Source organism: Oncorhynchus clarkii, unplaced genomic scaffold, assembly GCF_045791955.1.
Source record: "Oncorhynchus clarkii lewisi isolate Uvic-CL-2024 unplaced genomic scaffold, UVic_Ocla_1.0 unplaced_contig_586_pilon_pilon, whole genome shotgun sequence".
In the NCBI taxonomy this organism is placed as follows: domain Eukaryota; kingdom Metazoa; phylum Chordata; class Actinopteri; order Salmoniformes; family Salmonidae; genus Oncorhynchus; species Oncorhynchus clarkii.
Genome location: NW_027260882.1, coordinates 1 through 113719, shown reverse-complemented (window position 1 = coordinate 113719; position 113719 = coordinate 1). Strand labels below are relative to the sequence as shown.

Here is a 113719-nt window from a genome sequence, read left to right as displayed (position 1 = left end):
GTGGTGGGCTTATGTAGTGTATCTCTGTCAGTGGAGGCTGCTGAAGGGAGGACATGGCTTCCATATGGTTGATACCATTCCAATGACTCCATTCCAGACATTATCATGAGCCATCCTCCCCTCAGCAGCCTCCACTGATCATTGTAGTGGGCTTATGTAGTGCATCTGCTGGCTAAGGCTTCCGGATGGTTAGAGCAGGGTCATATTCATTAGGGCAAACCATAGCAAAACGTTTTGAAAGGGAAGCTTTTCTTATTGGGTGAGTGCAGGTAGTCCTTCGCTGTTTCAGTCCCTTTTCTTCTGTTTGGTGCCTAATTAACATCCCCATTAGCTGTTGCGAAAGCAGCAACTATTCTTCCTGGGGTCCACACTAAACAGGAAACATGACATAATACAGCTCAAGGACAGAACTACATCAAACATGTTTTAAAGTCACACGTAGCCTACATGTCAATACATACACACAAACTATCTAGGTCAATAGGGAGAGCCTTGTGCCGTGAGGTGTTGCTTTATCTGTTTTTTGAAACCAGGTTTGCTGTTTATCTGAGCAATATGAGATGGAACGGATTTCCATGCAATAATGGCTCTATATACTGTACACTGTCTTTAATTTGTTCTGGATTTGGGGACTGTGAAAAGAGGAGTTTACACTTTGAAGTGTACCTCCAGTACTGTACTGCACTGTGCCTAGCAGGAGTTAAAGGATGGAGGATTATGGCTAGCTGGGCTATGGCTACGGTGTGTTAGCTAAGTATATTACATAACATGTTGTGTCGTAGCATCTCTCTTTCTAGTGTTCAGCCTAGCATCTCCCTGTGCTGCTCAGAGAGACAATAACATTGTCTGACTGGGTGCTGTGTGATATACTGGCTGCTGTGTGATATACTGGCTGCTGTGTGACATACTGCCTGCTGTGTGATATACTGGCTGCTGTGTGATATACTGGCTGCTGTGTGATATACTGGCTGCTGTGTGACATACTGGCTGCTGTGTGACATACTGGCTGCTGTGTGATATACTGGCTGCTGTGTGATATACTGGCTGCTGAGTGATATACTGGCTGCTGTGTGATATACTGGCTGCTGTGTGACATACTGGCTGCTGTGTGACATACTGGCTGCTGTGTGACATCTGGCTGCTGTGTGATATACTGGCTGCTGTGTGATATACTGGCTGCTATGTGGCATCAATGTGTGTTTCTGATGCCGACCATTCATCCTTGGTAACAACTACACATATTGTCAATGAAAGAGGTGAGGGAGGGAGGGGTACACACAAATGCACGTACACACGCACCCGCACACCCCTCCTCTGCAGTCAACGCTGCGTCAAGCAGGTTACATAACTCAGCCAAGTGAGTGAGAGAGAAAGAGGGAGATAGTAAGAGAAAGGGGTGAGGCAGAGAAAGAGAGATATAGACGGAGGAAGGATGGGGAGCAACAGGAGAGTATGGTGTAAGGGGGATTGAATGAGAGAGGAAGAGAGAGATAGAGAAAGGGAGTGAGGATCAGGAGAGTATGGTGTAAGGGGGACTGAATGAGAGAGGAAGAGAGAGATAGTCGGAGGAAGGGGGAGGAACAGGAGAGTATGGTGTAAGAGGGATTGAATGAGAGAGGAAGAGAGAGCTAGTCAGAGGAAGCGGATGAACAGGAGAGTATGGTGTAAGGGGGATTGAATGATAGAGAAAGAGAGAGATAGTCAGAGGAAGGGGGAACAGGAGAGTATGGTGTAAGGGGGATTGAATGAGAGAGACAGTCGGAGGAAGGGAGGGAGGAACAGGAGAGTATGGTGTAAGGGGGACTGAATGAGAGAGACAGTCGGAGGAAGGGGGGAACAGGAGAGTATGATGTAAGGGGGATTGAATGAGAGAGACAGTCGGAGGAAGGGGGGAACAGGAGAGTATGGTGTAAGGGGGACTGAATGAGAGAGACAGTCGGAGGAAGGGGGAACAGGAGAGTATGATGTAAGGGGGATTGAATGAGAGAGGAAGAGAGAGATAGTCAGAGGAAGCGGATGAACAGGAGAGTATGGTGTAAGGGGGATTGAATGAGAGAGATAGTCAGAGGAAGGGAGGGAGGAACAGGAGAGTATGGTGTAAGGGGGATTGAATGAGAGAGATAGTCAGAGGAAGGGAGGGAGGAACAGGAGAGTATGGTGTAAGGGGGACTGAATGAGAGAGAAAGTCAGAGGAAGGGGGGAACAGGAGAGTATGGTGTAAGGGGGATTGAATGAGAGAGATAGTCAGAGGAAGGGAGGGAGGAACAGGAGAGTATGGTGTAAGGGGGATTGAATGAGAGAGGAAGAGAGAGATAGTCGGAGGAAGGGGGGGAGGAACAGGAGAGTATGGTGTAAGGGGGATTGAATGAGAGAGGAAGAGAGAGATAGTCGGAGGAAGGGGGGGAGGAACAGGAGAGTATGGTGTAAGGTGGATTGAATGAAAAAAGAAGAGAGATAGTCGGAGGAAGGGGGGAGGAACAGGAAAGTATGGTGTAAGGGGGATTGAATGAGAGATGAAGAGAGAGAGTCAGAGGAAGGGGGAACAGGAGAGTATGGTGTAAGGGGGATTGAATGAGAGATGAAGAGAGAGAGTCAGAGGAAGGGGGAACAGGAGAGTATGGTGTAAGGGGGACTGAATGAGAGAGGAAGATAGATAGTCAGAGGAAGGGAGTGAGGAACAGGACAGTATGGTGTAAGGTGGACTGAATGAGAGAGGAAGAGAGAGATAGTCGGAGGAAGAGGAGAGTATGGTGTAAGAGGGATTGAATGAAAGAGATAGTCAGAGGAAGGGAGGGAGGAACAGGAGAGTATGGTGTAAGGGGGAATGAATGAGAGAGAAAGTCAGAGGAAGGGGGGAACAGGAGAGTATGGTGTAAGGGGGATTGAATGAGAGAGGAAGAGAGAGATAGTCAGAGGAAGGGAGGGAGGAACAGGAGAGTATGGTGTAAGGTGGATTGAATGAAAGAAGAAGAGAGAGATAGTCGGAGGAAGGGGGGAGGAACAGGAAAGTATGGTGTAAGGTGGATTGAATGAAAGAAGAAGAGAGAGTCAGAGGAAGGGAGTGAGGAACAGGAGAGTATGGTGTAAGGTGGATTGAATGAGAGAGGAAGAGAGAGATAGTCAGAGGAAGGGGGAGGAACAGGAGAGTATGGTGTAAGGGGGATTGAATGAGAGAGGAAGAGAGAGATAGTCAGGGGAAGGGGGGAGGAACAGGAGAGTATGGTGTAAGGGAGACTGAATGAGAGAGGAAGGATTAGGATGAGTATGATGGATAAAGGGCTAGAGGTGAGAACGAGAGGAAAATAGTATTGACGTCTGCTGAAAAGCTTCACATACACTGTTTCCACCCCGCTGAGCCACCCACACACACACACTCCTCTGAAGCATGATGGCACTGTATATACCTGTATATATATATATATATGTGATGCTGCTTGGCATTAAGGCCAAAGAGTTCAATCTTGGTTTCATCAGACCAGAGAATCTTGTTTCTCATGTTCTGAGAGTCTTTAGGTGCCTTTTGACAAACTCCAAGCTGGCTGTCATGTGCCTTTTACTGAGGAGTGGCTTCCATCTGGCCACTCTAGCATAAAGGCCTGATTGGTGGAGTCCTGTAGAAATGGTTGTCCTTCTGGAAGGTTCTCCCATCTCCACAGAGGAACTCTAGAGCTCTGTCATTGACCATCAAGTTCTTGGTCACCTCCTTGACCAAGGCCCTTCTCCCCCGATTGCTCAGTTTGGCCGGGTGACCAGCTCTAGGAAGAGTCTTGGGGGTTTCAAACTTCTTCCATTTAAGAATGATGGAGGCCACTGTGTTCTTGGGGACCTTCAATGCTGCCTTGACACAATCCTGTCTCGAAGCTCTACGGACAATTCCTTCAACCTCACGGCTTGGTTTTTGCTCTGACATGCACGGTCAACTGTGGGACCTTATATAGACAGGTGTGTGTCTTTCCAAATTATGTACAATCAATTTAATTTACTACAAGTGGACTCCAATCAAGTTGTAGAAACATCTCAAGGATGATCAATGGAATATTTCGAGTCTCATAGCAAAGAGTCTGAATACCTATATAAATAAGGTATTTATGTTTACTAAAAACCTGTTTTCGCTTTGTCATTATGGGGTATTGTGTGTAGATTTTAGAAAAAGGCTGTTTACGTAACTAAATGTGGAAAAAGTCAAGGGGTTTGAATACTTTCCGAAGGCCCTGTATGTGAGTTGGGAGGGTTAACCACTACGCCCTAGTTAAGATCTAGTCCCAGATCCCCATTATCCACAGACACAAACATGGCTGTACATCAAACAGCCAGCCCCTCGGACCCAGTTCTGGGCTGGCCCCTTGAACCCAGTTCTGGGCTGGCCCCTCGGACCCAGTTCTGGGCTGGCCCCTCGGACCCAGTTCTGGGCTGGCCCCTCGGACCCAGTTCTGGGCTGGCCCAAGCCCATAAAACAGCACTAACAGTGTTCCTCTCCTTCACTTCCTCTCTAATCATCCCTGAAAAAGCATTTTAGCAGAGCCTTCCAAGCCGTCTCTCTCCACTCCCTCCCTAAACTTCTAGTGGGGAGAGTCTGCTGTTCTATCCCTCGCCCTATTGAACCTCACCTCAGTTAGAGCAGGATAAACACAGGGAGTCAATGAGGACAGGCTCACTACCGCCACCTCCTGTTGAGGAGAGGAATTACAACCAATTACAGTGCGAGATAACACAAGAGATCCAATACTGCCTACCTCTGGCCACACTGGCAGAACAGGACACAGGGACACGTGGACACATTCTCATGCTCTACTCTGCCCACCCCAGTGCTTCTTCAAGCCCACTCGAGCAGAGCCTGTTTGGACATGACAGATCTAAACCACAGCTGGCATCGTCGATCCTTAATCATTTACACTGACAATGAGGAGATTTTTGGCTGGAGTCGCAGGGATGAGTTTTGTTTTGGTGTTTGTGTGTAAAAAAGGGGTCATTTGTGGTTACATCATAAACAGACAACAACAGTGTCTAGTAGATAGACGAGACAGAGACTTGTCTGATTAGAAGTGTCTCTATGGGTGTGTGTGAGTTTACATTTTTTGTAATTTATGAGACGCTCTTAACCAGAGCGACTTACAGCTATTAGTGTCTATATTTATCCAGAACAGAGCACTCAAGAACACCCACACAGGAAGGAATTAGGCAGTGCATCACTGATGACATAATCACGCTGTAGCCAGAAAATAATGGGATTACACAATATATTTGTTTCATATGGGGTCACTGGCCAGCTCCTGAAAATGCACACGCCTGAACACAATAATACACACACATGCATGCACGTAAAAGAACATACAACACTCCTTCCGTGGCATCCAACTGCTCTTAAACGCTAGTAAAACCAAATGCATGCTTTTCAACCGTTCGCTGCCTGCACCCGCACGCCCTACTAGCATCACCACCCTGGATGATTCCGACCTAGAATATGTGGACATCTATAAGTACCTAGGTGTCTGGCTAGACTGTAAACTCTCCTTCCAGACTCATATCAAACATCTCCAATCTAAAATCAAATCTAGAGTCGGCTTTCTATTCCGCAACAAAGCCTACTTCACTCACGCCGCCAAACTGACCCTAGTAAAACTGACTATCCTACCGATCCTCGACTTCGGCGATGTCATCTACAAAATAGCTTCCAATACTCTACTCAGCAAACTGGATGCAGTTTATCACAGTGCCATCCGTTTTGTTACAAAAGCACCTTATACCACCCATCACTGCGACCTGTATGCTCTAGTCGGCTGGCCCTCGCTACATATTTGTCGCCAGACCCACTGGCACCAGGTCGTCTACAAGTCCATGCTAGGTAAAGCTCCGCCTTATCTCAGTTCACTGGTCACGATGGCAACACCCACCCGTAACACTAGCCTACCTGGTTAAATAAAGGTTAAATAAATTAATAAAAATAAATAAAAAAACACATAAGCATGCACGCTTACACACTAACAAACACACAGCAAAATAGGGGACAGTGGAGCATTTAACCCTTTACACACCGTGCAATGACACCCTTTAAAATGGTACAAGAATATTTCTCATCTAAAATAACAGTGACCTTTAATTTACTGTCAACAACACTCACAGTATAGCCCCGCCAGAAGGACTGGATGAGAACAGCAGCATGCTGGTCTGACAGCAGTAGGGAGAGAGGGATGGGAGGCCTGGGACTGGGAGAGGGAGGGAGAAGAGAGGAGGGGATGGAGAGAGGAGAGGGCCGCGTGTGAGTCACCTCTGTTCATAAGGGCAGCATCAGCCTAAGGTGCAAGTTTGTGTCACTGTGTGTGTGTGTGTGTGTGTGTGTGTGTGTGTGTGTGTGTGTGTGTGTGTGTGTGTGTGTGTGTGTGTGTGTGTACATGCATACATATTTCATGTGATTTCTGAGATGACTTTCTTGCTCTGTGTTATGTTTGCGTATACACTTTATTAAGTCTCCTGCATCTCACTGTATCCTGAGCCAGTCCTTGACAAATGGGATCTCATGGAAGTCCACAGGGGCCTGTCCCTGCCGGCGGGGGTTCCGACTGCAGTGAGAGAGAAGAAAAGGCTTTGGAACAGACCGTAGCAGACAGAATATTAAGCTTAGTTTCACACAAAGACAAACTCCAGTCATAGTTGCGTAACACCAATCCATTTTTAGAGACAGACTTTTTTTTTTATGGTAAAAGCAATGGCTTAGCACTCAGAAGATAAAGAGGTGGCAGAAAGTTCAGAGACATTGTCAAAGATTTTTACTAAATCAACTGAGAATGGAAGAGAGCAAAGGGGGCATGCAGGCAGTCTTACTTGTACAGCCACTCAGTTAGGAAGTCACAAGCGTTGAATGCTGTTCTTTTCCTCTTAAACAGGTAAAAGGATGACAGTGTTACTGTACTGTAATAATCTGCAGAGCTCTACAGAAGTAGGCTACAGTATAATCATCATTATCATAGTATAATCAGTGCTTGAAGTCGTATTAAAGAAGTCCTAGTACTAGTTTTGGGTGTCGGGATTCATGTTAGAGACAATATTTCAGAAGAGGTGATCATACATCCTGTCACTCTATAATTCAAAGTCGTTTATGTAGTACAGTCAGGAGAAGCAAACTATTAAAATACTGTAATGTATTCTAGTTTGGTGGTCTGTAGTGTTCTGCAGGGCCACATTGATATCTAGTAAATTGCCATTATATCATGTTAGTGTTATCGTGTGATATAGGCCTAGTGCCAGTACCTCCAGGCAGTGTTGTCTCTGGGCCTCTCTCAGCATGGCCTCCAGTCCAGGCAGTAGCACTGGGAACACGGACCCCTCCAGGAACTGGGTGATTGGGCCTGGGGCAGACATGGGAATGGATCAACACAAGTGGGGTAAGAGTGGCCTTTCTGCCATGCAAAGGGACATTTCACTCCAACTGTAGCCTAAAACATTGTTTTGGTACTATTATTGGGGAGTAAAATCAAGACAGACTTGAAACATTATTATCATCTACTATGCTTAGAGAGCTAATTAAACAGGAAAGTATTGTTCCTGATAAAAGCATAGATTATGTATAGCGATTGAGGGGGGAAAGCAGTATCGGGTCTTGCACCAGAAACACTGAGGCTACAGGACACTAGTCTACTTCCTGTGCCATAAACGTCAAGACCTCTTGGCAGAGGCAATACTATGTTTAGCACATACAAAGAAGCTACAGTTTTAAGTGGTTTGAAACTCACGTTGATGGAGCTGGGGAGTGGATGCAGGGTGTGTGGTCAGAGGCTGTCTGTGACAGGAGGATGGAGGTTTGTCCAAGACAGAGTATCCAGCAAGGGCAGGGTGGCTCAGAAGAGGGTCAACATGCTTCACAGGATCATCATCCACAGTAACCTAGAAAGCCATACAGCACCATGTAGACAAACATATCGTTTTCTTTTTACAAATGAATTGTTGAATTTGAATGTATTTACTGAAGTGCAATTATTGTTGGCTGCCTTACCTTAGCTGCCATGAGACCATAGAAGACAGGAGAGTGCTTGCTGGCGCTGTACTGGGAGACATGAGTGCTCACTGAACCACTGTCTGTCCAAGCAGCGCTGGGTGGACTGGGCTGCTCCGACTCATATTCTGGTTGCACACAACAATGAAAACGCCATTTTTATTTATATTTTAGTCGACAACATGCATACCGGTATTTACAATTAACTCTCAAGCGAAGCATACCTTACCTTCACAGACTTGTTGCCACAATGATTTCTTAGCACCAATCATTTTTGCCATTCTGAAGCAGTTGCTAAGAACGCGTCGCTGGTTGTCATGGAAAAACGTATCTTCGTACTTCCGGTTTAAAAATATATACGAATAATATTTTTGATTAGCCACAAAAAAACGAATTTTAAACACCATTAGAAAATACGTATAACGGCACAACAAGTCTTTAAAAGAAACCAATGGCAAACACGCAGGGGCTTTTCCTAAAAAAAAATATTCCACGTCAGCCACTGGAGGGCAGCAGCTCCAGCTGACTCAGACGGAACCAAAGAGGGAGTTTTATTACGCTGGCTCAGGTTGAATCATAATCGGGCGAAAGCGGGGAGGGAGGCGCGCCATCTCAAATCAAACAGTAATCTGAGCCGCTCAGTCATGTTGTCAACAAGGCAGCACGGTGCATCGTCCATAAAATTGTATTTTTCATGAAATACATGTTTGAATTTAACTAGTTTTCATTGAGAAGGCAGATAAAGCATTTTTTTAAAAAAAATCAAAAGCAATCAATGTTGTGAAAGCTTGTGAAAACAAAATCCTACTCATCAGTCCACGTGCTTAGTTACATTACTTTTGTTATGAGCCGACTTTGCTGTCGACCATAGCGGGGCACCTGGCTCATGCCCGGGAGGCAGTAGGATCCTTGGGATGGCCCTACCCTACTTGCAGTAGAGTCCAACGCTAAACAGATTGAATTGGGACATGCCCGTGGCATTAATAAAACTCCTTCATTCCTACGTATGATCTACTACTCTGTATTTTGACCAATGAAGCTTATAATAACTTGGTTATATCAAAGACAGTTTGAATTACGATTAATGTGGTGTATTATAAGCTTATTATTATTTATTATAAGCTTATAATACACCCAACAATTGTGATTTGAAGAAAAGCCCTCAAACTTAACTCTGGACTTCAAAGCCACTTCCTCTGCGTTTTTATCCCATCAGGGACTGATTTAGACCTGGGTCACTGGGTGTGTGCAATTAATGATAAGGTAGAACAGAAAACCAGCAGGCTCTGGACCTCATAGGGTGAGTTAAGTACCCCTGCCCTATAGTGAGCTCTTATTCTAAGAGCATTCACCATCTAATGCAAGGGTGTCAAACTCATTCCATGGAGGGCCTATTGTCTGCAGGTTTTTGTTTATTCCTTTCAATTAAGCCCTAGACAACCAGGGGAGGGCAGTTATTTAGTAATTAGTAAGCTTAACTCATCAATCAAGTACAAGGGAGGAGCGAAAACCTGCAGACAGTCAGCCCTCCATGGGATGAGTTTGACACCTGTAATCTAATGGTACATTTGCGCTCATCCTCTCCCTGCTGCCATTCCAAAACCACAATCCCCCCCAGATGTGACCCCAAAGCAGCATTTAAATAAAAAAACAATAGTCTTTATTAGGTAAAATATCACATGCATCAAAAGCTCTCAAAATGTAATTCTTTAGGAATATATTCTAAATGCGGTTTAGCTACCTCAGGATGAGAGCAGCAACAAAATAAACGAAAAAACATTAAAAACAAATGAAAAACAAATCTGTACTGTCCCAAGATGTTTCCAAAATGCACTGAAAAGCTTTTTGATAAAAATACATTGCAGTCCTATCTTGCAGTAACTAATTATCTTAAAAATAAATAGGATCATGAAATAATTTTTTGTACATTTAGACTTTCTGGTCCACACAAAACTAATTTATAGCTACCCCATCTAGTTTTTTCCACAAATTGTGAGGACTTGTGCAACACACATTTCATTTACAGGCATCATTTGTCATTATTCTCAACTACAAATTGTAAAAGTCAAACATAATTACACTTACAATGGGTAATACAAATAATAGAAATATTGACAAGGTGTACCCTTTTTTCATAAAGCAACACTGATAAAATCTCATTCTTAAAAAAGGACCAACTATTAACAATGAAATATACAGATGACATTCCTGCAGGGAGTAGAAGGGATTATGCGCTATCCGGGATCCTTGGGATGGCCCTACCCTAAACTCCTAACCCTAACCTCAACTTCAAATGGGATGATGTCAGAGTTGGGACATCCCAAGGATCCCCTTTTCCGGAGTAGAAGCTCTAGTAGAGGATGTTATAATGACTGTGCAAGGAGCAGCCAAACCATTGGCTCGCTGCACTAGAAGAAGCCAAACCATTGGCTGTCAGTCTCACTCTCATTAACACTCCAGTCTGGACTCCACAGAGCTTCAAGACCAAATCTTAACTTGAGATACACATGTATCAACTCATTAAAAGTCTGTCCATGTGTGTAACATTTTCTATAGGAGAGATAGAGCTTAGTTTTGATGGCTGTGTGGATGCATAAAGTCATGGCGAACAGGAGTGTTGTAGAGTCCAAAGAACGGTAGTAGTCCTGTCTGTGTCTTGCGAGTGTCCACTGACCATGTTAGCTGGCCCTGCAGACTGACCAACCAACAGCAGCAGAGAGAAGTAGCTTTGTATCAAGAGAAGAGAGGCCTATACAGTGTCATGTAGGCCCAGTGTGTGTGAGGCCTATATAAAACGTCATTTAGGCCCAGTTCTGTGGCTTTGATCCAGTTCTGTGGCTTTGACCCTGAAATTCCATCAGAATCCACAAGGGGTTTTCAAAGAAACATCCAATTCAAAATAAAACCTGATTAAAACACCAACCAAATCAGACAGGATGTGTAAGGAAATAAAAAGATGTGTGTAGTCCGTTTCATCTCGAGGTCACAGGCTCCTGTGGTTGAGTGAGAGCGGCAGAGGAAAACGCTCCTCCAAAAACCAAAGGGTTATGACCTGGAGGGCTAATTCAGTGCAAGAGCAGGTTTAAGGAGGAGGGACTGGGACCGAGCTTCTCCTACCTTCACGCTTCTCTTCTACATTCCCTGACATTTCATTACAGTCCATTCTTTCATTCTTTTACCATTTCAGTACTAAAACAAAAACCCCCTTGGACACATTCTAGCATAAATCAAACACCCATCCCCATACTTCTGAAGTCACTCGTTTATATCAGTCTCGGTTTCCCGGCCCCCTCCATTTAGAAAAATATGTCCAGTATTATATACAGATATCAGAGAAATGCATATCATCCTGACTGGCAGTTCAAATGGCCGCCATCCTCCCTCACTGGATGCGTGGTTCTCCGTGGACTCTGAAGCGGTAGAGGCAGGTGTACTCGGGGTGACCCCAGTTGGTCAGCACCCGCACCTCGATGATCTGGAAGGCCCTTTCGTTCTTCTCCTGGATGGAAGGGACATAGTGAGGAGTGATAAGTATTGAATCTCAAAGTATCAGATTAAAAAAAAATAACATTTTTGACAAAGTAAAAAAGAGCCAGAGAGAGTATGTACAGTGCCTTGCGAAAGTATTCGGCCCCCTTGAACTTTGCGACCTTTTGCCACATTTCAGGCTTCAAACATAAAGATATAAAACTGTATTTTTTTGTGAAGAATCAACAACAAGTGGGACACAATCATGAAGTGGAACGACATTTATTGGATATTTCAAACTTTTTTAACAAATCAAAAACTGCAAAATTGGGCGTGCAAAATTATTCAGCCCCCTTAAGTTAATACTTTGTAGCGCCACCTTTTGCTGCGATTACAGCTGTAAGTCGCTTGGGGTATGTCTCTATCAGTTTTGCACATCGAGAGACTGAATTTTTTTCCCATTCCTCCTTGCAAAACAGCTCGAGCTCAGTGAGGTTGGATGGAGAGCATTTGTGAACAGCAGTTTTCAGTTCTTTCCACAGATTCTCGATTGGATTCAGGTCTGGACTTTGACTTGGCCATTCTAACACCTGGATATGTTTATTTTTGAACCATTCCATTGTAGATTTTGCTTTATGTTTTGGATCATTGTCTTGTTGGAAGACAAATCTCCGTCCCAGTCTCAGGTCTTTTGCAGACTCCATCAGGTTTTCTTCCAGAATGGTCCTGTATTTGGCTCCATCCATCTTCCCAACCATTTTAACCATCTTCCCTGTCCCTGCTGAAGAAAAGCAGGCCCAAACCATGATGCTGCCACCACCATGTTTGACAGTGGGGATGGTGTGTTCAGCTGTGTTGCTTTTACGCCAAACATAACGTTTTGCATTGTTGCCAAAAAGTTCCATTTTGGTTTCATCTGACCAGAGCTCCTTCTTCCACATGTTTGGTGTGTCTCCCAGGTGGCTTGTGGCAAACTTTAAACAACACTTTTTATGGATATCTTTAAGAAATGGCTTTCTTCTTGCCACTCTTCCATAAAGGCCAGATTTGTGCAATATACGACTGATTGTTGTCCTATGGACAGAGTCTCCCACCTCAGCTGTAGATCTCTGCAGTTCATCCAGAGTGATCATGGGCCTCTTGGCTGCATCTCTGATCAGTCTTCTCCTTGTATGAGCTGAAAGTTTAGAGGGACGGCCAGGTCTTGGTAGATTTGCAGTGGTCTGATACTCCTTCCATTTCAATATTATCGCTTGCACAGTGCTCCTTGGGATGTTTAAAGCTTGGGAAATCTTTTTGTAGCCAAATCCGGCTTTAAACTTCTTCACAACAGTATCTCGGACCTGCCTGGTGTGTTCCTTGTTCTTCATGATGCTCTCTGCGCTTTTAACGGACCTCTGAGACAGTGCAGGTGCATTTATATGGAGACTTGATTACACACAGGTGGATTGTATTTATCATCATTAGTCATTTAGGTCAACATTGGATCATTCAGAGATCCTCACTGAACTTCTGGAGAGAGTTTGCTGCACTGAAAGTAAAGGGGCTGAATAATTTTGCACGCCTAATTTTTAAGTTTTTGATTTGTTAAAAAAGTTTGAAATATCCAATAAATGTCTTCACAAAAAAATACAGTTTTATATCTTTATGTTTCAAGCCTGAAATGTGGCAAAAGGTCGCAAAGTTCAAGGGGGCCGAATACTTTAGCAAGGCACTGTAGTATGCAAGATGGTGAGAGGTTTTTTGTGTGTGTTTGTTGGCGTATGCACATGAGTGTGTATAAATTGATGTAATTTCTTGTGTTTACCATGACAGGGAAGTTCTGCATTGAGTCTCCGTCCTCCTGGTAGGTGTATTGACCCAACAGCTTTCCCTCCTCCTGATACTCATCATCCAGACCCTGAAAACACACAGAAACCAGTCAGTGATGTCAGGCAGGAGACTGAGACCATAGATAGCCCATGACCAACAGAAGGCACTCCATGTAGTTGCTGATATTGTCAGTATGTGTGTGTCTTAAGTAGACAGTGTAGTTGCTAATATTGCCAGTATGTGTGTGTCTTACATAGACAGTGTAGTTGCTGATTTTGCCAGTACATGTGTGTGTGTCTTAAGTAGACAGTGTAGTTGCTGATATTGCCAGTACGTGTGTGTGTGTGTGTGTCTTACATAGACAGTGAAGTTGCGCGGGGCGCTGGCGATGTTGCCGGTAGGGGACAGGGCCTTGGGGATGTGCTCCAGACAGAAGGCTGTGGGGAGGATCCTCAGGGACAACCGGATGACCAGGTAACCATGAGAACCTTTAAACGCCCAGCAGTTCCCTGGATACACATCAGGCTGAGGGAAGGGGAAAGGGCGATGGGCGGAGGGAGGAAGAGATGGTAAGACATGTTAGAGTCACTGATAAAGACTAATAACTTTCAACATTTACCATTATCTACAAATAAAAACACTGATAAAGAGGAAACAACGACGCCTGGTGGTGTTGAAAACGACAGCTTCTTTCTGGAATAACTATTGAATCAGTGTCTTCTAAGCAGCTCAGCAGCTATTCCTGGATTGCAGCTATTGTTGGAATGTGTTTTTATTTGTACACTGTGTTTGTGACCTGGAACAATAAAGCTTCTGAAGGTTTGAATTGGAGAGCTCACCTGGATGGCGACGCGAGGCGACTGGGAGAAGTACCAGAGGGGCACGCTGAACAGACTCATGAGGGCCGTCTTTGTCTCGTACGTCTCCGAGCAGCGCGTGCTTAGGATGCTACCGCCTGACCGCACAGACACATGACCACGTTACATCATTACCACAGTTCAACCACAATAGATTCCTTTATATTTCTACGCAGGAAGACCACATTGGAAATACATGTCTTAAGGTTTATGAGTGTTATCTGCTGGGAATAAGTGGATCTTTATTTAATCAACCAATCAATGAATGAAAGAATGGGAGCAAGAAAGACATTCTTATTCAATCTTAGGTCAAAATGTATACGAGTCAGAAATCCTAATGCCTGAACCACAACTCTGTGGTGAGGAAACTGTATAGAAAAGCCATCTGACCATACACAGGGATAATGCAATGAAACACACAACATACAATAACATGATTCCATACTAACACACACATCAAAATAGAATCCACACAAGACAAACGTCAGACCACTCAGTTCATCTGGCCACTAATCTGATGTCTCTAATGGAGCCCTTTGTGCCTGTCCAATCCACACAGGCCATTATTAGTATGACAAACAGGCTTATTGTCCACGGAGCCAGACTACCTGAGCTTTGGTCTCTAATGCCCTACTACCCTCTTCACTACTGTTATACCAGTACCATTCATACTGAAATGGCACACTATTCCCTTAGTACACTACTTTTGACCTGGCACCCTATTCCCTTTATAGTGCACTACTTTTGTCCTGGTCAAAAGTAGGACACCATAGGCACCCTATTCCCTTCATAGTAGAGCACTATATAGGGAATAGGGTGCCATTTGGGACAAACACTCAGTGCTGGCTGCTGTATAGTTATGTAACACTAGGCTAGGATAATCCTTCCATTATAAACCACCATCATGGAGCTGGCTGTAACCCACAGGATGGTTCTGAACCACAGAGTGGTTCTGTTTATGGACATGTCAACAGGATGGTTCTGAACCACAGGGTGGTTCTGTTTATGGACATGTCAACAGGCTGGCTCTAACCCACAGAGTGGTTCTGTTCATGGACATGTCAACAGGCTGGCTCTAACCCACAGAGTGGTTCTGTTCATGGACATGTCAACAGGTTGGCTCTAACCCACAGAGTGGTTCTGTTCATGGACATGTCAACAGGCTGGCTCTAACCCACAGAGTGGTTCTGTTCATGGACATGTCAACAGGATGGCTCTAACCCACAGAGTGGTTCTGTTCATGGACATGTCAACAGGCTGGCTCTAACCCACAGAGTGGTTCTGTTCATGGACATGTCAACAGGCTGGCTCTAAGCCACAGAGTGGTTCTGTTCATGGACATGTCAACAGGTTGGCTCTAACCCACAGAGTGGTTCTGTTCATGGACATGTCAACAGGCTGGCTCTAACCCACAGAGTGGTTCTGTTCATGGACATGTCAACAGGTTGGCTCTAACCCACAGAGTGGTTCTGTTCATGGACATGTCAACAGGCTGGCTCTAACCCACAGAGTGGTTCTGTTCATGGACATGTCAACAGGCTGGCTCTAACCCACAGAGTGGTTCTGTTCATGGACATGTCAACAGGTTGGCTCTAACCCACAGAGTGGTTCTGTTCATGGACATGTCAACAGGCTGGCTCTAACCCACAGAGTGGTTCTGTTCATGGACATGTCAACAGGCTGGCTCTAACCCACAGAGTGGTTCTGTTCATGGACATGTCAACAAGCTGGCTCTAACCCACAGAGTGGTTCTGTTCATGGACATGTCAACAGGCTGGCTCTAACCCACAGAGTGGTTCTGTTCATGGACATGTCAACAGGTTGGCTCTAACCCACAGAGTGGTTCTGTTCATGGACATGTCAACAGGCTGGCTCTAACCCACAGAGTGGTTCTGTTCATGGACATGTCAACAGGCTGGCTCTAACCCACAGAGTGGTTCTGTTCATGGACATGTCAACAAGCTGGCTCTAACCCACAGAGTGGTTCTGTTCATGGACATGTCAACAGGCTGGCTCTAACCCACAGAGTGGTTCTGTTCATGGACATGTCAACAGGCTGGCTCTAACCCACAGAGTGGTTCTGTTCATGGACATGTCAACAGGCTGGCTCTAACCCACAGAGTGGTTCTGTTCATGGACATGTCAACAGGCTGGCTCTAACCCACAGAGTGGTTCTGTTCATGGACATGTCAACAGGCTGGCTCTAACCCACAGAGTGGTTCTGTTCATGGACATGTCAACAGGCTGGCTCTAACCCACAGAGTGGTTCTGTTCATGGACATGTCAACAAGCTGGCTCTAACCCACAGAGTGGTTCTGTTCATGGACATGTCAACAGGCTGGCTCTAACCCACAGAGTGGTTCTGTTCATGTAAACAGAGTGAGAGGTCTCTCTTTACCTCCAGACTCCAGGGCGTAGTCCACTAGGCCCGTCCTATCCTGGGAGTAGAGTTTCAGGGCATTCTGGACGATCAGCTGCACTTGCTAGGGGAGAGAGAGGCAGAGGCAGGGACGGGGGGTTAGGATGTCTGTATGGTTGGATACCTTTTGCAGAGACTCTGCCATGCACCTCCACACACAGTGACTCCTAGTCTCATTGACAATCATGACCCCTTAAAGTAACAGTCATCATATAGTGAAAGTACATCATATAGAAAGGTGGTTTCCAAGACCCAAATTAAACCTACTCCTGATCCACTGTTCACAAAGCATCTCAGAGTAGTAGTGCTGAATGATCCAAGATCAGTTTAGCCTTTTAGATCATAATGCATAAGGTTATATGGTCAGATCCTAGATCAGCACTCCTACCCTGAGAAACTTTGTGGATGCGGGCCGTGAAGTCAAAAGCATGCTCTATGGAGAATCTGGGTCCAGGACACCGGTCCATCATGAAATAAATCATGATAATGAAGCCGTTCCTCTGATGACAGTGAGTAGCACTGGGTTAATGACAACAAAGAGTCCCTATAGTGGAGTGTGTAGTCTACCTCCTCAGACAGTCCCTCGCCCACGGCGGTGTGTTGGACACTCTGTGTAATAGCCTGGGTCTGGGTGGTGATGACTGCAGCCCTGGCCTCAGCCTCCGTCCGGGCCTCGGCCCTGCTCTGCTCCAGCTGCAGCGACACGTTCCTCAGAATGCTGAGCTCCAGGTTGGTCAGGAGGGTCTGCAGGTCGGCCCCGCTCACGTAGCGCGACGACAGCCACTGGAGGAGTCCTTCGGGGATGTCGGGTTCTCCCTGGTGGGTCTGGTCGTCAGAGCCGTAGAACAGGGCCTGCAGCTCCCGCCTCACCTGGGCGGACACCTGGGCGGACACCTGGGAGGGAGAGGTGAGAGAGAGGGAGAGGTGAGACACATCATGTGTGAGGGGCTGTAACTGCAGAATACATACACCATCATGTAGAAGTTCAGATCAGTAACAGCACAGTACAGGCTGTCATTTGGAAGAATGCCATTATATTGCAAAGGTAATGTACAACTACTATAATAAAGACTGAGCTATATCAGCGCAAGGTACAGTAAAAACTAAAAGCAGTAAACAGACAGTTGTCTCCCATACTCACCGTTTCCTGGATTGTGTTCAGCTGCTCACATTTCCCCTGACATCCCATCACCCCCTGCAGGTCGCCCCTGATCCGACCCAACTCCCCCTCCAGCCTCTGCACCTCCGCCAGCAAAGCAGCAGGGGCCTCCGGGCCCACACCCACACTGAGGCGGAGAAAAGAGAAAGCCAGAGAGATAAAGGGGGAAAGAGAGAGAAGTGTCTGTTACAATTGCTTAGGTTTGAAACATTTCCCCAAAATCCCCCATTTTCCAGAAATCCAGTTTGGAAGATTCCCTGATGTCTGGCTTATTACCTCCTGATTCCAGGAAGCTTCTAACCAACATTTCTGGTAAACAAGTTTTGAGAAACTGACACAAATTTTGCAACCCTGGACATGGCTCCACACTTCAAAGAATACAAATGTTTGCATGCTGTAAAAAAAAACGAACTCCAATACACTGGCTCTATTGTTTGATTTAATAATGGACCACTTAGACCAATGTTAAGACATTAAAACATTGTGGGGAACATGAAGAAAATCAGTGTGCAAGAGTTTCTTTCCCCTTGAAATGGAGTGCAGGTGGAAACCGTAGAGAAGTTCTGCACTATATCATCTATGGACGTTAAGCCACCGACCGTGAACCTACCTGACAGGGACAGAGGCAGGGGCTGGTGTGGCTGTCTCCTCTGTCTCCTCCTTCCGCTGTTTCTGTTTCTGTTGCACCGCCTGAAATACAACCTCATTAAAATACAGTACAGTACTGTAATATAAATGAAAATGTACAGTACTGTAATATAAATGAAAATGTACAGTACTGTAATATAAATGAAAATGTACAGTACAGTAATAAATGAAAATGTACAGTACTGTAATATACATGAAAATGTACAGTACTGTAATATACATGAAAATGTACAGTACTGTAATATACATTAAAATGTACAGTACTGTAATATACATTAAAATGTACAGTACTGTAATATACATTAAAATGTACAGTACTGTAATATACTTTAAAATGTACAGTACAGTAATAAATGAAAATGTACAGTACTGTAATATAAATGAAAATGTACAGTACAGTAATAAATTAAAATGCACAGTACTGTAATATACATTAAAATGTACAGTACTGTAATATACATTAAAATGTACAGTACAGTAATAAATGAAAATGTACAGTACTGTAATATAAATGAAAATGTACAGTACAGTAATACATTAAAATGTACAGTACTGTAATATACATTAAAATGTACAGTACTGTAATATACATTAAAATGTACAGTACAGTAATACATGAAAATGTACAGTACTGTAATATACATTAAAATGTACAGTACTGTAATATACATTAAAATGTACAGTACTGTAATATACATTAAAATGTACAGTACTGTAATATACATTAAAATGTACAGTACAGTAATAAATGAAAATGTACAGTACTGTAATATAAATGAAAATGTACAGTACAGTAATAAATTAAAATGTACAGTACTGTAATATACATTAAAATGTACAGTACTGTAATATACATTAAAATGTACAGTACAGTAATAAATGAAAATGTACAGTACTGTAATATAAATGAAAATGTACAGTACAGTAATACATTAAAATGTACAGTACTGTAATATACATTAAAATGTACAGTACTGTAATATACATTAAAATGTACAGTACTGTAATATACATTAAAATGTACAGTACTGTAATATAAATGAATGGCCAATAAGCTTCAATACAGCATGTGTTGACATGAACACTTTCAGCACGGGCATTATATGTCATCACAATTAACCTAAAAGGACAGGGACATGCTGACCAGATGACTAGACTTGTATGAGTGTGTGTCATACTGTATGTATTCAAATGAACTACCTGAGATGATGTATGTACTGACTGGTGCCAGAACCGGTATGTTCCTGTTTGTGTTCCTATGGGTGGGTAATGTGATGCGTGGGTCTTGTATGTGTCAATCAGTAATAAGCTTGTGAGACTGCACCTCAAGCTTAGCTGTTAGCCTGCTAAAATCTAGTGGTGTGTGTTCAGATGAGCTGTGGAGGTAACGTATGCTTCTGGATGGATGCATTTGATCTCACAGAGTTTAATTCATAGTCTGGTGTGCATTTCCCATAGACTATTTCCTCAGTCTCAACTGCCAGGACCTGTATGTTCCTGTATGTATTGGGATATGTAGGTAATGGGGTATTGTGTGTATTTCTCATGAATAGACGTTACCTCAGTTTTAGTAGCGAGGACCTGCAGCAGCCCCTCCAGCTCAGCTAGCCGTGTCTCCTGACTCTGCTGCTGCTGAACCCTCTGCTCTTCAGTCTGCACAGGAGAGAGGGAGAGAGGAGAAAAGGTCACCCAGAAGTAAAGAGTAAGGAACTCGGTAATAAGGAATAGGGGGTCAGTATGGAATGCTTACGAAGCAAAACGGACTGAAATCTGACCCTACATAAAAAGCACAAATCTGTACAGTTATCAATTAAAATGTTGAAGCTCAACCCTCCGATCAGCCCTGCAACCAAGCTCCAACCCCATTCCTGCAACCAAGCTCCAACCCCATTCCTGCCACCAAGCCCCAACCCCATTGGTGCCACCAAGCCCCAACCCCATTCCTGCCACCAAGCCCCAACCCCATTCCTGCCACCAAGCCCCAACCCCATTCCTGCCACCAAGCCCCAACCCCATTCCTGCCACCAAGCCCCAACCCCATTCCTGCCACCAAGCCCCAACCCCATTGGTGCCACCAAGCCCCAACCCCATTCCTGCCACCAAGCCCCAACCCCATTCCTGCCACCAAGCCCCAACCCCATTCCTGCCACCAAGCCCCAACCCCATTCCTGCCACCAAACCCCAACCTCATTCCTGCCACCAAACCCCAACCTCATTCCCGCCACCAAACCCCAACCTCATTCCCGCCACCAAACCCCAACCCCAAGTCCCAACCCCAAGTCCCAACCCAAAGTCCCAACCCAAAGTCCCAACCCAAAGTCCCAACCCAAAGTCCCAACCCAAAGTCCCAACCCCAAAGTCCCAACCCCAAAGTCCCAACCCCAAAGTCCCAACCCCAAGTCCCAACCCCAAGTCCCAACCCCAAGTCCCAACCCCAAGTCCCAGTCCTATCAACATCTTTGTGTCCGGCCCCAGTCCCTTACCCCTCCCCTGACAGCCATCCCTACCTGTGCCCTGTGTGAGGCCTCCTGCTGCTCCAGCTCTCCTCTCAGCAGGGTGATCCTGTGCTCCAGCAAACCAGAGACCCAGAGACCCAGGCTGTCTCTGTCTGTCTGGCTGTCCAGCTGCTCCCTCAGGAGGGTGTACTGGGCCAGGGTGTCCCCGTGATGCTGCTCCTGCCTCTGGTCCCCCTGCTTCAACCGCTCCCACAGCAGGGTCAGACCATGCTCTACCCGCTCCAGACGCTCCAGGCCCTCTGTGTCCACGGTGACTATGGGGGGAAGGACTGGCTGTAGAGGGAGATACGGGATAGACAGAAATAAAGGAGGGACACAGAAGTATAGTGAGAGGTTAGAGAGAGAACAAGAAAGCTTGTTTTAGTCCAACAATCATGAAGCACCATATTCGCACAATACAGACACAAATTGAGAGACGCCCTCAAACTTCTCAGGCGAGCTCCTCTCTTACCTGTGCCTGTGGGCCGGGGGTTGCTGTGGGGGTCTGCTCCAGTGGTGTGGCGGGGGTGGGAACAAGGGCAGGGGTCAGGATAAACGATGAGAGGGTGAAGGGGGACACCACTCTGGAGCGCCACTCTGTCAGGTTTATGGCTGGAAGGTAGGAGAGGAAACTGGACGGACCCCAGAACCACAACCCTGAGAGGAGAGAGAAACAGGGAAATGAATCAACAGGAACTACATTATGCAACAACCTGCCTGTCGTATATGTTTTTTTTGTGTTTATGCATGAATTTGGGGATTTGATAGTAGCTTGTGGGTTTATGAATGCAAGTCCGTGCTTTTCTGAGTAGACTGTTAGTGTAGAAAGTACAGTGTGTAAAAGTGTTGTTCCACAGTTGTTCCACAGAAGGGCTGGTTCTGTAGCTGTGTGCCCAGTAAGAGTGACCTAGATCTGGGGCTGGATTTGGAGCAAGCTCTGGGGGGCTGGTTAACAGCTCTGGTGCTACACAGCTGACAGATCAGCGTGTTTGTGTGTGAAGTAGGTCAGGTGAGCACACTGTTACTCACACAGGAATATCAGGAAGGGAAGGAGGAAGAGGAGGAGCTTCCACATTCTGGGCAGGCACCTGAAAGACACACACACACACACACACACACAGAGCAGTGAGCAAAACACACCTGTGATACGCACACACACCGTCAAACATAATCTGATAAGACACTGTAACCTTTCCTTCCTCAGATGAGAGAAATAATTGAATTAAAATCGTAATATTTAAAAGTCTTGACTAAATAATTCAATCCTCATATCTGTCATGTGCATCTATAATTGACATAACCCATCTATCCTGACCCTTTGCTTTCATTATTTAATTTCATCTGAAGAAATGACAAATGCCTAAATAAAACCAAAATATAATTCAATCTAATTAAGATTTAACGTGTAAGACAGAGCCTGCATAAGAACAGTCAAATATTTATCAAACATGCACAATGATAACTGGGTCTCAAACACACACAGGAAGGTACAATGCAAACTTGTCCAATGACAAAAACCTGTCATTTTCCATTGCTAAACATTTGGCTGTTTTACTACGGTTTGCCCCAGATATCTGAAATGTCTCAGCTGTCAATCACATCAATCAAAAGTTACAGCCACAGTTAAGTCTCCAACCTCCGATAACAAAGGACAATAGTAGGTCAATTAAAATCATCTACACATGGATCTTTCTGAGAACTACACGGGCAAAAGTCACATGAGTTGGATACAGTAACGGAGGCTCTCACCGGGTCAGGAAGAAGACGTTGAACAGAGACATGAAAGACACCAGCTGGTACCAGCCTGTCCCCAGACACCACAACAACCGCCTGGCTGCTTTACCTGGGGGGGGGAGTGGTTTCGTATGATATAAGAAAGAGCAACTGATATAACAACTAAATACTGATGAAGAGAGGGTGGATGCAACACAGGGTAACTAACCTGGAGCTCCCAGGACTAGACACAGCACTGACAGCAGTCTCTGAGCCACTGACCGTACTGCTGACCCCACTGCTGACCCCAGCGCCAGGCCTGCCCTCACTACATAGTAACCTGGCTGGAGCAGACAGTAGCCTGGAAGGTCAGAACAAACACACAACGTTGAAGCTTTCATTAGAAAATTGTCTTTTTATGAGACTTTATGTGCTGCTATTTTGGCCAGGTCTCTCTTAAAAAGATAGGATTTTTTATCTCAATGTCAATGAGACTAACCTGTTACAATAAAGGTAAAAACCTAAGAAATCATAGTGATTCAATTCAGTAAATAGAGTGCTAATGACATGGTAATAACAAATGCTGGGCATTAGGACAATTCAAAATACTGAGGCTTCAGTTCACAACTGATTTCAGATCAGCTCTCTTGGGCCTAGTCCTGACCTCAGCCACTATCAGCAGTGCAACAAAACAGGGCCTAGACCCGTAGTGGAAGGTAGGGAAATGTATTTCCCCACACCCACAGTTTGTATATAATTTGCATTGATGTCAATGAGAGATTCCTATGAAAAGTCTATGTGCGCAAGGTTCATAAAGCAAGGGTCGTATTCATTAGGCACCAAACAGAATCAAACTGACTGAGTCAGGGAAGGACTACCAGAACTTGTCCAATAAGAAATGCTTGTTTTTGGTTTCTGTTGCAGAACGTTTGCTACGGTTTGGACCGATCAATACAACTCTGATGTATGTCTATTAGGTCAGTAAGGAAGGAGGCCAGGGAGAGGAGGAAGGGGTTAACCTGAATGTGTATTAGGTCAGTAAGGAAGGAGGCCAGGGAGAGGAGGAAGGGGTTAACCTGTATGTGTATTAGGTCAGTAAGGAAGGAGGCCAGGGAGAGGAGGAAGGGGGTTAACCAGTATGTGTATTAGGTCAGTAAGGAAGCCAGGAGGAGGAGGAAGGGGATTAACCTGTATGTGTATTAGATTAGTAAGGAAGCCAGGAGGAGGAGGAAGGGGGTTAACCTGTATGTGTATTAGATCAGTAAGGACGTCAGGGAGAGGAGGAAGGGGGTTAACCTGTATGTGTATTAGATCAGTAAGGAAGCCAGGAGGAGGAGGAAGGGGGTTAACCTGTATGTGTATTAGATCAGTAAGGAAGTCAGGGAGAGGAGGAAGGGGGTTAACCTGTATGTGTATTAGATCAGTAAGGAAGTCAGGGAGAGGAGGAAGGGGGTTAACCTGTATGTGTATTAGATTAGTAAGGAAGCCAGGAGGAGGAGGAAGGGGGTTAACCTGTATGTGTATTAGATCAGTAAGGAAGCCAGGAGGAGGAGGAAGGGGATTATAACCTGTGTAAACTATAAGGGTCCACAGACCCCCCAGTAGACGGAGAGTTCTGGAGGTCTGTATGTGACTGTGGACCAGTGTGTTGGTCTCCAGGTGCTGCTTCCCTTTACAGTCGTCACCTGAGCCAGACCACATGACGGATGGATGGCAGACAAGGAAAAGAAAACAAACAAAACAAAAAACAAATTAATGAAAAATTATGTCAAATTAAATGCAATAAACATCAACGCAACTCAGAAGCAAAAAATGTCTATAACGTAACAAATCAGAAGTCAAATAAAAGTTCTAAAAAATGTATGAAATGTAAAAGCATTCAAATTAAATGAACAGAATAAAGAGGACAGTTTTCCATCTTCCTCAGTCAGAGGTGGTTTAACCTTCCAGTCGCCACCCAAGGCTTTTACTTGTGACATATAGTTAAATACACTAAAGAGGAACAATGGGTACATACTGAAGATGCACATGCTCATCCCCAGAATATTTTAATGTGTCTATTTTCAAAGGATGAAGCTAGGAACATTAACAACTTCATAGCTAAGAACACTAAAACAATATGGAAGAAAAGGAAATGTATTTGACCAAAACAACCAATATCACTCCCTAGAAACACGACCTTATGGAGGAATCCTTGGACAGCTTTTCAGAATTCATCCATAAACTAGCCCACTTGGAAAACTAAAGGCAAGGACAGTTGGAGCATAACTAACGAAATTACAGTTAACAAAAATGTATGCTAAAGTATAAAGTCATGTTTAGAATTTATTATACAAGAGAAAAATTCTGAAATTCTACAGCACAACAGCAAAGTCATGTCTCAAGTGTAAAACTACTAACGACTCCCTAATCCATGCTTTCTGAGAACGCTACAAAGTTTGGACGTTATGGGTGGAGCTAGAAAGTTGTCTATCAGAAGAATTACAACGTAAACGTAGTTTTAATCAAAACATGTCATGTGGGGGTGTAGTGAGATACCCAATGGGCTGGACGATTCTCTTCTCATCAATCATTTTGAAAAAACAGATACTAAAAACTTGGAAGTCGATCAATCCGCCATCTTTGACACAATGGAAAAATCTAATGATGTATTATTGAAATAGAATGTGTAACTGAGAAAAACAAATTGGTACAATTTAACACCAAGTTGCAAACAATATTTCAGGCACTAGGGATGGGAGTGTGAGCATGCAGGTCTGGGCAGATGAGATGTAGTCATTGTTTGTATGTCGGCACAATTTTGTTTATATGTATTCGTTTTTTTTGGAATGTAAAAAAATGAAGGAAAATCCAGTATTATAAAACTACCAACCATAGAAATGCTTCTGAATGAGTGAAATGTCCACAGTGTAACAGCTGCAACACAGTTGACAGAGAACTGTCTTTCTGTCAATCTCTGGTTGCGTTCCAGGTTGTCTTTATTCAAAATGCGTAGATGATCAAATCTTAGAACACAGGAACCACGTTAATATGAAAAAGCAATATTCTGAGATGTGCGCATATTCAACCAAGAAAGGCAACGTTCCAGGTTCTCTCTTTGGTAACACAGCCCATCCCTTCCTCCCTCCAGATGTTAGGGTTAGCAGCTTCTGTGTCAAACAGGCTTTGTTCTCTCTTTGGTAACACAGCCCATCCCTTCCTCCCTCCAGATGTTTGGATTAGCAGCTTCTGTGTCAAACAGGCCTCTGTTCTCTCTTTGGTAACACAGCCCATCCCTTCCTCCCTCCAGATGTTAGGGTTAGCAGCTTCTGTGTCAAACAGGCCTCTGTTCTCTCTTTGGTAACACAGCCCATCCCTTCCTCCCTCCAGATGTTTGGATTAGCAGCTTCTGTGTCAAACAGGCCTCTGTTCTCTATTTGGTAACACAGCCCATCCTCCCTCCAGATGTTAGGGTTAGCAGCTTCTGTGTCAAACAGGCCTCTGTTCTCTCTTTGGTAACACAGCCCATCCCTTCCTCCCTCCAGATGTTTGGATTAGCAGCTTCTGTGTCAAACAGGCCTCTGTTCTCTCTTTGGTAACACAGCCCATCCTCCCTCCAGATGTTAGGGTTAGCAGCTTCTGTGTCAAACAGGCCTCTGTTCTCTCTTTGGTAACACAGCCCATCCCTTCCTCCCTCCAGATGTTAGGGTTAGCAGCTTCTGTGTCAAACAGGCCTCTGTTCTCTCTTTGGTAACACAGCCCATCCTCCCTCCAGATGTTAGGGTTAGCAGCTTCTGTGTCAAACAGGCCTCTGTTCTCTCTTTGGTAACACAGCCCATCCCTTCCTCCCTCCAGATGTTAGGGTTAGCAGCTTCTGTGTCAAACAGGCCTCTGTTCTCTCTTTGGTAACACAGCCCATCCCTTCCTCCCTCCAGATGTTTGGATTAGCAGCTTCTGTGTCAAACAGGCTTTGTTCTCTGTTTGACGTTTGTTCAACTGCACTGTCAGGATCGTTTGTCATTCTGTCTGACAGCAGTGTAGTTTAGGAAGATGTTAGATAAGACATCATGGAATGTAACCCTACAGGACTAGCTATTTCCTCTCCCAGTTTCCTTGAAACAATCTTCAAAGTGAAGTGAAACATTCACAGAGATACATCTGATTGATCTTTATGGGTTTCGGCCTTTTCAAAACAATCTTTAAAAAAAAAACTCTCAGAGCTTATATGGAAACACACAAACACCTGCTGTGTCTGACTAGGGAGACCAGTAGCCAGAGTACAGTCACTGACTGGGGAAAGAGGTGTGACCGGCTGGCCACTGGCCCTAGTGGTTCATATAACCCCTATGCACTGATCTGGAAATAGGTCACGCATAGAATTAACTCTGGGTCAATCAGGGTGACAAAGTGGCCCACTGGCACGAATAGAGCACTTGAGAGGGAATTTGTGTGTGTGTGTGCGCATGCACATGGGTGTGAGTCTGTGTGTGTGTGAGCGTGTTGACTACTTACACAACGAGCCATTTAAAAAGTGGTGGTGTCCGTCTCCCATCACGTGGTCTTTTACATTCATGCTCCCACAGTAACTGGAGTGAGCTGCAACACAACAAACTATTAATAATCATATTTACATAACAAAAAATTTCATTCTGCAGGCGAGTGGTGACCAAGAGCGTGTGACGTATTGTATATTTGGACACACAAGAAAGAGAGGGTAAGAGGGAAATTTGTCACCAAGGGAACCAACCAAAGTGGAAAGAAGACCATTTGTTAACGTAATCAAGTGGACCTGTATTAAACCAGAGATGGATGAAGAGAGAGACAGACAGAGAGGGAGAGAGTGTAGGGGGAAAACAAAGATGAGAGACAGACAGAGAGGGAGAGAGTGTAGGGGGAAAACAAAGATGAGAGACAGACAGAGGGAGAGAGTGTAGGGGGAAAACAAAGATGAGAGACAGACAGAGGGAGAGAGTGTAGGGGGAAAACAAAGATGACTGACAGGCAGTGAGGTAGTACAGGAGTTCTGTCTCTGTCTCTTTAAGAGGTATGGAGGACCGTTTCAGTGATGAGCATACAGCCGTGGCCAAAAGTTTTGAGAATGACAAAAATATTAATTTCCACAAAGTTTGCTGCTTCAGTGTCTTTAGATATTTCTATCAGATGTTACTATGGAATACTGAAGTATAATTACAAGCATTTCATAAGTGTCAACGGCTTTTATTGACAATTACATGAAGTTGATGCAAAGAGTCAATATTTGCAGTGTTGACCCTTCTTTTTCAAGACCTCTGCAATCCGCCCTGGCATGCTGTCAATTAACGTCTGGGCCACATCCTGACTGATGGCAGCCCATTCTTGCATAATCAATGCTTGGAGTTTGTCAGAATTTGTGGGTTTTTGTTTGTCCACCCGCCTCTTGAGGATTGACCACAAGTTCTCAATGGGATTAAGGTCTGGGGAGTTTCCTGGCCAAGGACCCAAAATATCAATGTTTTGTTCCCCGAGCCACTTAACTATCACGTTTGCCTTATGGCAAGGTGCTCAATCATGCTGGAAAAGGCATTGGTCGTCACCAAACTGTTCCTGGACGGTTTGGAGAAGTTGCTCTCGGAGGATGTGTTGGTACCATTCTTTATTCATGACTGTGTTCTTAGGCAAAATTGTGAGTGAGCCCACTCCCTTGGCTGACAAGCAACCCCACACATGAATGGTCTCAGGATGCTTTACTGTTGGCATGACACAGGATTGATGGTAGCGCTCACCTTGTCTTCTCCGGACAAGCTTTTTTCCGGATGCCCCAAACAATCGGAAAGGGAATTCAGAGAAAATGACTTTACCCCAGTCCTCAGCAGTCCAATCCCTGTACCTTTTGCAGAATATCAGTCTGTCCCTGATGTTTTTCCTGGAGAGAAGTGGCTTCTTTGCTGCCCTTCTTGAAAACAGGCCATCCTCCAAAAGTCTTAGCCTCACTGTGCGTGCAGATGCACTCACACCTGCCTGTTGCCATACCTGAGCAAGCTCTGTACTGGTGGTGCCCCGATCCCGCAGCTGACAACTTTAGGAGACGGTCCTGGCGCTTGCTGGACTTTCTTGGGCGCCCTAAAGCCTTCTTCACAACAATTGAACCGCTCTCCTTGAAGTTCTTTATGAGCCGATAAATGGTTGATTTAGGTGCAATGTAACTGGAAGCAATATTCTTGCCTGTGAAGCCCTTTTTATACAAAGCAATGATGACAGCACGTGTTTCCTTGCAGGTAACCATGGTTGACAGAGGATGAAGAATGATTCCAAGCACCAGCTTTTGAAGCTTCCAGTCTGTTACTCGAACTCAATCAGCATGACAGAGTGATCTCCAGCCTTGACATCGTCAACACTCACACCTGTGTTAACAAGAGAATCACTAACATGTCAGCTGGTCCTTTTGTGGCAGTGCTGAAATGCAGTGGAAATGTTTTTGGGGGATTTAGTTCATTTGCATGGCAAAGAGGGACTTTGCAATTAATTGCAATTCCTCTGATCACTCTTCATAACATTCTGGAGGATATGCAAATTGCCATCATACAAACTGAGGCAGCAGACCTTGTGAAAATTAATATGTGTGTCATTCTCAAAACTTTTGGCCATGACTGAACAGAGGTAGATGGACAGAGCTGGAGAGAGACTCTGAAGACTGAAATAGAGTTATCTGTGGTGAAACTACACAGTAGAAAACAGCATCTGTACATACCGTGGAGAGAAGCTTTCCTCTACATTATAATCCACCAAACCATTACTATACATGCACAGTTATATGTGAAGGCTGGGCATAAGGTTATGTTTTCACAGACACAGAAATGCAAAGACCAAGAGCTTGAGAAAGAAGTCGTGTCGGCGGACAGCGGAAATAGAGGGCTGAAAAAAAAGAGGTCACCAAGGTCAGTGTTGATGACCGATGACCTTTGACCCATGCCTCCTGACCTCAGCTCGGCGGTGGGTCAGGTACCTTTGCCTTCGTAGCCGTTGGCCCTGTAGCCCATCATCCTGTGGAGAGTGGTCTGCTTAAAGAGCCAAGAGACACGGGACGCGCTGGAGGAGACAGCCCGTCTGGCCCTGTCTAATAGGGACGCCAGGACACCTAGTGACACAACCATACCACACATCAAAGGTCAGATCAGATAATCTGTCTGTTAAACCCCCGTACCCATTCCAGCCCGGGACCAGATCAGTATTTTGCTTTATTTAGCCGACAACTCAGACTATAATTTTGTGTTTTTGATTCATTTAAACAACTCATCTGACTAATGTTAAGGCCCATACAGATCTGGGACCAGGCTATTCCATTTCCACCTGTCACAGTTTTGAGGCTGGGAAGAGACAGGAGTGGAGATCCTTTTGAATCTTAAAAATATATATTTTGATAGTACCATTACGATTAACTGGAGTCCAGTCCCTTGAGACTATCAGGTTGAACAGCTTTGAATAAATCAAACCACGAAAGACAGTAAAAAAAAAAAAGGAGAGAGAGATGGGTGTGAAGGGAAGTAGTATAAGGGGGAATTCAGTGAGGTGAAATTTGCAGATAGAAATACAATGAATAGAGCTGATATGATGCCCAATTCTGCACCATATCTGTTCTACATAATGCATTTCTACGTGAACATTTTGTAAAGTTGCGCTCCTCTGAACAGACCCCAGTAGTAAGCATCTCGTATACCTTTGCCTGAGTGGCTCCTGGCTCTTGTGCCCAGCCACAGAATGTTCTGGAAGAGCAGTGTCATCAGGGACACTATGGGGGTCAGGGCTCGTCTGCTGTAGTGGACACACGTGTTAGAGACTGACACCAGGAGACCTAGACAGAGAAAGGACGGCAGGTTAGTTAACTTAGCCAGACATATAAAAAGGTGGAGAAATGGGTCCTTCCCGTAAGTGGAAGCCCACGTAGCATCAGCACTAACAAGCAAACAGAAACAGAGAAACACACAACAACTGGCTGGATGACTGATAATTTTAACTTATTTTTGGGCATTCTGGGCTTTTAAAGTGGTCTTCTAACGGGACTTAGAGATTTTATAAATTAAGGAAACAGTGTGATATGCACAGGTTTGTAAACCATCAAACAGAAAGAACCTCCTGTTTACCTTGTTCCTAGGAGAGGAACAGTGGGTCATGTTCATTAGGGAATGCAACAGAAAGTGTTTTGCAATAGAAAATGAAATGAGCGTCCAGGTTGTCCCTCCATGTTTCAGTCTGTTTTCTTCCATTGGTGCCTAATGAACACAACCATTTCACTCCCCAGTCAGTTGTGTGCACACTAGGTACGGTTCTCACCTGTCTTGCTCCTCTGACTCTTGACCGTGCTGTATAAACTGGAGGATGAGGCTGATGATGATGATGATGAGATGGCGGCAGCAGCTACTGCAGCAGAGGCAGCCTGAGACGAGGAAGAGGATGAAAGGGAGGCGGCAGCTGCTGCTGCAGAGGCAGCCTGAGACGAGGAAGAGGAGAAGGTGGCGGCAGCTGCTGCTGCAGAGGCAGCCTGAGACGAGGAAGAGGAGGAGTATGTGGTGAGAGATTCTTTCCTCTCAGAGTGTATGAAACAGTCTTTACAGATGTAACCGTTGGCGACCATGGCGTGGCTGTGCGACACAGTGTTGACGCCGCCGTTCGCACCCGTTGAGCTGTGGTCCGTCCTTGAACTCCTCCCTGTGGGAAACACACACAAGATGAACATTTTTAAGTACAACTCTGACTAGAAAACCCTTTCTTCAGATATTTCTCATCAGTCCATTTATATGGTTTCAAAATATCATTATTTTGCACATCAGAGCTCTAGCCTTAAAGCAAGCCTGTGTTTACTTCCTGGAAAAGTGTTGTGATGATGCGTAATAAAAGATCACTACCAGGGTGAATGCTCAGAAATATCATTAGAATGAATGGTGAAGTCTCACCTTTCAGACTGGTATCCTGATCTGAACCTAGAGGAAATAAAGCATTATCAAATCATCCAAGCCAGCGGGAGATCATTGAATAGTTATTAATTCATTGTATTGGGTCACACGGGTAATAACACAGCTAATCTCTGGAAAACCACATCAAAGGGATTCAATGGAGAGATTATACAGTCAGCCTGCCCCGTCTCTCCCCTGCTAATCCCACCAACCATTCATCAGTCCTGCCTTACATATCGGATAGACACGCAAACACCAAACTAATTCAAATTAGCATGCTAGCTAGTTAGCTTAAACTGCTACCGTCCTAGTTTTAACTCTTATATTCTAATGTGGTTGACTGGTTCTAGACCTGTGCTTTAGGCATTGTATGACAGACTGTCTGACCATACCTGTCATGTCATGCCAACGATAGTCGGAGGAGTTGGCTAATGCACATACCGTACAGGTCTGGGACCAGAATAGAGCTGATGTCTCCTCTCTATCAAACGTAACCCTTCCTCTGATCGTATGACCTATGCCCTGCCCTTTCCTCTTGGACTGACCCCAGTAGCCGTCTGTGGTAGTAGTGGTGTTGGATCGCTGACGGAGGCTGGACTGGTCCAGGATGGAGGATAGCAGGGAGGCATCGCTGGCAGTGGTGCAGCCCGTAGAGGGAGTGTTGGTAGTGGAGAAGGAGAGGGTCTTGCGTGGCGTCTGGTTCAGGGACAGGGACTGGTTCAGGGACAGGGACTGGTTCAGGGACAGGGACTGGTTCAGGGACAGGGAGCTGGAGGCAGACTGCTGCTGATGCTTTCTGCTCCTCACCATCCTGAGAGACAGGAGAGAGATTGATAAAGATTATAGAAGTCAGTGTGTGCCTGCCCCTGTGTGTATCTCCAGCTGCCTCTGTGTGTATCTGCCTCCAGCTGCCTCTGTGTGTATCTGCCTCCAGCTGCCCCTGTGTGTATCTGACTCCAGCTGCCCCTGTGTGTATCTCCAGCTGCCCCTGTGTGTATCTGCCTCCAGCTGCCTCTGTGTGTATCTGCCTCCAGCTGCCCCTGTGTGTATCTGCCTCCAGCTGCCCCTGTGTGTATCTGACTCCAGCTGCCCCTGTGTGTATCTGACTCCAGCTGCCCCTGTGTGTATCTGACTCCAGCTGCCTCTGTGTGTACATATTTAATGTTAATATAAGGCTAATGTTTCTAACTTTTGTGTCTGCATGAGTGCGTTTGTGTGTGTCCATTGACTCCCTTCCCCTGTGTAGTCTGACCGTGACTCTCTCTGACTGGACCCTGTGCAGTCTGACCGTGACTCTCTCTGACTGGACCCTGTGTAGTCTGACCGTGACTCTCTCTGACTGGACCCTGTGTAGTCTGACCGTGACTCTCTCTGACTGGACCCTGTGTAGTCTGACCGTGACTCTCTCTGACTGGACCCTGTGTAGTCTGACCGTGACTCTCTCTGACTGGACCCTGTGTAGACTGACCGTGAATCTCTCTGACTGGGCCCTGTGTAGTCTGACCGTGACACTCTCTGACTGGACCCTGTGTAGTCTGACCGTGACTCTCTCTGACTGGACATGGTGTAGTCTGACCGTGACTCTCTCTGACTGGACCCTGTGCAGTCTGACCGTGATTCTCTCTGACTAGACCCTGTGTAGTCTGACCGTGATTCTCTCTGACTGAACCCTGTGTAGACTGACCGTGAATCTCTCTGACTGGACCCTGTGTAGTCTTACCATGACTCTCTCTGACTGGACCCTGTGTAGTCTTACCATGACTCTCTCTGACTGGACCCTGTGTAGACTGACCGTAAATCTCTCTGACTGGACCCTGTGTAGTCTGACCGTGACTCTCTCTGACTGGACCCTGTGTAGTCTGACCGTGACTCTCTCTGACTGGACCCTGTGTAGTCTTACCATGACTCTCTCTGACTGGACCCTGTGCAGTCTGACCGTAAATCTCTCTGACTGGGCCCTGTGTAGTCTGACCGTGACACTCTCTGACTGGACCCTGTGTAGTCTGACCGTGACTCTCTCTGACTGGACCCTGTGTAGTCTGACCGTGACTCTCTCTGACTGGACCCTGTGTAGTCTGACCGTGATTCTCTCTGACTAGACCCTGTGTAGTCTGACCGTGACTCTCTCTGACTGGGCCCTGTGTAGTCTGACCGTGACTCTCTCTGACTGGACCCTGTGTAGTCTTACCATGACTCTCTCTGACTGGACCCTCCGCTGCTGTGGTTCTGGGAGGAGAAGTCAGCCAGGCTGTCGTTGCCATAGAGACCGCCAGTGGTCTGCAGACGCAGGCTCCGCCGCGACATCCTGGGCGAGTTGAAGACGGGAGCGATCTGATGCACCTTCTCAAACTCTAGGGCCACAGTCGAGTAGCTGGAGCTAAGGACAGAAGAGAAGGAAAGAGAGAAGAAAGAGAGAGCAGGAGAAAGAGATGAGAGGAAGAGAGATGGCAAGAGAGTGGGATAGTGAGATGGCAAAGAAAAAGAGGAAAGAGAGGACAGGGGAAGAGATGATACAGTGTGATATGGCAAGGGAGAAAAAATAAGATGGATAGAACGAGAGGGATGGATAGAAAGAGAGGGATGGATAGAAAGAGAGGGATGGATAGAAAGAGAGGGATGGACAGAAACAGAGGGATGGACAGAAAGAGAGGGATGGATAGAAAGAGAGGGATGGACAGAAAGAGAGGGATGGACAGAAAGAGAGGGATGGACAGAAAGAGAGGGATGGACAGAAAGAGAGGGATGGATAGAAAGAGAGGGATGGATAGAAAGAGAGGGATGGATAGAAAGAGAGGGATGATAGAAAGAGAGGGATGGACAGAAAGAGAGGGATGGACAGAAAGAGAGGGATGGACAGAAAGAGAGGGATGGATAGAAAGAGAGGGATGGATAGAAAGAGAGGGATGGATAGAAAGAGAGGGATGGACAGAAAGAGAGGGATGGACAGAAACAGAGGGATGGACAGAAACAGAGGGATGGACAGAAACAGAGGGATGGACAGAAACAGAGGGATGGACAGAAACAGAGGGATGGACAGAAACAGAGGGGGAGGGAGGAAAGGAGAGAAGTGTGGTGAATTTAGGTACTGTATGACTCAGTCACAGTGCCTGGGCTTCTTATCACTTGCTGTAGGCCTATCAGAGGCCTTGGTCTGAATCAGACCAGCACTTCTGTGGTTTCAGCTTACCTGAACATGAAATCAACAACCCTCTCCCACTGAGTCAGTCAGGGCCAGTATTCATAACAGTTAACTTATTCATTATCACCTAAAAGGGTAAACTGATCCCAGATCAGCACTCCTACTCTAAGAGTTTTATTAATGCAGGCCCAGGGATTAGTTAACATGATTAATACGGACATTCCCAACTTCCTCCCATCCATTGTCTGTATCTTAGTCACACATATAAACTAGAGAGAGACACGTTGTTTTGTAAACAACAGCAACACAGCATTGGGACAGCTGTAACAGCTCAGTAGGGAGAGAATGTTACCACAGGAACTGTTCCTGGAGCTGAACACTGGGCTCTCAGGAAATGACTCACCCAATAAACACAAGGAAAGAATACAAATGGAGGAAGAACGAGGACTGCGTGTGAAAGAGGAGAGAGGCCCAGACAGATACAGTATATAATAGAATGAATAGGGACACCATATACCAGTCCTGTGTGGCTTAGTTGGTAGAACATGGTGCTTGCAACACCAGGGTTGTGGGTTCATATCCCACAGAGGACCAGTATGAAAATATACACTGCTCAAAAAAATAAATGGAACACTTAAACACAATGTAACTCCAAGTCAATCACAGTTCTGTGAAATCAAACTGTCCACTTAGGAAGCAACACTGATTGACAATAAATTTCACATGCTGTTGTCCAAATGGAATAGACAACAGGTGGAAATTATAGGCATTTAGCAAGACACCCCCAATAAAGGAGTGGTTCTGCAGGTGGCGACCAAAGACCACTTCTCAGTTCCTATGCTTCCTGGCTGATGTTTTGGTCACTTTTGAATGCTGGCGGTGCTTTCACTCTAGTGGTAGCATGAAACGGAGTCTAAAACCTACACAAGTGGCTCAGGTAGTGCAGCTCATCCAGGATGGCACATCAATGCGAGATGTGGCAAGAAGGTTTGCTGTGTCTGTCAGCGTAGTGTCCAGAGCATGGAGGAGCTACCAGGAGACAGGCCAGTACATCAGGAGACGTGGAGGAGGCCGTAGGAGGGCAATAACCAAGCAGTAGGACCGCTACCTCCGCCTTTGTGCAAGGAGGAGCAGGAGGAGCACTGCCAGAGCCCTGCAAAATGACCTCCAGCAGGCCACAAATGTGCATGTGTCTGCTCAAACGGTCAGAAAACAGACTCCATGAGGGTGGTATGAGGGCCCGACGTCCACAGGTGGGGGCACAGCCCTCCATGTGCTCGCCAGAGGTAGCCCGACTGCCACTAGGTACCGAGATGAGATCCTCAGACCCCTTGTGAGACCATATGCTGGTGCGGTTGGCCCTGGGTTCCTCCTAATGCGGCTGGAGTGTGTCAGCAGTTCTTGCAAGAGGAAGGCATTGATGCTATGGACTGGCCCGCCCGTTCAACAGACCTGTATCCAATTGAGCACATCTTGGACAACATGTCTCGCTCCATCCACCAACGCCACCACGTTGCACCACACACTGTCCAGGAGTTGGCGGATGCTTTAGTCCAGGTCTGGGAGGAGATCCCTCAGGATCCCATCCGCCACCTCATCAGGAGCATGCCCAGGCGTTGTAGGGAGGTCATACACACTACTGAGCCTAATTTTGACTTGTTTTAAGGACATTACATCAAAGTTGGATCAGCCTGTAGTGTGGTTTTCCACTTTAATTTTGAGTGTGACTCCAAATCCAGACCTCCATGGGTTGATAAATTTGATTTCCATTGATAATTTTTGTGTGATTTTGTTGTCAGCACATTCAACTATGTAAAGAAAAAATTATTTAATAAGAATATTTCATTCATTCAGATCTAGGATGTGTTATTTTAGTGTTCCCTTTATTTTTTTGAGCAGTGTATTAACATTTTGGATAAGATCATGTACAGTTGAAGTCAGAAGTTTACATACACTTGGAGTCATTAAAAGTAGTTTTTCAACCACTCCACAAATTTCTTGTTAACTTCTTATGGCTGCAGGGGCAGTATTGAGTAGCTTGGATGAAAGGTGCCCAGAGGTGCCCAGAGTAAACGGCCTGCTCCTCAGTCCCAGTTGCTAATATATGCATATTATTATTAGTATTGGATAGAAAACACTCTGGAGTTTTTGAAAGTGTTTGAATGATGTATGTGAGTATAGTAACCGAAAGGTTGCAAGATCGAATCCCCGAGCTGTCAAGGTAAAAATCTGTCGTTCTGCCCCTGAACAAGGCAGTTAACCCACTGTTCCTAGACCAGTTAACCCACTGTTCCTAGACCAGTTAACCCACTGTTCCTAGACCAGTTAACCCACTGTTCCTAGACCAGTTAACCCACTGTTCCTAGACCAGTTAACCCACTGTTCCTAGACCAGTTAACCCACTGTTCCTAGACCAGTTAACCCACTGTTCCTAGACCAGTTAACCCACTGTTCCTAGACCAGTTAACCCACTGTTCCTAGACCAGTTAACCCACTGTTCCTGGACCAGTTAACCCACTGTTCCTGGACCAGTTAACCCACTGTTCCTGGACCAGTTAACCCACTGTTCCTGGACCAGTTAACCCACTGTTCCTGGACCAGTTAACCCACTGTTCCTGGACCAGTTAACCCACTGTTCCTGGACCAGTTAACCCACTGTTCCTGGACCAGTTAACCCACTGTTCCTGGACCAGTTAACCCACTGTTCCTGACCAGTTAACCCACTGTTCCTAGACCAGTTAACCCACTGTTCCTAGACCAGTTAACCCACTGTTCCTAGACCAGTTAACCCACTGTTCCTAGACCAGTTAACCCACTGTTCCTAGACCAGTTAACCCACTGTTCCTAGACCAGTTAACCCACTGTTCCTAGACCAGTTAACCCACTGTTCCTAGACCAGTTAACCCACTGTTCCTAGGCCAGTTAACCCACTGTTCCTAGGCCAGTTAACCCACTGTTCCTAGACCAGTTAACCCACTGTTCCTAGACCAGTTAACCCACTGTTCCTAGACCAGTTAACCCACTGTTCCTAGACCAGTTAACCCACTGTTCCTAGACCAGTTAACCCACTGTTCCTAGACCAGTTAACCCACTGTTCCTAGACCAGTTAACCCACTGTTCCTAGACCAGTTAACCCACTGTTCCTAGACCAGTTAACCCACTGTTCCTAGACCAGTTAACCCACTGTTCCTAGACCAGTTAACCCACTGTTCCTAGACCAGTTAACCCACTGTTCCTAGACCAGTTAACCCACTGTTCCTAGACCAGTTAACCCACTGTTCCTAGACCAGTTAACCCACTGTTCCTAGACCAGTTAACCCACTGTTCCTAGACCAGTTAACCCACTGTTCCTAGACCAGTTAACCCACTGTTCCTAGACCAGTTAACCCACTGTTCCTAGACCAGTTAACCCACTGTTCCTAGACCAGTTAACCCACTGTTCCTAGACCAGTTAACCCACTGTTCCTAGACCAGTTAACCCACTGTTCCTAGACCAGTTAACCCACTGTTCCTAGACCAGTTAACCCACTGTTCCTAGACCAGTTAACCCACTGTTCCTAGGCCAGTTAACCCACTGTTCCTAGGCCAGTTAACCCACTGTTCCTAGACCAGTTAACCCACTGTTCCTAGACCAGTTAACCCACTGTTCCTAGACCAGTTAACCCACTGTTCCTAGACCAGTTAACCCACTGTTCCTAGACCAGTTAACCCACTGTTCCTAGACCAGTTAACCCACTGTTCCTAGACCAGTTAACCCACTGTTCCTAGACCAGTTAACCCACTGTTCCTAGACCAGTTAACCCACTGTTCCTAGACCAGTTAACCCACTGTTCCTAGACCAGTTAACCCACTGTTCCTGGACCAGTTAACCCACTGTTCCTAGACCAGTTAACCCACTGTTCCTAGACCAGTTAACCCACTGTTCCTAGACCAGTTAACCCACTGTTCCTAGACCAGTTAACCCACTGTTCCTAGACCGTCATTGAATAGTTAAATAAAAGGTAAAATAAAAAATATAAAATGTTGTGGTGCTTTGCTGCAGGAGGGACTGGTGCACTTCACAAAATAGATGGCATCATGAGGACGGAAAATTATGTGGATATATTGAAGCAACATCTCAAGACATCAGTCAGGAAGTTAAAGCTTTGTCGCAAATGGGTCTTCCAAATTGACAATTAAACCCCAAAAATACTTCCAAAGTTGTGGCAATATGGCTTATGGGCAACAAAGTCAAGGTATTGGAGTGGCCATCACAAAGCCCTGACCTCAATCCTATAGAGAATTTGTGGGCAGAACTGAAAAAGGCGTGTGAGCAAGGAGGCCTACAAACCTGACTCAGTTACACCAGCTCTGTCAGGAGGAATGGGCCAAAATTCACCCAGCCTATTGTGGAAAGCTTGTGGAAGGCTACCTGAAACGTTTGACCCAAGTTAAACAATTGAGTGTATGTAAACTTCTGAAACACGTGGTGTTATGAAATAAATAAATTGAAATAAATCACTCTTCTATTATTCTGACATTTCACATTCTTAAAATAAAGTGGTGATCCTAACTGACTGACCTAAGACAGGGAATTTTTACTTGGATTAAGGAATTGTGAAAAACTGAGTTTAAATATATTTGGCTAAGGTGTATGTAAACTTCCGACTTCAACTGTAAATTAAAAAAATATACCAGTTTGAGCCAGTAAGGTGTGGAGTGGAGACAGAATGTAAATATTGTGAATATAGAATTGGACACTTCTGCAGCGGAAGCTAGAAACTCTCTCTCTCTCTCTGACTCACACATACCAGACCACACCCCCTGGCTGAGGATGCAGGCAGGGCCAAGACCAGCGCCAACATTCCATCATAGAACATCTAAATCATTATTGCCACATTGGCTCTAAGAAACAGATCATTTCAGAGTCTTGTCTATTGCTTGTGTACACACACGCACAAAGGTACTAACAATCATGATTTGATGTTAAACACACAGCAGTAGGGTAATATTCTCCTACTGTAGGTTGGGTCTCCTATCCTTTGTATGTCAGTCATCTAAATCCCCCAGGTCAGTTGAAGAGGAGAAAAGCACCTTAGCTGACTGACTGTGTTCAAGATCTTCCCTTCCTGTAATGGAGATGGGAGGCGGGAACAAAATGTAAGCACTAACACATGGTTTCATTCACTGTAGTGGTTTTAACAGTGAGAGTCCATAAGACTACATTCTGAACAACAACAACATGTGGCAGCCATTTAAAACAATGCAACACAGAAGGAAGAACAGGGGGTGGGTCCCACACACAGCCAGGCTGTTCTCAGATGCCTCTCCTTCTCTAAAGGTCCCCAACATATAAACAGGGGCTCTGGCTGTAGAGGCCTCCTCTATCAGTCAATCCCCAGGCCTGTGTGTGTTGTGTCCTCCTGGCCCTAAAACCTCAGGATTACACCATCCCATCCAGAGCCAATTATGGGCTTTGCTTTCCTCCTCCTGCCTGCTGCTCCACCTGGCTCTCCTACACCTCTCAATGTGACTGTGTGTGTGCCCACTACAGATCAAGCTAGAGGCCACACCAGGTTGGATGGGATATTAGCAGAGTTGTCTATGTTGTTACCTCACACACAATGTTAAAGGCCTAGTGCAGTCAAAAATGAGATTTACTTATGTTTTATATACTGTATAGGAGGTTGGAATAAACCTGTGAAATTATAATAATGCCCTTTTAGTATAGGAGCTGTCTGAAAAGACTGCCTGAAATTTCAGCCTGTTTTGGTGGGATGGAGTTTTGGAATGCCTGGCAGTAAATTTGTTAATAGACCAATAAGAAAAGAGAGTTCCAAACCTCTCTGCCAATAACAGCTAGTTGCTAAGAAGCAACATGTGTTTATTTCTGGCCATTCTAATTGAAAACAATCACAGTACGATACTTATTTGTTCCCCAGAAATGAGTTATTATTGAGATGAAAACGGCTGTATTGGACCTTTAAGAATACCCTGTTCCCCTGTTCCCCCTAACCCCAACATCCTAATACCCTGTTACCCAGTGTCCCTGTTCCCCAGTGTCTCTGTTCCCCAGTTACCCTGTGTGCCCCTGTTCCCCTGTGTGCCCCTGTTCCCCACTCCATGTGATGTGTTATGTCTCCTGTCTAACCCCAAACATCCTAATACCCAGGTTAGGGCGGTGACTCCTGTCTACCCCCAACATCCTAATATCCTTGCTAGGGGCGGTGTCTCCCGTCTACCCCCAACATCCTAATATCCTGGCTAGGGTCTGTGTCAGGACTGTAGAGGGCAGCTTTACCCACACGGGGCACACTGTGACCGTCTGCAGTGCCAAGGTCACTCTGCCTTCCTGTAGGGAACACATGCTCCCTGGAGGGCACTGCTATGGTGAGAGAGAGCACTGAGAAGTCAGGGGGGACTGGGGAGTACAAACTGACTGTTTAGGTTCAGCATATCACAGGTCTCAGGGCAGGGAAAGGTACTGTACTTCACAGTGGGCTGAGTGTGTTGTGGTGGGATCAATCATCAATGCAGTCAGACTGAATTTACTACCTGGGACCATACTTATATCTTCACTGGCTGTAAACGTCAGAAGGCAACCAGAAGAACCCATGATTGCGTGGCACAGAGCTCAGCAGAGAATAACACAGCACCGTCTACAGATGTAGGATCTTAATTAGAGCCAGTTTGCTACGACAGGAAAATAAGAAGATTATAATTATGTGGATTATAATTACATTTATATTTTTGTAGGGGTTGATAAAAGGTTTCGTAAGGGAAAATCTAGTCTGACATTTCTAAGTGGAAAATACAAACTTCAGAAGGCATTTTAAACTTCAAATACACAACAAATTTGACATTTCCTGCAAAGGGCTGATTCAATCAACATGTAGAGCACTACATGCTTCTCTCTCTCACACTGTCCTCCATGTGTATGTGGAGGCTGCTGCAGTAGGAGTTAGGCTAGTGCAGAGTCAATAAGGCAGCTTTCACCAGACCCTGCACTATACTACCCTCCAGACCAATAACAGACCCTCCACTATACTACCCTCCAGAACAACACACCAGACCCTCCACTATACTACCCTCCAGACCCTGCACTATACTACCCTCCAGACCAATCACAGACCCTCCACTATAGTACCCTCCAGAACAATCACACCAGACCCTCCACTATAGTACCCTCCAGAACAATCACGCCAGACCCTCCACTATACTACCCTCCAGACCAATCACAGACCCTGCACTATACTACCCTCCAGACCAATCACAGACCCTCCACTATAGTACCCTCCAGAACAATCACACCAGACCCTCCACTATAGTACCCTCCAGAACAATCACACCAGACCCTCCACTATACTACCCTCCAGACCAATCACAGACCCTGCACTATACTACCCTCCAGACCAATCACACCAGACCCTCCACTATACTACCCTCCAGAACAATCACACCAGACCCTCCACTATACTACCCTCCAGACCAATCACAGACCCTGCACTATACTACCCTCCAGACCAATCACACCAGACCCTCCACTATACTACCCTCCAGAACAATCACACCAGACCCTGCACTATACTCCCCTCCAGAACAATCACACCAGACCCTGAACTATACTACCCCCCAGAACAATCACACCAGACCCTCCACTACACTACCCTCCAGAACAATCACACCAGACCCTGAACTATACTACCCCCCCGAACAATCACACCAGACCCTGAACTATACTACCCCCCAGAACAATCACACCAGACCCTCCACTATACTACCCTCCAGAACAATCACACCAGACCCTGAACTATACTACCCTCCAGAACATTCACACCAGACCCTGAACTATACTACCCCCCAGAACAATCACACCAGACCCTCCACTATACTACCCTCCAGAACAACACACCAGACCCTCCACTATACTACCCTCCAGAACAACACACCAGACCCTCCACTATACTACCCTCCAGAACAACACACCAGACCCTCCACTATACTACCCTCCAGAACAATCACAGACAGCAGAGCAGTTTCCTATACCAGGCCTCATTGTGTGTGTGTGTGTGTCGACCCTAATGGTCTGCAGTCTCCAGCATTTCTGTTTTAATCTTTCCTTTCTAATTAGGCCAGGGACAGACTCAGACCTGGTACAATAGGTTAATGGACAGCCAATCAATGACATTATCAATCCATTAACCAGCAGTACAGTTGACTTCCAGTGCCAGATATGGATCTCCCTGTGATCGCCTAGGAGGAAACAGAATTAACAGCCCGTCTATAGCCACTGGCCAGGGATATTAACACAGAGCTCTGCTTGGCGCAGCACATCCTGGGCTCCGGCTTGGCAGAGGGCTCTTTTTACAAACACTGCAGTGGTGAAACACCTGGATTGATACACAGACAGATACTCTGTAAATCCACACACAGACAAATCTCACACAACTTGTGGAAATAAAGCACGCACACACAAATATCACTCTAAACACTTGTTTAACAAATCACACACACACACACACACACACACACACACACACACACACACACACACACACACACACACACACACACACACACACACACACACACACACACACACACACACACACACACACACACACACACACACACACACACACACACACACACACACACACCTCCGCTATTGATAGAGCTTATTAAGACGTCAGCACATCACATTGTCTTGCTTGCAAAGCCCTACGTCAATTCCCTATAGGGCTCTGTATTGATCCATACGAGTTTCCCTCCACTAAACTGCCCCCACACCAGATATCAAAGTAGACTGGACACTGACCAAAAGCAGAGAGAGAAAACACTTCTCCTCCTCCTTCACTGTTCTCTTACACAACAACGGGAGCTTTGATGCCCAGTCCTCCCACACTCAGTGGGTACTGCCAGTTCTCCGATGGTGTACTAACGAACCAGAGAGAGATCAGATCACCCAGAGATTTCGTCTACATTGTACAACCACTGAGGTGTCTCAGGGGTAACCTACTAGCTTTCCTTTCATGTATTATATTATAGATGAGGACTTTATAATAATCATCGACCTGCAGGGAAAGTTCACTGAAATCCCTGTGGTCAAATTGAATAAATGTTTGCTGAATATAATCACATCATTTCCTGGGAGCAACTGCCAGATCCTCATTACCCTCATATTAATCTAACCTCCCCTGTCAGATCCTCATCTTAATCTAACTTCCCCTGCCAGATCCTCATTACCCTCATCTTAATCTAACCTCCCCTGTCAGATCCTCATTAACCTCATCTTAATCTAACCTCCCCTGTCAGATCCTCATCTTAATCTAACTTCCCCTGCCAGATCCTCATTACCCTCATATTAATCTAACCTCCCCTGTCAGATCCTCATTACCCTCATATTAATCTAACCTCCCCTGTCAGATCCTCATTACCATCATATTAATATAACCTCCCCTGATAGATCCTTATTACCCTCATATTAATCTAACCTCCCCTGATAGATCCTTATTACCCTCATATTTATATAACCTCCCCTGACAGATCCTCATATTAATCTAACCTCCCCTGATAGATCCTTATTACCCTCATATTTATATAACCTCCCCTGACAGATCCTCATATTAATCTAACCTCCCCTGCCAGATCCTCATTACCCTCATATTAATCTAACCTCCCCTGCCAGATCCTCATTACCCTCATATTAATCTAACCTCCCCTGCCAGATCCTCATTACCCTCATATTAATCTAACCTCCCGTGTCAGATCCTCATTACCCTCATATTAATCTAACCTCCCCTGTCAGATCCTCATTACCCTCATATTAATCTAACCTCCCCTGTCAGATCCTCATTACCATCATATTAATATAACCTCCCCTGATAGATCCTTATTACCCTCATATTAATCTAACCTCCCCTGATAGATCCTTATTACCCTCATATTTATATAACCTCCCCTGACAGATCCTCATATTAATCTAACCTCCCCTGCCAGATCCTCATTACCCTCATATTAATCTAACCTCCCCTGATAGATCCTTATTACCCTCATATTTATATAACCTCCCCTGCCAGATCCTCATTACCCTCATATTAATCTAACCTCCCCTGCCAGATCATCATTACCCTCATATTAATCTAACCTCCCCTGCCAGATCCTCATTACCCTCATCATATTAATCTAACCTCCCCTGACAGATCCTCATTACCCTCATATTAATCTAACCTCCTCTGACAGATCCTCATTACCCTCATCATATTAATCTAACCTCCCCTGACAGATCCTCATTACTCTCATCATATTAATCTAACCTCCCCTGACAGATCCTCATTACCCTCATCATATTAATCTAACCTCCCCTGACAGATCCTCATTACCCTCATATTAATCTAACCTCCCCTGTCAGATCCCCATTAACCTCATATTAATCTAACCTCCCCTGACAGACCCTCATTACCCTCATCATATTAATCTAACCTCCCCTGACAGACCCTCATTACCCTCATCATATTAATCTAACCTCCCCTGACAGATCCTCATTACCCTCATATTAATCTAACCTCCCCTGACAGACCCTCATTACCCTCATCATATTAATCTAACCTCCCCTGACAGATCCTCATTACCCTCATATTAATCTAACCTCCCCTGACAGATCCTCATTACCCTCATCATATTAATCTAACCTCCCCTGACAGATCCTCATTACTCTCATCATATTAATCTAACCTCCCCTGACAGATCCTCATATTAATCTAACCTCCCCTGACAGATCCTCATTACCATCATATTAATCTAACCTCCCCTGACAGATCCTCATTACCCTCATATTAATCTAACCTCCCCTGACAGATCCTCATTACCCTCATCATATTAATCTAACCTCCCCTGACAGATCCTCATTACTCTCATCATATTAATCTAACCTCCCCTGACAGATCCTCATTACCCTCATCATATTAATCTAACCTCCCCTGACAGATCCTCATTACCCTCATCATATTAATCTAACCTCCCCTGACAGATCCTCATTACCCTCATCATAATAATCTAACCTCCCCTGACAGATCAAAGACAGTTGACATCACAGTCAGGGAGCAGTGATACAGTCACACACACCACAGTCAGGGAGCAGTGATACAGTCACACACCAGTCAGGGAGCAGTGATACAGTCACACACCACAGTCGGGGAGCAGTGATACAGTCACACACCACAGTCAGGGAGCAGTGATACAGTCACACACACCACAGTCAGGGAGCAGTGATACAGTCACACACACCACAGTCAGGGAGCAGTGATACAGTCACACACCACAGTCAGGGAGCAGTGATACAGTCACACACCAGTCAGGGAGCAGTGATACAGTCACACACACCAGTCAGGGAGCAGTGATACAGTCACACACCAGTCAGGGAGCAGTGATACAGTCACACACACACCACAGTCGGGGAGCAGTGAAACAGTCACACACCACAGTCAGGGAGCAGTGATACAGTCACACACCACAGTCAGGGAGCAGTGATACAGTCACACACCACAGTCGGGGAGCAGTGATACAGTCACACACACCACAGTCAGGGAGCAGTGATACAGTCACACACCACAGTCAGGGAGCAGTGATACAGTCACACACCAGTCAGGGAGCAGTGATACAGTCACACACCACAGTCAGGGAGCAGTGATACAGTCACACACACACCACAGTCAGGGAGCAGTGATACAGTCACACACACACCACAGTCAGGGAGCAGTGATACAGTCACACACCAGTGATACAGTCACACACACACACACCACAGTCGGGGAGCAGTGATACAGTCACACACACCAGTCAGGGAGCAGTGATACAGTCACACACACCAGTCAGGGAGCAGTGATACAGTCACACACACCAGTCGGGGAGCAGTGATACAGTCACACACACACCAGTCAGGGAGCAGTGATACAGTCACACACACCAGTCAGGGAGCAGTGATACAGTCACACACACCAGTCAGGGAGCAGTGATACAGTCACACACCAGTCAGGGGGCAGTGATACAGTCACACACCAGTCAGGGGGCAGTGATACAGTCACACACACACCACAGTCGGGGAGCAGTGATACAGTCACACACACACCAGTCAGGGAGCAGTGATACAGTCACACACACCAGTCAGGGAGCAGTGATACAGTCACACACCAGTCAGGGAGCAGTGATACAGTCACACACACCAGTCAGGGAGCAGTGATACAGTCACACACCAGTCAGGGGGCAGTGATACAGTCACACACACCACAGTCAGGGAGCTCAGACACAGATTACAAACCACATGTTCTAGAAATCTAAACGGTGAAACCACAGGTTGAACGATTCTACACACACACTTTGTTGTTGAAAAACTGATGCACTATCAACACACCCTTAACAAGCCTGGGATGTTAGGCCAAATACTAAACACACCGAAAACTTCATTAGCAGAACAGTTTCAAAACAAATGTGGCGTTGAGACTAACCACCAGCAGGCTGTCTTCTGGAGTGTATTACTGAGGGAGATATCACTCCCAGCAGGGTTCATAACTCCTTTAAACCCTTCTGGGACTCACTACATTCTGCTTACAAAATTAGGTTTTACTGAAGATGTTTCCACACAGTTGTTTAAACTGGGCTCTGGAGGGTCAGTGCAGGTATGGGGGGAAACACAAAACACACACACGTCCCACCCTACGGTTTCCTAAACCATTATAGAGTAGAGAGCTGCCATTCCCCTGAGGAAGAACACAGGCCTATATTTACCACAGGCAGGGCAGGGACAGGCTGGGTAGAGGGGATCTCAGATTTCCATCTGTCTAACGCTGGGTGGGTTTCAATTGGCACTGAGATTACGGCCACCGCCCATCCTCCTCTTTTCCCTCGAACAGAACAGAAGCACTTCTCTTCCTTCTCTTCTCTCTCTAACAGTGTGCCATCTCTTCCTCTTTCTCGCTCTTTCATATTGCCCTTGTTGCTATGGAAACTTCTCCAAACAGCTCTCCGGGGCCTGAGAGGGTGTGTGTGTGATCTGTGGCCGCCTGAGTTTGTGCCCCTCCCACTACAGAGCAAATCCTGTCAGAGGAGCACTAGCAAGTAGAGAAGAGGGAAAAAAACAGTAGTTGAAATTCCCCTTCACATGTTATAAGTTCAGCCTGAATGGTGTCAACAACACCACCTCTGACACAGACACACCATCATCCAGCTGCTGCCATTCAACCATGCCCTTGACCGGTGAAGCACTTTCTGAGGGAGGCAACCATGCTGCCACACACACACAAACAGGCATGGACACAAGCCCACAACACACACCAGATGTCCTAAACAACTGAGTGCAGCACGGCCAACCAACAGAAACTGGCAGTCCTTCTCCACACATTCCTTCCTTGATTCACAGTCTATATTACCTCCACTTCATCCCTTCTTTCTCATCTTCCACCCAGCCTTACCACCAGGCTGATCATATCACTATAACCACTGGTCCTAATATTACCCTAGATCACCTTCCACCCAGCCTGATCATATCACTATAACAACTGATCCTAATATTACCCTAGATCACCTTCCACCCAGCCCCAGGCTGATCATATCACTATTACCACTGGTCCTAATAATACCCTTGATCAGTTTGAGTGACTATGAGAGATACAATACTAAACGCCAACCAGGGGACCTACTCACCCAGTAACACAGATTGGGCCCCTTCATATTTTATGACCATTGAGAGACACACTATTGCACTCTCAGGCTAGGGTCAGTGTGTCTAGAACCCCATCCATCAGGTGCTGTTTATTTGAAAGGGGCAGCCAGAACTCTACTACACTGCTGGGTGTCAGGTAGGTAGGTGTGTGTACTCTGCTGTGATTGACTCATGTGTGGTAATGTCTAACCCAAGAGCTGAATTTGCTCTTTCCTTTTTCCATCTAACACACTCCCTACCTCTCTCATGCACACACACATTCACATGTTAGAAATATGGCATAGGAGAGAAAAATCAGGCACTGGGCAGAAAATGAGGTTTCTCTTCTATTCAAATCAAAACATATCCCTGATGGCAGAATTTCTCCTTCTCTGAGAAGTAACTAACCTAACCTCAAAGTATACTCCATTTGTGTGTTTTTACAACACTATCATTGAGCTGATATACACACCTACACAAATATATGGACAACCCTTCAAATGAGTGGATTGGCTATTTCAGCCACACCTGTTGCTAACAGGTGTATAAAATTGAGCACACAGTCATGCAATCTCCATAGAAAAACATTGGCAGTAGAATGGCCTTACTGAAGAGCTCAGTGACTTTCAACGTGGCACTGTCAGGATGCCACCTTGCCAACAACTCAATTCGTCAAATTTCTACCCTGCTAGAGGTGCCCCCCGGTCAACTGTAAGTGCTGTTATTGTGAAGTGGAAACATCTAGGAGCAACAGCGGCTCGGCCGCAAAGTGGTAGGCCACACACGCTCACAGAATGGGATCGCCGAGTGCTGAAGCACGTAGTGCGGAAAAATCGTCTATCCTCGGTTGCAACACTCACTACAGAGTTCCAAACTGCCTCTGGAAGCAACGTCAGCACAATAACTGCTCGTCAGGAGCGTCATAAAAATGGGTTTCCATGGCCGAGCAGTCGCACACAAGCCTAAGATCACCATGTACAAAGTGTCGGCTGGAGTGGTGTAAAGCTTGCCGTCATTAGACTCCGGAGCAGTGGATTCATCACTCCAGAGAATGCTTCACCATCTTGCAGTCCGACGGACGAATCTGGGTTTGGCGGATGCCAGGAGAACCCTACCTTCCCCAATGCATAGTGACAACTGTAAAGTTTGGTGGAGAAGCAATAATGGTCAAGGGCTGTTTTTCATGGTTCGGGCCCCTTAGTTCCAGTGAAGGGAAATCTTAACGCTACAGCATACCATGATATTCTAGATAATTCTGCGCTTCCAACTTTGTGGCAACAGTTTGGGGAAAGCCCTTTTCCCGTTTTATCATGACAATGCCCCCATGTACAAAGCGAGGTCCATACAGAAATGTTTTCTCGAGATCGGTGTGGAAGGACTGACATGCACAGAGCCCTAACCTCAACCCCATCGAACACCTTTGGGATGAATTGGAACGCTGACTGCGAGCCAGGCCTAATCGTCCTACATCAGTGCCCGACCTCACTAATGTTCATGGCTGAATGGAAACAGGTTCCAGCAGCAATGTTCCAACATCTGGTGGAAAGCCTTCCCAGAAGAGTGGAGGCTGTTATAGCAGCCCATGATTTTGGAATGAGATGTTCGGCAAACAGGTGTCCACATACTTTTTTTGTCATGAGGTTTATATGGATTCTCTAATATATGGAGTTCAATAAAAAAAATATTAAAGTTATGACTGATTAGTATCTCTTTACAACATTTCCCGGTGTAGTACAGGGGGACAGAGTAGCTTGGGTGGTACTATATAATTAAAAATAACAATTGAATGTCTCTCTATAGCTGTACAACTTATTTTCCTCACAGGGGTAATACTCAAGAATCCTCCACTGACAACAGTAGATCAATAGTTTAAAGCCAGGAAATAGCTGAGAGCCTGGGAGAGAGCAGGGAGACCTCCCCTTACAAGGGAAGACATTGTACAGGCTTAAACATCAATCAGTGAGGCCATTCTCCTTACAGCTAATGACTATGGTGTTTGTACCAATGGGAATACACTGGTTGGTGGGCTGTAGCATGGTGGTCTCTGCTGGGTCGTATTGATTAGGCCCCAAACGGAAGACAATGAACTGAAACAGGGAGGGACTACTTTAACTTGTCCAATAAAAAGACTGATTTTCCTTTGCCCGTAGCTATATGTTTTGCTACAGTGTTGCCTAATGAATGGGACCCTGGCCTCCTGCTCCTGTCCACTCAGGCTAGGTTTGTTCCCCTCACTGTGGGGCTTCTAAAAGGCCTCTCAGATTGTTGGATGTGATTGGTTGGGCTTTCATTCATTCATTCCTCCCTCCCTTTCTCCAACTTGTCTACCAGTCTTTTGAGTTCTGACAACAGATGGCCCAACGGTTGCTGTCACCTGACCCTGTCCCTCTCAGCACAACCCTCTCCCCATTCCACAAGCCAGCCACACACACACACACACACACACACACACAGTACAGTGTGACAGCTCTCAAACTGATAGGCTGATATTTCTGATGCCTAGCTACAGTACGAGTCAACTGCCTTCTCTGTCAGTTTGTTCTGCCATTTAAAAAACAACAGCCCAACAAGGAAAAACCAATAACATTTTGTTAGTTCAACTAATTCAATAAGTGAAGTATTAGCCTACATTACTCTTTCATGTACAAGAAAGAGAGACTCTTTACCTAATTCTCAGATCAGTGCCACCAGGCATTAATATGGTTGATCAACTCTCTCACCGGACCATGGAGACACACGGTCTTGTTCCAGTCTTCCATGCTAGTGAGAGACTGAGAACCCAGAGCCTTTAATCGGTCTCCACCTCACTCCACACAGGACCTGGGACCGGTCCGGCGCCAAGACAGGCTTTCCCACGGTCAGAAGATGTAGTGGTAGTAGTAGTAGGGCTGTTAGAATTTGAACTATGAATTGTGATTCTATTGGGTAGGACACGCCTGTGGGAGAGCTTTCAATGCAGGGAAGGTGTTGCTTGGTTATTATCTTATTGCCTTATACCTTCACAGTGAGGGGAGTCAAGGTGGCTCCACAGGTTATCAAGAGGTTAAACTGAGCAATTATGAGACAGAAAAAAACATTACCAGCAGAAGCCCTTAAGGACTGGATCGTAGACTAAATCCTGTCTCATGTAAGAGAGCTCACCTGCAGCAAATTCTACTGCGGTAAGGAAGACATTTCTCTACTGCAACGCACGCGCACACACAGACACCCCCGTTCCCCTCGACACAAGGCTACTCATGGCAAACCCACACACCCTGGCACTCCCACCTCTTCTACATGCCTGTGAGAACAGTGAGATATTAAAGGCAATTACAAGGGATGTATGTAAATGTCATCTAGTTGTCAGGCCAGCCAGGCCTTGGAGGACAGCCTGTGGTCTGGGCCTTGTCCAACTCAGGGAGAGGAGAGGACTAAACATGTCAGCTGACTGAAGGGCTTTTCTATAGGTGTGCCCTTAGCATTTTTCAAAGGAGAGCGAGGGTAGAGTATGGTAGTCAGTCTAATGGGAGTGGTTGTGTTAGAACATGCTCCCGTACACGAGTGTGTTACACTGTTATTCTCTCTCAACAAGAACCACTACAGAATTTCTCCTCTTAAAGGCCCAAATTCCAGCACTGTCATTTCCCCCCATTTCTTTACACGAGGTGTCAAAAGTGACAGTGTAAAAAAACAACATTCCAACTTCACACACACACACAAATCCCCTGCATATTCAGAGACAATCACACCTGCAAGCAGTTTCATGCCCAGGCCCCAGAGATGATGGGCTGAAGAGAGAGAGAGATCAGAACAATGATGATCCAGCAGCATGTACTGTAAACTAGGGCAGCATGATATGGGCAAATACATTTAATTGTGATTCAGATCAAAACCCTTGGGTGAACTGTTGGAATCATGGAAATAAAATGCGTTTTCAATGATATTATTTTAATAATAGAATCTTTGAGAACTAACAATTTGCAAAATCTATTTCAGTTCCATGGAGAATTTAAGAATTGCAGGAAATTGGCTTGAAAATACACAAAAATTTGCTACACCACTTAGATGAGGAGCCTGTCAAATTTTCCCTAAAATTCAGCAGAGCCAAAGTCTAACTGCGACCTTTGCCGCCTCCATTGCCACACCCACCACCTAAGCCACTTTTTTTTTATCCATAAAAAATAAACTGCACAACATGAAAAGTTTCTTCCTTGAAAATTCAGAGGGAGAGAACAGTGTGTGACTGACATGAGACATACCATGAGAGGAAACACAGGAAGCAAAGGAAACACCAAGCTAAGGGAGAGTTAGTCCAAACTAAGATAACTACAAAGGCGCTATGCTACCATTTTCATTGTGTTGTTCCCTCATAACACACAGAAATGCTGAACCACAAGCGCACACACTGACAGAATCATCGGGCTGAATCATTGAAACCACAACCACAGCGGTTGCTCGTGTGAGCAACTCTGGAACTCATCAGCAAGAATGCATCAACTGTCAAGGATGAATATTTGTATCAAGACTGAAAATATTTAGCTAGAAATAGAAGACATTAAAATACATCTTTACAATTTCAACATTCTCTCCTCACTACAACTGTTGTAAAATGTATTCTCAAACGTACTTCAAAAGATCTTTTTACTCAAGTGAGAGCAAAGACAATCAAGTCAGTAAGATTTCTGAATGCAACACAAACTCATTCAGGACTCCTAATGGTGCTTTACTCTTGGAAAGAGATGTCAAACGGGAGGTGAATGAGAAACAACCTCAGGATTGAGGCAGCAGAACCCTTTCATTCTCCACGGCTGTGGTAATGACTGATCTGACAGAGGCTCTGACTGTAGTCAGTGGGAGACCACATTAGGGAGACGGGATTCAATAACAAATACTATTTGTATCTGAGTCACAGAGGAATAGATAACTAGTGTAGAAAGGAAAGATTGATGATAACCATCACCACACATCTGGAGGCCATATGAATATGGGAAGAGCAACAGATAGGTCCCTGAACCTTGGATAAGACAGTATGAAACCTCTAGCCTGTTCTAGAGGAACAGATAGGTCCCTGAGCCTTGGATAAGACAGTATGAAACCTCTAGCCTGTTCTACAGAGGAACAGATAGGTCCCTGAACCTTGGATAAGACACAGTGTGAAACCTCTAGCCTGTTCTAGAGGAACACATAGGTCCCTGAACCTTGGATAAGACAGTATGAAACCTCTAGCCTGTTCTAGAGGAACAGGATATGTACTATACCATTTCAATTCAAGTAAATACTCATGCAATTGTTCCATACACACACTCTGAATAGTCTAGAATGGACATGAAATTAACCTGATGAAACGGTCAGTAGATGCCAGTCAGTAGTGTAACGGTCAGTAGCTCAGCCAGCATTCTCACCTGAGGGAGTAGGTATATCCTGTGTTCTCTGGAGCACACTGTGGAGGAGTGTATGTGTGTAGGCGAGAGAAATCCATGGTCATTCTCCGATCAGACTGCAAGAGTCAGGGTGGAAAGGAGAGGGCTCTTTAGGCCATGGCACAATAGATGAGGGATTATCATTCTAACACACCAGCAAAGGCATGCATTACACACACACACACACACGTTCAGCTTGTCTCTCGGGACTAGTACTGTTTAGATCCAGTAAAAGGTTGATGTACTTTCCCACAGAGCAATAGCATAGTCCTACAAACACTCACTAGTTAGCATACAAACAAACTGTTCCACACACATACTACACCTCTCTGGTGAATATTAGTCACTCTCTCTCTGTGCCTCCACAGCCCAATCCCACATTAGACCCAATCTACTTGGCTTCACTCCAAGAAAACCTAGGCAGCAGTAGCTGCTCTGGAGAGTCCCAGAGCCCAGGCAGGCAGACAGGCAGGAGGACAGGCGAGTAATGAGAACAGTTACACATTATAATTTCCCCTAGCCCACAACACTACAGCCCTGCTCTGTTCTGTTCTGTAGAATAGACTTGGACAACCTCCTTCCCTTGCATTATGGCTGCGGCCTGTTGACGACAAGCGCTTCGGAAGGCAGGCAGCAGGGTTGGGTAATGAATGGAACTCTTCTTCTCTTTCTGTAGTTCAGCAGCTGTGGGCTGACGGGGACCAGTGGAGACAGGGAAGGGGACAATGAGAGTCCCTCTCAGGCAAGGCACCCAGCCAAAATACCAGACTGACTCCCTCTCAGGCACAGCACCCAGCCCAATACCAGACCGACTGGGGAAAACAGGCTTTCTCCCTTCAGAGAGTAGCACATACAGAGGTGGAGCTATAGGCCCAACCCTGGTAATGGACGGGACACACCTAGCCAGGTAGATGCCTGGGGCCTGTTCAGGAGGGTGCGGTGCAAATAACATTACAGAATGTTTGTGTAGGAGAGGAGTAGACATAATTGTGGGAATTTTGCCAGTTCTATACATTAGCCTACATTTCTGTCTACAACATTGTGAGCCCTGCACACTCCCAGAAGCAACACCAGGAAGATGGCAAGCTTGGGACACAGCAATCTATAAGCTACTCAATTGAACATGACCCCGTGAAGGGTCAGGAGAGGGCTAACATGAAACCTGTTCAAACCCTCAGTCAAATATATAGTAACCTAACAGGTACTATATAGGGAACATGACAGGGATGAATTTGGATGTGGTGATTCGTTTAGTCTATTCAAAACAGAGGGAAATCAATAAATGGAGCTGAAACACTAATGTATTGATTTTAACTATGGATCTACAACATCTAGCCTTGAAGTAAACTCAAACAGCAATGGAACGGTTGCCTCTCAAATATGCACAGAATTCAATGGTTACATAATGCAGCGGGTTTGGTTTCAATGACTCCACTTCCGCTGATAACTTACAGTAGGATGGCCCTGCAATACTACCCACGCCATATCTTCCTACAACAAACCCTGAGCTGTGCTGATACTACAGTAGGATGGCCATTCAATACTACCCATGCCATATCTTCCTACAACAAACCCTGAGCTGTGCTGATACTACAGTAGGATGGCCCTTCAATACTACCCACGCCATATCTTCCTACAACAAACCCTGAGGTGTGCTGATACTACAGTAGCTAAGGAAGCACCCCTGCTACCTACAATATACTATTATAGAGGTTGTACTAAATAAGAGCGAGCACTATAGAGGGGACAGATGGCATTCCCCCAAATCTGCCAAATCAGAGGGACTACTGCCTGGTAATCTTAACCACAGGTCAAATCTATTTGTAAATCCAAAGGCCCAAAACAGGGATTAATAATCATGAAAACCCATGTGGCGTCTTTAATTCTGCCAGGATTAGTCGGTTGGATTGGTGGCCTGTTGTTGGCAATCCTTCAGGATGCAGAAGTTACTGGACATTCCAAGTTCAGGAAAATAACAATATAAGCTCTCCTGTGTGTTCAAAACTGAATTATTTTGAGATTGCAGAGCTGAGATGGAAACCAACTTTAGAAACATGTTTCAACTGCCATCCAATGTATCACAACCACCATAAAAGAGCAATTGGTCATCCTCCATTTTTGCTTTTACAAGCCATCTTCCCAGGGGTCATGGCTAGAAAGGATTCAGCTTTTGTCAAATTCACATAAAAGTTTATTATTATTATTATTTTAATTTGAGCTAAACCGGACTATTTATAACCTTAATTTAATTATCCTAACCTGCTAGATTAACTATCCTAATCTGCTGCGTAAATTCTCCTAACCTGCTACGAAATGTCAAATCTGAAAAAACCTGTATCCTTTCTCATCAAAACCCTCCCCAGCCTTAGCTTGTAAAATCTTGCAAAGGGCACGACCTATGAACTTATACTCGAGAGACAGGCTGAACACAAACAGCACAGGCACACTCACTAGCCCGCACACACACACACATACACACACACACACAAAATAGAGCAGGGTTTCCCAAACTTAAATAACCAACTCATCACCAAGCTTTGATTATTAGAATCAGCAGTGTAGTGCTTGGGCAAAAAACAAAACGTGCACGGAGGGGGGCAGGACCAAGTTTGGGAACCCCTGCTATAGAGAACCACAGTATGAGTCATAATACCCATAAAACCGAGCGGTCAAACAGGGAAATGGTACCAATAGTTTAGATTTAAGAAAGTCACCTTGTCCGGGAGAGATTTACATGGTTATCAAAACGTCATGCCTACATGAAACACAAGCTGTGTTTGAATACTCATACTAACCTCACTATTTGTGAAGCAAATTGAGTATATTGTATGCTTATTGGTCATAGTATGGATATAGTTAACATGCCAAAAGTTCCCGTAAAATAATTCGCCAAAATACAAAGTATACACGCAGTGGACACTGTTTCTGTGTTTTTACAGCCCATAATGCCATTCTTCAGGAAATGGCTGTGGCTTGATCATTTTTAAGATTAGAAGAAAATGGTGTAAAACATGCAGCCAAAGTCCGATGAGAGCGGATACAAATTCATTGCTTGAACTAATTATGACAGATGTTAAGAAAATGTTAAGCAATGTAATCAGGTAATAACTTTTCACATAAGTTACGTTATGTTGGCTGACAATTTGTTAGCTACGCTATCCTTACGAACCACATAGCATTAGAGCAGTATGTAAGCTAGTTACCGGATGTTAGTTGGCTACTAATACATCAAACTTGCCAGGCAGTATATTAACTAACTACCCAACGTTGACTTGGTTATTCACATCATTCTTAGCTAAGTGGTATATTTACCCGAAATCGTAAAATGTTTAGCTAGTCATTGGTTATGCTAACAAGCTAGCAAGAGGTTGCATCGCAACATCAAGTTCAGGAGCACTCAACTGAAACGACAGTTTGTTTACAGTATACTAAAATTAACTAATAGTACGTAGTATATACTCATTAAGTATACAGTATGGGTATTCGAACACAGCTACAGCCCTTAAGTGATTCTAAAATCCCCAATGGAAAAATGAATGGTGGAAAAACGATTGGCACCATTTCCCTGTTTGACCACTAGGTTTTATCGGTATTATGACACCTCCACTGTGGAGCTCTATAGAAACATTTCTAAAATTGCCACTTTCACAACATGCATGTTTTTTTTTGTAAAACGATCTTCTTTTCACAAAACAGTAGGTGACGAGCTAGGTAAAACAAAAAACGATATCGAATTGTTGATTCTGCACGTCGGGTTTTGGATATGTCAAAATTTGTACTTCCATTTCAATGTGTGCAATTGGAGCAGCAAATGCCCAAATTACAAATATGAATGCATGTCCAAGTGACTCAAACTCCGCGAGTCTCGTATTGCCTAATGCTAATTTTAGAAGGCAATATTTAAACAACGCAGACACCCGTCCATGCACTGACATTAACGTTGCGTTTATAACATACATATCAAACGTGGGCTCTCATTGCGAGGATACTGAGGGTTAAAGCAAACGTTTGAGCCTAAGGTCGCAGTTAACATTTGAAATAATGAAACAGGCCCGAGGTTCTGTTCGCTGTCAAAACAGAATTCCGGAGAAAGGAGCCAGAGCACTACAAACTGGGAAATAAATGCCCGTTAATTTATATTAAATGACATTTTATGACTACTAAAAAAAACGGAAGATAAAACATAATTCCAATAATATCGCGTGTAACTTCTACTTGCCCGTCAGATAAGAGTCCATCTGTTATTCTTATGAGCGTAATCCAGTTGAAAAAGATCCACACATTTCTGTCTTGCAAGATGCGTTAACTTCACACCGCATGTCGAGGCGTCTATTCCAGGTATGGTGCGTTCGATGATCCTAACCCAGATACCAAAATAATATTTATCCGTGAACATACACAAAAGTTTGCAAGTTGACAGTGTGTATGTGTACGTAATTATCAGGCACTACAAGCAGAATTCCAAAATGGCTTCCCAGACGTAACAAAGCAAGAAGGATCGCAGCAGAGATGTTCCTCCCACTCCCAGACCCGCTATTGTCAGTTTATGGCGCACACTGAATCTATTGGAGTAAAATGAAATTGCTACATCCCACCACTACTGTAACTTCTCCCATCGGATGAGAGTTGAACTGGGAGTAGTGATCCAAGTATAATAGATATACTGATAAACTATAGCGTAACACTGAATATGATTTTGTATCAAATCAATCAAAATCACTGAGTACAAATACTGGAGGTACAGAATACACCAAAAAATAAATCACTATGTTTTTGTCACAGGACTAAAAGAGCTCAATACCTATATGTCTAGGGCTCTTATACAAAAATAGCTGAAGGAGTGAAGAGATATGAGATGGTAGTGGATGTCCCACAGACTGCAGTGAATGCCATGCAGGAGAAGGTTCCCGACACACTAACAGTGAAGAAGGTGGACTTTGATGCGTATATAGCACAAGTGACATTGCACTACTCAAACTAATTTAAAAAATCAACAAAGAAATCTAAGAAGTTAGACATCATTGTGAAGGGGGCAAATATATTTCTGGATCTCCAGGACTTTACAGCAGAAATTTTACAAGGAATACTGAATTAAGAGGTTCCTGAGCTGGGCTCTGAATAGACATTTAAATCCGACTGAAAGAGTAGTTTTTGTTCAAAATTATGGGTTAGTTATTAATAAAAGAACATCGTGGTATAGCCTGGTAGTGACCGGCCTCACACTCCAGTACAGTAGCTGGCAGTATATGCAGCTGTTAGTTGGTTGCGATCCGCCAAAAAAACACAAAGAAGAAAACAGGTGACGCAGTAGACAGGGTTACCGCGAGATTTTGGATTCAAAGTAAATCTAGTTCAGCTGGAGATGAGAAAAACATATTGTAGTTAGCTACCCTGTCAACATAAACGTCAATGATGCACACACCGTTCCAGTTTAGATAATTAGTGCACTGGTCAATAATTACGAAATCAGGAGAAAGAAATCAAGTGCATGCAACCATGGTGGTGGTTGGTCGTGCAGCCTTGATGTGCTAGCTAAGTAGCTAGCTAGCTTACGTCATACCTTCTCGTATTCTAACGTTACTTTTCTGTTTTCTAAGTACATCACTAGTTGCACGTATAATCTAACACTTATGCATACATTTCGCACGTCCCATATAACAAGTTACTGGTAGTAGACACCACTAGTCTGAATGTGGGACTATTTCTAAAACAGTTCACGTTTACTGTAACTTACACTCGGCGCTGGTTGTCAAATCCACAGGTTGTTGTGAAGATGAACGACGGTCTGTCTGGCTGTTCAGTTATCCACCAAAATCAGTTCAAGGAAGTTAAATGTTGCTACCAAGTCAGTGCATGGCAAGCCTGCCTAAAAAGTAGCTAACGTTCGGTTTGCCCTTTCCCCGACTGGCACAGTAATATTTTCCGCTGCTCAAACTGACATCACATGGAGGAGAGCAATAAGCGTTTCAAATCACAATCCTTTTTAGGTAAAAATGCCCATATATAGTAGCTGTATGAAGCAGCGTGCAGCCAGAGCTGTAGCGCTGCTTGCTGGACGGTTTAAGCATCTCTTTTTCGTCTCTGTCAACACAGTTTTTTTGTTGTTGTTGTTGTAAATAACAATACGTTTTTTATACATAGATTGTTATCTATACACTAATTAACTACCTGTAACTTATAACCCAATTACATATCCGTTATACACTGTTTATAAAGAGTACCTTAATATAAAATCGTACTCATTTTAAACTGGCCAATATAGGCATACTGTGATATCATTTAGACCAACAGTAGAGAGTGCACTGTATCCTATCCTATGACAGCAAAAAAAAAAACGATCAGCACATCATCCCTTGAAGAGGTAGGCTAGACAACCAGTTCTACAGAGTAAATAATTGTGTTTTGTGAATCCATTTGTGTTATATGACAATGGAAAGACTTGTGGAGGAAACTTTCTAGCCTACTATGAGATAAAATATGTAGGGCAGGCCACATGTCATATGAGGAATGTAGGTGATGCTGATCCTATTGTTTCTTGTTACCGACCTGAGGTCACATGACTAGAACGTTGCGTAGGTTGTGTGAGTACAACTATCACACTCTTGTATAAGATAGGATCACTTTTGACAGGATTATAGACAATTTGCTACACAGTATGAGGAACTTGTTGCACTTTGTGTTTGTTTGAGTTGCTTGCTGTACAGCCTGACGATGTGGATCACTGTAAGTAGTCTACACACCTTTGTTAAAAATGTGTCTTCTGACAAGTCCATTTGCTGATTTAAAAAAAAAATAATGATTACCTACTAACATCTAGTACTGGACTGTATATGGCTCTTATGTATTTGTGCTCTCTTTCTGCAGATACCTATTGTGAGAGTTGCTTGACTACAGCCCAAGGTAGGATTGATATACCTGTTTTCATTCACGTGAAGTGTGTTCAAGAGGACTAGTAGACAGTCATGGTTGGCATTGCTGTTGCTCTCTTGCTACATTGAAGAGCATCAGACCAGGCATTGTTGCTACACTCTTGCTACATTGAAGAGTATCAGACCAGGCACTGTTGCTACACTCTTGCTACATTTAACCACAGTGTGACAACAGAAGGCATTTGCTTGATCCTCAGATATAGAAATAGAGTTATTAGAATCATTGATTCATGCTCTTTTTTTCTTCTTCCAGAAATTGAGAGCAGAAGAAAGACACAGCAGAGTCCAGACGGGATGTTATTGAGAAGCTAGTCAGTGGTGCTGTGTACCAAGATATAGATGCTAAAATCCCCACTGAACACATTTTAATGTAACTATGTTCAACTGTACCAACTCTGTTTATTTGATCTCCAAAATGATCTTAGAATAAAGATAAAGATATTTCTCAATATCATGTTGTTGTATGTTATTGTAATTTCTGCCATACTGAACTGACAATGTAGGTTCACCCACTAATGCAATATATTGATAAAGGATGTGACAACTATTATCTTAATGGAATCAAGTGTTCAGCCATCTGCCCTTTTCCAGAAACATCCATATTGCGTTTCTCTCTGTCTCATACAAAATCCATATCTGAATAAGCTAAGAAATAACACAGTTGGATTGAATTATATGAATTTGAATTGGATATTATTGATTATGCATCATACACTATTTCAAATTTGCTTTCATTTGTAAATTACATTGTCAAATCACTCAATTTAAATGTGAGTCATGTAATACTTTTACAGATTCAAGAGATCATTATGATGACTGAATAATGATTTATTTCAGAAATTGTGACATAGATAAAGATGTAGTATATTTAATTCAACTGCTAATAATACTAGGTAAATTTCATATTCACAAATGCAAATGGTCTAATTCAAAAACCGAACTTATTTCACTTCATAAATGAGTTTAAACATTATGGCACTACTTTAACTAAAATTAAAAACAAAAAGGCGTTTAAAACTTGTATTATTAATATGATTTGTTTGTTTAGGATTCCTAGCAACGTAAATAGTTTGTTTGTATGCTTATTTTCATGTGACTATTCCTCTTTTGTTTGGTGATATTTGTTAATTTAAAAAATATATATTTTTAAATAAAATTAAAAAAAATACAATTATGATGTTCCATTTCCGTCCCAAATGCCTATTTATGATCTTCCCCTTTGGTGTCTATTGCAAAAAGGAAATGACAGGATTTCCTATTTGGGCTCAATTTAGGCCTGGTGGCTCCATCATCATATTGCTTCTTATTAAAATCATATTACACCTTTCAACATTGGAGGCTGAGGCTAGGGGAAATGAAGGTGCTGGGGATAGAAATGGAACTGGGCCTAAATTATGTTGCTAGGAGGCGCTGTTGCGACCGGAAGAGGTCGATGTGATGAGGACCATTTGAGGCAAACCTGAAACAGAAAAGAGAAATTCACGATTCTGAAATTCCTTAAGCAACAGAAACCATAAGACAAACGACGCCAGGAGATATTCATTTGTCTTAAACTTTGTATTTAGGGGAAGAAAAGAGATACACGGAGTCATTGGTTGTGGATGTCACGCTAGAAAATCAGGGTAAGAGGAGAGGGATGGGCACGGACAAAACCCGCTGTCAGTCAGCCACTGCTGGGCACAGCTGTAGAAGCATGGCTTGCTTCACGAGTCAAATACTATTACCATGCCGCAAATTGTATTGAGGATGCACTGTTTGCCAGCCAGACTATTCTGCTACAATGTATCAAAGTGTAGGCTAGATGCGCTTGACTGTAATTTGTATCATGCCATGTAACGTTAATGAGTGGACTATAACACCGTACATGCTACTGTGTCTTCCACTAGCCGTGGCTGTTATTTACCTACTCTGGGGGAACCAATAATAAAACAGGATATTCACACACTGACCCAGGTTACTTTTCATTACATCTATTCATCCATGAAATAACCACATTATCAGGAAAATGGAACTGGTGTTGCGGTAATTATCTGACCATACTTATTCTGGTCGAGATATTGGGTCAGTGGGGCATTCAATCCGGCTGCTTAATTATTTCATAATGAGGATCTCATTCATTCTCAATCAATGTGGGTTAACTACAGGTTTAAATCAAATATTGTGTATGTGTGTGCTTGCGTGCGTGTGCACCTTCATTGTCTTTGCTGACAAGCATTCCCTTAAAAGCAATCACATTGATCAGAAACATGATTCTTCATCATGCCTCTCAGAATAGAATAGCATGAGTGGAATGTGATGATTGTGTGAGATATACAGTGACTAAAGACAGAGCCCTCCTTGTGTTTGTTTGTCTGGCTCTTCCAGTTGTTCATAGCTTGACAGCAGATAGTGCCTAACCTCAGGCCTTCATGGTTCACACACACTGCAGAGCTTCTTGTTGTGTTGACATTTAGCCTACAGGCTTGATCACCTGGCTCCAGTGTCTTGTCAAATACCCTCTGTCGTTGGCTACTGTACCGCTTCATGACTGTTCTTCTGACTGTGTCTCTGTTGTAAGCAGCCGTTTTGAGAGGCTGGAGCCCAAACAAGGACATGGAGAGTTACGAGGACTTCTGTCTGCGGAGCCTGGCCAGACTGCAGATGGAGAGCCAGGGGAAGAGCCAAGGCCAACAGACAGGTTGTGAGCCAACTGGTCCTGTGGAAGCTCTCTCCTTCATCCACTTCCATGGAAGGGCTGTGCTCTCCCCCTTGGTAAGGACATATTCTGGGGGAAAGGGCAGGTGCAGAGAGCTGTATAGACATAGATATAACATAAGGTCAGGGGTGGAATGGAGTTGTATCAAAGTGAAAACATGTTAACATGTTAAAATGTGTTTTTCTGTTTGTGAATTCCAGGATATTACAGTGTCTTTTTTTCCAATTCCTCCCCAGCGTTGGATGTACTGTAGATGTATACCATGGAATTGTTGAAAACTCCTTTCTGATTGTCTTGAAAGACATTCTAGAGCGTGCATTATTTCCCTATAATGAACAGTATATCAGCACGGTAGAATTCAATGCCTTCAGTTCTTACAAGCTCTTTGAAATGTAAATCATTATTGGCATTGTTGATTTCGATGTTCATAATATCAAGCTAGGACTGATGGTTTGGTTAGCTAAACTAGCAAGGCTGTTTGCTTGGTTACCAAAGCAACTACGGTAGCTGTCTAGTAAACTTGCTATCTACTTCAGTGAATGTTGAACCCATTTGTACCTGCAAATGAATACATTTCAAGTGGCAAATGTGTTCAATTATAGCCATGGGATAAAAGGGATAATTAACAAGGTGCTATGCGTTCTAAGAAAAATAATGTCACTCCTTGGAAGGTCAGTCCCACTCCGCTAGTGCGTCGTGGAACACACCTTCCACGTCATTCATTATTGTCCATAGGACTCATGCCTCTTGTTGATTATCCCTTAAGTACATTGTATATATTGTGGGCTAAATCCTAATCATAGTTATTATCCATGCATGTAATTCCAACCTTCTGCATAAAAGGTGCACAAATGTTTGAGTTAAGTTAAGCATACTTATATCCAATTAGGATTCAGCCCAGTGAGCGTAGTTTGTTGGGATGGGGTTGACTTTGTTTTCTCCCATGACAACAACATGGTTCCCCAGGAGAGTTTGTGTATGTGTGGGTATTCTCCTGTCTGGGGTTTTGTAACTCTCAAGTTGCATGGTAACCAAATGCAATGATCCTTTGGTTTACAATGTGGCATTGTGAGCAATGGGCATTGAGTGGACACACACCATTATGCCCACACACACACAACAAATATCTGGCTTAAACATTTTGTAATTCACATGTCTTAGAGAAAGAGTCACCATAAAAAACACGTCATTGTTTATTTTGTTAAATCACAGAGTATTGAAGGGGCAATCAATGGTTCAAAGCATATTCCCTGTCCCTGTTTTGGTAAAAATATGGGGATGGGGCTTGAGAAATGTAACCACTCAAATTCATAGACAGACGTGGCTGACCATCCATGATATAAACAGTGTAGTTTTAACTATGTTTTGAGGCTATATAGTGTTTGTTTACTTTTACTTTGTTTACAAACATTGGAGTCAAACAAGCTTATTTTGGGGGTTCTGATGGAGTACTACAGTTGAACTAAACTCATAAGTTATATTCTTCAAGAAACAATAGGTACATATAATTAATTTAAGTCCAAAAATTCATGCAACTACAGATTGCCCTTTTAGTCATCGCTGGATATGACACACACATCTTACCAATAAAACTCAATATTAGCATCAGTCTGGATCAATGTATGACCACTTCATGAACTTAGTTTTATTGGAAAAAGTATCCCTCTTTGCCAGGGGGAGGAGAGCATCATTATGCCCCCTAAGAAATGTTACTTGTCCCCACCGGGGTGGGGGTGTTGTCTGATCCATGTTGTCTTACTGCTGCCTGATTACGTTTACTGGGAGGAGCTGTGTGAAGGAAATGTTTGTGAGAGTGGGGATAGAGAGGGGTGTGTGTTTGTGCATGCCTTGTGGGTTTGTGTGTGTGCATCTGTGCGTACGTGTGCAGGAGATGAGGTGGAAACTGAGCTGCACTTCCTCCTGCCAAATGTATGACCATAGAGACACATACTTCCCTCAGATTACACAGACCCACAAAGAATTTTAAAATAAATCAAATTTGGATAAACTCCCATATCTATTAGGTAAAATACATCACCACAGCAAGATTTGTGACCTGTTGCCACAAGAAAAGGGCAACCAGTGAAGAACAAACACCATTGTAAATACAACCTATATTTATGTTTATTTATTTTCACTTATGTACTTTAACTATTTGAACATCGTTATAACACTGTATATAGACATAATATAACATTTGAAATGTCTCTATTCCTTTGGAGCTTTTGTTGAGTGTAATGTTGACTGTTCATTTTTTATTGTTTATTTAACTTAATTTGGCAATGTAAACATACGTTTCCCATGCCAATAAAGCCCCTTGAATTGGAGAGAGAGAGAGAGATTTGAGAGAGAGAGATTTGAGAGTTGATTAGAGGGAAGGTCATTAGGCCTACTCTGGCTCTGTCCCACATTCCAGAACTTGACTGTTGTGTTCTAAGGAAGAAGTACCCTACACTCTTAGAAAAAAAGGGTTGCAAAAGGGTTCTTCAGCTGTCCCCATAGGAGAAACCTTTTTGGTTCCAGGTAGAATCCTTTTGGGTTGTATGTAGAACCCTCTGTAGAAAAGGTTCTACATGGAACCCAAAATGTTCTTCAAATGGTTATCCTATAGTGTCACGCGGAGCGGAACAGGTGAACCCAAGAGCAGACTCAGACAAGGAGACTGGGATGAGGTAACCAAGGTATTGATTTGAACACACGGGGAACATGGGGTGCAGGCCAGGGGAAGCTCGGGCGGGTTGCAGGAAGCCAGGTGCGGCGGCTGAGGCTGGAGCGAGGGGAGTTGGGACTGGGTAAGCGGGTCCGGAGAGGGGGGGGGGGGGGGGGGGGGGTCCAGGACAGAGTAGCAGGATGACAAGACGTGGGACTGGAGACAGGGGCCAGAGTCAGAGCGTGCAGAACTGTAGCGGAGAGGAAAACGGTGTCATGTAAGAGAAAACAGGCATAACACGAAAACAAGATCTAAGCAGGTACAAACCGCTAAAAACAGAGGTTACGATCTGGCACCGTGAAAGTGGCAGGCATGAGTATTTGTAGAGGTCTTGATTATGGAACGGGTTGCAGCTGGTGGGGTTCTGGTCTGCCTCCAGCACACCTGTCTCCGACCACACATTCACACACACACAGAGAGAGGAAGAGGTGGCAGGTTAGGGAGACACAGGATGAGAAGTATAGGGCGTGGCAGGAGCAGATGTAACATATAGGAACAGTCGAAGAACCCTTTGAGGTTCTAGATAGAAAAAAATGTGCTAAGTGTAATATAAACATTGTCACATGGATTCCGAGAGACCCAGGCGAGAATGTGTGTTGGTGCATGCGCGCCTGTCTGTGTTTGTCTTTATCTGACTATGTACAGTGCCTTGCGAAAGTATTCGGCCCCCTTGAACTTTGCGACCTTTTGCCACATTTCAGGTTTCAAACATAAAGATATAAAACTGTATTTTTTTGTGAAGAATCAACAACAAGTGGGACACAATCATGAAGTGGAACGATATTTATTGGATATTTCAAACTTTTTTAACAAATCAAAAACTGAAAAATTGGGCGTGCAAAATTATTCAGCCCCCTTAAGTTAATACTTTGTAGCGCCACCTTTTGCTGCGATTACAGCTTTAAGTCGCTTGGGGTATGTCTCTATCAGTTTTGCACATCGAGAGACTGAAATGTTTTCCCATTCCTCCTTGTAAAACAGCTCGAGCTCAGTGAGGTTGGATGGAGAGCATTTGTGAACAGCAGTTTTCAGTTCTTTCCACAGATTCTCGATTGGATTCATGTCTGGACTTTGACTTGGCCATTCGAACACCTGGATATGTTTATTTTTGAACCATTCCATTGTAGATTTTGCTTTATGTTTTGGAAAATTGTCTTGTTGGAAGACAAATCTCCGTCCCAGTCTCAGGTCTTTTGCAGACTCCATCAGGTTTTCTTCCAGAATGGTCCTGTATTTGGCTCCATCCATCTTCCCATCAATTTTAACCATCTTCCCTGTCCCTGCTGAAGAAAAGCAGGCCCAAACCATGATGCTGCCACCACCATGTTTGACAGTGGGGATGGTGTGTTCAGCTGTGTTGCTTTTACGCCAAACATAACGTTTTGCATTGTTGCCAAAAAGTTCAATTTTGGTTTCATCTGACCAGAGCACCTTCTTCCACATGTTTGGTGTGTCTCCCAGGTGGCTTGTGGCAAACTTTAAACAACACTTTTTATGGATATCTTTAAGAAATGGCTTTCTTCTTGCCACTCTTCCATAAAGGCCAGATTTGTGCAATATACGACTGATTGTTGTCCTATGGACAGAGTCTCCCACCTCAGCTGTAGATCTCTGCAGTTCATCCAGAGTGATCATGGGCCTCTTGGCTGCATCTCTGATCAGTCTTCTCCTTGTATGAGCTGAAAGTTTAGAGGGATGGCCAGGTCTTGGTAGATTTGCAGTGGTCTGATACTCCTTCCATTTCAATATTATCGCTTACACAGTGCTCCTTGGGAGGTTTAAAGCTTGGGAAATCTTTTTGTATCCAAATCCGGCTTTAAACTTCTTCACAACAGTATCTCGGACCTGCCTGGTGTGTTCCTTGTTCTTCATGATGCTCTCTGCGCTTTTAACGGACCTCTGAGACTATCACAGTGCAGGTGCATTTATACGGAGACTTAATTACACACAGGTGGATTGTATTTATCATCATTAGTAATTTAGGTCAACATTGGATCATTCAGAGATCCTCACTGAACTTCTGGAGAGAGTTTGCTGCACTGAAAGTAAAGGGGCTGAATAATTTTGCACGCCCAATTTTTCAGTTTTTGATTTGTTAAAAAAGTTTGAAATATCCAATAAATGTCGTTCCACTTCATGATTGTGTCCCACTTGTTGTCGATGCTTCACAAAAAAATCCAGTTTTATATCTTTATGTTTGAAGCCTGAAATGTGGCAAAAGGTCGCAAAGTTCAAGGGGGCCGAATACTTTTGCAAGGCACTGTATGTATTCTTGTTTGTGTGTGTGTCTCTCTGACTGTGTGTGTTTATTGTGATCCATCCTCAGCTGAGTGTGGAGCAGCGCAGCGAGATGTCCCAGTACAGACAGAGGGCTGCCCAGCTGGAGGTGGACAGACAGGCACTACGCAGCAGCAGCCTGCTGGCCAGGGTTCAGGACATCCTGGACAGTGCTCAGGTCAGTCTCAGACATCCATTTCCCAAAGACTCCAACCACCCAAGCCGTAGACCAAGGATCATCAACTAGATTATCTGGATGGTTGTGGGAACAGATTTCCCATATTAAAATCACTTGGAGCTGATTTCCTTGTGTTTTTACAGTTTAAAAAAAATCTCCAACAATGAAAATTCAACAAACTTTTTCTTTTGCTCAGAAATTTTGGGGGCCAAGTAAACCACCAGCTAGGGGAACCCTGCCATAGACTGTTCTCTCTGCTTCCGCATGGCAAGCGGTACTGGTGCATCAAGTCTGACACCAACAGGTTTCTGAACAGCAAAATACACTATCTAACGAAATGGCTACACGGACTATCTGAGTTGAGCTTTCTATTTTATTCTTATTTTTGCACTGACTATGCACACTCACAGGGCCCTACACACTACGCACACTGATACTCCAACACACATACAAACACTCACTGATACTCCAACACACATACAAACACTCACTGATACTCCAACACACATACAAACACACACTGATACTCCCACACACATACAAACACACACTGATACTCCCACACACATACAAACACTCACTGATACTCCAACACACATACAAACAAACACTGATACTACAACACACATACAAACACTCACTGATACTCCAACACACATACAAACACTCACTGATACTCCAACACACATACAAACACTCACTGATACTCCAACACACATACAAACACTCACTGATACTCCGACACACATACAAACACATGTTGATACTCCAACACACATACAAACACTCACTGATACTCCAACACACATACAAACACACACTGATACTCCAACACACATACAAACACACACTGATACTCCAACACACATACAAACACTCACTGATACTCCAACACACATACAAACACTCACTGATACTACAACACACACACAAACACTCACTGATACTACAACACACACACAAACACACACTGATACTCCAACACACATACAAACACACACTGATACTCCCACACACATACAAACACTCACTGATACTCCAACACACATACAAACACTCACTGATACTCCGACACACATACAAACACTCACTGATACTACAACACACACACATACAAACACTCACTGATACTCCAACACACATACAAACACTCACTGATACTCCAACACACACACATACAAACACTCACTGATACTACAACACACACACATACAAACACTCACTGATACTCCCACACACATACAAACACTCACTGATACTCCAACACACATACAAACACATGTTGATACTCCAACACACATACAAACACACACTGATACTCCAACACACATACAAACACACACTGATACTCCTACACACATACAAACACACACTGATACTCCCACACACATACAAACACACACTGATACTCCAACACACATACAAACACACACTGATACTACAACACACATACAAACACTCACTGATACTCCAACACACATACAAACACTCACTGATACTACAACACACATACAAACACATGTTGATACTCCAACACACATACAAACACACACTGATACTCCAACACACATACAAACACACACTGATACTCCTACACACATACAAACACACACTGATACTCCTACACACATACAAACACTCACTGATACTCCAACACACATACAAACACATGTTGATACTCCAACACACATACAAACACTCACTGATACTCCAACACACATACAAACACTCACTGATACTCCAACACACATACAAACACACACTGATACTCCCACACACATACAAACACTCACTGATACTCCAACACACATACAAACACTCACTGATACTACAACACACATACAAACACTCACTGATACTACAACACACACACATACAAACACTCACTGATACTCCCACACACATACAAACACTCACTGATACTACAACACACACACATACAAACACTCACTGATACTACAACACACACACATACAAACACTCACTGATACTACAACACACACACATACAAACACTCACTGATACTACAACACACACACATACAAACACTCACTGATACTCCCACACACATACAAACACTCACTGATACTACAACACACACACATACAAACACTCACTGATACTCCAACACACATACAAACACACACTGATACTCCAACACACATACAAACACACACTGATACTCCAACACACATACAAACACTCACTGATTTGCTCACACACACATAATATACACATACAGTACATTAGGAAAGTGTTCAGACCTCTTGACTTTTTCCACATTTTGTTCTGTTACAGCTTTATTCTAAATCGGATTAAATCGATTTTCGACAATCGACAATCTACACAAATACCCCATAATGACAAAGCAAAAATAGTTTTGGGGTAATGTTAGCAAATCACATTTACATAAGTATTCAGACCCTTTACTCAGTACTTTGTTGAAGCACCTTTGGTAGCGATTACAGCCTTGAGTCTTCTTGGGTAGTTATAATGGGAGAAGGGTGCTTGTTATAAAGGGAGAAGGGTGCTTGTTATAAAGGGTGCTTGTTATAAAGGGAGAAGGGTGCTTGTTATAAAGGGAAAGAGGTGCTTGTTATAAAGGGAGAAGGGTGCTTGTTATAAAGGGTGCTTGTTATAAAGGGAGAAGGGTGATTGTTATAAAGGGAAAGAGGTGCTTGTTATAAAGGGAGAAGGGTGCTTGTTATAAAGGGAAAGAGGTGCTTGTTATAAAGGGAGAAGGGTGCTTGTTATAAAGGGAGAAGGGTGATTGTTATAAAGGGAGAAGGGTGATTGTTATAAAGGGAGAAGGGTGCTTGTTATAAAGGGAGAAGGGTGATTGTTATAAAGGGAGAAGGGTGCTTGTTATAAAGGGAGAAGGGTGATTGTTATAAAGGGAGAAGGGTGATTGTTATAAAGGGAGAAGGGTGATTGTTATAAAGGGAGAAGGGTGCTTGTTATAAAGGGTGCTTGTTATAAAGGGAGAAGGGTGCTTGTTATAAAGGGAAAGAGGTGCTTGTTATAAAGGGAGAAGGGTGATTGTTATAAAGGGTGATTGTTATAAAGGGAGAAGGGTGATTGTTATAAAGGGTGCTTGTTATAAAGGGTGATTGTTATAAAGGGAAAGAGGTGCTTGTTATAAAGGGAGAAGGGTGATTGTTATAAAGGGAAAGAGGTGCTTGTTATAAAGGGTGGTTGTTATAAAGGGAGAAGGGTGATTGTTATAAAGGGAGAAGGGTGATTGTTATAAAGGGAGAAGGGTGCTTGTTATAAAGGGAAAAGGGTGCTTGTTATAAAGGGAGAAGGGTGATTGTTATAAAGGGAGAAGGGTGATTGTTATAAAGGGAGAAGGGTGATTGTTATAAAGGGAGAAGGGTGCTTGTTATAAAGGGAGAAGGGTGATTGTTATAAAGGGAGAAGGGTGCTTGTTATAAAGGGTGCTTGTTATAAAGGGAAAAGGGTGCTTGTTATAAAGGGAGAAGGGTGCTTGTTATAAAGGGAAAGAGGTGCTTGTTATAAAGGGAGAAGGGTGCTTGTTATAAAGGGAGAAGGGTGCTTGTTATAAAGGGTGCTTGTTATAAAGGGAGAAGGGTGCTTGTTATAAAGGGAAAGAGGTGCTTGTTATAAAGGGAGAAGGGTGCTTGTTATAAAGGGTGCTTGTTATAAAGGGTGCTTGTTATAAAGGGAAAAGGGTGCTTGTTATAAAGGGAGAAGGGTGATTGTTATAAAGGGAGAAGGGTGATTGTTATAAAGGGAGAAGGGTGATTGTTATAAAGGGAGAAGGGTGATTGTTATAATGGGTGATTGTTATAAAGGGAAAGAGGTGCTTGTTATAAAGGGAGAAGGGTGATTGTTATAAAGGGAGAAGGGTGATTGTTATAAAGGGTGATTGTTATAAAGGGAGAAGGGTGATTGTTATAAAGGGAGAAGGGTGATTGTTATAAAGGGAGAAGGGTGATTGTTATAAAGGGTGATTGTTATAAAGGGAGAAGGGTGATTGTTATAAAGGGAGAAGGGTGATTGTTATAAAGGGAGAAGGGTGCTTGTTATAAAGGGTGCTTGTTATAAAGGGAAAAGGGTGCTTGTTATAAAGGGTGCTTGTTATAAAGGGAGAAGGGTGCTTGTTATAAAGGGAAAGAGGTGCTTGTTATAAAGGGAGAAGGGTGATTGTTATAAAGGGTGATTGTTATAAAGGGAGAAGGGTGATTGTTATAAAGGGTGCTTGTTATAAAGGGAGAAGGGTTCTTGTTATAAAGGGAAAGAGGTGCTTGTTATAAAGGGAGAAGGGTGATTGTTATAAAGGGAGAAGGGTGCTTGTTATAAAGGGAAAAGGGTGCTTGTTATAAAGGGTGCTTGTTATAAAGGGAGAAGGGTTCTTGTTATAAAGGGAAAGAGGTGCTTGTTATAAAGGGAGAAGGGTGATTGTTATAAAGGGAGAAGGGTGATTGTTATAAAGGGAGAAGGGTGATTGTTATAAAGGGAGAAGGGTGCTTGTTATAAAGGGTGGTTGTTATAAAGGGAAAAGGGTGCTTGTTATAAAGGGAGAAGGGTGATTGTTATAAAGGGAGAAGGGTGCTTGTTATAAAGGGTGCTTGTTATAAAGGGAAAAGGGTGCTTGTTATAAAGGGAAAAGGGTGCTTGTTATAAAGGGAGAAGGGTGCTTTTTTGGACGCATCCCATATCGGATTATTTGTGTTAATTCCCCTCTTCTCTCTGCCTCTCTTACTACAGGTGGACAAAGTACCAGAGATGGAGGGTAAAATGGATCTACCAACTCCGCCATATTGCCTTTCCCCAAAACCTGAGACAGTGAATGGCTACACCCTGGTGACAGACTCCCCTGGGCTACCCAGGGGGGGTGGTGTGGTTGGGCTACACATTACGGATCGGCCCACCACCCCTCCACCTGAGTCCCCCATAGTCCTGAATGGGTACAGGGAAGAGGAGAGAGAGAAGCAGGTAGAGGAGGAGAGGTGGGAGGTAGAGGAGGAGATGAGGAGGGGAGAGGACGAGATAGGGGGCGGTCAGGATGTGAGTTTCCAGAGCCTTCTGAGGAGGTCGAGGGAGTATGTGGAGAGAGAGCAGGCCCAGAGGGGGTCAAAGGTCATCGGCAGGGTCACTTCCACCACGTCTGCGGAGAGCCTCTCTGACAAGGAGAACGAGAGCCGCAGTCCTCTGGGAGAGATGAAACCTGAAAAGGGGTACAGCCTGCGCCACAGTCCGCTAAACCCACCTCAGACCCAGGCCCACATCCAGCACCAGAGTCAGTATCCTGCCCAAGCGCAAGCCCAGTACCAGGCTGTGTGTGACCCATATGACTCTCGGTTTAGCTGCCTCTCATCTGGCCTCCCCGACCCTTACGCCCTCCTGCCCAGCCCTGAACCCAGCATGAGTCCCCGCCCCCACCGCCACCGACCACGTCCAGTGTCCACTGGTAACATCATGATCTCCTTCCCCATTGGCTCGGCCGACCTCATCCCCAGAGGGCTAGTGGGGAGGCACCAGGAGAGCACTGTTGTCATGGCGACAGGGGTGATGAGGTCACCGGAACGGGGGTCAGGCGTCAGTGACGGTAGTAGTCGTCGTGGCAGCCAGTGTGGCACCAGCCCGGTCCAGGAGAAGAGCTGCAGCCCAGTCAGTTCACATGGGCATCATGACATCATCAGCTCCGGGTTTCGCCGGCGCTGCCACACCCTAGACAGCCAGCTCCACTCCTCCCATTCTGCCTCAGGACCTGGCATGGACCGCAGCCAGGAGAGGCTCCCGCGCTTCATGGGGGGAGTGCCTCGTTTTGCCCCGAGCCGTAGGAGCCTCGCGGCCCCCCTGAATCAGTCCTATGAGGTGGAGAACCCCTCGGCAACGCTGATAAGGCCCCACGTGAGACCCTTGACCCCTGACCTCTCTCCTTGCCAGATGAGGCTGGATCCTGAGGGGCCTCAGGGGCCCCATGATGGACGGATCACACCCAGCTCTTCCCTAGAGGAGCAGGACAGTAAGACAGGTGAGATAGAGAGCTCGTTGTAACGTAGTGTGTATGATATAAGAGAGTGTTATGTAGAAAACTACAGGGCAGTCTGTACTCTGTGATTAATTTGTCTTGAATGTAAAGTCCACTACTTTTTGTGCAATCATTGAAAATAATTGTGTGTGTGTGTGCGTTCATGCATGTGTGTGTGTGTGTGTGTGTGGTATGTGTACGACCGGCCGTGCGTTTATGTGTCTTTTCTTTTTTTGTTGTGTGTTTCAGAGGAGACCCAGCGACGTGTGAGTGCTCTGGAGGAGATGCAGAGGCGTCTGGAGGAGGAGCATGCCCTGCAGATGTCTCTTCTCATGGCTGAACAGAAGAGAGAACAACAGCGCCTCTGTCAGGTCAGGACATGGAACCATAGCATGTTGACCCTGCTCAATGTATCAAAACCCACATTTGTCACTATTCTTCCACAACTATCAGCATTCCTGCAGACAGAATGTCACACAGAGAATTGAACTTTAAAGCTACAGTCTGGGATTTGGGAAGCTGTTTCTTGGATGTTATGGCCTGTCTGTCCTTGCATCTAGAGCTCTGTGTAGTATGAATTTGAGAGGGGTTACATTTCCCTAGCCCCACCCCTCAGCTGTATACCAAAACAAGTGTTTTTGAATCCCAGAATGTGGCTTTAAGTTCCATAAGTTTGAATATGTTAGCATTTGCAAAGTGTTTTGTTTGGCTGCTGTAGAGAAGTGACTGTTCAATCCTCAATACTACACATCCGTCACGGGACAACGCTCGTGTGTGTGTGTGTGTGTGTGTGTGTGTGTGTGTGTGTGTGTGTGTGTGTGTGTGTGTGTGTGTGTGTGTGTGTGTGTGTGTGTGTGTGTGTGTGTGTGTGTGTGTGTGTGTGTGTGTGTGTGTGTGTGTGTGTATATGTGTGTTTCTCTGTGTCTTTATTAGGAGCTGGATGAGAAGGGGAAGAGGCTGAGAGAGCAGGGGTGTGGCCGGCTCCTGAGTGGGGACGGTGGACTCAGCCCTTCCTGCCCTGGCCTTAGCCCCACCCTGAGTGCTACTGATAGGTCACCTAGACACAGTGTACACAGCATGGGTAGGTGGACTGTGGCATGGAAGAATAACTCACACACCCAAACCATCACCTTGGTAGATGTCATTGGGTTGAAGCATGGGGAAATATTACTATTTTTTCTACTATTTGAAATAGGGAGGTGCATTACAAAACCCTTAGGGTGTTTGTTTTTTACCTCTCCTCCACTTGTACATTTATTTTGTCTTTTAATTCTCATCTTCATATTGTATTTAATTATTTATGTGCAAATTCATCGATAAAATACAGACCTAACTGTTGACACAATAAATGTATATACTACAACAATGGTTCCCCTGTAGGTCTCAGAAATGTAAAGCCATCTTGGTAACATGAGTTGTTTATTGCCTATTTACCTGTTTCTGTGTGAATGTAATGTGTAAAGGGTTTCTTTCCCCTCTCTCTCTCTCTCTCTCTCTCTCTCCAGGTTTCTCCTCTCCACTGAGCTCTAGTGATCCCTCTCCCTCCATGCAGCCTCCTGTCTACCTGTGGGGGCCCACCTGGGGGGCCAGCAAGCCCCGGGGAAGGCTCAGTCAGGTGCTTGTGTGTTTGTGTGTATGCGTGTGCTTCTACATACTGTATATGTGTGTGGTTTCCAACTGTTGGTGCTACCTCTTGTGTCTCCATTTCCAGAATTATGTTCGATGTATATGTGTGTTTCATTGTTTTATCATACAATATATTTAATATAATACAATCTTCTCTTGACTGAGTGTAAGTTGATTTCCATGTGTCTATTCCTTACTATGCTACTGGTCCTCACTCAGGTTGTGACAGTTGAACAGCAGAGGGCGCTGTGTCGTCTGGGAGCCATCAGTTGTGGTTTCCTCACCCGCAGACTGTTACAGACAGAGAAAGTGAAACAGCTGCGCCAGACCATTCAGGTGAGAGCGCTCTTATATCTGCACACAGAAACACACACGTATACACAGTGTAGATGTATATACTACTATACAGTGTAGGTATGTAGGGGAATAGAAACTGAATCATAATGGAACTGAAACACAGTCATATTGGACTTTGACTGATTTAAAGACGATCACCTTTATTAATTAATCATTTCAATGGTATGGTTTTAGGACACACAAGAGTTCATCTGCTCGTTCCAGACTGAAGCTCCACAGAAGAGGGGATCCATCTCAGCACAGGACCTGTCTCTGCAGGAGAGAGTCAGGGCACAGGTAACACTCAGAGAGAGAGAGAGAGAGAGAGAGACAAACACACACACACACACACACACACACACACACAGAAAGTGGAACCGGATGACTACGAGTATTGATTATATTGTATGTGTGTCCCCTCCTTCAGTTGCGTGCGGCTCGATATGACATCCATGACATCTTCTTTGAGATGCCCCTGGAGGAGAGGCTGGCTCTGCTGCAGCTGGACAGAGAGGTCCGCACAGAGAAGAAGCTACGAGAAATGGTAACCTGACTGGACATTTCACCTTTCAATCACAGACTTGGACCAACCACAACACACTGAGTGGGACTTTTAACTGTCAGTCACACAAATAGGCCAATCATAACAGAAGGACTTAAACTTTGTCACTCTCACAGTAATAAATCACAAAAACAAGTGTAAAGTCCCTTCAGAAAAGTGACCTTAGACAAAACATTATTTAACTTTTTAAAGCAGACCCTAAGGCTGCAGTTTGGCATCGACAAATTAAGAGTTTATTTCCAAAACGCTATATCCACAATTTTTCACATTTGTGTTTTTTCGCCACAAATGATAACTTTTAGGTACCTTCACAATTTTTAATTCATAGATTTTAAGTGTGTATTAAAATTATTTTTTTTGCAAAATACTATACACTATATATCCATTGATTAATTGTTTAACTGGAATGCAATGTTCGTATACTGTATATTTGACTGTGACTAGCTATCTTAAGATGAAGGCACTAACTGTAAGTCACTCTGGATAAGAGCATCTGCTAAATGACCAAAATATCAAATGTAAATGCTTTACATACAGATCTCATAAATGTTTTTACATTTGGATGTCACAAATGTATCACTTGTACAGTTCTTTATAAAAAAATATATATTTGTTACATTTGGTTGTGTATAATCTAGCAGTATTCATTATCTGAGAGTAAGGCGGATATTATTTTATTTAACCAGGCAAGTCATTTAAGAACAAATTCTTATTTACAATGACGGCCTAGGAACAGCGGGTTAACTGCCTTGTTCAGGGGCAGAATGACAGATTTTACCTTGTCAGCTCGGGGATTCGATCTAGCAACCTTTCGGTTACTAGTCCAACGCTCTAACCACTAGGCTTCCTGCCTCTAACCACTAGGCTACCTGCCTCTAACCACTAGGCTACCTGTCTCTAACCACTAGGCTACCTGCCTCTAACCACTAGGCTACCTGTCTCTAACCACTAGGCTACATGTCTCTAACCACTAGGCTACCTGTCTCTAACCATTAGGCTACCTGTCTCTAACCACTAGGCTACCTGTCTCTAACCACTAGGCTACCTGTCTCTAACCACTAGGCTACCTGTCTCTAACCACTAGGCTACCTGCCTCTAACCACTAGGCTACCTGTCTCTAACCACTAGGCTACCTGCCTCTAACCACTAGGCTACCTGTCTCTAACCACTAGGCTACCTGTCTCTAACCACTAAGCTAACTGCCTCTAACCACTAGGCTACCCGTCTCTAACCACTAGGCTACCTGTCTCTAACCACTAGGCTACCTGTCTCTAACCACTAGGCTACCTGTCTCTAACCACTAGGCTACCTGTCTCTAACCACTAGGCTACCTGTCTCTAACCACTAGGCTACCTGTCTCTAACCACTAGGCTACCTGTCTCTAACCACTAGGCTACCCGTCTCTAACCACTAGGCTACCTGTCTCTAACCACTAGGCTACCTGTCTCTAACCACTAGGCTACCTGCCTCTAACCACTAGGCTACCCGTCTCTAACCACTAGGCTACCTGCCTCTAACCACTAGGCTACCTGTCTCTAACCACTAGGCTACCTGTCTCTAACCACTAGGCTACCTGCCTCTAACCACTAGGCTACCTGTCTCTAACCACTAGGCTACCTGTCTCTAACCACTAGGCTACCTGTCTCTAACCACTAGGCTACCCGTCTCTAACCACTAGGCTACCCGTCTCTAACCACTAGGCTACCCGTCTCTAACCACTAGGCTACCCGTCTCTAACCACTAGGCTACCCGCCTCTAACCACTAGGCCACCTGTCTCTAACCACTAGACTACCTGCCTCTAACCACTAGGCTACCTGTCTCTAACCACTAGGCTTCCTGCCTCTAACCACTAGGCTACCTGTCTCTAACCACTAGGCTACCTGTCTCTAACCACTAGGCTACCTGTCTCTAACCACTAGGCTACCTGCCACCCCAAATAGTGTTTTGAAAAAAACAACATTATTATTTGTCTCTGAAATGAAACCATCCAGTGAGATTTCAAACAAATAACACGTCTGTCATTAAATGCCATGATTAGATAGCGAAGAAACACACCAATCTCTTTCATAATTTCTTTAAACAATAAACATTTCTTAAAATGGATGTGTAGCATTTTGGAAAGAAAATCTTCAAATGAAAACGTCTGATTTCATCAATCAAAAGTAGAGATTAGTTCAACTTTTGATGGATAAAAACATACGCAAAAGACGCTCCTTCCTCTCTGTTGTCCGTCAACGTATGAGCTGCATGGAAAAACCTTGATTCATCTGTCACACAATCTCTGTCTGACCCTGGCCTAATACTTACTGACCCTGGCCTAATACATACTGACCCTGGCCTAATACTTACTGACCCTGGCCTAATACTTACTGACCCTGGCCTAATACTTACTGACCCTGGCCTAATACTTACCTACCCTGGCCTAATACATACTGACCCTGGCCTAATACTTACTGACCCTGGCCTAATACTTACTGACCCTGGCCTAATACTTACTAACCCTGGCTAAAAACATGTTTACCCTGGCCTAATACTTACTGACCCTGGCCTAAAACTTACTGACCCTGGCCTAATACTTACTGACTCTGGCCTAATACTTACTGACCCTGGCCTAATACTTACTTACCCTGGCCTAATACTTACTGACCCTGGCCTAATACTTACTGACCCTGGCCTAATACTTACCTACCCTAGCCTAATACTTACTGACCCTGGCCTAATACTTACTGACCCTGGCCTAATACTTACTGGCCCTGGCCTAATACTTACTGACCCTGGCCTAATACTTACTGACCCTGGCCTAATACTTACTGACCCTGGCCTAATACTTACTGACCCTGGCCTAATACTTACTGACCCTGGCCTAATACTTACTGACCCTGGCCTAATACTTACTGACCCTGGCCTAATACTTACTGACCCTGGCCTAATACTTACTAACCCTGGCTAAAAACATGTTTACCCTGGCCTAAAACATACTGACCCTGGCCTAAAACATACTGACCCTGGCCTAAAACTTACTGACCCTGGCCTAAAATATACGGACCCTGGCCTAAAACATACGGACTCTGGCCTAAAACTTACTGACCCTGGCCTAATACTTACTGACCCTGGCCTAATACTTACTGACCCTGGCCTAATACTTACTGACCCTGGCCTAATACTTACTGACCCTGGCCTAATACTTACTGACCCTGGCCTAATACTTACTGACCCTGGCCTAATACTTACTAACCCTGGCTAAAAACATGTTTAATCTGGCCTAAAACATACTGACCCTGGCCTAAAACTTACTGACCTGGCCTAAAATATACGGACCCTGGCCTAAAACATACGGACCCTGGCCTAAAATATACGGACCCTGGCCTAAAACTTACTGACCCTGGCCTAATACTTACTGACCCTGGCCTAATACTTACTGACCCTGGCCTAATACTTACTGACCCTGGCCTAATACTTACTGACCCTGGCCTAATACTTACTGACCCTGGCCTAAAACTTACTGACCCTGGCCTAATACTTACTGACCCTGGCCTAATACTTACTGACCCTGGCCTAATACTTACTGACCCTGGCCTAATACTTACTGACCCTGGCCTAATACTTACTAACCCTGGCTAAAAACATGTTTACCCTGGCCTAAAACATACTGACCCTGGCCTAAAACTTACTGACCCTGGCCTAAAACTTACTGACCCTGGCCTAAAACATACAGACCCTGACCTAAAACATACTGTTGATGATTCTGATGTGTAACTGTATCTGACAATCTGCTGGCTGTGTGTGTGTGTGTCTGTGCGTGTGGTCGATAGGAGAAAGCCAGGAGTCCTAATGACAGAGTGCTGTCTGCTGCCACACAGAGGTCACTGGACAGGAAGAAGAGGTGAGGGGGTTGAGTCCTGTGGGACTGGTTAGATGATGGATCTGTAATCAAACCAGATGCCTTATTCAGATTTGTACCATGAGCTCAGACTATGATAACATATCACAAATATATTTATTTGGCTGACATTATTGAGATAAAAGCATCATTATTCTGATGTGTATGGTTCTGTTCTCTCAGGGTGGGTGAGTCTCCAGGACAAGGCAGGAAAGTACAGAAGAAGCCAAAGAGCCCTCCCACTAACAGGTACAGTAGAGAACAGTGCTGCCCCCTACTGACTGCACATAAGTGGCTCTGACTGTCTCCTATACTTCACATCTCTGACTGTCTCCTATACTTCACATCTCTTACTGTCTCCTATACTTCACATCTCTGACTGTCTCCTATACTTCACATCTCTGACTGTCTCCTATACTTCACATCTCTTTACTGCCTCCTATACTTCACATCTCTGACTGTCTCCTATACTTCACATCTCTGACTGTCTCCTATACTTCACATCTCTGACTGTCTCCTATACTTCACATATCTTACTGTCTCCTATACTTCACATCTCTTACTGTCTCCTATACTTCACATCTCTTTACTCTCTCCTATATGCCACATATCTTACTGTCTCCTATACTTCACATCTCTGACTGTCTCCTATACTTCACATCTCTTACTGTCTCCTATACTTCACATCTCTTTACTCTCTCCTATATGCCACATATCTTACTGTCTCCTATACTTCACATATCTGGCTGTCTCCTATACTTCACACCTCTGACTGTCTCCTATACTTCACACCTCTGACTGTCTCCTATACTTCACATCTCTGACTGTCTCCTATACTTCACATATCTGACTGTCTCCTATACTTCACATATCTGACTGTATCCTATACTTCACATCTCTGACTGTCTCCTATACTTCACATCTCTGACTGTCTCCTATACTTCACATCTCTTACTGTCTCCTATACTTCACATCTCTGACTGTCTCCTATACTTCACATCTCTGACTGTCTCCTATACTTCACATCTCTGACTGTCTCCTATACTTCACATCTCTTACTGTCTCCTATACTTCTCATCTCTTACTGTCTCCTATACTTCTCATCTCTGACTGTCTCCTATACTTCTCATCTCTGACTGTCTCCTATACTTCACATATCTTACTGTCTCCTATACATCACATATCTTACTGTCTCCTATACTTCTCATCTCTGACTGTCTCCTATACTTCACATATCTTACTGTCTCCTATACTTCACATCTCTTACTTTCTTTCTATATTAAAAAAAGCTGTACATATGAAATAGTTATCCTCCAGATAGGGGGAAGTGTTTTCGGTGTCAGTACAGGTCAGTGGTACACTATCTATCTGCCCTTTCTGTATTTCTCACCTCATCACTCTCTCTCCCCCTCAGGATCCTGAAGCCAAGTCAGGGTCAGAATGCCTCTGTCCCAGGTCAGCTAAACCGACAGGGGTGAGTACAGTCTCCAACATTTCTCTACTTCTCCCCCTCTCTTTATTTCTCTGCCCTTCTTCTTTAATTCCTTAACGCATACAAAATAAAAAATACAACTATAATTTATAATGAATAAAAATCACCCCATCTCTCCCCTCTCTCTGTCTGTCAATCTAAGTCTGTGTGTCAGGAGCTGGTACAGAAATACCCCGGAGGACAGAGTGAGGCGCTCAGACAGCCTGAAGAAGCAGAACTCCCTGGGCTAACTGATTCCTCCCTCAGTCCCTCTATGACCCCTCACTCCCTGACCCTTGACCTTTGAGCCTTCTATCGGCCCCATGTTCCATTATGGTTCGACCACCACCAATGCTACTAGTCTCTCTAACCTCCCTCTGACCTCCCTCTAACCTCCCTCTGACCTCCCTCTAACCTCCCTCTGAAGGTTCAGTCCAGTGCTCTCTGCCCATCGAACACCCTACCGAATGTATTGTTACTATAGTTACATAGATTTTCTACTATTACAAACTTATAAACAGTTCATGTATCCCTTAGGTGTGAATGCTGCTGTGCACTCTTGTGCCAAGATAATTCATGCATTAATGCTGCTAGATAGCTATATTTGCTGCTTAACTTGCAAAGACTTTGTAGCTAGAGGCCTTCAGTAGTGGATATGTAGTAGGGAGAAGGACTCATAAAGAAGCATTACAAAAGTAAAGGAAGTAGATTCCATTAGTTAGCGGTCTGGATTGTCTTCTGACAGGTGGCGGCATTCCTCCTCTCATTTTTTTATGTAAAAAAAATGTCACCTTTATTTAACCAGGCAAGTTAGAACAAATCCTTATTTACAAGGACGGCCTACCCCGGCCAAACCCGGACGAAGCTGGCCAAGTTAGAACAAATCCTTATTTACAACGACGGCCTACCCCGGCCAAACCCGGACGAAGCTGGCCAAGTTAGAACAAATCCTTATTTACAACGACGGCCTACCCCGGCCAAACCCGGACGAAGCTGGCCAAGTTAGAACAAATCCTTATTTACAACGACGGCCTACCCCGGCCAAACCCGGACGAAGCTGGCCAAGTTAGAACAAATCCTTATTTACAACGACGGCCTACCCCGGCCAAACCCGGACGAAGCTGGCCAAGTTAGAACAAATCCTTATTTACAACGACGGCCTACCCCGGCCAAACCCGGACGACGCTGGCCAAGTTAGAACAAATCCTTATTTACAACGACGGCCTACCCCGGTCAAACCCGGACGAAGCTGGCCAAGTTAGAACAAATCCTTATTTACAACGACGGCCTACCCCGGCCAAACCCGGACGAAGCTGGCCAAGTTAGAACAAATCCTTATTTACAACGACGGCCTACCCCGGCCAAACCCGGACGAAGCTGGCCAAGTTAGAAAAAATCCTTATTTACAACGACGGCCTACCCCGGCCAAACCCGGACGAAGCTGGCCAAGTTAGAACAAATCCTTATTTACAACGACGGCCTACCCCGGCCAAACCCGGACGAAGCTGGCCAAGTTAGAACAAATCCTTATTTACAACGACGGCCTACCCCGGCCAAACCAGGACGAAGCTGGCCAAGTTAGAACAAATCCTTATTTACAACGACGGCCTACCCCGGCCAAACCAGGACGAAGCTGGCCAAGTTAGAACAAATCCTTATTTACAACGACGGCCTACCCCGGCCAAACCCGGACGAAGCTGGCCAAGTTAGAACAAATCCTTATTTACAACGACGGCCTACCCCGGCCAAACCAGGACGAAGCTGGCCAAGTTAGAACAAATCCTTATTTACAACGACGGCCTACCCCGGCCAAAAGAGGACGAAGCTGGCCAAGTTAGAACAAATCCTTATTTACAACGACGGCCTACCCCGGCCAAACCAGGACGAAGCTGGCCAAGTTAGAACAAATCCTTATTTACAACGACGGCCTACCCCGGCCAAACCCGGACGACGCTGGGACAATTGTGCGCCGCCCTTTGGGACTCCCAATCACGGCCGGTTGTAATAACCTCAACATAGCCGTGGCGTTATCTGACGTAAGACAATGAGAGGTTTGTTGTTAAACACACCGGCAGCCTTTCCAGACACAGAAACACCTCAGAAATAGAGATCATTGTGTGATTACCTAGCTTTAACCCTTGCTATAGTAGCCATCTCCCTCTGCTGGTAGTCATAGATAGTTGCCATGTAAAAAAAGGTATTTTAAACATGCAGTATTTATTTCTTATATCGTTTTTGTTAAAGCGCCCTGTCCCTATAATACATGGTGCTGAACTCTCAGCTCTGTGTGAAGTCTGGAACATTTCAGATTGGTTTGTGTGTGATGTGTGCAATTTGAAAATATCAATGTGTTTTGCTGCAAAACGTCACAGCCAAATGAAAGAAAATGTACAGTTGAATGTACTATTGTCTTATTTTACACTGTACCAAGAGAAACATGCTTTGGTTCCAGATGGTTTGTTTACCCGGCATGTTTGAGCTGTAGCTGACAGACAAACCTCTGTCTCTGGAGAGTATTTAGAATATCCCATACAGAAATGTAGCTGACAGACAAACCTCTGTCTCTGGAGAGTATTTAGAATATCCCATACAGAAATGTAGCTGACAGACAAACCTCTGTCTCTGGAGAGTATTTAGAATATCCCATACAGAAATGTAGCTGATAGACAAACCTCTGTCTCTGGAGAGTATTTAGAATATCCCATACAGAAATGTAGCTGATAGACAAACCTCTGTCTCTGGAGAGTATTTAGAATGTCCCATACAGAAATGTAGCTGCGTTTCACAAACAAACATGACTGAGATACCTGGAATATCTGAAATCTGACAGTGTATATGAGAGGATTTACAGAGAAAACATTAACAATGAAAACCAATGTAACTCACCAGTGTGCAGTAACTATAACATCCTTTTCTCAAAGCAGTCTTCTTGTAGCCTGACTGACGCACAGGCCCACGTGGTACACAGTGAGAGGAGAGCTTGTGGTACGTACAAGAGCGTTAGCCAGGGAAGTCTTCTTTCCCCACCTAGGGGCTGATGTATCCCACCTAGGGGCTGATGTACCCCACCTAGGGGCTGATGTACCCCACCTAGGGGCTGATGTATCCCACCTAGGGGCTGATGTACCCCACCTAGGGGCTGATGTACCCCACCTAGGGGCTGATGTACCCCACCTATGGGCTGATGTACCCCACCTAGGGGCTGATGTATCCCACCTAGGGGCTGATGTACCCCACCTAGGGGCTGATGTACCCCACCTAGGGGCTGATGTACCCCACCTAGGGGCTGATGTATCCCACCTAGGGGCTGATGTATCCCACCTAGGGGCTGATGTACCCCACCTAGGGGCTGATGTATCCCACCTAGGGGCTGATGTACCCCACCTAGGGGCTGATGTATCCCACCTAGGGGCTGATGTACCCCACATAGGGGCTGATGTATCCCACCTAGGGGCTGATGTACCCCACATATGGGCTGATGTATCCCACCTAGGGGCTGATGTATCCCACCTAGGGGCTGATGTATCCCACATAGGGGCTGATGTACCCCTCCTAGGAGCTGATGTACCCCACCTAGGGGCTGATGTATCCCACCTAGGGGCTGATGTACCCCACCTAGGGCAATCCTGGTGTCATTATGTGTCACTCTGTGAAAGAGTTGGATACTGACCCTGAGTCAGTTGCTAGGGGGATTTGTATATGAATAACTGCTAAAGCAGCACTACACCACCATACATGGCCTTTTGTAGCATTGACAGATTTCTGGTGTTGTTTTTGACAGGCTTTGATTAATTTAATTAGCAATTTGTGTATTGAATACAAAACATTTTGTAATTTTATCCTGTTTATAGCCTGTGCTTGATGTAATTATTTCCAAATTACCAATGATATTAAATATTTGATATTTGAATGTCTGTGTTGTATTCATGTAAGTGAATATATTCCGTGGCAGTAATTATTTTTGCGGGAAAATCATGACATTTCAAACTGAGATAGAGATGACATTGAGTGAGCAGAAATGAATGATCAATAGAAAACCAGTAATATATTACAGACTAAAGATATGTATTAATATGTCATACATTGTTACAAATCACACAAAGATACAGTACCTATCCATATTCATGGAAAAGAGCTACAGTATTTATGTAAAAAATACAAAACAATTCCAGTAGAACGGTGTTAAACGTTTGTTAAATCCAGTTGATGGACCAGCACAGGGCTCTTTGTTTCTGACAGGTGACTGGTAAGCGGTCCCTCAGGCATGAGATCGATGGGCTTTTCAGTACAAATTAGATTGAGAAATACTGCTCTATAACAAGGTTTACATTCTAAGTGACAAAAGTACATGGAGTATAGCAAATATACAAGATTAATAACATGCGGATCCAAACGTTTATCATTATCTAGTATATATATATATATATATATATTTAACCTCTATTTAACTAGGCAAGTCAGTTAAGAATGAATTCTTATTTACAATGATGGCCTACTCTGGCCAAACCCGGATGACACTGGGCCAATTGTGCGCCGCCCTATGGGACTCCCAATCACGGCCGGATGTGATACAGCCTGGATTCAAACCAGGGACTGTAGTCACGCCTCTTGCACTGAGATGCAGTGCCTTAGACCGCTGCACCACTCAGGAGCCCAGTAACTCCTACCCATAACCTTTACAATACTAATATTAAACATACAGGCATACAGTGGTACTGCTGGGTTAGTTAGTGGTGCATATCAAATAGGCTGTGATAGAGAATAGAAAATATATTGAGACAAAAAACCTTATTATGATTATCTAATTAGCCTGCAAATCCCAGATTGACTGTGCACTTAGACAGGCTTTTCTTGATCAGGCAGTTGTTGCTGCATTGGTGCTGCTGGGCAATTTCTCATAGCACTTCTTCATCTCTTCATATTCCTCAGAGACATCTGCAAAGAAGCATTGACATAAGCTTAAATGTTCACCATGTAACATTTGGTACCTGTTATTTAATTTTGCCTAATTATTTGAGGTACAGTAAGTACCACAAAAGTATTGGTTGCTAGTTTCTTAGTTAATTAAACACCAGATAAGTACCAGCTTAAACTGGGCTGTAGAAAGTATATAGTTTGACATGTAGTATAGTATGAATCTGGAATTGGGAGTTTTGCCTCTACACAACATGCAGTTAAATGTTTTGTCATGATGTTTATATTCAGCACTCCACCGTATTCCAGACCAGGCTTGACCCGTGTAGTGTATACTGGGACCAGATCTTTAGTGGGTGGGCCATCTCTGTCAAGAACAGTCAAAACCTGCAGGCATTTTAGGCCTTCCTCAATGACTGGTCCACATATGTGTCACCATTGAGGTTAGTCTAGATGAAAACCAAGACACTTGGTTGTTGTTAACATTGGTACTTCCTGTCTCCCTAGGATGAGTGGTGCAGGTTGTGGAGGGTCTCTTGAAAAACATATCCGAATTTCCACAGACTTTTTCTTACTCAGTAGCATGTTGTTGGATGTGGCCCACTCTTCCAGCTGCTTTATCTCCAAGACCATTGAAGTGTCCTCTTGGATACTGGTTAGTGGTATGGCTTGGGGCAGCTCTACAACGTCTGCATACCCAGTGTCCAGAGTGTCACTCACTGAAGACAACTTTTCAGGTGGACATGTGAAGGAGAAACAGATATGGTGAGGGACATAAATGTTCCCTCTGTCTTCTTCCTGTGGTGTATTTGTGGAGCCAGGCTATTCACCTTTGGGCACAGTTTAATGTCAGACAGATGTTGCAGGAGATTTGCCTGATCTACTCGATCAAAGGCATTGGATATGTCAGCAAGTAACACCCTCACCATTGTTGGTTTTCTGTAGTCTGTAGCTGTCAGCCAGGAGTGTGTGGCTTTCATAGGGGTGATAGTAGTGCTGGACTTTGGAAGGTAGGCATACTGATTCGTGCACTCAGAGAGGACTGTGCTTTCCCTCGATCCTTGCTGGTCTCCCAGTCCCTGACGCTGAAAAACATCCCCACAGCATGATGCTGCCACCACCATGCTTCACTATAGGGATGGTGCTATGTTTCCTCCAGACATGATACTTGGCATTCAGGCCAAAAAGTTCAATCTTGGTTTCTTCAGACCAGAGAATCGTGTTTCTCATGGTCTGAGAGTCTTTAGGTGCCTTTTGGCAAACTCGAAGCGGGCTGTCATGTGCCTTTTACTGAGGAGTGGCTTCCGTCTGGCCACTCTACCATCAAGACCTGATTGGTGGAGTGCTGCAGAGATGGTTGTCCTTCAGGAAGGTTTTCCCATCTCCACAGAGGAACTCTGGAGCTCTGTCAGAGTGATCATCGGGTTCTTGGTCACCTCCTTGACCAAGGCCCTTCTCCCCCGATTGCTCAGTTTGGCCAGGCAGCCAGCTCTAGGAAGAGTCTTGGTGGTTCTAAACTTCTTCCATTTAAGAACGATGGAGGCCACTGTGTTCTTGGGGACATTCAGTGCTGCAGAAATGTTTTGTTACCCTTCCCCAGATCTGTGCCTCGACACAATCCTGTCTCGGCGCTCTATGGACAATTCCTTCCACCTTATGGCTTGGTTTTTGCTCTGAGATGCACTGTCAACTGTGGGACCTTATATAGACAGGTGTGTGCCTTTTCAAATCATGTCCAATCAATTTAATTGTCCTTCACGGCGTAGTGTGTTACCAATTGTTTTCTTGGTGACTATGGTTCCAGCTGCCTTGAGATCATTGACAAGATCCTCCCGTGTAGTTCTGGGCTGATTCCTCACCGTTCTCATGATCATTGCAACTCCACGAGGTGAGATCTTGCATGGAGCCCCAGGCCGAGGGAGATTGACAGTTCTTTTGTGTTTCTTCCATTTGCGAATAATCGCACCAACTGTTGTCACCTTCTCACCAAGCTGCTTGACGATGGTCTTGTAGCCCATTCCAGCCTTGTGTAGGTCTACAATCTTGTCCCTGACATCCTTGGAGAGCTCTTTGGTCTTGGCCATGGTGGAGAGTTTGGAATCTGATTGATTGATTGCTTCTGTGGACAGGCGTCTTTTATACAGGTAACAAACTGAGATTAGGAGCACTCCAAATCTCAGCTTGTTACCTGTATAAAATACACCTGGGAGCCAGAAATCTTTCTGATTGAGAGGGGGTCAAATACTTATTTCCCTCATTAAAATGCAAATCAATTTATAACATTTTTGACATGTGTTTTTCTGGATTTTTTGTTGTTGTTATTCTGTCTCTCACTGTTCAAATAAACCTACCATTAAAATTATAGACTGATAATTTCTTTGTCAGTGGGCAAACGTACAAAATCAGCAGGGATCAAATACTTTTCCCCCTTGCTGTATATACCACAATGGTCTCTTCCCTTTACCTGGGACGAGCAAGCTGTCAGGCGTCTTGAGTGACTGGCTCATGGATTCTTATAGTTCACGCTCCAGCTCCTCCACAATGTGTTTCTGATTTAGGACAGAAAGGTTTTAGGTAACACATTATTTTATGGTACACATACTAGCAGCTCATAAGAACCGATGATCTAATCTAAATCAGTGAAGAGTCATCATTCAACAGTTATATATTGGGGAGATGGGGGATGGCAGCACCAACACACCTGGCAACCTGTGACCAAAAGGTCTTCACACTGGGGCAGTGTCACGTCATATGCATGTAGGTTCCAATATTTCACTGGCCAATTAAGACCAAAAAGCTCCATGGGACTCACACTTATGGAGTCCTATGGAGTCAACCACTCTGTAAACTAATGGGAATAGTTACGGTATGGAATACATATCTTCAAGACTACAAACAAAATACAGATTGGAAGAGAGTCTGGAACAATATCCCAATGTCCTCCGGAAATTAGAATTGTCAACTAATACACTACAAATTCATTCACAGATTGTATTTGAGTCCACGGAAACGCTCCCAATTTAAACTTGTTCCTATTCCAAATTGTCTGTTGTGTTCTCAAATAAATATTGGAACCTATATGCATATGATGTGGGACTGCCCCAGTGTGAAGAGCTTTTGGTCACAGGTTGCCAGGTCTGTGTCGAGCATAGTTGGTGCTGCCATCTCCCCAATATGTTCATTTTGAATGATGACTCTTCACTGACTCTCACAGTACCCCAGAAATGAGTTGCAAAAATAATGTGTAACGGCAGATTTCCTCCTCTTCGTCTGAAGAGGAGTAAGGATCGGACCAAGATGCGGCATGGTAAGTGGTCATGACGATTTTAATAAGAAAAGCACTGAACACGATGAAAAACAATAACCGAATACGTGAAATAACCGAACCAGTACCGTGTGGCGACAAACACTCACACGGAAACAAACACCCACAAACCAACAGTGAAACCCAGGCTACCTAAATATGGTTCTCAATCAGGGACAACGATAAACAGCTGCCTCTGATTGAGAACCATATCAGGCCAAACACAGAAATAGAAAAAACATAGAAACACAAACATAGACTGCCCACCCCAACTCACACCCTGACCATACAAAATAAAGACAAAACAAAGGAAATAAAGGTCAGAACGTGACATAATGTTGGTGACCAGATGGAAACCTCCACATAAACTCAGCATAACTCAATAGCTACATAACTTCCTTGACGTCCTTTCACTAGAGCTCTGCATAGCTTGTGTGAACAGCGCCAAGGAAACAACATTAGATACATTCAATAGAGCAGACGAAAGGTCAAAAGCTTATGAGGTAATGTAATCATGTTTGAATGTATCAATTGTATTTTTTATATCTGTATCGAATATTGATGTATGCAGGCTGATTCTATATTCTATGATTCTATTCTATTCATGTGTGCCTTGGTCCCACAAACAATTTTACAAACATAAGATGAGTTATCCATGATGTTTTGTTTTACACACATATATGTCGACAACACAAGCCCGTGTGGGGGAGGGAGGGAGGTGGGGAGACAAAGGTGGGGTTGGAGGGAGGGAGGGAGTGAGGGAGAATAGGAATGGGTCGCATCTACTGAGAAGGGGAGATGGGACAGACAGGACAAATAATTCTTGTTTTATGTTTTCTCTCGTATTTTTTGCTTCTTTATACAATTGAAGTCGGAAGTAGCCAAATACAGTGGGGCAAAAAAGTATTTAGTCAGCCACCAATTGTGCAAGTTCTCCCACTTAAAAAGATGAGAGAGGCCTGTAATTTTCATCATAGGTACACTTCAACTATGACAGACAAAATGAGATTTTTTTTCCAGAAAATCACATTGTAGGATTTTTTATGAATTTATTTGCAAATTATGGTGGAAAATAAGTACACTCCAAATGCTTCTTACGAAGCCACTCCTTCGTTGCCTGGGCGGTGTGTTTGGGATCATTGTCATGCTGAAAGACCCAGCCACGTTTCATCTTCAATGCCCTTGCTGATGGAAGGAGGTTTTCACTCAAAATCTCACGATACATGGCCCTATTCATTCAACTATGACAGACAAAATGAGGGAAAAAAATCCAGAAAATCACATTGTAGGATTTGAATGAATTTATTTGCAAATTATGGTGGAAAATAAGTATTTGGTCACCTACAAACAAGCAAGATTTCTGTCTCTCAGACCTGTAACTTCTTCTTTAAGAGGCTCCTCTGTCCTCCACCCGTTCGTTACCTGTATTAATGGCACCTGTTTGAACTTGTTATCAGTATACAGTTACAGTCCTCTCTCATCTTTTTAAGTGGGAGAACTTGCACAATTGGTGGCTGACTAAATACTTTTTTGCCCCACTGTAGCAGCCATTCAAAAGAATGAGCGAGACCTAGATTATCTATTGGTCGATGTGAGAAAACATGAAATGGAAACCAAAGTAACCTATCAGCTTCAGGTACACTGTGTGGACCTCAAGCCTTTTCTGAACCAGCTCAGCCAACACTAACCACAAGGTCAACCATGTGAAAACCATGACTTGAATTCATGCTCATGTAAACCTGTTTTTAAAAGCAGTAGGTTACAGCAACATTATACATATGGCCTCCTGTAGGTTGATTTTGTAGTTGTGTGGTGTTGCTGCTTTCTCTTTGAAATGTGTGTTTATTAAATACAAAAAGTGCTTTGTTTTGTACAGTTGTAACATGGTTGACAAAGCCCTTGGCACTATTTTCCATGCTTGTTGTGTAACCTTCTCATTGGCTGATGAGGTTCATCAATATCAGGTGTGATGAGACCTGGGTGGGCCGCCCAGAGGAAGGAGCAGATGAGAGGAAATAGAGCTACTGGTTTTGATTTGACATCTAAGTTTGACCCAGTTTTTGAAGAATAATTTATAGTTTGATGCCCAGTTTCCCCCTGTCTTTCTCCTGCCCCTTTCTAGTTGTAAGTATATACTGTCCTGTTGATGATGAACGTTGGGGGATGTTTGTCCATCTGGTTCATTAATCTACATTTTGAGTGGGCCTTGTCTTTTTATAACTCTAAAGAACAGTGAAAATAGATACTGTACTGTTACCTGGTGATGGTCTGCTCATTTCCACATTTGTCAGCTCAACCTGGACTGTTAGAGCCTGTGTATAATGTTAGGCAGAGCTCCTTATGCTCCTGTTTAAACCTGGGGTGGTGTAGTATGGCAGTGTTAAACGCTGATAATATACATTTAGCATGATGTATTTACTGTAATAAGACCCATGATATTTGGAATTTGAAAATGAATTCTAAACATGTTGAACATTGGTATTGATCATATAGTAGTTATTTTGTTAGGACAATCATTAACGCCCCTCACCCTAAACACCACACCATGTTGTTTCATTTGAAAGGAATCGCCACACCATAACTATTTATAGTCATTATTTATTGAGAAATGAACCCATAACAGGACATGATTTTCAAACATCCTCTTTCCCCCACAATGGACATAACAATAATCAACCAATTACAAAATGACTAAATGTAACTATTAGGTTATAACAACATCACATTGACACATTTTAGTTAAATGGTCAATTGGAAAGAAACACATCCAGCTGTTATTTCTGGATAAAAGCATGTATAAAAGGATGAATCAATAAGCATAAACAAAACCTCATCAATCCTTTGAATTAATGAAAAATAAACCAACACCTTATTAACAAACTGTAGTAGCTCAAATAATATGCCTCCATTCAAAAGCAGAAAAAAACTTAGTAAACATCTGTGTAATAAAGGACTTTTGATAAGATATGAAAATTCAGACCAATTAATGAAACAGAAAGTAAGGCAGAGAGTAAGGCAACATTTCAGAGAAATAGAATGGAAACTGTGGTAAACAGCAACAACTGGACCATCACAAGGTTAAAGTTGAACCTCTATGATAAGTATTTTCCTTCTATCTCTGTGGTGGCTGGACCTGTGTGGAATACAGTACCACCAGAGAACAGAGTAGCCAGTCAGAAACATACAATCTGACTATTAATAACATGACTCTGCACCCTTCTGGTTCAACACATTTGTACAAACTGAATGGTGTTAAATGTCAACATTAAAATAGTAATTTATATTCACTACATTAATAGAAGTAAATGAGAGTAATGAGGAAATGCACCACCCAATTACAGAGAAAGAATGTAATTACGAAGACAAAAGACATTTAAAAATTAACATTGTTACAAATGACTGTAAACACTAGGACACACTACTAGCCTGAAGGAATCTGGTGTGTTTGTGGTAACATTCCACTCCTTGCCACTCCTTGCTGCATTTATCAAGAAGGCACGCCAGCGCCTGTTCTTCCTCAGGTGGCTGAAAAGACTTGCCACCAGTTTCTACAGATGTACCATTGAGCTGCATACTGACTGGCTGTATCACCGCCTGGTACTGCAGCTGCACCGCCCTCCACCACAAGACTGGGTGGTGGTGAAGTCTGCACCGTTCATCACTGGGGTTGAGCTCTGAAGCATTAAAACTGCTGAACAGCTTATCAATGACTGTCTACCTGCAATCACTGGCTGTCTACACACAGCACTCCACACATTCCCACCCACACAGACGCACGCACACCCACACTCATTAATTTACACACAGTGTATTCTGTGCGCGTGATGAATACATTTATTTTTGATTTTGATTGATTTTGTCATGCCAGACTGTTTGGCATGACAAGAAGTGTCAAGTAGTGGAATGTTAGCACAAACACAAGACCATAACATCTTTAACTTTAAATCATCATAGACTTGCTGTCAGTCTTATCTCCTAACACTCCGATGCAGATTAGGAGCCTAGTGACTGTAGTATTCTGACATCCTGCTCTGGAAGAGGGACCGCTTGCTGCCCTTTGTCCAGCGGTCGAGGACCAACCCAGGTCATCACATTCATTAGTGGGAAGCTGCTGCTGCCATTGGTAGAAGAATGGAATTAGAAATGTTACTGTAAATGTACATACTTCCCATCAAAATACATAAGAATACACACTATGAGAATACACACTATGAGAATACACACTGAATACACACTATGAGAATACACACTATGAGAATACGCACTGAATACACACACATGAATACACGCTCTGTCCACAAAACTGCACTGGACTCTGCAAAAATACCTTACAATATTATAGCAGGAATTATCTGGAAACTGATCTTTAAATATACTGTATGATGTCTGTAAGAGGGCAGTGATTATTTATGCAACAAAATAATGGGGGGAATGCCATGCACACAATGCAATATCGATAACACAATGAAATGAAATGAGTTGAATATCTGATGGACAGACGAATAGTTCATGTCTGTACAAGCCCTAAGTGAGGGCCGTCTATTTGAAATATGATGGTTGTTTTGGGAAACTTTGCAAGTTACAGGGGCCGTACTAATGTCCCTCCATGTTTCAGCTACTCATAGTGGGAGAGCAATAATAATAAATGATATGACATTCATCAGATGCTTTTATCCAAAGGGACTACATATATTTCTGCATATATTTTTACATATGGGTGGTCATGGGAAGTGAACCCATTATCCTGGCATTGCAAGCACCATGTTCTACCAACTGAGCTTCAGGGGACCAGAGGAGTTTGATCTTACCCAGGTCCTGGACAAGACGAGGTTCATGGTTAAGGAGAGCTTTGTAGAAGGCAGATTTCACTCTTGTTCCTCCTGCTTGTAAAGCATCCGACATTAGTCTCATTTGTTCCTGACTGGTCCCAGCCATAAGGAGTCTTGAGTGCAATTCATCTGGGATCATCTCCTCCAAAAGCAGGTCATCTGCTACATCCAGCACCATCTTGACCCTCTGAATGAGATCAGCCATATGCTTATCCACAAACGCTTGCTCCGAGAGCTGCTTCAGTACAGCCTCAGCACCTGAGATTCATGTCAGAAAATGGTTATATTATTAGAGCCATAATTAACTAAAACCCATAAGAACAAATGTGTTCTACAAAACAAGCCACTAAATACAACAAAACATATTTAATGACCTGAATGTGTCTCTCTTAACAAGACTGATCACTTGATGATGTACATCATTTTGTGCAAGACAAGACACATTCCACATCAGACATGTAGCCATAGACAATGAGAAACAAAACCCTACCAGGATGAGGGTTGATCGGACTGACTTGAGGTGGTTCAAAATCTGAAGTGTTGGAGAAGAAAATCAAATCACATTTATTTTATCCTGTGTGTTGAATACAGTTTAAATAAGTAGGGGGTGAGGGGTGTACAGTGTGTTGTATACAGTTTAAATAAGTAGGGGGTGAGGGGTGTACAGTGTGTTGAATACAGTTTAAATAAGTAGGGGGTGAGGGGTGTACAGTGTGTTGTATACAGTTTAAATAAGTAGGGGGTGAGGGGTGTACAGTGTGTTGTATACAGTTTAAATAAGTAGGGGGTGAGGGGTGTACAGTGTGTTGTATACAGTTTAAATAAGTAGGGGGTGAGGGGTGTACAGTGTGTTGTATACAGTTTAAATAAGTAGGGGGTGAGGGGTGTACAGTGTGTTGTATACAGTTTAAATAAGTAGGGGGTGAGGGGTGTACAGTGTGTTGAATACAGTTTAAATAAGTAGGGGGTGAGCGGTGTACAGTGTGTTGTATTTACAGTATAAATAAGTAGGGGGTGAGGGGTGTACAGTGTGCTGTATACAGTTTAAATAAGTAGGGGGTGAGGGGTGTACAGTGTGTTGTATACAGTTTAAATAAGTAGGGGGTGAGGGGTGTACAGTGTGCTGTATACAGTTTAAATAAGTAGGGGGTGAGGGGTGTACAGTGTGTTGAATACAGTTTAAATAAGTAGGGGGTGAGGAGTGTACAGTGTGTTGTATACAGTTTAAATAAGTAGGGGGTGAGGGGTGTACAGTGTGTTGTATACAGTTTAAAAAATAAGGGGGTGAGGGGTGTACAGTGTGCTGTATACAGTTTAAATAAGTAGGGGGTGAGGGGTGTACAGTGTGTTGTATACAGTTTAAATAAGTAGGGGGTGAGGGGTGTATAGTGTGTTGTATACAGTTTAAATAAGAAGGGGGTGAGGGGTGTACAGTGTGTTCTATACAGTTTAAATAAGTAGGGGGTGAGGGGTGTATAGTTTGTTAAATACAGTTTAAATAAGTAGGGGGTGAGGGGTGTACAGTGTGTTTAATACAGTTTAAATAAGTAGGGGGTGAGGGGTGTATAGTGTGTTTAATACAGTTTAAATAAGTAGGGGGTGAGGGGTGTACAGTTTGTTTAATACAGTTTAAATAAGTAGGGGGTGAGGGGTGTACAGTGTGTTGTATACAGTTTAAATAAGTAGGGTATGAGGGGTGTACAGTTTGTTAAATACAGTTTAAATAAGTAGGGGGTGAGGGGTGTACAGTGTGTTTAATACAGTTTAAATAAGTAGGGGGTGAGGGGTGTACAGTGTGTTTAATACAGTTTAAATAAGTAGGGGGTGAGGGGTGTATAGTGTGTTTAATACAGTTTAAATAAGTAGGGGGTGAGGGGTGTATAGTGTGTTTAATACAGTTTAAATAAGTAGGGGGTGAGGGGTGTACAGTGTGTTGTATACAGTTTAAATAAGAAGGGGGTGAGGGGTGTACAGTGTGTTGTATACAGTTTAAATAAGTAGTGGGTGAGGGGTGTACAGGTTCATAACAAACTGGCATTTGATCTAACCTGTTGGAATTAGACACTCCCACACTCTTTGGTCGTTACTTCCTCTGTCTAAAAGACTCAGTCTGATGTTCTCCGCACCCGACATGCAGTCTAAAAACACCTGAAATGTGGGGTGGAAGTTTGGGCTGTAGTCATAGTCTAACTGCCCACTCTGAAACACAAGATGAAAAATAATATTAGCCAAATGTAGACAGTAACAGAGAGATATAATTACTGTAGCTGGACATGTAGCACATAGAAAATTTTTCCTGTGGGAACTTCCTGGTGTCAGGTACATGCACATAAAAACCACACATCAAACCCAACACCACAAACCAGTAGTAGCACATCACAAAGGAATACTTACACTGAGTGTACAAAACATTAAGGACACCTTCCTAATATTGAGTCACAACCCCACTCCCCACAGTTTTGTAATCATGGCTGGATGTATTTTGGGTGGTTTTTCTTGATACACACGGTAAACGGTTGTCTCAGGGCTTAAAAAATATTATTTAACCTGTCTCCTCCCCTTCATCTATACTGATTAAAGTGGATTTAACAAGATTCATCTGCTCAGTCAATGTCATGAAAAGAGCAGGTGTCCTTAATGTTTTGTACACTCAGTGCATATTGGAATGTATGGTACAATGTGATGGCCATGCTTACTTTTGGCTGTACGCTAAAATTTGCCACCAGCTCACAGCAGAGGCCATATTTTCCTCTAGGAGTCAATGTGCAGTTGGAGCTGGTTTGAATGAAAGTACTCCCCCTCTGTTGATATTCCACCTTCAAAGAATAAAGGTGCATTACTTCAAGGCAAACTGATCCAACACATTCACACTAACAGTTCTGAAAGAAATCAAGGAATGGTAATGAGCCATTTTACCACCATTTATCCAGCTAGAACAACATCTACGGTCAAGTTCATTCTACAAAACAACTCTTGCCGTGTGCAGAATGAATTCCTGAATACTGTAAACATTACCTCACAAAGTGGCACATTCTTGGGCAACAAAATAACATTCAGTATGCGCTTCTGGGGTCTGTTCCCTTGTGGTCGGAGGAACAGCAGCACCTGGCTTCGGACCGGGAGGAAGGAGAACACATCCCTGATGAGGCCAAAGAGGGAGAGGTGTGTGATGTTTACAATCACGTGTGTAGCAGTCGTCTTGAGTGGCTGAACAATCTCCATGTTGCCATCAGTAACATGGGCCACGGACACATTGTCATCCTTCTCTGCAGAATAAGAACAATTATTTTATTGACTGTAAATAATGCTTTAATTGACTGTAAATAATGCTTTAATTTACTGTAAATAATGCTTTAATTTACTGTAAATAATGCTTTAATTTACTGTAAGTTTCATCCAAAGTATGTATTATTATTGGATGTATTATTCAGTGTTAGTGTCCCATTATAGCTGTTTTATAATTGTGTTAGAATAACCTTGATATTGTATATTAAAACAATCAATATACTGAAATGATGCATCACTTACCATCACACATACAGCGATGCATCACTTACCATCACACATACAGCGATGCATCACTTACCATCACACATACAGCCATGCATCACTTACCATCACACATACAGCGATGCATCACTTACCATCACACATACAGTGATGCATCACTTACCATCACACATACAGTGATGCATCACTTACCATCACACATACAGTGATGCATCACTTACCATCACACATACAGTGATGCATCACTTACCATCACACATACAGTGATGCATCACTTACCATCACACATACAGTGATGCATCACTTACCATCACACATACAGTGATGCATCACTTACCATCACACATACAGTGATGCATCACTTACCATCACACATACAGCGATGCATCACTTACCATCACACATACAGTGCATCACTTACCATCACACATACAGTGATGCATCACTTACCATCACACATACAGTGATGCATCACTTACCATCACACATACAGTGATGCATCACTTACCATCACACATACAGTGATGCATCACTTACCATCACACATACAGTGATGCATCACTTACCATCACACATACAGTGATGCATCACTTACCATCACACATACAGTGATGCATCACTTACCATCACACATACAGTGATGCATACACACATACAGTGAGTGCATCACTTACCATCACACATACAGCATCACTTACCATCACACATACAGTGATGCATCACTTACCATCACACATACAGTGATGCATCACTTACCATCACACATACAGCCATGCATCACTTACCATCACACATACAGCATGCATCACTTACCATCACACATACAGTGCATGCATCACTTACCATCACATACAGTGATGCATCACTTACCATCACACATACAGTGATGCATCACTTACCATCACACATACAGTGATGCATCACTTACCATCACACATACAGTGATGCATCACTTACCATCACACATACAGTGATGCATCACTTACCATCACACATACAGTGATGCATCACTTACCATCACACATACAGTGATGCATCACTTACCATCACACATACAGTGATGCATCACTTACCATCACACATACAGTGATGCATCACTTACCATCACACATACAGTGATGCATCACTTACCATCACACATACAGTGATGCATCACTTACCATCACACATACAGTGATGCATCACTTACCATCACACATACAGTGATGCATCACTTACCATCACACATACAGTGATGCATCACTTACCATCACACATACAGCGATGCATCACTTACCATCACACATACAGCGATGCATCACTTACCATCACACATACAGTGATGCATCACACATACAGTGATGCATCACTTACCATCACACATACAGCGATGCATCACTTACCATCACACATACAGTGATGCGTCACTTACCATCACACATACAGTGATGCGTCACTTACCATCACACATACAGCGATGCATCACTTACCATCACACATACAGTGATGCATCACTTACCATCACACATACAGCGATGCATCACTTACCATCACACATACAGTGATCCATCACTTACCATCACACATACAGCGATGCATCACTTACCATCACACATACAGCGATGCATCACTTACCATCACACATACAGCGATGCATCACTTACCATCACACATACAGTGCGGGAGATGCAGTTTGCAGACAGACTGCTCAGGACAGTCAATGCTGAATAGGGGTCCTGCTGGTGTCATGGAGCCCAGGAGGCTCCTGTCCCATTGAGTCACCTTGTAAACCACATCTCCCTTCCCTTCCATCAGAAACACCAGACCAGTGGAACTGCACTGGAAAAGACCTGCCTTTGGGCATTGAAGCCTGCGATGCAGACGAAAGGAAAAGATGACAGTTGTAAACTTTTGGGGGAATAAAAAGAGTCAAGCACTCTTTTGGTAAACATGACCATAGGAAAAGGCCATGATAAAGTCGTGGAAGTTTCAGTGATCCCTAGTTACCTATACGTAGGCTTGCGGTCATGTGTTGTAAGATCTTTGACAATCTCAGGATTTAACATTGTTACACTTGTTGACACCTGTAACAGAAAAAGGAAGACCAGGTAACAATAGTACATGGGATCAAATACTCTCAGACTGAATTCCTATGGTTGAGATGTGGTTAATCAACTCCCCACAAGCATACCTTCACACGCTTCCTACCATTCCCAGACTGTGATTCAAATATGGTAGTTTTTGTGTGTAAATCCAGTCTTGGAGTGATTTGTACTGTACTAGCGCAACCCATCAGTTTCTCATAGTACATCTTCATCTTGTTATACTCCACAGTGACATCATCTGCACAAGAGAAAACATTCAGAACAAGCATCAGCTTTTAAGATTTGTATATTTTGATGTTAGATAGTGGCCAATCCCCTGAAATTAATTATATTTGGTTTGATGTTACTTTAGGGTGATTTGACCATTTCTTTTTAAGTAAAAAAACACATGCTCATATGTCCCCATAATTTATATTGTTTGTTAGCTTGTGGTGGCTAAAGTTAGCTGAGGTTTGTAGTGGCTGTTTGAAGAAAACCAAACATGGATTACAGTTTCTCCTGGCCACATGGATTACAGTTTCTCCTGGCCACATGGATTACAGTTTCTCCTGGCCACATGGATTACAGTTTCTCCTGGCCACATGGATTACAGTTTCTCCTGGCCACATGGATTACAGTTTCTCCTGGCCACATGGATTACAGTTTCTCCTGGCCACATGGATTACAGTTTCTCCTGGCCACATGGATTACAGTTTCTCCTGGCCACATGGATTACAGTTTCTCCTGGCCACATGGATTACAGTTTCTCCTGGCCACATGGATTACAGTTTCTCCTGGCCACCTGTCACCAGAGGGCAGCAGAGACCGTCCTAGAGACAGTAATGACACTCAGGTGTGTCCTATTACTCATTATGATTTCCCTGTTAAAAGAGGTGTGTTTTCTGGTTTCCTTTGCAGAAGCTTGAATTGTTTGCCATGTACATTTGTCTCCTGAGTGAGTTTGAGATGGTGTTTGTTGGTTTTCCCAGTGTTACTGTGATCCTTCGGTTACCGTTTCTCAGTAAAGAATTTATGTTTATCCTTAAGCACTGATTCCTCAACTGGTCTCTTCTCTGCACATGGCTCCAAGCTCACCAGCTCCCACTAACATCAAGTTGTAAAATCCTGAACTTTAGACTGCCATGGACTAAAATCCTGAAATGTTTTTGTGTTCTTGTCTTACTTTATTATAACCCAAAATAAAAGTTTATTACTCAATTTGTTATAAACAACAAGATTGTAAGTAACGTGAGTAATGTATAACTTGAAAACATTTACTTATGACACAAGTTAAATGCAGCTCAAGATAAAGGGGACATGGTTTCCAGACATGTTCTGACGAGTACTTGACTTGATTATAACTATATTGGAATAACTAAAGCATTTGGTCCCTTCATTTACCTGGGAGGAATGAGCTGTTGGGGGTCTTGAGTGAGAGATCCATCGATTCTTGTAGTTTACACTTCAGTTGCATCATGATGTGATCCTAATACAGGACAGAAATAATTATTTAGTCCACTCTCACACCAAGTGATGATTGTACTTTACCACAATCAGGTCTAAATGCTGTGCATCGGGTGTTCATAAACTAAGTTCTTCTTAAGTGCATTTTGGTGTGCTTTCAAGCCGCAAATACTTGAATTCAGCAAGTGTGCTCATAATCGCTATGGTGGCCTGTGGAAACATGCAGATCCCAAGAAGAGTACTAACCTAAACCCATCTGAAAATGCACCTCTAACCTGCTGTGTGAAGGCAGTATGACAATAGCAACAACACTTGAGTACATTTACCTTTAGCAAACATCAATCCATCTGCTGTGTAAACTGAAGAGTTGTTACATGTACAGACATTACACAACTGTACTTCATTTGAACACTAACATACACTACCGGTTAAAAGTTTTAGAACACCTACTCATTCAAGGGTTTTTCTTTATTTTTAGTATTTTCTACATTGTAGAATAATAGTGAAGACATCAAAACTATGAAATAACACATATGGAATCATGTAGTAACCAAAAAAGTGTTTAACAAATCAGAATATATTTTATATTTGAGATTCTTCTAATAGCCAACCTTTGCCTTGATGACAGCTTTGCACACTCTTGGCATTCTCTCAAACAGCACAATGTAGAAAATAGACTAAATTAAGAAACACCCTTGAATGAGTAGGTGTTCTAAACGTTTGACCGGTAGTGTACATGCCACATGCTGCTATTCAAGGCGATATGGACTACAAACCTATATGGCTTCACCAGTGGCAATGTATTTCTTTTGAATTTTCAGAGATTTGCAGCATGACAAATGAACATCTATGTAAAAGTGTATTTTTATGGGATTGTGATGTTGCTGATTAACAGACCTGAAAGTAACTTTTGGGACAAAACCCTATGTACGTACTGTTTTATCCAAGCAATATCGACACTATTTTGCCAAATCTAGATGTGGAGTGGCCCCTCTCTCTATTGAGACAGGTCAAAATAAAACGCTCCCCTAGATAAACGTATATGTACTTTTTGTAACGCCGATTTTCTTTGAAACTGAAGCTCATGCATTATTTTACTGTGGGTTATACAACAAAATCTGCGTCATCTGACCACTTCTTTATTGAGCGAGTCACTGGTACTTCCTTCTTTAGTTTTTGCTTGTAAGCAGGAAGCCTGAGCATAGAATTGTGGTCAGATTTGCAAAATGGAGGTTGGGGGAGAGCATTGTATGCATCTCTGTGTGTGGAGTAAAGGTGGTCTAGGATTTGTTTCCCTCTGGTTGCACGTGTGACATGCTGGTAAAACTGATTTAAGTTTACCTGCATTAAAGTCCCCGGCCACAAGGAGCGCCAATTCTGGGTGAGATTTTCTTCTTTGCTTATGGCCTTATAGAGTTGGTTGAGAGTGGTCTTAGTGCCAGCTTCGTTTTGTGGTGGTAAATTGATGGCTACGAATAATACAGATGAGAACTCTCTTGGTAGATAGTATTGTCGACAGTTATCACAAGGTACTCTACCTCAGGCGAGCAATAGCTTGAGACTTCTTTAATATTAGACATCGTGCACCAGCTGTTATTGGCAAAAAGACACACACCCCCACCCCTCGTCTTACCAGAGGTAGCATCTCTGTTCTGCCGGTGCAAGGAAAATTCCGCCAGCTCTATATTGTCCGTTTCTTCGTTCAGCCACGTCTCGGTGAAACATAAGATGTTACAGTTTTTAATGTCGGGTTGGTAGGATAATCTTAATAGTAGGTCATCAATTTTATCTTCTAACAATTGCACATTAGCAAGAAGAATGGAAGGCATTGGGAGTTCACTCGCTCGCCTACGGATTTTCAAAAGGATCCCCGATCTGCGCCCCCTTTTCCGGCGTCTTTTCTTCACACATAAGGCGTGGATCTGGGCCTGTTCCAGTGAAATCAGGATATACTTCTCGTCGGACTCGTTAAAGGAAAAAGTTTCTTCCAGTCTGCGGTAAATGTCACCATCGTAATTGTGATGTGGAGGAGGACTGTTAATGAGTTATGATATGAACCTCAACTACACGATTTGATTAATAAAATGAACCCTAGGGATTCAACCCTGTGGGGATCTTCATGCACCATCGACCTCAGTGAGAGGAAGAAGAAGGTAAGTCATGGGCCTATAGCGGCCGGTGGGAGAAATGGGGCTGGTACATGCTACATTTCAGCTTCATTTTCAAAACGTGGTTTGGCATAGTCTCTAGCACGGGTATGGCAGAAGCACACTTTTGAGAAGAGCCATAATGATGACACTAGGCTGTCATTGTAATGATGCATCTATTAGGATACTGTACCTAAATATGAGCTTTTGCATAGCATGACGCGAATGAACTATAGATATGCTATGAATATATTTAAATCATCTTTACTGATGTGTTATTACAGGTCCCAAACGCGTTCATGAAATGCTTAGGGTAATAAATGCATTATGGATATGTAGTCAAAGTCAATCATTACCCTTTTATTATTTGTTTTTATGCATACATGTGTATAGATGATGTAATGTATTATAGATGAAGCATGCACCATGTTTGACCATGATTGTTTTTATGCATACATGTGTATAGATGATGTAATGTATTATAGATGAAGCATGCACCATGTTTGACCATGATTGTTTTTATGCATACATGTGTATAGATGATGTAATGTATTATAGATGAAGCATGCACCATGTTTGACCATGATTGTTTTTATGCATACATGTGTATAGATGATGTAATGTATGTACCATGTTTGACCATGATTGTTTTTAGTGCCTCAAAACTCAATTTCATGTGTTATTTGTTTATCAGTATTTTGTATTATTGTATCATTGTTGAGTGTCACTTAAATGCATTTTTCAAACTCTAACTCTATGGTACAATGTGTCAAACCTTCAGGTTGGTTAAACAAACCAGCATATCTTCCTTGGCCTTCTGGAAAATGTTGTTATTCTTCATGTGCTGATGTAAATCATCTTTCATCCTTTTCAGAGAATCTTTTCCTGTATGCTCTGATGCCCCTAAAACAAAGTCATCATATTGTTTCCATAACCATTGTATCTGCTATTAATACATTTAAATATGTTTAAGAACGTGTTACTTTCCAAATATCATTATAATTTTCATAACTAGAATACAACACTTTCTCAGATAATATATTTTCATTTTAAGACTTACTTATATAGCATCGATGCATGGAGTCCTTGATTGACTCGGTTAAAGTGGAGTAGATTTTTTTCTTTTTCTCACGGAGGTCAAAGATTAGTTTTGCCTTGAATTCAGTTTCCTTTCAGATAGAAAAACATGGTCAAGAAGACCCTAATGTAAGTGTTTTCCTTACCTTGTAAGCAGTCTATGGAACAGATAAGAGTAACCTTATTTCTGGACGGTGTGTTTACATGGCTACTTTCTAAAGATTGGGTGAGTGGGGGAGGGGGGAGGGGTTCAATGTTGCATTTCCTGATTGTTTGTTTAAAATTTCAAAAAGGCACTCGCACACCTGAGCTATCTTCTATCTTTGATGCAGGTGCATGGTAACAATTGAATACAGGAAGGACATGAGAAAACTGCACAATGCTCTTGCTATTATCACCGTTCTTTATCAAGCTTTACATATCGTTCTCTTTTTCTTTTTAAACCCTACCTCCGTCTTGAGGAATGCCAGATGCAGTGACACTTCCGGGTGCTCCCCAACCAAGCTGTTTGTGTCAAGGGTGAATGTATCAATCTGTTCCCTGATTGGGCCACCTTTGCCCTCGTTTCTGAAACACAATATGTTGAAATCAGAAAGATGGTTAGTAGATGTGATTTAACAGGGCCCTAATCATTCCATGTGTATTATTTACACACATTCAGAAAGTACTCAGATTCCTTTACTTTTTCCATGTTGTTGCGTTACAGCCTTATTCTATAATGTATTAAGTTTCATCAAGGATCTCTCTGGATCTCTTTATTAGTTTCATCAAGGATCTCTCTGTACTTCTCTCTGTTCGTCTTTCCATTGATCCTGACTAGTCTTCCAGTACCTACTGCTGAAATACATCCCCACAGCATGATGCTGCCACCGCGATGCTTCACCATAGGCATGGTGCCAGGTTTCCTCCAGACGAGACGCTTGGCATTCAGGCCGAAGAGTTGAAACTTGGTTTCATCAGACCAGAGAATCTTATTTCTCATGGTCTGAGAGTCCTTTAGGTGCCTTTTGGCAAACTCCAAGTGGGCTGTGAAGTTCATTTTACTGAGGAGTGCCTTCAGTCTGGCCACTCTACCATAACGGCCTGATTGGTGGAGTGCTGCAGGGATGGTTGCCCTTCTGGAAGGTTCTGCTATCTCCACAGAGGAACTCCACTGTGTTCTTGGGGACCTTCAATGCTGCAAAAATTGGGTTCTTGGTCACAGCCCTGACTAAGGCCCTTCTCCCCTGATTGCTCAGTTTGGCCTGGCGGCCAGCTCTAGGATGAGTTTTGGTGGTTCCAAACTTCTTCTATTTAAGAATGATGGAGGCCACTGTGTTCTTGGGGACCTTCAATTCTGCAGAAATGTTTTGGTACCCTTCCCCAGATCTGTGCCTCGACACAATCCTGTCTCGGAGCTCTACGGACAATTCCTTCGACCTCATGGCTTGGTTTTTGCTCTGACATGCACCGTCAACTGTGAGACCTTACATAGACAGGTGTGTGCCTTTCCAAATGATGTCCAATCAATTGAATTTACCACAGGTGAACTCCAATCTAGTTGTAGAAACATCTCAAGAATGATCAATGGAAACAGGATGCATCTGTGCTCAATTTCGATACTCATATCAAAGGGTCTGAATAGTTATGTTAAAAAGGTAAATTCTAAAAACCTGTTTTCACTTTGTCATTATGTGTGTAGATTGATGAGGGGGAAAAAATATTTAATCAAATTCAGAATAAGCCTGTAGCATAACAACATTTGGAAAAAGTCAAGGTTTCTGAATACTTTCCAAATGCACTATATATATATATATAGAGAGAGAGAGAATGATTAAATGACTTACGGGAAATGTATCTTGAACTGTTCATCAATGAGACTTCTCATACATGAGGCTAAACTCTCATTAAGGTTTATTTCCCTTCTCCTTTCCCTTTTCCCTTTTGGTTTGTGAACGCCGCCATTCTTGCATAAAGACTTCACTACTTGATGATATCCATTAGTTTTTTTCCCTCTCTGGGAATAAAAAATGAAAATATGTTTAACGTTTTTAACAGCACAGCACTGGAAATCTGTCATGTGTGAGTATCTCTTCAATAGTTGCTTTTCCAGTTTCGTGCAAGCCTACAGTATATCTGTGCAAACCAATGGGTGCTATCGCCAGAGAAATTTGAAAATCGAGAGACTGGATACATGATAACTTCATGGAGATAAGAACTTACAACTCTACCATTCTTTCTCTCTCCAGTAGTTTGGATAATGACGACTTGTGCACATTACTTTGGTTAATTGTGGGTTCTTGAGTCTTGAAGCACAGACTGAGTCATGAGGGACAGACAAGTGCTTCTGTTGGTGTTTTGGACCCGGGTTTGTGCAGTAATTATGTTTTTCTCTGGCTTCAGTTAGATGGTTGCTTCTTTCTCGCTCCAAGTTGCCTTCTGCTGGTTGTCTTTTAAGTGCTTTTTGGGCTTGCCTGCCCTTTCAGTGCCCTTGCTGCAGCTCGCCAAAGAAAATCCTTCTTGGGAGACCGTGTTGGGGAAACCTGATGGTGTGGCCAGTCCATTGGAGCTGTGCATTTCTGCTGTTTGCCCTCTGCATTACCTCCAGGTTGGAGACCTTGTCTTACCACTGCATACTCATAATAGACCTCAGAGATTGTGTATGGAATGTTTCCATCTGTTTGATGTGGTGACAGTTCAGGGTCCAAGTTTCACAGCCCTACAGCAGGTTTGTGATCACTACCATAGTATAGGTTTTCAGTTTTGTGGAAAGAGGGATGGTGTTATGGTTGAGTATCCTGTTCCTCGGTCTTCCCGATGACTGGCTTGAGCCGTCCTCAGAGATGGTGCTCCCCAAGTATGTGACGTGCTTGACATTCTGGAACTCACATGAGTTGCGGTAGATCCGTTGAGGAACAATCATCAGCAAAGAGGGCCTTATGGACAAGATGTTATTGTGTTTTGGTCTTTGCTCAGAGCCTACGCAGGTTGTAGATTGAAGCATCATCCGTGTATCTGATGTAAATGCCTTTGAGTTCCTTAGTGGCGTTTTTGAAGACGTAAAAAAATATACAGTACCAGTCAAAGGTTTGGACACACCTACTCCTTTAAGGGTTTTTATTTTGACAATTTTATACATTGTATAATAATAGTGAAGACATCAAAACTATGAAATAACACACATGGAATCATGTAGTAAACAAAAAATATATATTTTAAACTTTAGATTCTTCAAAGTAAGTACCCTTTGCCTTGATGGCAGCTTTGCACACTCTTGGCATTGTCTCAACCAGCTTTATGGGGTAGTCACCTGGAAGGCTTTTCCAACCGTCTTGAAGGAGTTCCCACATACACTGAGCACTTGGCTGATTTTCCTCAACTCTGCAGTCCAACTCATCCCAAACCATCTCAATTGGGTTGAGGTCAGGTGATTGTGGGGGCCAGGTCATCTGATGCAGCACTTCATCACTCTCCTTCTTGGTCAAATAGTCCTTACACAGCCTGGAGGTATGTTTTGGGTCATTGTACTGTTGAAAAACAATTGATAGTCCCATTAAGCGCAATCCAGATGAGATGGCGTATCGCTGCAGAATGCTGTGGTAGCCATTCTGGTTAAGTGTGCCTTGAATTCTAATTAAATCACTGACAGTGTCACAAGCAAAGCACCCCCACATCATCACACCTCCTCCATGCTTCACGGTGAGAACCACACATGCGGAGATCATCCGCTCACTTACTCTGCATCTCACAAAGACATGGCGGTTGGAACCAAAAATCTCAAATTTGGACTCATCAGACCAAAGGATTACCATCGGTCTAACTTCCATTGCTCATGTTTCTTGGCCCAATCAAGTCTCTTCTTATTATTGGTGTCCTTTAGTAGTGGTTTCGTTGCAGCAATTCAACCATGAAGGCCTAATTCACGCAGTCTCCTCTGAACAGTTGATGTTGAGATGTCTGTTACTTGAACTCTGTGAAACATTTTTTGGGCTGCATTTGGAGATGTAGTTAATTGCAGATTTCTGGTAACTCTAATAAACTTATCCTCTGCAGCAGAGGTAAATGTGGGTCTTCCTTTGCTGTGGCGGGCGGGCCTCATGAGAACCAGTTTCATCACAGTGCTTGAGGGTTTTTGCAACTGCACTTGAAGAAACTTTCAAAGTTCTTGACATTTTCCGGGTTGACTGACCTTCTTGTCTTAAAGTAAAGTAATGATGGGCTGTTGTTTCTCTTTGTTTATTTGAGCTGTCAATTTGGATTTGGTCTTTTACTAAATAGGGCTATCTTCTGTATACCAACCCTACCTTGTGACAACACAACTGATTGGCTCAAATGCATTAAGGAAATACATCTCCTTACCGGAAAGCAAAACGTTCTTTCCCTGTTAGTCGTCGCATCCCACACTCTGTTAACAGATGCTGCCAATACCGGTTATGTTACTTACATCCGTCCATGAAAGATTACTCTCCCATTTACTTTATGTTTCTATCTCACTCTAAACTGAGTTACAAGAAGTAAATCACATTGCTTTGGGGATCCTGGTTGAGTCTCTTGATTTTCAGCTTCTCTGGCTCTAGCACAAACTGGCCAGCACGGATATACTGTACACTGAGTTTACAAAACATTAAGAACACCTGCTCTTTCCATGACAAAGACTGACCAGGTGAATCCAGCTAAAAACTATCATTCCTTATTAATCTCACTTGTTAAATCCACTTCAATCAATGTAGATGAAGGCAAGGAGACAGGTTAAAGAAGGATTTTTAAGCCTTGAGACAATTGAGACATGGATTGTGTATGTGTGCCATTCAGAGGGTGAATCGGTAAGACAAACAATTAAGTGCCTTTGAACGGGGTATGGTTATAGGTGCCAGGTGCACCGGTTTGTGTCAAGAACTGCAACGCTGCTGGGTTTTTCACACTCAACAGTTTCCCGTGTGTATCAAGAATGGTCCACCACCCAAAGGACATCCAGCCAACTTGAACAACTGTGGAAAGCATTGGAGTCAACATGGGCCAGCAACCCTGTGAAGCACTTTCGACACCTTGTAGAGTCCATGCCCCGACAAATTGAGGCTGTTCTGAGGGCAAAAGAGACCGGGTGCAACTCAATATTAGGAAGTTGTTCCTAATATTTGGCAAACTCAGTGTAGGGTGACAGTGCAAAAGTGGCTATTCTTAAAACGTTCTTTTTTTAAAAGTAGCTTACTGGTGCTATCACTTTATTCATTAATTTCTCGCATGATTCTTCTGACTGTCGAACTCCTTCTGAGAGGCATTGTTCAAAAGTCTCATAAGCCTCATCCATAGTTTGACCAATGGACTTGATCTCATCCTTGAGCCTCTGTTCCAGAACCTGGCACACCTCTTCTTTGCTGTCTGTCTGAAAACTCAACATTATCAATATAATACACTGATTCACATATAAGGAGTATATTAACATGCTGTAAGTACAATACCATGTCGCTGCTTTTGGCTCCTTCTATCAAAGAGAGGATCCCATAGGCTCCAGAAACATAAACTGAAGTCTTTGTGCGACGATCATTGAGATTTCTGAGAAATTCCTGAAGTTTGGGTATTTCTGCAACATCAGTTCAAAACCAGATATTTATTTCTACCTTTGGTTGAGGTCAGTGTTCTTTGATGCTCTTATTGATCCTGGATTCACTTCTTGATCATTAAATTTTCTTATTTCTGTTCGAGTTTGATTAACTGAATTGTTGATTATGGGCATGATCGTAGTTCTGCATGCAGAATTTAAATTAGGAATCGGCGCATAGTAGTGGTCAAAAGAGCAGAATGTTATTTCCCGAGAAGAATATAGAATATAGTGAAATGTTTCAGAGGATATGAGGATAGCTTAGCATGCTGTATGTATACACACTATTATTATTGAGTATCATATGGTCCAGGTTTTAATTGTTACTGATTAAGACATATTGCATGTTTAAAGTTTCCAGCTACGACAGGTCATACTCAAATATGCATGCTGCTTAGGTGAAGTTTGTTGCTATGTAAAGTAATTAACAACACAAACAATCTCAAAGAATGCATAGGCATAAAAATAGGGGACACAATTATGTGTCTCTATGTTGTAGAATCAATAAGAACGTTCAGTTATCGTACCTGTCTCTTCTTGTTGCAAATGCTTTTCCTTTTGGTATTCCTTGGAACTCACAGTAAACACCTGAAGGAAATCCTTTCCCCCACTGAAGTGTTTCTGAAAGGTGTTTATGAGACAATGACAGACAATTAAATCATGTCCACACACTGACATTTTGCAAGCTCAAAAAAAATCTATATTCATTATGCTCATGCAAACAGTTGTGCTTCAACAATTTTTTTAAACAATTAAATACATTTAGAAGATTTCGATATGATTGATAAATACCAGATTAGAACAACTTTCTTACCTTACCATAAATACAAATAAGCACCTATTACTCAATTGTTTGTTTTGTATATTAGACAACTCAAATGTCTAATGAAAAGCTTTAGTGTACAATGTAATCTTGCTTTCATTAATTCCATGAAATGTCTAAATCTTCCCCACTACAACATACAGTATGAGCATGTTGACAAGTCACAGAATATTCCTTTATGTCAGTTGTAACTTACCTTAACTTCTTTTTGTTTGTTGAATTTATCCCTCACTTGCCTCTTGGTTGTTTCATTTCTGCGCAAAATACAGGTACGTGCATCAGCCTTTTGATTCTCCTCAATGTCGTCTGTCTTGGTGCAGATGAAACTGATGCTTCGACATTCTCCACCAGGTCCAAAGAGACTAACGGTGCTGTCTAAAATCTCCCAAGATTCCTTTTCTGAAGTTGCTCTTGCAATGTCGCTCACAATCCACACAGCAGAGCAGTTTCCAACAAACTAAAGAAGTGTAACATTAACTTAAAACATCCAACATTAATGGTGTAAAATACACAATACACATAATATTAATAACATACATATGCCTACCTAATATGTTTAATCATTTGAACATAGATATAAATAAACTCAAATACATAGATATAGCCAGACATTTGGCCCTGTACCTATGATGTTAATCTAACATCAACCAAATTAGAAGTTGTATACAATTCTAAATAGAATATCGAACCATTACTAATAAGAATTGTAAATAATTACCAATTTCCACATCTCATCTCTGCTCTTGTTGCAGTCTCCATTGCCTGGAAGATCAACCAGCACAACATGCTCCAGCAGGTCTTTGGAGTTTGGCACCTTGATGGTTATACACTTCACAAGCGGCCAATACTGTCTTTTAAATGTATCACTCTGTGTGTCACTCCGTGTGTAACAAGTGATATTTTTAGAGAGTTGTTTTGCCTGCAATTGTAATAAAGTATCATTACATGCAATGGTGAACAAAAACTAAGTTATTTTCTCCAAAGGAACACTTTGACAAAGATCAAAGAGCCTAAAAGATGTAGTTCTATATTTTCCATCAATCGCTTACAATCAATTCCCACTAGTGGCAAAGAGTTTACTAGAAGCCGCTTCTGGTGAACAAATGAATTCCAAGACCCGTATCCATTGACGACAAATCAAGGGGATTAGAAAAATCTGTAGGAAGCTTGGTTTCCATTCATCTAGCTAGCTACCTACCAAAGTTGTCCGGTGAGTGTCTAACTTATTACTTAAACATCTTAATAAACTTTAAAATTGTGTTAGCTAATTGATGCCTAGTTAGCAATGTTATGTTTTATGGGATACAGTGAAACACATTTAGTTGATATCAGTTTTAATCTGTCAGCACCCCTGACTGGCTAGCGCTTAGCTAGCTAACATTAGCTATCCTATTTTTTCACAATTAATGTGATAGCTAGCTAGCTAACTAATGCTATGCCTAAACACATATTTTTTGTGAATACATTGCTGTCTTTTAATATCAATATGCATGTCAATATGCTAGTGTCTCTGTTCACCAGCATGTTAGCTAGCACAACAGCTAAGGTAGCAACAATATGAGCTGACTTGACATCAAAGCAAGACTTCACTTTTGTAGATGGATACCCTTCCCCTACCCGTGGTGTTGGAGGAGGATTCATTAACACCCTGGAAATATGCTTGTGGTGCA

The 113719-nt window shown here is 43.5% G+C and overlaps 4 protein-coding genes and 1 long non-coding RNA gene across 27 annotated transcripts; 2 read left to right on the top strand and 3 right to left on the bottom strand.

Annotated features, from left to right (window-relative positions):
• Positions 1 to 4733: 4733 nt before the first annotated feature.
• Positions 4734 to 8268, bottom strand: LOC139402064 (IQ domain-containing protein K-like; the record flags this gene model as incomplete). The annotated part of the gene is made up of 8 exons (XM_071146154.1): positions 8217 to 8268; positions 7988 to 8115; positions 7728 to 7878; positions 7246 to 7343; positions 6820 to 6872; positions 6480 to 6557; positions 6119 to 6203; positions 4734 to 4744 (listed from the first exon to the last, which is right to left on the bottom strand). Coding segments are annotated over exons 1-8 (656 nt in total), but the record flags the coding sequence as incomplete, so codon positions are not given.
• A 1356-nt stretch (positions 8269 to 9624) lies between these two features.
• On the bottom strand, positions 9625 to 59666 carry LOC139402060 (SUN domain-containing protein 1-like). Of its 23 annotated transcripts, none has more exons than XM_071146133.1 (25): positions 57897 to 58215; positions 53660 to 53754; positions 33653 to 33841; positions 32010 to 32275; positions 31465 to 31491; positions 31053 to 31219; positions 30845 to 31001; positions 30231 to 30365; positions 29520 to 29651; positions 27050 to 27133; positions 24127 to 24243; positions 22788 to 22919; positions 22595 to 22688; positions 21875 to 21933; positions 21318 to 21502; positions 20858 to 21139; positions 19911 to 20003; positions 18313 to 18392; positions 17685 to 17829; positions 17111 to 17437; positions 16523 to 16607; positions 14107 to 14222; positions 13625 to 13792; positions 13263 to 13355; positions 9625 to 11486 (listed from the first exon to the last, which is right to left on the bottom strand). In XM_071146133.1, the coding sequence occupies exons 2-25, from the start codon at positions 53740 to 53742 to the stop codon at positions 11370 to 11372; spliced, it is 3333 nt and encodes a 1110-aa protein (XP_071002234.1). In that variant the 5' UTR covers positions 53743 to 53754; positions 57897 to 58215; the 3' UTR covers positions 9625 to 11369. The 23 variants fall into 23 exon arrangements, with proteins under 23 accessions (XP_071002234.1, XP_071002235.1, XP_071002245.1 ...); XM_071146134.1 differs by having other exon boundaries at positions 17111 to 17425; XM_071146144.1 differs by lacking the exons at positions 53660 to 53754; positions 57897 to 58215 and adding an exon at positions 59412 to 59633 and having other exon boundaries at positions 17111 to 17425.
• LOC139402061 (uncharacterized) lies at positions 56688 to 60996 on the top strand. The gene is made up of 3 exons (XR_011633195.1): positions 56688 to 56778; positions 60542 to 60577; positions 60860 to 60996. It is a non-coding gene; the product is annotated as an uncharacterized lncRNA (long non-coding RNA).
• Positions 60997 to 62132: 1136 nt separating this feature from the next.
• Positions 62133 to 82591, top strand: LOC139402063 (centriolar coiled-coil protein of 110 kDa-like). The gene is made up of 14 exons (XM_071146153.1): positions 62133 to 62228; positions 63167 to 63357; positions 68338 to 68466; positions 73198 to 74467; positions 74714 to 74835; positions 75398 to 75545; positions 75970 to 76079; positions 76310 to 76426; positions 76622 to 76723; positions 76854 to 76970; positions 80802 to 80872; positions 81053 to 81118; positions 82284 to 82343; positions 82504 to 82591. The coding sequence occupies exons 2-14, from the start codon at positions 63199 to 63201 to the stop codon at positions 82589 to 82591; spliced, it is 2559 nt and encodes an 852-aa protein (XP_071002254.1). The 5' UTR covers positions 62133 to 62228; positions 63167 to 63198.
• Positions 82592 to 93619: 11028 nt separating this feature from the next.
• On the bottom strand, positions 93620 to 112962 carry LOC139402062 (nuclear GTPase SLIP-GC-like). Its single transcript, XM_071146151.1, has 19 exons — positions 112768 to 112962; positions 112246 to 112506; positions 111754 to 111847; positions 111087 to 111208; positions 110837 to 111010; positions 107475 to 107644; positions 106098 to 106215; positions 105632 to 105740; positions 105368 to 105474; positions 102362 to 102446; positions 101068 to 101219; positions 100884 to 100960; positions 100541 to 100746; positions 98403 to 98653; positions 98084 to 98203; positions 97436 to 97586; positions 95878 to 95919; positions 95367 to 95645; positions 93620 to 94672 (listed from the first exon to the last, which is right to left on the bottom strand). Exons 1-19 carry the CDS (start codon positions 112777 to 112779, stop codon positions 94656 to 94658), a joined length of 2547 nt encoding a protein of 848 aa, XP_071002252.1. The 5' UTR covers positions 112780 to 112962; the 3' UTR covers positions 93620 to 94655.
• Between the last annotated feature and the right edge of the window lie 757 nt (positions 112963 to 113719).

Excerpts from the sequence above, each read along its gene's own strand:
- LOC139402063 (XM_071146153.1), top strand. The coding sequence starts at position 63,199 with ATGGAGAGTTACGAGGACTTCTGTCTGCGGAGCCTGGCCAGACTGCAG. Across the intron at positions 76,724-76,853 it reads AGGAGAGAGTCAGGGCACAG|TTGCGTGCGGCTCGATATGA; the intron begins GTAACACTCAGA and ends CCCCTCCTTCAG. Across the intron at positions 76,971-80,801 it reads AGAAGAAGCTACGAGAAATG|GAGAAAGCCAGGAGTCCTAA; the intron begins GTAACCTGACTG and ends TGTGGTCGATAG.
- LOC139402060 (XM_071146126.1), bottom strand. Across the intron at positions 16,608-17,110 it reads GCGAGGGACTGTCTGAGGAG|CAAGTGCAGCTGATCGTCCA; the intron begins GTAGACTACACA and ends TCTCTCCCCTAG. Across the intron at positions 14,223-16,522 it reads CTACGCCCTGGAGTCTGGAG|GCGGTAGCATCCTAAGCACG; the intron begins GTAAAGAGAGAC and ends CTGTGCGGTCAG.
- LOC139402062 (XM_071146151.1), bottom strand. Across the intron at positions 111,209-111,753 it reads TTTGCAACAAGAAGAGACAG|AAATACCCAAACTTCAGGAA; the intron begins GTACGATAACTG and ends CTGATGTTGCAG. Across the intron at positions 98,204-98,402 it reads AGAATGTGCCACTTTGTGAG|GTGGAATATCAACAGAGGGG; the intron begins GTAATGTTTACA and ends TATTCTTTGAAG.